The following is a 144,179-nucleotide window of genomic DNA, read 5'->3' on the forward strand; positions in this document are numbered from 1 at the left end:
TTTGGTATGGACCGATTGTTGTGTTCCGTGTATGACTCCACCACTGGATTGCGATTTGCTGGTAGAGCTTTCAAGATCAGGTCAGGTAAACAACAGCATGTGCGACGGTTTGCAAACGGTATACCTATACTCGAACACACACGTGTTTTTTTATGAAATTATTAAATTATAACTTTAATTCGACAGCACAATGCTACCTTATTATATTTTAATGTTCTAGTCAAGATTTATTAAACACTGAAGTTCCAACACACATAACTATGAGATATTTCAACCTCAAAAATTCTCATTGTTACACACGTTAAAAAAATAAACTAAGCCGTTCATATCTGGGTGCTTAAGGCTCGCTAACTTGGTCATACCATTTTCTAGTAATTACTATTATTTGAGGGATTCTCTTGTTTATTTATCAGCAAAGCACTCTTGTTTAGAATGTTTCGACTTAAAATATTCTCAACGGGTATTTACGAAAGATTGTCCGATAGCTTTAAATAGTCCCGCAAGTGTTGTTTATGGGTCACCTTTCGTAGCTCGGAAATAACTTTTAGTAAATATCTGATGAGAAAATGTGTGAACACACCTACAGGTGTCATCGTGATTAATTTTCACAGGAAAAACCCCCTGATTATCAGTAAGGAACGTAAATGTAATAACCGAATGAGGGCGTGAGACAGAGCCCCGATAAGACTGTCCGCCCCGCTCTACCGCCGGCCAGAGGTGCGCTGTCTCGTCAAGTTTTGAGGATCTCTCCTCCTATTTGATAACCCAGCCTTCATGCCTAATAGGATTTTAAGGCTGGCGCCCCCATGGGCATGAATGCGGATACGCCGCATACGCAACCAGGACTCAGCTGACCAGAAAGTTGGATGCTCCCTTAGCCCTCTGGAGTCATCACTTCTGGCGCCTGCCCCGTCTCCCGCATCACACTGGGACCCCTCAATCACCCAATGGCGCTGTCTCGTCAGCGTCGTAGCGCGGACGACCAGGACACAGCCTCACTTCGCGCGGCCGTCGCCGTTACGACGCAGGAGAGGAAACCAGGTCGCCTGCTGCAGACAGGGAGTTCCAGCCCGGGAACGAGATTTGTTTTTTTTCTTCTAACCTAACTAAAATTAAGTGAATTTTGGAGAGGTCCGGGTTAGGGAGGGACCTAGGTGCGTCTCAGGCCGAAGCCTATACGCCTAGTCATGCTGGGATTAGCCATGCAGGGAGAGGGTCGCATGCATCATGTGCTAGGAGGGGATTGGCCAGCCATGGCAGCGATTGGCGCCATGACTAACTCCCCTCACTCTTAAATCTAGACTTTAACTAGAGATAGGTTGGGCCCAGGTAAGACCTGCATAGACACAGGGAAAACCCTGGGCGCATTCATGCGGGATGCAAATTGGCATGCATTACGTGTAGGAATTTACAGGAGACAGAGGATGGTCTGGATGAAGTGTTGGACAGAGTAGAAAAGAGTCTACCATGCGGGGGTTGGGCACTTGGACTCGTGGTCCGCTTTGAATTTTATTTGTATGTGGAATATTAGACCAGGGACGCAAGCGCCCCTGGTGTTGAGTGGTTAACCGGGAACGAGGCTCTGGGTTGCACGACCGAACCACCCCGGGCTGCGCCGAGTCCCTTATCGCCGCCGGGACGTCATCGCCTCGTCTGGAGCCCGCCACGACGTGGTCCGAGGTGTGACAGGCTCGCGGAAAGGGTACCGCTCGGTTAAAAAATTTTCGCCTTCAATTTAAGAAGAACGCTGGTCTTAATTCATACAGGGATCTTCGTAAATTTACGGACTCTGTGTTCAATAACGTTTAACATGGTTCCCAAAAAATTGGTTGTCTGTAAAGTCGGTTTACGGACGATAGTTTAACGTGACAACGTCATAACAAAACATTGATGAAATGATTGCATACTTTTATGAATAAAATTGAATAATTTTTATTGAATTATCACTATTTTGTATGGATACAAAGAAGGAGTGAAATGAAATCTACAATTTAATTCATAAATTTACTTTAATTTGCACTTATTAATTCAAATATGTTTATTACTTTAACGAAGAGATTATTTTAACTATAACTTTTATACATGTTTGCTATTTAACTTCTTCCAATCTGTGTTATTCTGTTAAGGATAGGACGATGATAGGAAAAGTAGGAAACGAATGGAAGTGTTTCAAGTTTAATGTGCCTCGAAAAAGTCAAATCGATGGTTGTTCCAATCGAGTGGAAGAGCGTAAGCGTACAATGAGCGTAACGGGACACAGCGAAACGGTACAATGTACGTTACGGGACACTTTTTCGTGCGTGCAGCCGGCGTTTATCGATTTATTAGACGTTGTCACGTCAAAAAAATATTCTTGATATATTAACAAAAAAAAAACTGGTTAAGTGTACAGTAAGAAAACACTAATTTTGTCATTGTTCTGAACGAAACATTCAACTCGGAAATCGAAATACGGCGTAGTCTTTGCGAAGATTCGGTTTTTCGAAATTACGAAGAACTCTTCGATTTATTTTGAGTTAAATCCTTCGTTGAAAAATCCGTATATTTACTGTGATTTCTAACAATGATATAACTGATTACAATTACTGTTCGAGAAAGGTGGGTAATTTGTCTTGTGAAATGACAGCTGCACCTTTGTACCATGTTCCGGCCTCTTAGTTCCTCCCCAAGGATCTGTGGGAGTCGGAGAGTCACTGAGCGGCTGTCAGGCCGGGAGTCAGCCTGCTTTTTTGATGGAGGGACCGTAACACCGGGGCTCGGTCCGTGGTCGCGACGCGGATGTTCCCTCGCGGCAGTAAACCCCCTGCTTCATTAGCGCGGGGGTCGTTCCCCGTCCTTCCGGCAGGCCGGGTGTCGCAACCGACAGCTGCCGTGCCGCTGTCCTGATAGCCATCGCACACGGGAGGTTGCTCCCGACCATGGGCGTCGCAACCGGGGGGGGGGGGGGACACGTGCCCCCCAATAATAAAAGTCTTCAATTTCGTCCCCTCCAATAATATATTTAGTTTCGTAGTTATATTAAAAATATGATTTCTGTGATAATACAACCCATATGTTGCGCATGGTGCATTTAGTCCAATCGTGGTAATGTGATCACTGTGTTTTTACAAATTTGTTCTCTGAAAATATTTTTTATAAAAAATAAATTATATATTGCAACCAACTATGATTAGAATATTTAGGAAAGAAAAATGCCTAAAACCACCTTTTTGCACCTTCAAACCCCAAATTTTCCCGGGGGAGGACCCCCGGACCCCCCGCTTTTTTTTTTTTTTTTTTCCAAGGGATGGATATTCCTCAACAACTAAATCAATTATTGCAGTCCGTCCCCCCCCCCCCAAAAAGATATCCTTGCGACGCCCATGCTCCTGACCAACCAACCAACAAACCATATCTCTTTATGCACGGTGGATCGATGTTCTTAATCATGATCAAACAACGCCGTGGACACACACAAACTGCTGCTGCACGATTAAAACGTTACAGTAAATTCACGCACTTTTAAAATAAAGAATTTAACTCAAATAAACCAAAGAGTTCTTCGTAATTTCAAACGACCGAATCTTCGTAGAAATTACACCGTATTTCAACTCCCCAGTTGTAAACTATTTCTTTCCAAACAAAGACAGACACACATGTGGATGAAAGAGTGTGTTCTTACTGCCAATATACCAAGACTAATACTTTCGATTCATGTTCAAGGTAAGTGAACCTAGTGTCAGAGAAATTTACGAAGACAGCCGATAAATTTATAAAGATTCCTGGATGATTTCTAACCAGAATTTTTTATAGATTGAAGTTGAAAATTTTTTATTAATGTTGTTGTCATTGAAAAAAAATATAATGGGAGAGAACCTTTCAGTATTCGCCAGTGATGTGTATACATTTAACCTCGGTAATGAGCAAATTCATGTGTTCTCATGTTGCATATACGCTTATAATACGAAACTCGGACACAAATTTTAACGTAGAATTCTTTACAATAATGCATTTAATACATTAATTTTAGCCAGGAAAATTATGTTGGAACAAACATAGCGTAATAAGATATTTAACATTACGTTGGTTCTCTAAAGCATTACGAACGCTATCTTTTTGGAATTTTTTTCAAACAAAAAGTTGCAGTACAATAGATACATTAAAAATTAAATTAACCTGACCTACATATGTGTTTTAAAACACATATTTTAAAATATATGTATATTTGTTTTTTATTAAATTACAGAAATCAATCTGCAAATTCTTTCTACATACAAACCTGAAAATTATTGAGCAAATTAAACATTTAAGGTTTATCAAAAAAAAAAAAAAATTATCACGAAACTCTTTTATTCAACATGGTTTCGAATATATGTAGGCTAATAATTTATTGTTTCTCTACAGTATGACAAACACTGCACTATCTCCACATTTTAATGTTAACTAAAGTTTGTCAAAATTTAATGCCTTTATTTGAAAGTTTTATTTAAGTTTTTATTATTTCTTTTTATGACTGTGAAATAATAACAAATTATTGAAGGATCGTTGTACTATTATAAAGTTTGCGTTGAATAAATTCTGCGATGTTCACTAAAGCCAATTTATACGGATGAATCACGCAAGTCCACCATCTTTTTGAGATTTCTCAGACTTCCACAGATGATAGCACATTGTTTACACATTTTCGTGCCAATCGATTTCCATTCCATTCACGTAATTACTCCTACCAAATGCCGTACACAGAGAGCTAAGATGTTACACATCAAAAAAATTCTCAGGAATGTACAACTAAGTACAAAGATAACTAAAACTTACAGAGAAGAAGCCTACATGCATGGACAAAAACAGAGAGTTCCGTGAGTGATATTCAGTCGGAATGAAGAATTACTGATCAGTCGAATACAGCAGGTTGATTACGAGACAGTTGCAACAAGAACATTAAAACAGAAGGAAAAACTACGGACAAAACTGCGTGTGTTTTTGTATTCATCTTTTCTGTTCATTCCTGATTTTTTCTATATTAACTATCATAAATTTACGATGGTGTACGTCCAAGACACTAGGTTGAATTTGTCTTCTCTTCTGTAAGAAAGTTCAAAGAATGTTCTTAAATAATATTATTGAAAATTGTAAACTTACAAATTATCTTGATATATCCAACATACAAACGTGGTAAATTTCATGATAATTATATTTTTCCTAAATAAATATTTTCGTGGGAAACATCATTACCGTTAGTAATTTTCTATCACGCCCACAAATGAGAGAAACTGTACTGAAAATTGTAAATTATTATTATTTTTTAAACTCCACAGTGTTTGCGTCAGTTTTCTGGCTTTTGAGGCAATAAAGGTTTAAACATATTGAATAGGTCATAATCACATAAATTCTTCACCAGACATCAAAATAAAGTCCTTGGTTTTGCACAGAGATTCATGCAATGAAAGATGAACTGAATCTTAAGGAATAAAGACCCAGATATTGTGCCTAATCGGAGTTCAAACTTGAAAATTTATTGGGAAAATTTACATAAAATTTAATTTATATTTCAAATAATATTTATTTAATAATTAGTCACTCCCAAAGATGTTTTAGGAAAGTATCCGATGAGCAATAAAACAAGTAAGAATTGTGTCATGGCTTGTGGCAGTGTAGGAAAGCAATGGCCAAAAGGTCTTCTGACGCGTGAGAGACAGCAATCCTGTCAGTTCTAATGTGTCGAGTTGTAGAAGTTCGATGTTTTATCAAGAACAAATGTTTAGTAACTCAAAATATAATGAAACATGGTCTTTCATTATACACTCAACCCAAAACAGGTTTCTTTTGTCTGCAGCTGTTAGTTTAGGATGCGATTTTTGAAACTTCATATTTAATATTAATAATAATGTTGTATAAATTATCAGAATGGTATTATATTAGATGAAAATAAATTATTTGTAGACATTGACATAATCTATAAAAATTATGTTTACGTTAATATGTAACTAACCATATACATAAAATATTAAGCACATGGGGCATTATAATGGAATTATATGACCTTAATATTTTCCAAACTTTTAATAACTTATTAGTTAATATTACATTGTCAAAAAAACTTTCAATTAAGTAGATATTAAAAAATAAAGTATGGTAAAAGGAGAGTGAAAATATTAATAAATAGGTTACAATTAATATTTGGTGTAAAATTTAGTTTCATTAAGATACATTTTGGATGAAATTAAGTTTAATATTTTATAGCTATCGGAGTTTTTGTATAAAATATTTTTTGTCTTTGCACTGTCTACTATAGATGTAATTATTTGTATCATAATATTTTTGGATGGAAAGTATTTGTTAAATTCAGCCTTAATATATTCCAACGAAGGTTCTGTTCTCACGTCACAATGAATATTGTGAAAAGTGAGGCAACAGCTTGCTGCAAAGGATAAGCATAAATTAGATAACATCTTTGGAAAACCAGCCGAGAGAATGTATTGTCTGTGGGTATGGTTAACGAGATCCTGGTAGAATGGCTTCAGCTTGCTTTTGAAGTCAGACGCTTTCTGGAAATGGAGATAAGCAAATTTACATACAATATGAGCGTTCAAATTGGCGCGGGATTATAAATATTTAAATGTCACGTGATGATTCCATCCCGACGGGAGGCGTGCATTGTTCGCTCAGACACGTGTTCCGTTTCTTGGTCACAGTGAAGCGATTTCTTCTCTCGCGCGATTACACGATCCACAAGATAGACGCTGTACGTTTTAATTTTGAAGACCTGAATTTAAAAACCATTTAAAGTATTTTTAACCCTTATTGTAACCAGATATTTTAATCAAAGTCACCGAAGAGAGTTATGTAATCAACCAATTAAATTTAAATGAGCTCAAGTTCATTCTTTGAAAACTTGTTAGTCTGTGACTGCAACGGAACTATATCAAACACATTGCATGGCACGTGACCAACTTTTTTTTTTTAGCCAATATCAACTATTTTATGTAGTTTATTCTCTCTAGTCAAATTTTAATGCCAGCAGAGGCGCGGTTGTATTATACTACTTTTCGTAATATCATTTATCATTGTTCGAATTACATTTTTTGAAAAGTTCCATGAGTAAATCGTGAGATTTCTCTGGGGACATAGAAATAAGATACAAATTTTTATCTAAACTTTTTTCCTATGAAAATGTCTGCAGATAGATAATGATCAATTGGTATTCTCAAATATCTAAAGAAGAGTGGAATGTTTAGCGCCTATAAGTAGTGTGTCCAACTGAAATGAACTTTTGGAATCAACCCTTGGGAATAATGTTAGTTCCTTTCCGCAACCTAGCACAAACTTACGTAAACCCATAACAACTGACACTCCAATAGAACAAGCAGTTTCATATATCAGCATCTTACATAATTTTAAGAGCATAATGTGAAAAAAAAGTGTAATTATACATAAAATGTGTGTGACATCGAGTGTTCATCGATGTGCGTGTTAATTTTACATCTACGTGTGTTAATGTATTTTTATTCTTGTGTTCAAGCAAAAAACAATGCTATCAAAAAATTAAAAGCACAACTGCTATATAGTCTGGTAAATATATAAAATATATTGGTCTATTTTTACTTTGTGATACATAAAATAGATTTATATGCTTTTGTTATTTTACCACAAATGTCCGTTAATTCGACTGCATTGTTGAGTAAATGTATATTAACAATAAATGTTTATAGTTTTACTATTTACAAAAACATTAAATTTTTATAACTTATAGATGTTAATGAAAAATGCGAACTTTTGAGCGATTTTTTTTAAAATTTTATCTTTTAATTGTTCAAGTAAACTCTTCTAACGGACTGAGTGAATTTGAGCAGTGTTAAACTCACAACCTTTTGGTTGTTAAATTACAACCATTATACTAGTTTTTCAAAATCACCCAAAAATATTTAATACAATTTAATTCTTTGGACACACGCCATTGCAGTTTCGCACTGTTTGTAATGGAAAACAAAAAAAAAAAATTAACAATGCAAAATAAGAAATTAAAACATAATCACATAGAGAATAACACTAATTCAGCCGATGTCGAGCAGTAGTACTCAACGATGAAACTAAACATGTATTATGGACAGCACAACTACAGCACATGATACCTGCTTAGTTTCATCGTTGGCTGCATCTGTTCGACATCAGCTGATTCAGGCTTTTCATCTGAACGCTTATGATTTAATTTTTATTTCTTATTTTGCATTCTAGAAATTGTTTCCCGTGACGAACAGTGCACGTTGCAATGGCATATGTTTAAAGAATTGTATTAAATTAAAATTCTACGTTGCACGAATCATTTAAAGAACCAAACGCGAAACAAGTTTATTAATACTAAACCTTTGTATAAGTAATTTGGTTTTTTGACGTGGCAACGTCTAATAAATCGATGAACGCCGGCTGCACGCACGAAATAGTGTCCGGTTGCGCACATTGTCCCGTTACGCTGTGTCCCGTTACGCTCATTGTACGTTTGCGCCGCATCTATCTCTCTTCTACTCGATTGGAACAACCATCGATTTGACTTTTTCGAGCCACATTAAACTTGAAACACTCCCATTCGTTACCTACTTTTTCTATCATCGTCCTATCCTTAACAGAATAACATAGATTGGAAGAAGTTGAATAGCAAACATGTATAAAAGTTATAGTTAAAATAATCTCTTCGTTAAAGTAATAAACTTATTTGAATTAATGAGTGCAAATAAAAGTAAATTTATCAATTAAATTGTAGATTTCATTTCACTCCTTCTTTGTATCCATACAAAATAGTGATAATTCAATAAAAATGATTCAATTTTATTCATAAAAGTATGCAATCATTTCATCAATGTTTTGTTACGACGTTGTCGCGTTAAACTATCGTCCGTAAACCGACTTTAAAGTTTGCTCATTTAACTGGGAATGAACTGCAGCTACAGTTGGTCGGGTGCGAGGTATTCTCGCCGACGCACTAGTGGCTGGAACCAGTGTGAGAGGGCGCGGGCAGCCACAGCTGAGACAACAGTGCGGCCCAGAAGAGGCTGTAACCATCAGCGGAGCGCGGGGGCAGCTCTTGTAGCCACTTTGTCCCTCCTCGCCCCGGACTCTTCGGCGGCCCGCGGGGTGCCAGCTGCGTCGCTTCCACGGCGACTCGGTCGCCCCATGGCTTCCGTTTATGCCATCCAGTGGCGTAGCCAGGATTTGTGTATGGGGGGTGTTAAGAAGCATGCGCCCCCCCCCCCGTATTAAAGTGAGGGGTCCTGGGGTCCTCCCCCGGGAAAATTTGGATTTTAAGGTGTAAAATAGTGCTATTTTAGCAGTTTTCGGTACTTAAATTTAAATATTGTAATGGTAAAATTTTTATTAATTTTAATATGTAATTTGTTTGAGTGATGAATAAGAAATTAATTAAATATTTGGTGCTAAAAAGGGGGGGGGGTGGTTTGAACCCCTAAAACCCCCCCTGGCTACGCCCCTGATGCCATCTATGCGTGATTAGTGATTGTACGGCGAATTGCGATAAGATCAAAACAACAAACGACAAGCTAGTCAATACACCAAAGTACCTATACCTACATAAATGCAGCTTAAATGAGAAAATTAACCGGAGTTTTTACAAAAATTTAACTTCATATTGATGTTGGGACGGTTCACGCTCTGATCGTGAAAGGAACAACAATTAACTACGTTACAATCATATTCAGCTACTATTAAGTTTAAGTAAATTTCCCATGTAACGATCATCGCGTACGGTAAATAAAAATGCATGATTAACTCCGGACCTCGGTCGGTGAGCTGAAGGAAACGGCAGAAGGCACACGTCAGACACGCAAACAGGCTGCACTGCTGTAATTAGACATTCCGAGCGTTCTGATCAAAACTTCTCAGAAAATTCATTTCATTTCAACACCGCGCAAGCAGGGGCGCAATTCTGTGGTTTCGGAAAAAAAAGGGAGGGGGGCAGGGCTGCGAGACCCCAGAGTTTTGCACGCGAGTTTTAACAGATACAAGTCATTGATGGATGCGTGCTTGTATGTTTATACTGCCCATATTATGGCCTAAATGCATGCAATATGCAAAATAAATAATTTATAATAAATCTAAAGTTTTCCATAAAACTTAGTTTGGACGTTTATGTATTAATAAAAACCGTTTCAAAATCAAGATTTTGCAAGTACAAGCGGGCTCCCTCAGTGAGGGGCGTCTTAATTCTAGGGCATTTCAGGCACTCCTGCCCCCCTTCCCCCCAGGTTCAACGCCCATTTTCTGCAAGTGTGCAATTTTTTGGCGTTATAAGAAATTATACTCGAAGCAACTATGCATCCTAACCACATTTTTTTAATCCCCAATTGTCTATCCTTTGATGATTACTTGCCAAAGTGTCAGTTGTCTTGCTTTCTTGACACAGAGCCATAATGTTAACTGGGGCAGGGGGTTCGCAGTGCGCTAGGAGTCAGAAATTTCAAACCATAATCGCCTTGTGCAGACTGCATAAGTTTTTTTGCCTGTCCTGTAATACATAGAGTAAGGGACACAAGTTGTGTGTTGTAGTAATGAATCATTTTCTCCAACTTAAATTGTTTTTATAAATTTACATTTCTTTATACCTGATTTTTTTTTTGCAGGTTTAGTGATCAAAAACTGGCTAGTCAGCACACTAATACTACTGAAAGTGTTCTTTTAAAAATTGTCATATGTGTAGCTTATTTTAAATGATAAATAACTTTCTAGCTTTTCTATACTAATATTATAGAGCTGAAGAGTTTGTTTGAACGCGCTAATCTCAGGAACCACTGGTCCGATTTGAAAAATTCTTTCAGTGTTGGATAGTAGGGGAGCAGGGGGGAATGGCGATCACTTAAGCAGAAATAAGTTTTTTAAACATAAAAAAACATTATTAACAAAGTGAAAAAAATCATACACTTTTGGCACACATTAGACTATATTAGTTTATAGTCACCCACTGATTTTTAATAAAACATTAACATTTAAAAAATATTAAGTACATGTAGGGGAAGTCCGGGCAAAGAGAATAGGCCGGGTAAAACGAATAAAGGCAGTATTAACTGAATGACAACAGATGGCTCTAGCCTACTCGCCCAGGAGGTGGAGCTACCTATCGGCCCTCGAAGGAACTCGGTACGAGATGGACATCGACAGGAACGGCGCATACAGATAATTACAAAAGATTTTGCCAGATTTGTTAAGATTTTATAAAGGTGAGTTGTTTAAAACTACTCAAGAAGTTTTAACGACAGAATAATTATTACTGTATCATATGATACCCATACAATGGCCTACATGTATAGCATATAACGTAAATAGTAACGTGTCAGTAAATTTTATTTACTCGCATTGTTCTGTAATGGCTGCAAAGCGGGCAAAGTGAATAGGGCAAAGTGAATAGCTATTCACTTTGCCCGGATTAATATTATTAGATATTCACTTTGCCCTGACAACAATTTTGCTATACAAACATGATTCATAGTGATATTTAAAGTGTCCCGAGTGTGCATGTCGTATCATTCAGCAGAATAACACCGAAAATTACAGTGGAAAATAAACTGCTGTTCGTGGAATGTTGACAATGTTAGAATTAATTTTATTTTTGTAAATTATATATTATTCTCTGTATGTAAAAAAAACGGTTAAATTTCTTTAACATGTAAATAATGAACTGTATAAAAACCGAGTTATAAAATATAAGTATTATAATTACGAAGCAGGAACTTTTTACTCTATACAAAACTTATTTTATACTAGATTTTAAACACTCATCTTCCAGTGCTTTTAATCCTACCACATATTTGTTGTTCTTAAACTTTTAGTTTACTGGCATAATGTTATAACAGCAAGCATACAGTTGTGGTAGGAACTCGCACTTAATGAATAAATTAAAAAATTCTAAGTTCAGGCCTATGTGTTTTCATAATAAGTTAATAATTTTTCATAGTTTCCGTAATGCTCATAAATATTACACCATAAAATCAGTATACGACATTTTATATCAAAATGAACTCTGTCCACAGGTGGTGTATAAATACAAGAGAATAAACAACCAAGGAAACTGGTCGGAGGAAACTATGAAACGAGCGATGGAAGAATGTGAAGTTAATTCAATAAATTCTGTTGCTACAAAATATGGAATACCCTTTGCAACTCTTTATAGACATTGTAAGTCAGGTTCAAGCAAAAAGCGGCTTGGTAGGTTCAGAACTGTATTCACAGATGAACAAGAAATTGAACTTTTAGAATATATACAAGAAATGGACAGCATCTTTTACGGTTTGACAAGACGTGAATTCATGGGACTAGCATATGACTTCGCCCAGAAGAACAACATAGCTCATCCATCAAACTGGGATAAGAATCGTAGTGCTGGTAATGAGTGGCTTATGGGATTTCAGCAAAGGCATCCTGAAATTTCGCTCAGACAGCCGGAACCGACAACAATCGCTAGAGCAAGGGGCTTTAATCGGCCGCAAGTTGATAGGTTTTACAAGATTTTATGGGACCAGATGGAGAAATATAATGTGAGTGCAAGCACATTGTTCAACATGGACGAAACAGGCATTCAGACGACAACAAATAAACCCCCTAAAATTCTCTCAGTTTGTGGAAAGAAACAGGTAGGAATAATCTCAAGTGCAGAAAGAGGAACACTTACTATAGTGATTTGTTGTTGCAATGCTGCTGGAGGTTTCATTCCACCCTTCTTAATTTTTGCTAGAAAGCGCATGCAAGAGAGACTGCTGGATGATGCGCCACCAGGAACACAAGCAACGTGCACAGACAATGGATGGAGTAATGGTGAAGCATTCTTGCAGTGGCTGCAATTCTTTGTTGAACATGTCCGCCCTAAACCAGAAAAAAAAATTCTGCTTTTGCTTGACAACCACGAATCACACAAATTTTACCCTACTCTTCAGTTTGCCACTGAAAATAATGTGGTTTTTGTGTCTTTTGCTCCACACACCACTCACAAAATGCAGCCTCTTGACCGAGCTGTTTACGGGCCTTTGAAGAAATACTTTGAACAAGAAGTAAATTCGTTTCAGAAGAACCATGCTGGTAGAGTTATCAACCAATACGATATTTCTAAATTGCTTTCCCCAGCATACTTGAAAGCTGCCTCAACACAGAATGCTGTAAGCGGATTCAAGTCTGCTGGCTTGTGGCCCTACAACCCAAATATCTTTGGTGATGAAGATTATGCTCCTGCTTTAGTGCCAGACAGAAATGCAAATGAAAATGGTAGTGGAGAATCAGTAGTGCATAGCAATTATTGTTCCAGCATTGTCCCTGGCCCTTCAAATGTTTTAGAAGGTGAAGCAGGACCATCAGGTGCTTCCAGGACTAGTCCAAGAGACATTAGACCCTTGCCAACTGCATCTCGCAAGCAAAACACAAGAAAAAGAAAATCCCAGCAAGCTGAAGTACTGACTAGCACTCCAGTTAAGGTCTACCAAAAGTTGAAACTGAAACAAAATGCTAAAAAATGCACTACTCTTCACGTTTCAGCAAAGAAAAAATTGTTGATACTGAAGAAGAGTGAAAAACACGTCGAAAGCACAGAATCAGAATACAGTTGTCAAATATGTGAAGCACCATATGAGGATCCCCCAACAGAAGACTGGATTCAGTGTGCTCTGTGCAAACTCTGGAGTCATGAGTCCTGCACTTCATATTGTAAAACTGGACAATATTTGTGTCGTGAGTGTGAGTGAGGTGACAGAATTTAATATAACGCTGCAACATCCCAAGCATGATGTTTTAAAGTGTAACAGAATTTCAGAATATGCTTTAGTTGGGACTTTTATGCTTTTATATTGCAATATAAATAATAGGGCCTACATTAACATTAAGAAATTTACTTTACAGCCTATATTGTTTATAAAAAAAATGAAATATGAAAAATTAAAGCTTATTATTTACAAGAGAAATAACATGCTACTTAAGTTTTAACTGTCAAGTCGTAGCTAAATTGTACTTGCTTAATATTGTTTTTGATATCATTGTTATTCACTTTGCCCTTTGCTCTTATTCGCTTTGGACCTATACAAGGGCAAAGCGAATAATGTGTATGATACTTTAAAATAAATAATTTAAACAATGTATAATTTAAAATAAAATTTAATTTCGGTAAAACTTAATAGTACATAGAATAACGAATCAACACAACAAATTTCAATCACCTGAGTTATTTAGTGACGTGCAGATATTAGTTTAAAATTAAGTTATTTGCTTTGCCCGGACTTCCCCTACTACATTGATCGCCATTACCCACAGTTTGGGGTAATAGCGATCATGATATGAGGCAATCGTGATCAAAACATCAAATGTTAACTTGTTTTGAAACTGTAATGAAATTAACGATTTACAGCCATTTTGATAACTATGGCTACATTAACAGATATTAATAATATATGAACAGGGCATTAGTATTTACATGGTACAATTGGCCCTAATAAAAAATGCAGCTAATTAGTCTACATCCAAATAAGACTAGGTATGCATTAAAAAAATAAGTAGGTAAGAAGTACCTATATATCGTTAACTGATTCTTTAGAATCATTTTGCATTTTTATGTACACATAAGTCGCAAGTGTAGCCTTCAGGACTCTCCCATCCAGTACAGAGAAAATGAGCCCAAAGTCCACAAACTGTGCACCTATACCACATTTCATTTTCCATACCAAATTCACCAAACACTAAACATTTTCCCTCATCGCACTCTGAAATGTCATCACTTGTAGCGTCACTTGATGTAAGTTTTTGGACATACGCCATTGTAGCGTCGTCATAAAGATCTCTGTTATCAACATTGTCGCACTCTGAAGATGTATCACTTGAACCAAACTCCATTTCTAAGTTCCTTCTGGATCTTCCTGCTGGAGTTTTTCTTGATGTAGTGTCCACTTTTGTTTTCTTTTGTTGTGCATATTCGTTAGGTTTTTTCCTTTTTTTCGATTTTCTTTTGGGCCTTCATTTCTAAATTGTTCTTTTGTGGTGTGGCAGTCAATATCTCTGAATGTTGTTTTCTTCTACCTTTCAAAACAATGTTCACTGATTGTGCTTTTGCGGGTAGAGGCGTAACACTTTCGAAAGAAACTGTAGGACTGTTCCGTGTAGAAGTGGGTGCGGCAATTGGTACTGTTGTAGGTATTTCATTTGATGGCGTGGACTCCTGTTGTGAAGAGGAAGCCTGGGGCACTGTAGTTTGGTTTCCACATTCTATTTCAAAAATGAAGTCTTCATTTGTAAATATATTAAAATCCAAAGGCATAATCCCTGTGGCTCTAAATCCTGATACACCTTTGGCAATTGTGGCTACATGTGAATAGGCACGATTAAACAGAGCTGCAAAGTCATCAGGCCTAATTATTCTCTATGCATTCAACTTCATAAAAATATCACATTCCCTATGGTACACCTTTATTACCAAAAAATGTGACATCTAGTGGTTGTAAGCGGTGCGAGGAATGGGGTGGAATTGAAACCATGACAATTCCATGGAGTTTCGAAAAGTCATATGCTTCAAGCATCACATGACTGTGAAGGTTGTCAAGGATCAACAGAACAGGTTGCTCTGAAGATGATTTCACATGGTCGTGAAAGTGTCGAAGCCAGTCCATAAAATATAAATATGGTTTCATTTGACCAACCATTATTTGAGCATGTGCATATTGCTCCAGGAGGTCCATCTTTTTCCAGAGTGGGGCTCATTCTTTTTCGTGGAAACACAAACAACGGCGGAGGAAAACTACCAGCAGCATTCACTGAGCATATGACAGTAATATTTTTCCCCTTTTCCCAGCTCGTAACTGAACCAATTCTTTTTTGTCCCTTTGGCGCAATTACATTGCCAGGTTCTTGAACAGTCCCCATCCCTGTTTCATCCATGTTAAATACTTGAGAAGGGTAAAACTTATGCTTGGACACTTCTTCTCTGTTGAAACCCTTTATTCGCCCCATGCTTGTTGCTTCAGGCTTTCGAACGGAAAGCGATGAGTTTCTTCGCAGGAATCCGTCAAGCCAGTCCCGCCCTGCCATTCTGCTAGCTTTATTGAAATTGTGAGGAAGTCCTTTCTTCTCTGCAAAATCGAACGCCGCTCTTCTCAAATCTTAATATGATATTATCTTAATATTGATATAATCAAATAACGATAGATAGCAAAAAAGGTTTTCAATATGCATTTGTTAGGGGGCTTACTACACTAGCGTTGTTATTTCGCACACACTGCCTCGACCGGCCGTGATTTATTAAGTGCACTAAAAAAATAGGAAGCGTCAGACCAATTGTTTCAGGATAATGCTACAAAAAATGTAAATGATGGCCATTTTTCACAATCATGATTACCAACAGAAGTGTTTCAGAAATATTTTTTCTTATTATTTATTCAATATTTTGTATTTTGTAACCATGACTTTACCAACGTCTTTGTCCAAAAATGTACTAAAAATAGATCTAATTGACGCAATAAACTAAATTAAACCATCATGATAACTTGCGGGGAATGGCGATCATAAGTGGGGAATGGCGATCACGCTGATCTTCATTGCCCCAACATGCCAGCCATCTTAATGGTCGCAACAGAAACGTTAATATTAACTTTTTTAAAATCACTTTGGCATTAAAATAAAGTCAATATAACCAGCAATACGTAAATAATACTATTTAGTGACGATATGTCTTTTGTTATTACTTACATTTAAAACAATAAGTGCAGAAAATTACAAGAAAACAGCAAAAAAACTTCCACTGTACTTTACACACTGGAGAACAACACGACTCTGATGTAGGAAGAACACATAGTTCCATTGCGTCAATAGAGATGGCAGCACACGTCGGGATGCGCTCAACATGCGTAGGAACAGAGAAAAGAGGGTGATCGCCATTCCCCACTGATCCTCATTACCCCCCGCTCCCCTACATTTATCGAAGAAGGCTATAGGCCATATTATATTATCAATAACATTAGAGATCCTTACTAAAATCCCAATTTAGAATCAAATGCGTTGGAGGGGGTTAGATACAACATGCAGTACACATACTAAGTGTGTGTTGACGATGCCGCAGGCGCTAGAAGTTAACGACTATTTCATTGTTAGTGCAGTCCTCATCACCGTTACAATTTTACGGGTACTTTACATATCAAAAATTGCCCTTTTTTTCAAGTTTATATATTTTACAGACTTGAAATTTCACAATAATGTTCCTTATGTTACGCAGGATGACATTTTCCGAAAATTAGATCCCATGGGTGGTTAAAACCAGGCAACAGTGGGTACTTTGTCTGGATGAGAACAGGATTTTGCATTGTTCATGCCTTCTGCGTCTCCATGGCAACGGGCATCGCGCGGCAGTGGCGTACCCACAAGGAGGGGCATGTATAATGAGCGGCGCAAGAGTGATCTGCCTGTAGACTGCCGTAGCGAAGTACGGGTACATCAGTTGTACGTTGCGTGCACGAGTCGGGAAACCATCGGTGCTATTCATTTTCTCTCCGGTACATTATACAGCATTGTAATAAAATTTCACTGACTTTTTTTATTTACCTTTACTGTAAATGAGAGATGTGGCTTATTTTTTTTTTCCATTAGTATAGCCGTGCGAAGCCGGGTCGGGCAGCTAGTAAAGAATATGTGTGGTAATGTAGGAATCAGCGATGTTGCCGGGGAGATAGTTTGAAACATCTCCGTGGTCGTCGATGTCGCTGGCCGCCAGAGGCCGGTGCTCCGCCCCTCAGGCAGGTGGCCCCCCGGGCAGCCAATCGCAGCTGTGCCCACACCGTCCCCAACATGGCCGCGGGGAAGGATCTGATCTGGATCCACGAGCCCCCGTGGATCTCTTGGGTTGCAGGGACGAGCTGGCCCGAGGCAGCCGACGAGAATGGCCCTGCCTCAAGAGTCTGTGCCACGGGAAGGGTGCAGGCATTGAGTAGACCGCTGCGTCAACAGCAGCGGCATTTAAACCACGTATTGGTTTCTTTTTTTTTTGCGACCGCGCGAAACCACAAGAATGAACAGGAAAGACGAGTGCACAAACAGCCAATCGGCGAACTACCAGTATATTTAAACTTCAAAAAAGGAAAAGGTAATTTATGTGTAAACATCTTTAGCTCTCGGAGTACGGCATTCGGTAAGAGTAATTTCGTGAATTTGAACGAAAATGTGTCTGAAAATACGGTGCTGCCATCTGTGACACGTTCTGTTGTTGATTAGCCTTTGGAAATCAATAGTGCCATCTTGTTAAACGAAATTATAGGTAGGTTTTAAAATTGGAATTGAATTGTTTAGAATTTTTTCCTAAAATTAATACTTTTTGTATTTTTATCACACTAGGCATTCTTTTAAAGAATTCGTCGTTAAATTTAGAACAGGAACCCACTCCTTGGACTAATGTAACACCTCAACGTGTAGGACCTGTCTCTCCACTTTAATATGTCGCTTACCACTGCCGGTAGATTATAAAGTCGATTTTCCGCAGATATTTGTAGAGGCCAACGCTCAATATAATTAATAAATAATTAAGGTCGTGTTTACTATGTGACATCCAGCTAAGATACTAGCAAGATATCGGGAATAATTTACACATACCTACAAAGCACACATCCGTAACTATACCCAACGCTTGAGTAGAGGATACGGTTGAAGTCTATTGGCTGGCATGCGTTATCGTTGAACAGGCAAGTTCACACAAGAAAGAGTGACCGAAGTTTCCTTGGTAAAACAAAAGACCTCTCGGCTCGGCCTAATGCGCAGGTTGATTTAGAGGTTCACATATCCTTTGGAACATTCCAGAAACTTCTGTAACACACTAAAAACTTCTTTGAACACTCTGAAAACCTTATATGCTAAGCACATGATATGTTCTCAGATATTCTAAAATAATCTACGGAATATTTTCGTATATTCCATTCAGCCAAAGTGTTTCGTATATTCTGTTCAGTGCGTCCAGCATTTTTGTAGAATTCCTAGAATGTTTTTTGACAAGAATGACATTGAAGTGGTCGGTGCGCTGTGATTGAACTTCGCGCCGCGCGGCGGGCTTTGGCACTCCTTCCCTTCCTCCTTTTCCCCCTCCCTGCGTCTAGTTCTGTGTTTGACTTCCCCTCTTGAGGTGTCCGCGCATGCGCGTGGCGCCCTCTGTTTTACTTAAAACTGCGTGTATTGCCTTGAAGGCTCTTCTTGTTCGTTAGCTCTCATGTAGATAGATCGTGATAACCAGTCGGTGCTGGTTTCGCTCTGAATTAAGCATGTAGGTCAGATAGTTGATTGTAGTGAGAGTGTGACAGCGGGGAGATTGCACGTAAGTGTTTGTAAGGTGGTGACCCTTACAGTCATGTAACTCGTAATAGCTAAACTCTAAATTGTTTATTCGGCCGTCACCTTCTAAATTCCATTTGGCATTTTTACCCTATTCGTTTTTTTTATTAATTGCTCTCTTTGCTACGTGTAGTTTGTCTGACGTTTCTCCCCGTCATGTCTTCACTCTTCATTAGGACTTGTCTTTCGCTTTTACGTAATGTATGTAATGTGTTAATTTGTTACATTTGTTGGGTTTTCTTTTGATGTCATGCTTTAAAGTAAGTTTCATACTGCCTAGTGTAGGTTAGGCCGCGGTCGCCTGCATGTCCATTTACGGGTTTTGAATTGTCTAATGAGGCATTAGTTTGTGCTAACGACATTCTTGGTCGCTGTGTGTTAACGTTAATTTAACTATAAAGTATTCTTTATTATCCAATATTATCCAATACTATCTGTCTAAAGTAAATACTAATGTATTTGTAATATAAAAATACGTTCACGTATTTTGCCGTGACATTTTACTACTGCTTTTGTTGCTAATTAATCAGTATTAATTTATATGTGAAAGAATGGTGTAATTGTATGAGGATTTACATGAGGCTTTTGCCCATGATTAAACGAAATGAGTTAATTTAAATACTTGCTAATTTAACCTTTGCATCTATCCTTGGCTATAATTAATTGGAATACCCCTTTGAACACTGTTTACTCAGCTCAAATTATTTTATTAATTTTTAAGGAATGTGTTACACGCGGTTGAAGGTTCTCGTGAAAGTACTTCACCTGTTGACACTTTCCTATGAAGCTCATGGAAGCCTTCAACATGGTCATGAGCTTGTCATAAACCCGAACCAGGTAGCTAGGTTTCGTGCTGTGCGCCTGTGCCACGAGTGAAAACGGCATTAAAATGACACGCATGCTCCCATAATCTCAGCACTAAAAAAAAAAAAAAAAAAATTGAAAGTGAAAGCAGGTATGTCATAAAGAAATTTAGTGACGTTCGACATACTTTAATGCGAAAAGAAGCAGACAGCCCTCTAAATGTTACTTGCGCACTCTACGTATAGACTGCTCAGACAGAAAATTTCAATTACAGCATTGAGATGTTTCAAAATAAAAATGTAAATAATCCAAAAGGAGATGACGGAGCCCAGTTGTCAGCCCCCGGGTGGAGCCGCTGGAGTGTTTATCCTTCTCGTGGGCACACAGACCCGAGTGGGCGCTGAGTGGTTTGTTTTAAAAACGGAACGCGTCAAGCGAGCGGCACCGCGGCTAACTCCCAGGCCGGAAGCCTTCAAGGGCGGGAACAGACTTGTCAGAGCTGCCAAGGAAGTTGACGGAGACATGTTACTTGCGTGCAGCCAACTGCTCCCGAAGAAGCTGTTTTCCAGCTAAACAAAATATAGCATGTGTTTCCTCATGGACCTAAACAAATATCACTCTAATAGTAAAATATTATGGATTAACAATTGAAACATTTTTATAATAAAACACATTATTTTACTTAGAAAATACCTACAATTTACAAAACAAACTTGGAACAAACATGGCATCAAATATATTTAATATCTTGGTTTCCTATAACATTACGTACGTGGAACTATCACACTTAATGGCAAGATTTTTTGTAGTTAATACCTGTAAATGTGTTATTTTTTAGTTTAGAATCAAACACATAATACATTTCATTGAATATCGGAAGATGTGGTGTTTGAAGTATGGCAGCAGTCAAAATTTCACTCACAAAAATTCCATTAAATTATTTTGCAATTCGTACCCCATAAATGAATTCAAATATATACGTGCAGTCAAAGTCGAAAGTGAAGCATGGAAAACATTTAATCCGAACAAGCGGATGTATTATACCTACCTTAAACCACATTAAAACATTTCTAATGAATGAAACTAGCTATACACAAAAACACAGCATCATATACTTGATGTGATAAGTTAGCCTGAGACGGATAATGTAGGATATAGAAGTAAAGGTTTATATTAATTAAAAAAAAGGACCTAAAGAATATTGCAACTATGCCAAAAACTACTAACTGATGCTTTAAGTTACAGTCCATTAAGGCTTATCTGAACTCTGTCCGTAAAATGGGAACGGAAAAATGTGTTCTCAACCTGTTTTACGCCAATTAACATTTGCAGCATATCAAGAAAATTTTTTTTACACGCTTTATATTAGCTTCACCTGTATGTTTGTTTGTATGTATGTTTGTTTGTATGTTTGTATGATTGTAACCGACTCCTTTGGGTGCGATTTTGACCCACTTTAAACGGCTAGATTTCATTCAAACTTTGTAGATTTATCGAGGACCGATGACAATACACTAATTTGATAAGATTTTTGTCAATTTATATAATTTCACAAGAAAGAGTTCGCACATGAGCAAAATGGTTTTCTTTGCAATGTGCGAACTCTTTTCTTTCAGTTTGTCTTTGGCGTGATATAAACAAAGCCTACTAAATATTGTGACATTTAATTAAATGAAAAGTGAGAATGAAAAATCATTGCGTCAAAGATATTTAATTTTTGTTGGTTCTCTATAACAATAAGCACGCGGCGCGCTATCTATATATGTAAACATATGAAGAAAAAAAACCTGAAATAAGGGCTTTAAATGTTGTTTTTTTTCGTTAAATAGAGAAACACAATTACGTCTTTGTTTCATTTTACCAATTAACCAAGAGTGATATATTATTATAAAACAAAATTTTCTGCAAATATTTCACGATAAATGGAAAAATTGAAGATTGATTTTGCTGTGAAACCAACAGCAGATGGGAAATCAAACACCATTATGCATAACCTCAATAGCTACACCTGATGGGCAGATTTTTGAAATTCCACTCGAACACCAACCTGCTAATCTACACCAAGCAGTTACAAATACTCCAAACTATGCCAAGGTCAGTAACTCATTAAATAAAAGACATCAAACACGGAAAATATGGATAAGTTTGACAAATGATATATCAAAAACATATTTGGATAGAGAGCAAAACTTACAGTTTAAGGATTTTTACCTGGAAGAAATTGAGGAAATAATTTTTAAAATAAGCTTAAAACAAAAATGAATGAAAAATATTATTGTGAAAAAGGCGTGGGGCGCTATGTATCATATTTATCGTACATCGAGCGCCCGATGGTAGAGCAGCTGACATGTCATCGGAAGGCTCTGGGTTCGAATCCCAGTCCGGTCTATCCGAATTTTTCTCACATATTGTATACACTCTCATTGAGCAGGTCGTTTCCTCATCCTTCATCAATCCTTATCCTTCCCAAGATTCCTGTTACGTAAATGTGGAACGCTTCACGTAATAATTAATCCGTAACTCCCATCCTTTCCTGCTTCACAGCATTAATTTCGTACAGTATGTAAGACTGGTCGATATAGCTTGTTCGTCAATAACCTTATACCATTAAGTCTCACTGTATATATTGATAACGTTAAAATTTTTGAATGGCTTCTAAAATCGAGATTTGACTATCAATACAGCTCTACACATTAATAATTTGTAAAATAATTACAGTTACTTATAGTTATCACGGAATTAACAGTAGATTAGAACAAATAACAGTTTAAAAAAATTAAAAACACACGCTTTTATAAATAAACAAAACTATAAAGTAAAAAATAAAAAGAGTTTAAAAAACTAAAAAACACGCTTTTATAGAAAATCCAACTAAAAAATAGAAAATAAATTTAATAAATTTAATTTAAAATTAGAGTAAAATAAAAAATGTATTTTATTTAAAAACAAGCGTGGGGTGCTTTTTAAGATATTATCAAAATGATAGTCCTTTTACTCATATCTGTCAGTAAAATAATTATAACTATTGACACCATGCACCCCACGTTTTTTTAAATAAAATATATTTTTTTTAATTTTACACTTATTTTAAATTAAATTTATTAAATTTATTTTCTATTTTTTAGTTGGATTTTCTATAAAAGCGTGTTTTTTAGTTTTTTTAAACTTTTATTTATTTTACTTAGCGTTCTATATAACGTGCTGTGTTTCAAACTGGTTGCTACTAAAATTAGTCCATGTTCGTTTATGAATATTAGAATTATACTTATTTCAGAATAGAATAAGATTTTATTTAGACTAGAAGACGAATGTCTTAGAAAAAGTTTTTTTTTTTTTCAATTAGTATTTTTTACAACGGAACACAAAACCCAGGAGTTGTAATTCGTCGTAGGTTTAGGCGGACTCTTAGTTGAAAAGTCCGTAAATGTACTGTAATTCCAAACAGCGTGTGTGTCCGGAAATGTTTATCTGTATGTGCGGGGCAGGTTTTAATTTCTCGAGCTGGCGGTTCGGAGTATTCGGACCGCCGCCCCAGGACTCTCTGCGCCGTCAGGGATGCTGCGATGGACCAGCAGTGTCTGTGTCCCGTCGCCCGGGCGATGCCAGCTCTTCGCCGCTTTTCCGCGCCGCCGCCTCATTTCCGTGTTTGGATTAGTTCCTGTTTAGCGCCGACACCGCTCCCCCCCCCCCCCCTCTCTCTCACTCCTCCGGTAATTGTCTTCCTCCAGTCTTCGCCCGGCCCGCCTGGCGCCGGAGCCTGGCGGTGCGGCGCGTCCGAGTGACGTCACGGGCCCAGCTGACCACGCCCATAGTCATCTCCTCCCACTCCTCCCCCCCCCCCCTCACCCACGTCCTCGTCCCGTCCGCGGTGGAGCTGAGCTGAGTTCACAATTATAAAAAAACACAAGCGAGCGCAACAGTAGGCCTGTGCAAGATCGGTTCACAATTGAAATACAGTTGATTTCAGACAATGATCTTTCAAAGATATAGCCTATGTTGGCAGTGTCAATAACTATATTGACCACGTACCAAATGATTATCCCATGAAGTCTGACCAGCAAATTGTGAACACATTTTTTTTTCTTCAACTTATTACTTAATTTTTGTTGAGTAAAATATTTATTCAACCATTCTACACACGAAACATTTTATTTACATTACTTGCTAGTGACTTTTATGAAGTAGTAATTGCACTTGAACGTTGTAATATCTCGACATTTTCTTGCCACAAAATGATTGATAAATATTATCAGTTCTGTAGTCCCGCCATAATGTCTCCCTAACTTTATTTGACTGGTTGTTGCTCCATGCGTCTGCAACATAAATACAATCTATTAATGTCCCTCCTATGCACATGATCTCTCTCCCATGCACACGACCGTCCTATGCGCTATTGTGGATCAGTACGTTCGAAAACATGGCGATCAAATCATGTGCGCACGACCTAATGTTAATGTTACTGTTATTTTTACAGTTTTTGCACCCACCTTTAGTCCAGGGAGTGGGTATGTATTCAGAAGTTTAAGTCACTCTGTTTAACGATTGTTCAGAAAGACAAACCCTAGCTGCATAAAGTAAATCGCTAGGAAGAATAGTGGAAATGCCACCATGAAGTGAGTATTGTTAAATAAATAAATATATAAATATATATATATGTATATGCGTGTGTGTTAAAAATACAGCAGCGAGTAATTAGCATTAAAAATCATTATTATCACAAATTGTTTCGCTGCCCAGATGACTTCAGTAATTAACATGTATGCCGCTAACTAGTATTTTGGCACAATTTTGAATTTGAATTTTTTAAAAAATAATGTCTCCAGTCATTCTTTCGCTGCAAGAACTTAAACTTGTTCCTCCTCCTGTACACTCCTATTCTATCTTTGCCAGGCCTGCGTCCACAATTTTTCCCAGCCCTAGATCCGATTTTGGCCGAGTCTTTTGCCAGTCAGTCCGGGTAACCTTTTATTCCCGCCTTGGCGCACGAACGTCGTCTGTAATTCGCCTCCGATTCGTGACGAGAACTGCTATGTCCTGCAAGCTCTCAGGGCAGGCTGATTCTAAGACCTCGCCTGACGTGAGCCATTTTCACCAACATACAGTCAGTCACGCCTCCAGGCTTGGTAGAGCCCCTTTCCCACTGTAATCAGTAGTCTCCACACATCCCACCTCTCCAAGTTTTCCTAGGAACACTGCCCAGAGCTTTGACCAGTCACTAACCCCGGCCAGGGTCGGCCTGTCCCAAGGCCACGACACTAGTCCCAAAAGTACATGCATATGCCACCTGGCGGTAGTTTTGCGAATCACTTCCCCTGGGTGTTTGAACGCCCGCTAAACGCCTGCCCTCTGGCGTCTCCCGCAGTAACCAGTACCCCGTAGTTCCTTCCCAAGCCACCAGAGCGCCGGCCTAGTCCGCTACATAAGCCCCATGCTGCTAGCAGTCGCCTCGTGTGAGTCGACCTCTACTTGGTTCAGACACACCTCCGTAGGTCGCGCTGACATCGGCCAGTACCACCAACTTCGAGATATCGAAGTTAGTATTTCTCGACAAGCCCCTCGGTAATCTTCGGAACCTTTCGGTCCGAAAGCCGAAGCCTCCCCCCTTTCTTTAACTTCGCCTTTTAATAACGTGTCGCTGCCGCCCCAAACTTACTGCGCGCCGCGATTTTGGACTGACCGCTTCGAATCTTCGTTATCAGGACGCCTCTCCGTTTTTCTTTTAAGATGTAATCAGCTAGACATGGGATATGATTCCCACAACTGTAGTGATTAGCCTTTAGACAGTACGTGTAGCTTTACCTCGTAGGAGTAGTCAGGTTTTATTCTGCATAATTTATTAATTTATAAATTTTTTAATAATGGAAACTTCCGCGACGACCGCGAGTTCGCGACTTCCACATCCGGGCTGATCCTGGAAGCCATCTCCCTGTTTGACAGGGTACAAGAACCGGACACATTCCAAGGACCAGATCAGTTTCCAAGGGCCGGATGACTAAGGCCCTCTGACGTCCAGTCAGCTGTTCCACTTCGTCCAGCAATCGTCAAACCGCCAGCGCTTCAGTTTTTTTTTTTTTTTTTACTTTTCGGACTAGCATTCAACCGCGACGTTGCTCAGATCAGACAGCCGGAAGTTTCCTTTAGTACTTAAAAGATCCACCATAATCTGGGACTGCGACTCCTTAACATGTTCATTGTTATGAATTGTATTTAAATTGTGTTAATGAACCATATAATTAATTGTCTAATAAGGGCCGGCCTATTCTTTGGTTAATGTGATTATAAATCCATGTTATACATATTTTTTGTTAATCAATTTATAAAATATCCAATGTGAACATAATTAAAAGTAAAATAAAAAAAAACAAAGGTACTAATATCTAGACGAAATCATTCTTTTGCCTTATGAAACCAAAATATCCACTAGTTACCCCAAGTCATTAGGAGAGCGAATTGTAACAAAGTTATAACATAACTTGAGTTTACTCTGTTATGACTGAGGAGTGTAACACATATTAAAGTTAACACACACCCACTCCTAACTTATAACCTCCATGGTATTCCATGAGTACAACCCGTAGTTTTGTTTATGTATTTCATGACACTTATTAATGCTCTCGCATTTTTGCTGTTAGGCTGTTAGGAGGGAGAGAAGGGAGGCTCACAAAAATATTTTATTCTGAACTTACAATTTAAATCTCACCCACATCCAAGCTATTCTCTGAATTTTTGAATCCAGTACCCATTTAATTAATTACGCTACGGAAGTCGGCCCTGATCTATTGCGACGGCGGTTCATTTCCGAGACACGGGACTGTATTTCAAAAGAACACGCGTGGGCTTAGCTACACCGAGAAAAATAGGTTTGTTTGTTTAACCAAAATATTTGTTTTTCATTTACGAAATAAATGTTTCAGTTGATAAAAAATAATTATTTGGTGGTAGAAAAAATTACGTTGATCCTACAAGATAATATCTTCCACGAAAATTTTTTGTTGTTAAGTGTTTAGAATCAAACTACGTATGTTACACATGAAATCTGCTTAGGCCAGCGGACTGAATACCTTCGAGTAAATATATGTTTTTCATCGTATGCAAAAAAAATATTTGTTTGTATTAAAAAAAGTTTTTTTTTTCTGTGTACCGGTCTGGATATCGTGAGTTCCAGAGATCATGCCTTCCGATTGGCAGTTTCTTCTGCGGTTCCATTTAATTAATTTCATGTTTGTGTTTGTCTCTGATATCCTCGTTTTAGAAGAATAATAAAGTCAAGCGAGTAAATTAATAGTAACAAGCAACATGAAGAAACACATAGTATTCAAAAAATTTTACTGTAAAATCGTTGTGGCATTAAAATTATAAAAAATTCCTACAGCATTTCCAAATGGTTTCTTCTCATCAAACCCAAATACAAAGTGATCCAAAACTCACCATACGTAGCGGCACCCTGATTATATCTTTCTGCCCGGAAGATAAACTCCCGTGCATTCCTCCTTTGTAAGTGGTACTGGATCTCTCGCCTAAAACACATTAACAGTCAATTTACTGTGCGATCCATGTGGCAGCTTTCGAAATATTCCAATGCATGGCGATTATTTTTTTAGCTAACATATATTTTTGAAGTTATACTTCTTTAGGTGCGTTGGGCGTTGGAGATGAAATTTCAGTATGCAACAGTAAATGCAATTAAATGCGGGCGCATCGCAGAACGGAAATTTTTAACAGGTCGAAATTACAATGCGCATGAACGTTTCTGCAATATAGCTTCGAACTGAAGTCGTCAAGATGGCGGGTCGCGTGTGGTAACATACACCCGTATGCATTCACTTTCGTGAAGATAGGGGGAGTGAACTAGGCGTATTAGTGTGCCAAATGATATTTTATGATAGCGAAACTATCCTGTAATACACTTTGTAAACTTGAATATTCACAACAAGTCATATTTGCAACTTTTAAAATACCTATATATGATTAGCCACGAAAATTGTGTTGAAAAAAATCATTGCGTCAAAGATAATTAATTTTCGTTGGTTCTCTATAACAATAACCACGCGGTGCGCTATCTTTTGTGTAGTTTTCAAACTGTATGTTGCACTCTAATAGATTCATTAAAACAAAACAAACAAAAATGTTTATCTTCTAACGCGTGTATATTAGTATGAGTGCGGTTTTTTTTTTCTTCCATTCAAAAGGTACCGTGGGTGCTACTGCGGTGCTACGGTGTATCAGTAGCAGCAAGTTACAAAGAAGGGGTTTATTTTTTTTTTTATGCCGGGAACTCTTTCATTTGCTGCTTGTATGCTCTGGCAGGAATTCTGCAGGCAGGTCGGGCCTATTGATAACTCGGGAGAACTGACAGAGGGATTACACGCCCGACGCTAACCCTCTGCCTTGTTTACTCTTCCCGTTTCCCTAGAGGGGCTCCCTCCCCCCCTCCCCTAACTCCTGATCACCCGAAGAGTCCGTAGCTGTCCTTCACGCAAGAATGCTTTCCGCCCCGCGGCGCAAGGGGCGAGCGGTTCCCGTCCTCGGGGTCGGATAGTCTGCGCACAGCCTCGTTATAGTCCAGGAAACCAAGACTTAAAAAGGCACAAACCTGTGAAAAATTTGTCCAAAGCTGAATTTTTGCACAGTTGTAGATTTGACTATGCTTAATAACATACCGAAAGTTTACCGCTGTAGACCTTGTGCGTATCACCGAAAATTTGCATTTAAGTCCTAAATGACAGCGACTTACATCAGTCCATTAAAATGCTACCCATTTGTACAGTTTTTAATTTAGACTGTCCATAAAACTACCAAAATAATCTTGAGACTCTAATACATCCATTAATGTTGTAAAAAGCATAAATTGTTAATATTAAAGATGTGATATTAAGCGATTAATTCATGACATATTATTTTTTATCTTTGCCACTCAGATAAAAATACCATTTACACCAATTTGAAGAGTCCAATGCGAAAAATGTCCAAATAAATGTTTTTTGGTTATACCTTTAGCTTTAAGACAGTATATTTATAAAAAGTCTAACGTAATTAGTTGGCTCATTAAAGCGTCTCGGGCGTTGCAGTGTACTGCGGCCGTACTGATCTCTCACGGCCACCGCCGCGCCGTTCCAGCGCGGCATTGCGACACACTGCGTACTGCGACACTCATTCAACTGGGTCTGATTTAGGGAGTACTTAAAACATAGCTAATTAATATGAGAGGGTGTATGTTACATGTAATGAGATATGCATTTTTTTCTTATATGAATGTTTTTTGATACAATAAAATTAACAATAAACGATTTCTGCTTGGAACTTGTAAATGAAAAACTCTAGAGGACCTCTGGTTTTATATCTGCATGGATTTATTAAGTTTCAAAAATTTTATTATTAAAAATTATTTTTTTAGCAACAATTTTTTTTTTATTTCTGATACATCGTTTTATTTTAGATCAGAACAATGCAAAATTTTAATGTAGCCTGTATTCGACAAAATGAAAAATTATATATTTACTTCTTTAAAATCAGTTTACTACATAAAAATTGAATAAAACGATACATCGTAAATGTACTCTGAGTTTTTTTTCACTTTTACAACATAATTCCTATAATAATAGGTTTATTTTTTTCAAAAAATAAATAAAACACGAGTTGTGTTGTAAAACGTATAGGTAGCATTACATATTCAGTTTTTTTTAAATAAGTTAATGTATTTGAGTGCTGCGCCTAGCTGACGTCGTTGGATTGCTAGTGGCAAAGAGCGGTGGTGGATGTTTTTGCAAGAGTTTGACCGTATTTTATGACCCTACCTGTGAGAGGGTGTTCGTACCAGAAATCCTAACGGTTAAGGAAACTATCCATTCTCTGTAGTCACGTACGGGTGTGCTACTCGCGCAATATCGTCAAATATCACAACTTTCCGGGACGTTCGGTCATTTCTCGGTTAGCTCTGGTTTCACCATAGTAAACGAACAAAATCTTGTCTGTAGTGATTTCATATTCCTATTACCGTAGTAATATGGCGTTTGAGGACAAACCAAGTTTGCTGTATACTGGGAGCCTACTTAAAAAAAGTATTTATAGAGTTATTAAAATATTTACGAAACACAATTTTGTGGATCGTTTGGGAAATTATCATTTAGGACTTAACTGCTCGTTATTGGTATGATCACAAGGGATCATCGGTAAACTTTTGACATGTTACTAAGAAACTTTTATTCTACAACTGTACAAAGTTTCTGCTTTGGGATAATTTTCCGTTTCTTAACAGCGAAATTCGTCCCGACCCCAAGCCGACTTCGGCAACCTCACAGTAGTACACACTACACGGCTCGGATAGCTTCAGGGGTCAAACAAATTGTATGAGACCCTTAACAAATATACCCATTTAAAGAAGAATAAATATACAACAACGTTTATTGAAAGCGATTTTCACGTAGGGCTCTTTATATTTTTGTAAGATGTATTAATTTTCCGTAAAATTGAATGAAAATGAATTTCTCAACTTTAATGATTTAAATTGTCTATTTTATATAAAGATGTTAAAACTGTGTACTTTTTATTACTATCATCAGATAGGGCAATGTTTCTAGATTATTTTGGGTTCCATACTGTCAGTCTACTCCATAAACTGCATTTGCAATATCCATTATTGTGGATCGTTGCAAAAAATTGACATTTTGGGCTTAACTGCTCGTTTTTGGCGTGACGCACAAGGTTTGCATCGGTAAACTTTTGATATGTTACTAAGAAACGTTTATTCTACAACTGTACAAAGTTTCATCTTTGGGATAATTTTCCATGTATTAAAAACCTTTGTTTCTTTACAGCGAAATTCGTCCCGACCCGAGCCTACTTCGACAACATCGCAGTAGTATACACTACGCGGCTCGGATCGCTTCAGCGGTCAGACTAATTGTATGAGACACTTTAAAAATATACCAATTTAAAGAAGAATAAATATGCAACAACGTTTATTGAAAGCGATTTCCATTTTGGGCTCTTTAAGTTTATGTAAAATGTATTTATATTTCCTAAAATTGAATGAAAGTGAATTCGTTAACTTTAATGATTTAAATTGTCTATTTTATTGAAATATGTTTAAACTTTGTACTTGTTATCACTATCCTCAGATAGGGCAATGTTTCTAGATTATTTTGGGTTCCATACTGTTAGTCTACTCCATAAACTGCATTTGCAATATCCATTATTGTGGATCGTTGCAAAAAATTGACATTTTGGGCTTAACTGCTCGTTTTTGGTGTGACGCACAAGGTTTGCATCGGTAAACTTTTGATATGTTACTAAGAAACGTTCACTCTACAACTGTACAAAGTTTTTTCTTTGGGATAATTTTCCATGTATTAAAAACCTTTGTTTCTTTACAGCGAAATTCGTCCCGACCCGAGCCTACTTCGACAACATCGCAGTAGTATACACTACGCGGCTCGGATCGCTTCAGCGGTCAGACTAATTGTATGAGACACTTAAAAAATATACCAATTTAAAGAAGAATAAATATGCAACAACGTTTATTGAAAGCGATTACCATTTTGTGCTCTTTAAGTTTATGTAAAATGTATTTATATTTCCTAAAATTTAATGAAAGTGAATTCGTTAACTTTAATGATTTAAATTGTCTATTTTATTGAAATATGTTTAAACTTTGTACTTGTTATCACTATCCTCAGATAGGGCAATGTTTCTAGATTATTTTGGGTTCCATACTGTTAGTCTACTCCATAAACTGCATTTGCAATATCCATTATTGTGGATCGTTGCAAAAAATTGACATTTTGGGCTTAACTGCTCGTTTTTGGCGTGACGCACAAGGTTTGCATCGGTAAACTTTTGATATGTTACTAAGAAACGTTCATTCTGCAATTGTACAAAGTTTTTTCTTTGGGATAATTTTCCCTGTATTAAAAACCTTTGTTTCTTTACGGCGAAATTCGTCCCGACCAGAGCCTACTTCGACAACCTCGCAGTAGTATACACTACGCGGCTCGGATCGCTTTAGCGGTCAGACACATTGTACCAAGCTCTCAACAAATAAACTAATTTAAAGTTTTAGAACTTTGCAACTACTTTTATTAAATGTTTTCACATCGGGCTCTACGTGTTTTTGTAATACGTATTTTCATTTGTGCCCTTTTTTTCAGAACACCACTCTTCTAATATTGTTGTATAAATATCATATTTAGTAAACCGTAGTGAAAGATTTTTAAATTTAATCATTGAGAATAATGTTTTGAGTAAGTTTTGGTTTGCTATTCTGAAAGTATACTATAGTAATTACGTTATAGTGCCATATTGTTGAGTGGTCAATAAAGTATTATTTAGGACTTAACTTCTCGTTTTCGGTGTTCCGCGCAAGGTTTGCGGAGGTAAACATTTCAAATGTTGCTAGAAAACTTGAATGTTACCACTGTTTTAAATTTCAGTTAGGAGCAAATTTTACAAAGATTAAAAATCTTCGATTTCGTGGGAGTGAGAGTGGCCACAGCGCTTGCGGCTGTGGCTCTGTCGCAGTGCGTAGACGACATTGATAAGCTCGGGAGTCTCTAGTGATCCTATAAATTAAGCTAGACTTTTGAGAGATATGTCCCTGTAAAGCTTAAGAACTATACAACAACTTTTGTTTAAAATATATTTGCGTAAGACCCTTTATTTTTAAGTTAATTGTCTTTTTATTGCCTTGACTGATGTAAAAAAACTTATTTCATTAATTTAACATTTTTTTTCTTACCTTTAATATTAACTTTTAGAACTTTATTCATTATAAATGTGAGTAGTAGTGCTTTAAGATTATTTTCATATAGCTATCGAGAGTCTACGGTAAAAAGTGCGAAAATGGGAAGCATTTTAATGAACTGCTGCAAGTCGCTGTCATCTAGGACTTAACTGCAAATTTTTAGTGATACGCACAAGGTCTACAGCGGTAAACTTTCGGTATGTTATTAAGCATAGTCGACTCTACCACTGTGCAAAAATTCAGCTTTGGACAAATTTTTCACAGGTTGAAACCTTTGTTTCCTGGGCTATTAGCGCATCACCCGGCGAGGCAACCTTCACAGTTCCCTTCCCCGCTGGTCGCCTGTTGTGGCGCCAACCCTTCCGTCTTTCAGCCCTCGCGACGACCCGAGACGGCCTGCGGTCAGGACGCCTGCCCCTGGTTACCACGGCCTTCTTCATATCAGAACGCTCTACCTTTCCCCTTGCAAATCTGCAAGGAATTTCCCATTTTCGTGCCGTGAGGTGTACTTATGTGTTTTTTTTAAATCTTATTTTATTTGGGACTATTTTTATTTTATTTCATTGGGGATAACTTGAAAGCCAGTTCATGACAAGACTGTCACATGCAACCAAGCGCGGCTCCAGAAAAGGGAAGGTAAGGTTGAGGTACCGTCAATTGTTTTTTTTTTTTTTTTTTTTTTTTTTTTTACCGAAATACAAATTAATTCTTGTGTGAAAAATTTTCTTTCAACGAAAGTGATATGAAATTGTTTAAGTTAAGTGTGTTTGAGACCTCGAATTTGTAAATATTCCAAGCCTCATCTAAAATTAATTTAATGTGATGTTTTTTTTTTGCAACTGCATCCTTTCTTTCTTCGCAAGGGTTTCCCTCACGAGATGTCTGCTTTGAAGTTGCGCCTGCATACGATAACGGCAACGTATGGAAATTGTGGATTTGATCGACCTGTGCGATTGTACTGTTTTAAAGTTCAATATCGTTAAGTTTATTGGCGTGGTCGTTTTGGGAAGGACAAAATCACAATTACTGTGTCGGGATCTGAACACGGATCTGCCGATCAAGAGTCTACTGCGATCACTAGAGATCTCACAATTTATCCTCTCCTCGGCTTCTTTTTTTTTTTTTAAATTGAATTATGTAAGGTTTGTTGAGTTCGGAAAGTGCCGCCTCGAGTTCGGTTGCTGTCGGCAAGCATTAGTTATAAACGAAACCCGCGGTACGTAGTTTGCGTGCGGGCGGGTGGCGGCCATGTTGAATATCAGACAAGCCTCGCGAAAGAGCGGTCGCGTGCGTGCGAGGGGCAAGGGGAGGGGCAAGGGACTCGAACAGCCCCCGATCTGCGAGGCATCCGCGGAATTTCCATATTGCCGAGAGGTCAAGCAAGCGGGGAACCCCTCCCCCTGCCTTTCTCTCACCGGCCCCGCCCTCGACAACTTCACTAGTTACAAAGGATATCTGAAGAGGTCTCTCGCCCTGGAATGCGGCTAACTTGCGGGAGTAGGAGGGTTGTTGGAGGGGTGAGGGGGGGGGGAGCTCTTTGTTTCCTACCCCGCTGCAACGTCCGACGATAATCCTTTGTGGGCGGCGTTGTTGGAAGAGGTTAGGGGATGATATCAGAATATTTGCTCTGGCAGTCTCCCCCCCGCCCCTATCCACTAATTCCTCTCTCGCTGCGTGGGCACGTGGGATGGTTAGTGGGGGGAAAAAAGGAGTTGGGGGAGGGGGTTGACTTTCTATAAACTTACCCTCGGTGATCGCGCGCCTTTAAGGAACAGCGGAACCTTCCTGACTACTCAGCTTCGTGCTGCGCGGCGACCGAGAGGCAGCAACAGTTCGACTCCACGGCTGCTCGAGACAGGAGAATCCCTCCGCGGGGGTTCTCGGACTTGCTTTGTTCTTCCGCGCGCGTCAAAGGCCGCCGCGGTGGACTGAAGTTGCTAAAGTCTGTCGATACCCGGCGCTCCCAGCTCTGCTCGCGACGGATAATCGAGGGGAAAGTTTCACTCGTTCGCGGGCTGCGAACCGAGATGCCCCTGGGCGCCGTGGTGCTCAAGCGACTGCGCTGAGGAACTGTGTCAGAGCTCCAGGAGTAGTTAGTTGACTACGTGACTTTCCCTTTTTCCTGCGAGGACATGTTTTTACACTAATAGCTCCCCCGTTTATAAAACAACCATCGTTATTCTTTAAATGATATGGTACTGATGAAACACTCTGACTTGTAACTCAGAGCAATGATAAAGTATTGTACAAAACTAAGATTCAAAAACACCTTAGAGAGAGGAAATAATTATATTATTAGTATTTTAATATGATAATAAGTAGACCGTACACTTACTTGTATGTAAGGCCGGATTTATTATTATATGTTATCCGGAATTTTTAGAACTACAGAATGACTATGTATCGTAAATTAACTTGCAAGCATAAAAATTCCAGCAATCCTATGAAACTTAAGCAATTTCTGCTGTTTTGGTTTTAAAAATATATGTATGTGTATGATATAACCAAATCACACGCACGCAATAATTACTGTTTACAATTTATTAATGCTAATTTTTCAAAGTTCAAAAATATCTTAAGGGTTTGATGGATATGAATTAATGATCTAAGATATTACAAAAGGGATAGCGATAGTGAATAGAGGCAATTAGAATAATGGTTAATTTTTCTTTGGAATAAAATAACATAAACAAATACATTTCTTATGAAATAACATAAGTTTAACTGGACAGTTCTCAACACCAATATTAAACATCAAAACCCTTTTGAGCGAATACATTATGATTAAAAATATTTCGAGGCATTTAAATACATTGGACTCCAATGAATAATTCAACTTTGTGTCTAAAAAAACAAACATAGAATGTTTAAAAAAAATAATTTATACATGGTCGCGTGTGTTCGCAAATGAATTGCTTTGACGGTTTGTATAAAAATTTCTCTACGCCACAAAATATTTCATTTAATCAGACGAGTTAACCCGCGGTTTGAAATGTAACCTGGAATGTGATAGGAAAAACCATTCGAACAAAAAAAATCACTTTGCAACATGAATACATGCATGTCCATATTTTAAAGGCTAGAGGATAACAAAGCTTTGGTAGGAACAAAAATAAAAAATCTTTACGAGTTTTGGTAGCACAGGGAAGTAATCTCGTTTCGTGTTTTTTTTTGTTGCATTGTACTTTCAGATGCAAATAAAATGCTGTCAGAATTAAGGTATACTTGTTATCAAAGAGTAACATAAGAATTGAATATTGTGATTACTGAACTAGAAGTAAACGACTACAATGGCGGCTTCAGGATGACTTTTCGGGAGGGGCTATCGCACAAAGAAAGGTCGTAGTTGCAAAAAATGAAAGTGATCAGATATTGGCCTTGGAATATTATTTACAAATTACAGGTTTCAATTACAGAACCTTAGTAGCTCCATGCAACTTTTGACGAGATAAAAGTTTAACATATGAAATTAAATATTTAAGTAAACATAAATATACACTAATCAATAAAATTGGTATCGGGAGAGGCTATCGCCCCCAACATCCCCCTTCTGGATCCGCGCTGAAACGACAGCTCTTGAATGACTACTTGAGCCACCTTTTCTAACTTTCCAAACACCTTAAACTCCGTCTCACACGCTATGCTTATGATGTGTAAACATCTAAGATCTCGGTATACGGAATTTGGTAGGAGTAATTTCGTGAATGGAACAGAAGTCGATGAACGTAAATGGGTCACAAAAATGGTGGACATACGTTAGCAACATAAACCCGTATATAGTCCCTTTCATTAAAATTAGGGGGCATGCCAATAGTATTGGTGTGCCAAATGAAACTTTATGGTAGTGAAACTACCCTGGAATATATTTGGTGCAATAAAATATAGTAAAAAGTAATCACAAATTTTTAAAAAAATCTAAGAAAACTGGCATTAAATTTATTATAATAATATTTAGTATCTAGATTCCCGAAAAACTTACTAGTACAGTAATAGAACGCGCGGTTGGTAATCTCATGGAGTGAGGTTCAAATATCGTCACTGGCCAAATAGATTGTTACTTTTTTCCTCCAAAGGGAAAGTTTATAATAGTAACTGTTTGATGCATTTTAACAAGATGGACAGTATTTTAATAAAATACCTTGTCAAAATACAGGTCCAATGCATGGGTCAAGTATTTTTTTTTCCAAGTCTTTTTTGCTTTTGTCGGAACCGTTTCAATAAGAAGTTAAAAATTTTGGTCTGCAAGTCGAATTATTCGATAGTCGATGTAGCAGCTGCGGCAGCGAATCCTAGCGGCGTGTGCGGAAACTATGTGTCTACGAAAATTGTATTTTCAACTGCATTTCTTGACGCGTATCACACGTAGTTTCCGCACCCGCCGCTAGAATTCGCTGGCGGAGCAGCTACGTCGACTATTGGATTTATGAAGTGGTAAGTGTATTATTGCAAATCGTCCGGGACGGAAAATAAATGAATGGTAGTCGGGAGTGTGGGTTCAAATCCCTGTGAGAGCGTTGTCAGCTGTGCTGTCCAACGGCGCCACTTGCAGCCAGTGTTTGTCGAGACGTTTGGCCCCTCGTTGGCAGAGCGGCGTGTGGATGTAACAATACCTTATTGCAGGGCACGTGAGGGTGAATCAGTGTGAGATGAGATGTGTTAAATGTGTTCTCCAGGAGCACAGACACGAGTCCAAGTCCCCCACTCTCCCTTCAGAGGTCTCCACTCACGCCCCGAGAGGCCTATCAGTCATGTAACAGTGTTCCCTCCTTGAACAACATCGGTGGTGTACTCCGTAAAAACTATGTTTGCACTTTCAAAACAAGTTTTTTTCCCCCTTCAGAAACTTAGTTTCCAACATATTTCATCTAAGTGTTGGTAAAACTCATTTCTGTGGGTCCTACACAATGTTCGCTTTGACTTTAAGTTTATCAGTGGGGAATGCAGTGGTATCGTCTCATTAAGAGAAACCACGCTTTTTTTAAATATGTATTACGCATGAATGTATGTACTGTACAATTCACACTGACAAGATAAAAAACACATAGACTACTAGTTCTCGAAGAATATATATGTTGAGATTAAAAGAATAACAGTTTAAGAGCCATCGAACCGACTTGCGGCTTCCGGTGCCTTGTGTTCGAGTCTCGCCTCTCTTCGGGTGTGTCTGCGTTTGGGATCACCGAGGTTTTGTACGCCGACCCCTACTCCCCTCCCCGCGCTGAGACCCTCCGGTGAGGGGGCAGACACGATAATATCCCGCGCGATAAAAATAAACGAATGTGTTTCCCTCGCGATGGGATTGCCAGGCGGGGTTGAGCTAGTATTTCCTCCCCAGAGCATCCCCCCCCCCTTCTTTCCAGTCACCCGCGTCGTTGAAGACCCACGTGGCGACGCCTCTCGCCGCTGGGAAGGGGGCGTGTTTTTGTCGCGACTAATGACACAATTTGTCGGCGACTCTCCGTGACTGAGCCATTCTCTCTCTCTCTCTCTCTCTCTCTCTCTCTCTCTCTCTCTCTACGAGCAGGAAGGAAATAAAAGCAACCCGGCGGGAGCGTCTCGCGACGGTATTTTTAGCTGGCGATTGGTCGGGGGAGGCGAGGCGCCTGCGTGTTGCGGTGCTAACGGACGACGTCTTTATTACCCCTGAGGAGACGCTTCACTCGCGGCCGCGCGAGGAGGGGAAATACCTCCCCCACCTCCCTCCTTCCCTTTTGGCCATCGGGACGCGTTAACAAACACACCCCCCCGGCGCGAAATTTATCACTGCGTTCCTTCTGGATAACTGCGACTCTTCAACCGCTCGCGACATTGTGGCGTCATTACCCGTAGCCGTCGAATTATGACGGTGTGCCATTCAGAGGGCCGGTAACAAGTGAAAGCATACCTCAGCCCTACGTTTAATGAAATCTCCACAAGCACGCACACGCTTGTAGTGGTTTGCACAGGGTTCTAAGGAAGAAACATCAGTTCCAAACTGTGTGTTCGGACTTGTCAGTTGGAACCTAACAATCGAAACTGCCGTGTGGACGGTGGACTCATGATCAGTCGGAACTGACGGACTTACGAACTGATGGATTTTCATCACATCGAACTGTGGGCTCGAGAACTTTCAGTCCGAACTACCTCATGTGGGAACAGCGTCTCGCCAGTCCAAAACCGTCAATCCATCAGTCCGTCAGCTGAGAGTCGTGGCAGACATATTTGTTTGAACTCTTTGGTTGCTTTGCTATATATATTTTTTCTTTTTCTAACTAAAACTACAACTGCAACATCCAAAGTTTATTCCATGTTCTATGATGACACGATACATCCAACAGAAACAGCAACCACAAGACTGATATGAGTGGGAAAGGATTCAGTTCAGTCCAAACTGTCAGTTCGGACTGTTCGGTCCGAACTGAGCACCTGGACTGATCGTGGCCTTAATTCAGTCCAAACTGTCAGTTCGGACTGCTCATCTGGACTGATCGCGCGCGCGCGCGTTTGTGTATGTGTGAAGAAAAAGGGGGGGGGGGGGGGCTTTAGACCGAAGCTGGGCCACGGATGTTATAAAAGTTTGCGAACGACACTTAATTGCTTTGAGTATTCTCAGCCAGGGGGCAGTCGCACCGGAAGCCGTTGAAGGTTTGGGGATGGGGCGCTGGATGAGGAGGAGAGAAGTAAGATGGGGAGGGGGGGGGAGGGGGGGATAACCGAGACGCGCGCCCCTGGAGCTAATTATTCCGGCAGGCAGTGTGCGTGGCGAGACAAATTGAGTGCAGTGTCGCGGCGGGGGTGGGGAGAGGAGAGTGCGTGTGGTGTGTGGGGGAGGAAGAGGAGGAGGGGGAAGGGGGTGCTGCGAAGAGAAAGCCATGACAAACATCCTCACGCCCGCGAGCACCTGCTCTTCATCTTCATCATCTCTCTCCCGCCGGATGTGAGCGGCGCGGGAGGAAAAAAAAAAAAAACACTGCTTCCCTCGCCACGCACCGCGCTTCTCCCCAGATACTGCCTCCCAGCCAACCTGAACACGTTCTGCAATCAACCCCGACAATCATCCCTGCTCGCCGTTGCAAAACATTCTACTGTTCTTTGTTTTCAATAAAGTCATAATATAACAATGGGTATATGTTTTGTGCATGGTCTTATCAATTTAATATGTGCTTATTGAACGTCTTTAAGAATTTAAAATGCCAAATTATTTTTGAATCCTAGCCTGAAAATAGAACATGTAATCGTATGGCAAACGGATTTTAGGTAATAATTCGTAAATAAGTAAAAAAAAAAGTTTCCCAAAATGCACGGATCCCTTAACTATTAAAAGATTTTTATGGACATAATTCAAAAAATTAAGATGGTTACTAAAAAGTCAAAGTGCAAACTGTTTATTCGCAGTTGTACAACACACGATTTAATATTCTCGAGTCATGATAGGATAAAAAAACGAACTAGCCTTCATTGTTCTTAAAACTCTTATTAAAGTGATGAAACAATTTGAAATCCATTAAGTATGATTATATTATTGATTCCTTTAAATCACTAGCAAACATATAATATTGTATGGCAATATTTACGAACTCAACCCTGGCCTGCACCTCTTTTCATCTGACCATGCATCTGGACCACATATTCCGCCGTATGTAGCAACGGCGATTCCATCACGCAAATGTTTTGAGTCAATGTATACTGCATCTTCTTCGTGCTGTGCAACTTGGTCGGAAGAAAAATACTTTTTTTTTTTTTTTTTTTTTTTTGCGTTGGCGTAGTTTATCTATGGACGAGATCACAGTCGTTCCGTCACGAAACCACTGTGATCTCGTCGTGTCAGTCGAGAGCTGTTCATTCAAACATGTTTCTCCGGATGGAGCCGTGGAGGTGATAAATCTCGCAGACAGAAAAAAAAAGGGGGTGGGACAGTTCGCGGGCTGATGTCGTCTGTTTGTTGGCTGATAAACGTGCGCGTGTCTCGCGTCCAGATATCCGCGCAAGAGCTTTGTTGTTGTTGTAAACGGAACAGAAATATATTCATATTAACTTACAGGTATTTGTAAATTTTTATATTTACACGAGAACAACTGTATCACTACAAAATACTGCCAGCTATATCCTGGGTTCGGATTCTTAACCGGACATCATAGCTTTGTAATGACCCAGTACCTCCAATAGTTAAAGTTATTTGTGAAACGTTCCCTGAAAAATTTCCCAGTGTTAACTGCAGACATTATAAAGCACATTAAAAAAAGTAAAATTTTAGCACATTAGATTATTTTTTCCATGGTTTAAAAAAAATTATGCTTGAATTAAACAAAAAATTAAAATATAAAATTGTGCGCCAATTTTCGTAAGAATAATTCAGTATTATCTCGAAAAACGTATTTCATATTAGCAAAATTAACCATAGCTATATGTATGTTGTACAAAGTTAAATTATATATCTTATAATATTACAAACTATTTCTCGTCAAATAATTTCCAAAGGAATGTTTCGTAAAAGTTCATAGTTTTTTTATGGGCAGGTATTTGAATCTTTATTCTGGCACGAAAAAAATAACTTTTCCAGGTTCTGGACGTAAACAAAACATGATTGAAACTTGACGTTAATTCACGACTATTCTAGGCCCTGCCCCCGCAGCCAAATTACGTGTTTGTGGTCAGAGTTTTATTGTGATATGTTTGAATTTTTGTATAATTTACATTGGTGCGCTGTAACATATTTCATCTGATTCGATTAAAAATTGGTCAATTATTTAGAAATAGATTTAAAATTAATATTCGTTTGGCCTTGAATAATGTTTCCTTATTGGCCAGAACCAAAGAAAGAGGCGGTCAGTCAACCCTTCTGACCGTTAGGCGAGGTGGTTCCACAGACCCTGAGCGCAGGCCATCAGGAAATCCCTCGACAAAGGAGTTCCGTTAGGCCATGCATAGTGCATAGTTTGAATTATGTCATTTAACATCTTAAATCATACTTAAAACATAGCATTAATCAATTGTTATATTATACAATTATAACAAAACATAAAATAAAAATAAGTAAATAGGCGATTACAAAACGGATTTCCAACACACAAAAAAAATAGTGAAAAATAAAGGTTTCTAAATTCAATTTTGGACATTATTTGTATTGTCTACAAGAAAAACGAAACAATTACAAAAGAAATAACCCACAGAACGAATTGTTAATTGTTAAGAAGTTAAAATTCAATATAATGCAACAAAACCACCCGAATATATACTCAAATAATTAGAAGAATAAAATGTTTTTAAAGAAGTGACTATTCAAAGTATCAGAATTAACCCCGGTAACGTAAATATTTTATAATAGCTACCAACGAAACTAATAAATACAAATAAATATTAACTCACAACAAAATGGCAGATGTCTAAATAGTTAAAATTCAATACCTGTACACAAATCTAATGCCGATGGTAAAAATCCTTATAATTATAATTTTGTTATTTGGAATTTACAATAAGTAAGGATTATTTTGAGCTTAAAAACAATTTTTTATGATAGACGTATTTTGTATTGGCTGCCTATAATCTTTTTATTGAAAAACCATATTAACATACAGAATGACTTGGCAAATGCTTATAAAAGATTTTGCTACACTGTTTAGGATTACGTCTATATTAATAAAAATGTATCGCCAAATGTGTTACTAAGCGCAAAAATCGAGAACGGCTCGATCAATTAGACTATTTTTTTTCCATATGTATATGTATATGCACAAGGAAGGTTCTAATGGAGAGAGAAAAAATGTTGAAATTGCGAGGAAAATAGTAAAAACAACACTTTTCTTTTCCCATACAAACCACAGAGTAAATTAAAACACCCTAGCTGACAAACATTTGACGTCAATGAAAACAAAACAAAGGCGCGTAAGGATTATCTTTGGTATGCCTTCAGGTTAATTAGGTTGTATGGCATATAAAAAGTCTTTGGAGGCATTAGACTGTAACGCCCCTCGTGCCTCAAAGTTGAATTATTTTAAATTAATTAAAAAAGAGCCTTGGAAACTGCTGGGTAAGAAAATTTAGACAATTAAGTTATTGACCAGAGGTGGCACGAGGTGGAGAACAAGATAATTTGGAACTCCCTGACACAAGCAACTGGGGAGCTGGTGGATCTTTTAAGGGAACAAGGTATATCATAAATAAATTAACACTACACAAGTAGCTTGGTCTATAGGTTCCCTGTTTTATTATTAAGGAATTTTGTGTTCGTATTATTCAAACCTGACAATAAAAATCTTAGTAAATAACAAAGTTAAAGGGGGCGCCCCAGGATTAATTAAAACAGTACATATTACACCTTAGCAAAAAATTATTACATAATTAAAAATTTGAAAATTGCACCAAATTTGAATGTCCCAACAATTACATCGATGATTAGTTTAATTGATTCTACATATTCTTGAGGAAAGCACTGTTCGCTGGTAGGCTATTCATTCGATTAATGTAGTTCGTAGCTAGAAAGTGGGGGGGGGGGGGATGTTGATTTCACATTACCACCCGGGTCTTCAAAAAATAACGTCGGGTCGCGGAAACCTCTCTTCTAACGTGACCCGCAGTGGAGGTGCAGGACCACGAGCTGGGAGCAATTTGTCTCTCCAGCACTTCGACCCTGTCTGAAACCCAAATCAAATCCAAAACGAATTAGACTTGCTTCCAGACAGTCCTATACCGTCGGCGCAAAAGGCCAACAAACGGGAATGGGGGGGGGGGGGGGGGAAAGAAAAAAAATTACTCACCAACCAGGGTGTAGAGTTCGGAGCTCACTAGGTGTCTCGCGCCGACATCAGGATGCCGCGGACCGAGAAATCAGGATGCGCGGACGAAACCGGAATTTTTAGAATTAAATAAGAAGAAATAAAAATTTAACTACGCATGACTTTTCTAAAAACTACCTCTGCCTGGCTACTGTACAAACGGGATCACATCCCTTAAGCAAACTGACTACATTCTCGTGCACGCGAAAATCACCGTTCCCGCAAAAAGCCTCTTAGCGCAGAGGACGTAGAGGAGACGTGGTCAGTTGCCGAGGTCAGAGGGCTAAGTGCCCCGCAATCGGCCAAGGCACCTAATTAAATCGGGCGGTAAGGCCCCGGGTCAAAGGAGGGGGTAGGTTCGGTTCTAAGCCGAAAATTTCCGAAGGAGTCCGAGGCGGTCGTGACAACAACACGACATGCGCGCTCTCTACCGGACCGAAACGAAAACAAAGAACAATCGACCTCCAGGCCGCGAGAGGAAAGCATAGTGCCTTATGGCACCGCGACGCTGCCTTCTAGCGGCGTAAGGGGGAACTACTTGAGGTGGTGAGCAGACTTGCCACCAGGTGTCATGAGGGTAAGCTCTGCACGCTGGCGACCAGGCCCGCGGTTACTTTTTTTTTCCCGCTAGATGTCAGGGATGTGTCTGTCGGACCCGGGAGAAGGTTTTTGCATCAGGTCATCGTCCCGTCCGGTCACTGCTCTTAGCTTAATTTCTCAGAACTGAAGTGAGGAGGAGAGAGAGGAAGGGGGGGCAGAAATAGCCACTAAGGTGGGAACGCAGCTCCACTGGAGACTGCTTCGTGACGAGACATGCTTTTCTCAGCAGGCCTCTACAAGGTAGCAGCTTGCAGCCCCGGAGCTGCTCAAAGCAGTTTTGGTCATGCAGGGAATTAAAATTACAAACTCGGGACGTGACTGCAGGCGAGAGAAATTTCAACCGGGCTGACCATGTCCACATTAGACAGCAAAATATCAGATTGGCCCCCTGGGAAGGGGCTTCGGTCCACTGGCACAAAGTTTAAATCCGTGGCGTACACCGGCCTAACAAAAGTAAATCACCTCCATTAACAACCAGATAAAATTAAAAAAAATAGAAACCCCAAAAAATTTTAAAATTATAGAAAAAATTTAAAAAAGTGACGAAATGCCTAATTTCCGGCACAAGACATTACTATGAAAGATCTGCGAAACAATCAAAACCGATTTGGTGGAGATTTTCGTCAAACATTACCAGTGATTCCACGGTAAACGCCAGCGGATGAACACAATGCATGTTTAAAGTCCTCCATTTTGTGTAAAAACGTTAACATACTAAATTTAAACAAGAATATGCGTGTCGAATTACAAAATGATCGATATGGAGAAATATTTTCAAAACAACGCATTGACATTGGCAAAATCCCTGTAGATGTTTTGACTGGCTGAATTACATTTCCTGTCAGTTTTTGTCAGTTTACTGAATCAAAAACCGAGCTCATTCATAAGATGTTCCCAAATTTCGCTCAAAATTACAGACATAATTTTTGGTTGAACGAACGAGCTATATTAGCTGCCAAAAACACGGATGTAAATTAAATAAATTTCAAAATTAAAAATGAAATTTCCGGTGAATTAAGGACATACAAATCAGTTGATTGCGCAAATAAGCAAGATTATGTTGTCAACTATCCACCAGAATTTTTGAACTCACTTGATTTGCCATGATTGCCGCCTCATAATCTTAAAGTTAAAAGTAGGATCGGTGGTCATAATGTTGCGAAATATCAACAAACCGCGTCTTTGTAACGGCACACGACTAGCAGTGAAAAAATTACTGAACAATGTGATCGAAGCACCCATTCTAAAAGGAAAATATAAGGGATAAGATGTGTTGATACCTCGAATCCTAATGGTACCAACTGACGTACCATTTGAATTTAAACGACTGCAATTTTCAATGTGGCTTGCTTTCGCTATGACTATAAATAAATCCCAGGGTCAGTCGTTGAGTGTTTGCGGCGTTAATCTTGAAAACCCATGCTTCTCTCATGGACAGTTGTATGCTGCCTGCTCCCGCGTTGGAAAACCTTCAGCTTTATTTTTTTTACGCGCCAGTAATCAAACAAAAAATATCGTGTACCATAAAGCATTACTAAGTCTAGCAGTGTACGAAACAGAAAACTTATTGTTTTAAGTAATCTTTTCGTGCACCCTGCTGAAATATTCACCTTAAAATTACTGGTAAAAATAATAATTCAGAGCTCTCCGTACGTTAGCCGGTACACAGGTACTCTGTTTAATAGCTTTGAACGTGCACTCGCAAAGAATCTTCTTGTATAGTAACAAAACCTTCAAAACCTTTGAAATGCGTAGTACAGTCGCTGCCATTACATCCACACACAGGTTTACCTGGCTACAACAGAATACAGGTTCCATTGAAAATTTACAAATTTTACAACCTTTACAAAATGTGAAATAATAATATTTTATTCTAAATTTCTGTTAAAAATTGCTTCTTAAATAGAATAAATCGTTTATAACTACTGTTTAATACTTTTAAACACCTAATTAGAAAACTTAAATGTAATTAAATAAATAACATAAAAGGCGACAGCAAATATTTCTCTGGACTGCTATTCGTTTACGTAAATTTATTTCCAAATTAACATTTTAAAAACAAATCACCATATTGTAATGTTAATTTTTTTTTTTACAAGATACAGGTTTTTCCAAATATACCAAAAATTTATATCAACTCAATTTAAAAAAAATTAAAAACACATTAATCGATATATAGTTTATATTTTATAGAACTATAAATTTAGTTTTGTTTGACACATAATAAGTAAAATTATAATGATTAGTAAGTTATTTAATAATGTATTAATCGAAAATTTTAAGAGTTATAGATTTTTAAAGTTATTTCTATCAGAAGTTTTCACCAAAATATTTTCATCTTGAATGTACTGATGGTCCTAAACTTTTGGCGGGGCCTGTACAGAGCTAGGAAGTCGGAATCCACCGTAGTTTCTGCGAAGATCCAGTTATCCGGAACCTCGAAGCATCCTCTGGTTACTCGTGGCGCATTCTCCGCTGAACTAACGGCGCTGAACAGAGTCAGCGAAAGTGCTGCAGCCTGAATAGAGGTTCGTTCCCAAACCCACGCCAGGACTCGGTGGGGGGGGGGGGGGGGATCTGAGGACCTCTCCTGTCAGTCTCTCCTCTCTCGGAAATAAAACAAAAAAAGAAAAGTCCCCCCCCTCAACACTTCAAAGCACATTTTCCACGCGTCGCGAGCTCGTAAAGACCCCGCGAGTTTAAAAACAGAGAACTCTTGGGATCTTAACAAGCAGCCGCGTAGCTTTCAAACACATTTTTCACCCCCTCCCCTTCCCCCACTTTTCAAGACGTTTTTTCTATTTCTTTCTCTGGATCGCGAACCGCCACGTCTCTGCAGCGGGAAATCCTCCTCGTGTTTACACTTCGCCACGAGTCACACGAGAAATGTTCGTATGTCACCCGGCGCACGATTTCATGACATTACGAAGCTATTACGGCAGTTTTTTTTTAGTAAGTAAATAAATAAATGTTTTAAACTTCTTAGGCTTTCGCTGTAAACATTTATTTTTCTCTCTTTAAAGTGCGATGTTGTAAATGTTTAACGCAGCAATACTAATCTTTATCTCAGTGACAATTAAAACTCGTGTGTTCTCACCTTATATTGGTTGCACTTGGTTATGAAACAAATGTGGTTTTGGTTGTTACATCTCTAGCTCCAGTATTCGTAGCGAGATAAAATATATACAAGTATTTAAGTATAACTATAGGCTTTTAAACACAAAAAAAGTTTCATCAAAATCGGTCCAGTAGTTTATGCGCGATACTCGAACGACCATACAGATAAATAGACACATATTCAATAATAATATAGAAATTCAACAAAAATAATTCAAAATTATAATTTTTAATTCAAACAATTTTTAACTAAATAAAAAATCTATATAATAATAACAAAATTCATATGAATTAACAGCGTGGTTTTTATTAAAAAGGGATAAATACATTTGAGTTCTTATTGTATTAATATATATATAAGTATGATGATTAGTGTTATATATTAAACAGATTGTTGATGACGCGCAGTCTCGTCGACAACACGCCTCTGTGGGACTTCAAGCAGTGATCCTGTAATTTCATGCCGGAATATTATAGACAAAGGCTCCGTTACTTCCCTATGCCACTTACTGTGTTTACAAATTGTTTATTCCTAAAATCTTCAAATAATGCATATTAATGACGAAACCACCAAACAAAAATTGTACAGAGAAGTGCAATGGCTCTTAATTTTTTTTGTAATCAGGCAGTTTCAGTGTATCTCTAACGGTTTGTAAATGGCGCGTCAACACCCGGAACTCTGGAAGCAGCTTTGCGACTCAGCGAGGCTCGATAAGTCATGGATGTATCTGTGCTGGTGAGGCGGGATGATAAGCGCGACGCTCGCTGGTGTTTCTAGCGCGCGCAATCTTCTCGTCGTGCATACGGAAACTATGAAAGTGTAGCGGTCACCGTAACCTCATATAGCGGAGAAATGAAGATTTAGGTGTAATACAAGTCCCATAAGTGCTTTCAATAATCTCTACCTGTTGCTTCGTGCCTAAAAATTAGGGTAAACCGAGGTAAATTGGTGATAGAGGTAATTCGGTGATATTTCTGCCATCGCTGCTCGCTAACAAACCTGTAGAGGAACAGCTTCCAAATTTTGTCGCTAGATAGGGTACAAGTCTAGCTTCGCAGGTCACTGCGGGCAGAGCGCTCTGTTGAACGCTTTCGAAGACACAAGAAAAAAATGTTAGTACCGTTCAAATATTGGCTTTTTGTGACGCGCAAGCAAAGTTATTTCTTATGTTTAGTTTTTTCAGCAGAAATAAAGGTATTTTTTCGATGCAGCAGCGTGGAAACGTTAGGTACATGTGAATCTTGTTTTTCAGTGCAAAAACTTTTGATGATTGATGTTTACATTTTCACAAAACCTTAAATTTTAAGAACATTTTCTTAGCATTTGAAGCTCCATTTTATACCCATGCTAAAATAATAGTTTTGAAATGTAGCTACATAAGTAGGCCAGACTAATACTAAGTATTTTATTTAAATATAATGTGTATTCTTGCTTATATTTTTAAAATGTGAATGCTTTTTTTGCGATTAGTCTTATCACCAAATTACCTGTTATCACCAAATTAAACATATCGTAAAATTAACTTAGTTAAAAAAAATGCCTCCAGTACTAAGCAAATCAGCGAATAAACATAAAACAAAGGAAAAGTCTATTTCTGGAATTCTAGTGTATCGATCATACAACCACAGAGACCTTATTGAAGCAGCTGAATTTGTGACTGAAAACAACTTTACAATTTGCAAAGCAGCAAAAGAAAAACATGTCCCTTGGTCCACGTTCAAAAGGTTTTTAAAAGCAAATCCCAACCCAAAGTCGGTCGTTAGTTTGCCTAAAATGGGAAGACCTCATGCGCTTTCCGTTGAATTAGAGCAAAAAATTTATCACTACACCATTAAAATGCAAGAATTAGGGTTTGGACTAACTGTGAAACAAGTAAGAGATGTTGCTTACCGAATGGCAGAAGTGTGTGGCCGTGAACATTTTTTCAACCCACAGAAAAAGAGTGCAAGTTTGTGGTGGTGGGTAAACTTTAAAACAAGATATGGACTTACTTTACGTGTACCTGAAAATTTAGTTGCATACAGAGCATCCACGGGAAACCGTAAAATGATCGATGACTTTTTTTCGAAGCTTGATTTGGACATGACAAAATTAGGAATCAAGAACATGAAAAATTGCATCTGGAATTGTGATGAAACGGGACTAACGTTCGTTGTTAAACCTAAAAAAATTGTCACTGCTGTTGGAAAAAGATACATTTATAAAAGGACATTTGCCGATAAAGGTGAAACTCATACTGTTTTGGGATGTGCGTGTGCTGATGGTTCTTGGATTCCTCCCATGGTTATTTTTACGGGTGTTCGTTGGAATGATGACTTAAAAGAAGATGCTCTTCCCAACACACTAGTGCGGCTATCACCTAAAGGTTGGAAAACTTCAGAACAGTTTTATGACTGGATGAAGCACTTCGTCAACTGTATCCCGCCTCAAAGACCAGTGTTACTACTTATGGACTCTCACACCTTCTATATCTCACCAGAAGTAATATCTTTGGCCAAACAAAATGACATTTGTTTGTTTACATTCCCAGCACATACCAGCCACCTTCTTCAGCCACTAGACGTGGGAGTTTACAAAGCACTTAAGGTAGCTTGAGCTGAAAGTGTCGAATTTATGAGGGAATCATCAACAAAACCAAACCGTACTTTGTTTCATCGAATGATGGCCCCTGCTTTTGTAAAAGCCTTCTCATGTAAGAACTTCAGAGCAGGTTTCAGAAAATCGGAAATAATGCCACTGAATCCCGATGCCATAACACATGCAGCACTCGCTCCAGCCAATTACACCGAACGTGCTCAAAATGATGAAGTTTCCCATTCTGAGGCAACTGATACAACTTCAAGCGGACAAGAAGCTTCATGTTCAGGCGAAAAAGTGCTAGTTCCCTCGATGAATGCGAGCCAGTCATCATTGGAAGAAGCTGTCACTCGTCACTGGCATTTTGAAAAAGCCAGTCTTTAACCACAAGGATCAGCAGACAACCCGAAAAACAAAGAAAAGGGATTCCTCAGATAAATGTTTAACACCCCCAGGTGAAGATGAGGGATTCAAAGAGAAAAAGAAAGTTGGGAATGAAACAGTAAGAAGGAACACGAAACTAAATTCAGCAACACCTAAACCTACGAAAATTCAGCCAGAAAGTGATTGTTGTGTGGGGTTTGTGAGAAAAGTTATTCCTCCAATTGCAAAAAAAAAGAAATGTTAATAAATGGGTCCAATGTTGTTTTTGTTTAGTACCATACCACGAGATGTGTCAAACGTCTGTTAATGACACAACCTGTTTATGTGTAACAACTGTGCCCAGTAAATAATATAGAAATTGGTTAAAAATTTACAATTGCTTTCTATATAAACATTTTGATACAACGATGATAATTATGGCGTTTTATGAGACGGGAAGGGGGGGGGGGTAATTTTCTAATTAATATAACAATGTTTTTAGTAATTATGTCAAATTATGAATGTTATTTATTAAAATCCTATATTGTGTATGTACCTACAGGTGTGCTTTATAAAAATCAATTTAAAAGTATGCTTATAAAAATGTATATATTTTTTAATGTCATAACAATATTTAGTTGGAAGTTTATGTGATACTGTGTGTATATTATGTAATATAAATATGATTTGGCTACTTAAGAGAATTATATTTGTAAAATATGTTTTGTCAACAAATTACCTCAACCATATCACCAAATTAAATATGTATCACCAAATTACATAAAAAAAGGGTAAAAATAAAAAATTTATTTTCAAATTCATTGTTTAGAGTATCAATTTTCTATAAGGTGTAACATAAGAACGGAAGTGTACATTAAGACATTCTGTTGATAAACAATTTATTTTTCAACATAGATTACAGTCATTTATCAATTTTTTTAATATCACCAAATTACCTCGGTTTACCCTACTCTGAATATACACCTTTAAGCAGTTTTACCTCTTCTAAAAATACCATTTAAAACTTAATCCGGAAAAAAACTAGGTACTTATCGGCCTTTGGCAAATTCTTAAATGTTTTTCGTAAACAGACCCCACTCGGGTATAATGAGCAGTATTCAAATCGCGTTGTTTTTCCTGAAGCCCTGCACACCGTATGTGTGCACGGATAGCCGGAGCCCTTAACGCCATTTCGCTTGAGATACACTGAGGAATATCTACCTTACTGTGTTAGGCTCGTAATCACACACCATGTTGTTTATTCAATTTCATTGCCATAACTATTAAAGACTGTTCCTGTTAATTTATTAAAAAAAGAAAAAGGTTCTTGCATTTTATTTTTTCGTTCCGAATTTCGTCATCAGAAAAACAGTAAACGTTATATGCGAGCTGATCATAATTATGAACACTTGCGCTACTTTTTCCCCCCTGTATTGATAACACTTCGTAAATATACAGTATGTCCACAAATGAATGTCTCAGTTATTGGAATAACAAAGCTTTTTCCAAAAACTCACAATATATGAATGTCTGTAATGGATAGTTTATTTAATAAAATATATTACATGAAATTATGCATGCCCTCTGGATGCCGGCGCGTCAAAAACGTGAAATCTTCTTGAATTTGACATACACATGATCAGTTTCAGTCCCATCTCATTTCCCATTAAATCAACTTTGTCAGAGTGGAACAGTTTAATTATCGCCAATAAATCAAGATACGTTATACAGTCTGATTATAAAAGAATGTCCCAATTATAAATTTTAATAGTATCAACTGTAAGCATTGTAGTGTGTTGGTTCAAGGTCACAATTAAAGATTAACTCAAATTGTTTTAGATAAGCGCAAACGCGAGTACTTATTAGTTGTTTTCTCGCTTGCAACGCCACCTACGCAAAATGGCTACTCCTGAGGGTAAATCATTTTGTGTTCTGCTATTTGCTAAGTGTGCATCTGCAATTTCAGACCTTTCCTTTGGGATCTCTTTAAACGAGAGTGGTTGAACGTCTAAGTCCCTGACCGTTGGGTTGGTCGTAATAGTCGAGATGACAATGGCTCTTTTTCGCTGGCCTCCACCTTCACCTGACAATAACACCGTGCGATTTTTTTCCTTGGGGGCTTTATAAAATATCGTGTCTACGTTCTGCCGCTACCTAATGATTTGCCAGAGTTGGGACACAGAATTAAAGAAGCTATTGCTTCCATTACTCCGGACTTGTTAACCAAAGTGTGAGAAGAATATTGGACTTTAGGTTGGATGTGTGCCGTATAGCTAAAGGTGCACATACTGAACATTTGTAAGAAAAAAAAAACTAGGTTAGTTTAACTTCAATTTGATGTATGATGTAAATAGTCTAGATTAAACTGTTAGGTATAATATACCATTGAAACTGGGATATTCTTTTATGGACACTCTGAATTTTGACAAAATTTGAAACAGAACGAAAAATTCAAGTGTGGCACGGTGATTATTTTTACAGGAAACGGTAAATAATAGTAATGAAATAAAAAAAAATGAAAAGTTTCGGTCGAGGTAAGTCTGCCCATCTGAAGATGCAGTCCTTGGAGCCTTATAGTGTGCCGACCAATAGGATTAAGGGGGGGGGGGAATGAGGATGAAAAGTCCTCCAATAAATCTCTCTCCTGACCGCAGAATGTTGGCGCGGTCGTGCTATAGCCGCGGTGACGCAGCGGGATAGGCAACTCGGGGTGAGATACCACGGGAGCTTCTCTGAATGTGAAGATGCCTTCCCCCCCCCCCCACCACCTTCCCTGAGGCATGACCACCGCAATAGGCTGTATAGCTTTGGTAAGGGGGGGAGGGAGGTTTAAGGTGTACCACGATGTAGCAAGGGGAGTCGACAATGCCACCCCTCTCTACAGGATTCAGGTAGGTACAACCATGCAGCATTTCTACAAGCGCGGAAGGCATTTTTTTTTTTCAACCGCCTGATTCATAACATTTCTACCGGCTGGTGTCAAAGCTTTTATAGTTCATGTTTAGCTTTACGTATTATCAACAAGGCCATTAGAAACGGACGTATTTAAGGTACACAATTCAGGAAATTTTTTGTCGTGTCTAAGGAAAAAAAAGGAAAAAGTAGGAAGGAGGGGAGAAATCGGCCATGACCAATGGCAAGGAGCCATTTTAAAACTTGCTTGCACATAGTGATCTCAGGAAACCATGAGAAACCGAAATATCGATGGCAGTTCCATCTTGCACGGTAAAGCTTTTATAGTTTTCTTCTCTTTGGTAAACTTTAACAATTTTAAAAGCATAAGAAAACTGTCGTTAGTGTTTTAATTTGTACTTATATTTCTGTACAACTATGCATTATAAGAAAACTAAAAAAAAAGTAATGTTGATCACGTTTTAAATAAACCGAACCTTCAGGAGAAAACTGTTTTGACTACGGCTTGGGTTTATTTTTAAGTACCTAAAGGTCAAATCACCAATAGCACATCAAAATACTTCACTGTTAATAATGTTAACCTCAAATTTACATAGAACGCTGGTTACAATTTATCGAAGGATCATCGTAAAGTTACGGATTTCTTCGTAAATTTACGGACACTGACTTCACTTAGTTTGAACATGAATTCTAAAATAATATCTTTAGTATATTAGCAAAAAAATTATAAAATGTTTAAGTCGACAGGAAGAACACTCTTTCTTTGTCCACTTAAGAGCGAAATGTACACGGGGAAGTCAAAATACAGCGTAGTTCCCACGAAAATTAAGTTAGTTGGAATTCTGAAGAACTCTTCGTTCATTTGAGTTAAATTGTTCGTTGAAAAGTCCGTAAATATACTGTATTTATTACCTGGAGCTAGGAAATGTCTGGAGTTGGTTTTCTGGTGAAGTAGTCGAAGGCCCATTTTTAAACTGTTAAAAATTTTCACCTTAAATTTACGAAGAACGCTGGTTACAAAATTTCCAGCGATCTTCGTAAATTTATTGTAACCTTTGTAAATTTACGGGTATTAAGTTCAATTACTTCGAGCATGAATCCACAAGAATAATGACTTGTAAAGACGACTGAAGAACACACTTATTTCGTTTGCGTACGACCTCTGTTTGTACCGAAACACAGAACTCGGAAGATGAAATACAGAGCAGTTTATACGAAGACACAGTTATCTGAAACAACAAAGAACTCTTAGTTTCTATAAGCTTAAATAAATCTTCGTTGAAAAGTCAATATGTACATTTACTGTAGTTCTTAACAGTGTAGCTCTTCATCCTATTGCGGAAATAGTGTTTCGCCGCGGCTGATTACGGTCGGTAAGCAAGTATGATAATTTTCCGTCGTCAAACAGTCACTGCCATAAAAGCACAATATTTTTTTCTTTTTTTTGTTGCGTCCCTCAAAACATCAGTCGGACGGAAAGTATCCCTGTGGCGGGCGCTTGTCACGCTCTCCTCCTGACACACGGAGGGCGATGTTCGCCGCTCGCAACGACACGTCGCAGCTCTGAGACGGATGACACCCTGGCGCGGCCAATGAATGACTCGGCGGCGAGGTCGGGAGCATCTGCCGCGAGTCGCCCCAGCTGCCGTCGGACCCAGTCCCCTCACAGGCGACACCAGGTGGGAGGGGGTGGGGGAAACTCTCCAGTGTTGTGGTTACCACCACTGCGCAAACCCCTAACAGATACTCTGCGGTGAGCCGAGGCATCGTTTCATGCCTCGTCCACCGCTAAAGACTCTAGAATTAGCACGTGTCCGAATTCTCCTGATGTGTAGGCTACCTATTGTTTACTTCGGGGTAGAGAATATATACGTCATTTTTAAAATAACAATTTTTGCAGATTATATTTGACATAAAATTCTAATAATTATAAAGCGCGTAAGTTCATTTTTCACTTTACGTTCGCCAGGTATTAAATGAACTGAATACAAAATAATTTTTTTTTTTAAACGTATTCATAAGGAAGTTTCAACCAAAAACATGCACATTACATGCCGATCGTAGCCACGAAACAAAGGTAAAATCATAATGTAATTTGTCGCGAATTTGTGCGGGACTGATAAATTGTTAAAAATTACTAATTTTAGTAAAATATTGTTTTTGTAGTATTTTTTTTTTTAATTTGGGAAAATAGAATGTAAACACTGTTCAGCTGGCTAATACATTTTGAAGACGTCAGATATTGAACCCGTTATAATTAATAAAATACGCCGCAAGGGCAAGTGAGCTGTACAAATACGCGAACACAATAAAATTGCGTACTTGAATTCGGGCACGGCTTAAGTAGCATCCTCAAGGTGCCTAGTGTAAGTTAGTAACGCATTTGTTTTTAGCTACTCAGCTCTAAGTGTAGGTATTCCTTTTTCTTCCGAACTCCGCCAAGCTTACGCGAAGGACACTAACTTTCATGATTTAATAGTTTAACAAATATTTTATGTAACACGGACTTACACGGAATAAAAGGGTTTTAACTCCACGGTATAACCAATGAAGACGGAAGTATATCCTTTATTTGCAACTCTTACATGATGGTCGACACAGACGCTCTTGGTAATACAGAAAGAAACTGTAGTTTACACAACGATTGATGATGTATGGTGGGCGACAATGTTAAAGAATAATTAATTATAAGTAATCCAAACCAAAAACATGTCATAATATTAAATTTCATGCAGTTCCAGAAGTTATCATTACAATCCATGAAATTGTAATAAGATAGATTTCTCAGAAATACTAGATACCTATTGTAGCCATTACCATGGTGCGACTTCCAGAATTTTTTTTATATCGTTTTTATGTAGTACCCGGCGTTGCCCGGGCTGAACACAGGGTGATATATTGTCCGTGAGTTGAAGCAAAATGGATAGCGCTATATGAAAGTGCGATGGACATAAATAAATGACAAACAAATGCTGTTTGTATGGCTATGACCTATGAGTTTCTTTTTACCCATGGCGATCGGTTGAACGGTGGCAGCGCCATCTAGCGGCGAGTTGCAAAATATAGATAGCATAAAAACCTCCATGAAAAAAACACTTTGATGTGCTAACTTTCATAGCGATCGGTCAAATGGTGTCCGAGTTTATCAACGTCATATATACCAACATCCTATAGTTATCATGGGCACAATAACTGCCGCAATTAGCTATACAAAAATCACTTTAAAACTGATACATAAAATCTAGTAGTAGAAAATCTGCGTCAATTTCGTTAATGGGCAACATCCGACCAAAGATTTAGAAATGGGGAAAGTTTTTTGAAAAACAAAACAATCGCTGTAACTCCCATAATATAGAAAATATCACATCCGTTTGAACGTATTTAACTCGTTTGGGCAATATCAAAATCTTTTTTCCTGAAAATTTTTTGATACGACCAACTATAACTTAAACGGAGTTGATAAAACAAGGGTTGTAGGACAAATAAAATTATACCTCCATTCGTAGGCACAACATCGGATTCGTACAGATTGTTTGTAATATTATAATTTTTATCTGAAACTTTTGTCGGATCAATGTTTGAAAAATATGAGCCATTCCTGCAGAGGGTGTCAATAAACAGGGGTAGAAGTTTAAAAAAATCATATTTTCCGTACCATGTACACTATTTAATTCGTTTTAATTTTTTGTAAAACCAGAAATTATTAATTACAACTTTCGTCTGAAATAATTTTATACGACTAACCATTACTGCAAAGTATAGAATAAACAGGGATTGAATGTAAAAAAAATTAATAACTCTCTTATTAGGCACACTATCAAATTGTATGTAAACCCTACAAATATTATCTAAATTTTTGTGTGAAACAATTTCTGATACAACTAACCATTGAAAAGGGTGTACAAAGAGAGGTTAAAATACAAAAATAAATTAATTACTCCCTTAGTAGGCACACAATCAAATTCGTTCAAACTGTTTGTAAATCTTGTAATTTTTATCTTAAACTTTTGCCTGATACAATATTTGATAATGCAAGGGGAGGAAAAACCTGAAGTTTGAATAAGAAAATAAATAAAACTTCTCTATCATGTACACTATAGAATAGATTCTTATTATTGATTCACTTTCTAAATATTGTCTTAAACTTTTGTTAAAATAAAATATGTAACAACCATCACTGCAATGGATGAAAATAACAAGATTTAAAAGTAACAACAAATACTTACTTTTTAATACATCTATTATTAAATCCTTTATAATTTATTGTATAAATCCTAAACTTTATCTAAAACTTTAGCTGCAATTTTTTTATGGAACGTTTTATCACCGTAACAACAGGAGTTTATGTTTAAAAAATTCAAAACTTCTTTAGTATCAAATTAGTTTAAATTTATTTTAAAACATCTTAATATTAATTTAAACCTTGGTGCAAATATAAATTTTATACGACCAAGTTATTAGTGCAAGGGATGAAAAATGGCGTTAGAAGGTCAAACAAATTTATTAACTATTTTCGTTGGCACAATACAGCAGTCGTTTTAAGTAATTCAATGCTGGATACATCGTGTTAAAAACAATAATTATATTTTAGCTGAATGGAAAACGAGGAAATGAGTAATCGATAATTTCGTAATATTGGAGAACATAATTATGTTATGTAAATTAAGGTCTTAAAATGTTCCAGAAGATCATAGAAGTTTCCGAAATATTTCCAGAAGAATTAGGTACTTCTATATCTATCTACGTTTGTAGGCTGTGGCGAAAGGTTTTTTTATTTGTGATCAAATCTTTTCATCTTAAAAAAAATTGATGAATGCTGGCAATGCTTACCTCTCGCATCATGTACTGTTATAATTCGTAGTACAGTCGCAAATATGTATCTCACAACTTTTTTTACACACACACATGAATGTACGGTTGTAATATATTATTTAAAGTCAAAAACTAAATTTGTAAGAATAACTTTGTTCCCTTTCTTAGAAATGAACATTTTAAATTTATAAAACACTTTTATAACTAACATTGTCATTGGAAATTTGGCAATTATTGTTAGTTTAATCAACTTCATTGTTAGGTTTAATCCGATATTCAATACTATATTAATTTAATTTATAATAAAAATATTTATAGCCAAGCACAATCACATTTTTCATTCCCCACTTGGTTCTCCTCCCATCCCTCCGGATACAAAATACCATGCGCACCCATTTTTACTGGTACTGAAAGTTTATGACCCTAAAAATAGCCCTCCTCCCCTTCCCCAACAAAAAATGTAAGTTTATTAGAGTGTTGTTGTTTCTCTGCCACGAGGGGCTGAACTCGTAAAGTCGAGTTTTGCGCAACGGGTTCTTCTCTGTTGGGCAAGATGGAGCTAAGACTCATCTTCACACGCCATGTTGCAACATTGCCTTTAGAGCCTTATTGGCCTTATTTTTGTATCGAAGCAATTCCTATCAATATTTTACTATGTGAACAGTTGAAAATTTTGTGACCAGATATGCTCTATCCGTCTTTGGTTATCTGTAGACAGATAAGTATTTATAAGAAAATTGATATTTTTTTTGTTCATTAGGACGTCTCGATCAAGCACTATATCGTCATAGGGAAACCTCAATAACGGACAAAAATGAACACGCAAAGACAAAGAAAACTAGCCATAATCAGCCGATGGCAAAAGTAAAATGCATAGACAGCACTGATAATGGCTTGCGAATTCATCTTTTTGTTCAATTTTGAGCGTTCTCAATGACATACCTACAGTATAAATAGCAACGGCGTATGTAAAAAAAAAATTTAAATATGCAACTTTCTATTTCAAGTAAGCCACCTATAAGGATAGCAGTGGCTGGGTTTTATTTACTTCTTTCAAGAAATAAAAAGAATGAAATTTATTTAAAATAAACTCAGTCCTCATTTAATAATAATCAAATATACATACACATACTTAGTGGTTTATTATGTGTTTTAAAATGTTACAGTTGTTTTGTTTTAATATATATTCGAATGCAACTTTTAGTTTGAAAAATACTTAAAACATAGCGCCGCGTTCGTAATGCTTTAGAGAACCAACTAAATGTTAAATATCTCTGACCCCATGTTTGTTCCAACATAATTTTCCTGGCTAATAAATATGAGGTATTTTTTAAGTTAGAGTTATACCTTGTTATGACTATTCAAGTTTACTAAATGTATTCCAGGATAGTTTCACTACAATAATATTTACTTTGGCACACCAATACGCTTAGTATATCCCCCCGATGTTCGCGTAACATGCAGAGGTACATGTTACCAGACGCGGGACCGCCATCTTCGGCTCGTGGCTATAGCATTTTCTGCATGCATTCGCATTGGACTTTCAACCTGTTGAATTTCCAGCCTGTAATGCTTGCTTGCTTTATTGCATTTCTGGTGCATACTAAAACGCCCTTAGATAAGTATAACCTCAGGCGATGATAATTCGTTCTAGGAGGAAAATGCCATAGATTCAGCGTTCAGGCATTTACATGCGACGCTTTACGCACTGTTGATGTTCGACTAGCCCTGAGAAATCAGTAGTACCATTTTGTTTAACATAATTATAGTTAAGGTTAAAGAAAGGGGGATTTTTTTTTTTTTTTTTTAGCGTTTTTCCCTGAAATAAATACTTTACGAATGTTTATCACGCTCGGAATTATTTGAAAGAATTATACTTTAAATTCTGAGTGATTCAAGTATTATAAGTGTTATCTACATCATGAGAACACATGCTCGTTATCGAGGTTAGATGTTTGCACATCACTGGTGAGTAAGTACTGAAAGACTCGCTAACATTTTTTCTCGCCTGCTCTTCGTATGTTTCATGTATTATGTTTTATGTTTTAAATAAATAAAACTTGCAATTAGTTGATTTTATAATACGTTAGAATAAGATTGAGCCCAATAACAACTTTTATATGTTTCCGACAATATTAAAACTTTTTTTTAACGGATGCCTAGAGTTCTCTAGGCACATGTCAATGTTATTAAGCCATGTAGCAGAAGTAAATCTTAACCAATGCCCTCTACAATAATTTTCTACAATTAAGCTTGAACCAGCTTTACCCACAGACAGTCTTTGTCATAGCTATCCGTTAAGGCGTGGAGTACACTGAGAGAACATTTTTGTTTGCCTAAACGAAATACTTGCTTGTTTAATGCCGAGCTCCACAAACCACGTTGGATGGAAAAAAACAAGAATTGGTCTGTTTCTTCATTGCTCTGTTCTCAAGCTCGCCGCTGGCGAACTGGATGATTGAAAACAAACGTCTCGGAAATACGCACAATGCGATCCTCGTGGGCGAACGATTTCCAAACTCGCCTTCCACGAACCCACATCCCGCATGCTCTCGTGTGCAGTGTTAGCGTGGGCCAAGTTCGGGCAAGAACTTATTCCTCCTGCTTCGAAGGTAAAACTTTGTTCAAGTCGGCACCGACTACCACACGTATCGTTTAATTGCGGCAGTAGTGGAGCTGAGGGGATTCTGGTGCAGGGGTCCGCCATTTTAGTTACCGGTGAACTAAGCCATACCTCAATTGGAATTTGACACGTGGAGTGAAAGTTTCACACCTCAAAAACATTTTTACCTTAAAAAATTTCAATTAATTAAAAATTTATATAATAAAGGAATATTTTACATCACGGACTTCAAAGTTCCTTATTAGAACCCACAGATGTCAATTTAATATAGTAGGCATTTATTTTTCAAAAATACTAAAATATTAGGTAAATATGTAGAGTCGCGGTATATGCGAAATAAAATGCTAAAAATCCGAAAATACTTTTATTCTATGCTCTTTAACTTCCTCTTTTCAAATCAACCAGCGGAGATAAGAAATTCCAAATATTTTAGGAGATATCGAATTTTTTAATTTTCATCACAATACCTGCATATTCATGCTGCGATTACCATTGTTTCTTTTTTACGAGTATCTATTATGTTTCTTATTGGACAATTTTGTCACGTGACAGTTCCGTGATTGGCCAGTATTCAAATGAACCAATACGTGATTATTTATTTATTAATGTTCCGTCGGAGGTATCGCGACGTAGGTGAACATCATTTCCTTCTAATGGGAAAGGAAATGTACCCGCCTCCAACTTAGGTGGGCTTTTAACGTTTCTAATTTTAAAGTCTTATTTTTTATTTGGATATTGTTGCGCAAGTAATAAGTAACAAAAAAATTTTACGTCAGTTGTTAATGTTCATCATTTGTCCGGGCTTGTTAGGTCAGGTTAGTTACATTATAAATACTTTAAAACTAAAGAACCATTGAAATTAAATCATATTATTTTTAATGTACGCTTAGTTTGAAAAGTATTCATAATGTAACTGACCTGACCTAATCGACCATTTTAGTTCGTACTGTTCATCCTTTGTCCCGGTTTGTTTGGTCAGGTCAGTTAGGCCTACATTATAAATATTTTAAAACTGAAAAGCCATTAAAATTAATTCACATTATTTTTTATGTCCGCTTAGTTTGAAAGTATTAATAATGTAACTGACCTGACCTATCCGACCATTTTATTTATTACGCATTCACGAACACACGGCAAAATAACAAAAATTGCGTCGTTAGAATGGTTGTACAGGTGTTGTATTGCTAAATTAAAAAATTAGATATCTCCTAAAGTATTTGGAATTTCTTATCTCCGCCGGTTTTAATGAAAAGAGGAAGTGAAAGAGCATATAATAAAAGTAATTTCTGATTTTTAGAATTTTTTTTCTCGCAAATACAGCTACTCTACATGTTAAAAATTAAAACATTCGATATCTCCTAAAGTATTTGGAGTTTCTTATCTCCGCCCGTTGATTTGAAAAGAGATAGTGAAAGATCATAGAATAAAAGTATTTTCGGATTTTTAGCATTTTTTTTCCGCATATACCGCTACTCTACATATTTACCAAACATTATTTCAATAATAGTATAATAAAAATAATAACGAATTTAACTTTAAATATAATTTTGACGTGACGTCTAATAAATCGATGAACGCCGGCTGCACGCAAGAAAAATGTCCCGTTACGCACATTGTTCCGTTACGCTGTGTCCCGTTACGCTCATTGTACGCTTACGCCGCATCTATCTCTCTTCCACTCGATTGGCCTATGCGTCCGAGGAGAAGAAAGACAGCGGCAGCACACAACTTACATCTACACGTGAACTGTTTAGTCGACTGGTTATAAAGTGAAGTGAAAAGTTAATGTGGTTTTCATTGCTTATTACACCAACAATTTCGACAGTAAATTAATTATTCTTGCATTTTAAAAATCTGATTACTAGTATAATTTCAAGTCTTTATTCTTTTATTATTAAAAAAAGTAGCATCTGTCGGCGAGTGCAGTAATAAGAGGTTATGTTACAATTGACTAAAAAATTATGGTGATTCATATAATTGATGATAGATATTTGATTACAGTTATTTATATGAAAACGTGTTCATAACTATATTTAAAATTTATAGCTAAAGGCCAGTTTTTAAAATTAATTACAAGTCATCTACACTTGAAATGTTTCGTCGACTGTTTACAAAGTGAAGTACAAAGTTAATGTGGTTTTCATTGCTTATTACAACAACAATTTCGGCAATAAAGGTTAATTATTCTTGCATTTTAAAAATCTGATTACTAGTATAATTTCAAGTATTTATTCTTTATTATTAAAATTAAAATGATTCAAATTTATTCATAAAAGTGTGCAATCATTTCATCAATGTTTTGTTATGACGTTGTCACGTTAAACTATCGTCCGTAAACCGACTTTACAGACAACCAATTTTTTAACGATTTCAAAAGTAAACTATTTTCCTTATGGAAGTGTACGTGAGAGTGTGGGTCATGACCATTCGCTGCAGAAAAATCGTTTCCTAGTTCATCCTAGCCTTTCTCTACAAACTTTCTTCGTCTTAGGTTGTTGGTCAAATAAGTTGAACAATACCTAAAGTTGTGTGAATCATGAAGAAAATTTAAATTAGTATTTTTTTATATAAGAGTGCGCTAGGCAGTATGTTACCTATAAGAATTACAGCAAACACAGTATTATAGTAGATGCAGCATATCTGAGTTCTTGGCAAACTTTGAAAACGTGGTCCTACTTTTTTTATTCTAATTTATAAAGATTTATTTTTATGATACCTGAAGGTTTTCATAGTGGTTACCAGGCGTTGGCCACATCTGAACGATCACATGGTAACCGTGTGATGCCTTTTTTTTAAACTAAAGGTTTGCGCCATGTTGGTTGGACGCCCAAAACATTGGTTGAAGAATTGAATTTGTATTGTGTTAACAGTTTTTAAATTACTGTATTTCAGGGAAGTGACTGCGTTTGACGACGGGGATTCTAAATCATACTTACCAACCATCATGAAACGTGGTTAAGCACTAATTCCGCGATGTTTGGGGGGATGAAAATATGGCGATGGCGGGGTAAAATAAGCGACTTCAAACTATGTCACAGCTTGTCGTCTCCTGACAATTCCCAAACTCAACGGATGTTATGCAGAGAATGCTAACATCTGGACTAGCATATTGTCGTCCTTGCTGAAGAATAAACTCAACAGTCACCAGGCTGTACCTCTCTGAGCCGGCGGTTACAGGTGGTCTGACCTTCGGGGTTGTGGCCGCAAGCTGACCTGGGTTGGGGGGGAGGTGGGGAGGGATTTCTTTCCCCCCAGATTCATCTCGGGAGTGCACTACCCCATGGTCCATTCTCTCCCCTCCCGTCCCCTCCTTCCTGGTCCGCTGCCGTAATCTGCCCGCCCCATCGCCCTGATCCTCCCCAGGTCTCTCTTCGCCTTTTGCGAGTGTATTGGCTCCGAGATTCCATCCGAATCATTTCTCCTTCCGCCCCCCCCCCCCCTCTGGCCGGACCCGCGGGTCTTCCCTCAGACGCTCGAACCTCACTCCGCCTCCTCCTCCCGCGTTCAGCGGACTGATGCGGGCGGCCGGGGCCTCTGATACAGTCCGTGCCCGGTTCTCTTACCGCGCTGGTAACCTTTACCAACGTTTTTGGTTTGGCCGTTGAATATCCTTCCATGATTCCTAACACACATACATGCTGGCTAGCCTGGTTCCATGGAAGACTTGCTACTTTATTTTATCTGACGGAATCATTTGTGTGGAACGCCAAATTTTTGCTTCAAACGAATCTCTCATCGGATAGTCTACACATCCAACAGCTCCGTTTCTTTTAACGGACGCAATCTGCACTGACTAGCCTTTGTTGTCGTCGAATTGCGCTTCGGAGTTTTCGAAATACACATTTCATTACTACTTACCATGTACATTTTTTTTTTGGTCTGTCTTTAAATTATTTAAATTGGGGGATGGGGGGAAAATAATATAAGACTCCTTTTGACACCGTGGAGATATTAGTCTATGGAGTGGGTGTTTGTTCTGGTTCTGAAGTTAAAGTCACTCTGGTTGGTCACCAGTTAGAAATATAAATCGTGCGTAGCATGTCGGTGACGCGAACCCATAAGTTTTGCCACTACCAAAATTCGCTCAACGCGGCTAAAGAACTTTTCACGTCAAAAAATTTTAAAATCAAAAATACATCATCTCCTGATGGATAATTTAACTTATGATGAAAATTAGCTATTATTTAAGTAGGGTTTCATTTATCTTTTAATCCCAATTTTGAATTTGTTATAGTTTTAACCACTGTATTACTTTATGTTACATAACTGTTAATTACTTTTTAAAATCTGGTATTTAAAATAACTAACGCACCTTTTGTGTTGTAGTTTATAGTACATTACGATGGTTTGTCTTGTCAGAACATGGCGCCGAGGAACAAAACACACTATTAGCGCAGACACACAAGCACAGGTGTAATATTTATCTCCTGTAAACAGATTGCACCCGTGTGTAAATTATGTAATAAATGGTTTATAGTAAAAAAAAATTGGTTGTCTGTAAAGTCGGTTTACGGACGATAGTGTAACATGACATCATAACAAAACACTGATGAAATGATTGCATACTTTTATGAATAAAATTGAATCATTTTTATTGAATTATCACTATTTTGTATGGATACAAAGAAGGAGTGAAATGAAATCTACAATTTAATTGATAAATTTACTTTTATTTGCACTCATTAATTCAAATGTGTTTATTACTTTAACGAAGAGATTATTTTAACCATAACTTTTATACATGTTTGCTATTTAACTACGCCTCGTCATGCTGGGATTAGCCATGCAGGGAGAGGGTCGCATGCATCATGTGCTAGGAGGGGATTGGCCAGCCATGGCAGCGATTGGCGCCATGACTAACTCCCCTCACTCTTAAATCTAGACTTTAACTAGAGATAGGTTGGGCCCAGGTAAGACCTGCATAGACACAGGGAAAACCCTGGGCGCATTCATGCGGGATGCAAATTGGCATGAATTACGTGTAGGAATTTACAGGAGACAGAGGATGGTCTGGATGAAGTGTTGGACAGAGTAGAAAAGAGTCTACCATGCGGGGGTTGGGCACTTGGACTCGTGGTCCGCTTTGAATTTTATTTGTATGTGGAATATTTGACCAGGGACGCAAGCGCCCCTGGTGTTGAGTGGTTAACCGGGAACGAGGCTCTGGGTTGCACGACCGAACCACCCCGGGCTGCGCCGAGTCCCTTATCGCCGCCGGGACGTCATCGCCTCGTCTGGAGCCCGCCACGACGTGGTCCGAGGTGTGACAGGCTCGCGGAAAGGGTACCGCTCGGTTAAAAAATTTTCGCCTTCAATTTAAGAAGAACGCTGGTCTTAATTCATACAGGGATCTTCGTAAATTTACGGACTCTGTGTTCAATAACGTTTAACATGGTTCCCAAAAAATTGGTTGTCTGTAAAGTCGGTTTACGGACGATAGTTTAACGTGACAACGTCATAACAAAACATTGATGAAATGATTGCATACTTTTATGAATAAAATTGAATAATTTTTATTGAATTATCACTATTTTGTATGGATACAAAGAAGGAGTGAAATGAAATCTACAATTTAATTCATAAATTTACTTTAATTTGCACTTATTAATTCAAATATGTTTATTACTTTAACGAAGAGATTATTTTAACTATAACTTTTATACATGTTTGCTATTTAACTTCTTCCAATCTGTGTTATTCTGTTAAGGATAGGACGATGATAGGAAAAGTAGGAAACGAATGGGAGTTTTTAAAGTTTAATGTGCCTCGGAAAAGTCAAATCGATGGTTGTTCCAATCGAGTGGAAGAGAGAGAGAGATGCGGTGCAAGCGTACAATGAGCGTAACGGGACATTGCGTAACGGGACAATGTGCGTAACGGGACACTTTTTTTTCGTGCGTGCAGCCGGCGTTCATCGATTTGTTAGACTTTGTCACGTCAAAAAAATAAAAAAAACTTAAAGGAAGATATTTGGACGAGTGATGGCAGGTGAGTTGGTGCGGTAAACTCGCGCGCGCCGACTGGCCGAGTGGATCGCGCCGAGGTGCCGGACAGAAGCCCGCGAGGGAGACCGGGCAGGGGGCAGGCTCGATGTTGCCGCAGGGGCGAAGGGGCAGGACTCTCGCGACTGGGACCGGCGGGGTCTGACCTCGGGCTCGGGTCGCAGGTCCGCGATCTCCGACAACCTCGCAGCGCAAGGAGCTGCTTCGGCCGCCAACAGCTCCTCCTCGGAAGATCGTCCAGGAGTACGTAGGTGCGCCAGCCTTTCCCTGCCACGGCGGCATACTCCCGCGCGGTTTCCTGAACTGCGACGTGTCTTCAGTAAAAAAAAGGTCTTCAATCCAGCATTCCATTGTTCTTAATATTCTGGAATCCGCCACACCAATCGAGTCGCTTGCGTAATGAATTTTTTTTTTATGGTATGGATTCCGACTGTAGAACTTGATCACCACGTCGCATTTCTGCACGCCGCAGCATTTTTTTTAGATCGCTCAAAGTTGATCATTGCTGTCGGTTTTCGCATTCAGTACAGTGTTTCCCGTTTTGGTTACAATCATTTTTTACATCTGGTATTCATGTCGAAACTACATTGACATCCGATAATCCTCGCTATTCTGGTATGTCCGTGGTCCCGATTATTCCAAAATTAAGACCTTTCATTATAACTACTAATTGTAATTTGTTGGTAATGACCACATCTGTGAAAAAGATAGCGGTGAAAAAGATGCTTTTTATTTTGGAAGCCATTTTCAATTGCGATTGCCATGTACGTGGCCTCAACTTAGGCTATAAATTTGTTAGTGACACTGGCCAAATTTTAAAACACTTAATATATGATTTAAAATGTTCAAACAATTTTTTTTCAAATTAAATAAATAAAATTTCATCCATCGCTCATAACAGCCACTGAGATCTATAAACAGTTCAAGACAGCACTAACTAATCCTGTTTCAACAACGAATTTTAAACTTAAAAAAAAATTTTTTTGTATCCCAAAAATTTTTTTTCCCCACATTTATAGTCTTTAATAGATGGCACAATTAGGATATATTGTTACTAACTTTAAAGTTACATTTTAATAAACCATAATAAAATCTAAAAACAATATTATGTACTTCTTTTAGCTCTGTTGTAACCAAGCAAATAATCCTCATACTCATTGCAATTATCTTCCACGCATGAACCGACCTCATCACTGAGAGAAATTGAATACACTTATTATGTTTCTCAGATCACGGTTTGTCTTGTGAGAATTGTCTTTTTATTCCAACAACAACAAAAAAAGAAAAAAAGATTATAGGTCATATCTCGCTCAACACCGGGAGTACCTTAATCTTCAAGATTAAAATTTTCCTCATAAGCAGCGAGGCATGAAGTTGGACCCAATGCACTAAAATTCCCACACTGGTTTGATCTTACGCTTTGCCTTCGCGAGAACACGCTAGTTGCATTTCATTGCACCTTATTTGCATACAGAGTGGCGGCAGCACACACTAGTCTAAAACTTGAAATTGCACTTCAGTTAATATCCTGGAGATGGTTTGCGTTTCTTGCGGTTGGCGTGAGTAACACACAGACTCACCTCCTCCCTCCCTTACTTGTCCTTCCTTTCTGTTTCCTCCCTCCCCCCTTCAGGGACCAGGAAGGCTTTACTTAATCTAGTTTCGCTCGTGTTCCATAACTTCCCCGCTGCTAGCAATAAAAGGAAATGAACCTGCATGTTCTCTGCCCCGTAAGAAAATGCAGAAACGACTTCCCCTTAATGTAGTTACTATTTAAAACATCGTTTGAGGTATCTGTGTGGAAAATAAGGTAGATTTATTAAATGGGACCTTTCTTTTTGCAGGAAATATCAATTGTTATTAGCCTGAAATGTGGTTTCAATTTTAGAATAAGTTTATATTCTTTTTTGAGATTAAATTTAATACATGCATTTATTTATTTAAATGTTTATTTATTATTTACTTATCGACTTTTTATATAATTAAATATAACGTTACATCAAAAAACATACATAAATAAGCTAACCTAAATAAAAGACAATAAACAAGAACATGATAAACCACTTACAATACACAATAAAATAACAAAACAATTACCAATTGATATCACAATTGATACATTTGTTAATAGTAAACACAGGACATATATAAATTTCACAAATTTAAAAAATTATAAAACTCATACTAAATATATAAGAATCTAAAAACTATTCATCGTTAAACTAAAGATTACAAATTTTTAACCTAAAACAAACAATTCAAATAACCACACACACACACACACACACACACAAACAATTGTACAAAGTCCATAAAAATAAGTGTCAAATTCACTTCTTGTTCCACTTTTACAATATTTGATTGTTTATTGAGATATTTTATAACAGATGTCCTGAAAGATGAATATGGCATTTGTTTTCTAACTGGTTTTTCAAGAGCATGCCAAGCGCGCACAGCAGCTACAGAGAAAGATTTAGAACCGGCACTGGAGTAATGAATATGAATTAACAAAGACAAATTGCTCTTGGAACGAGTACCAATATTGTGACGGGAAGTTAGGAGGTTAAATATTTTTAATTTAACTTTTGGTAACTGGAGTACCTAAATGTTTCGAATTATAATTATTGTGTAGGAACTTTTATAACGTTACTTTTAACTAATGTTAGGAACCACATAATAAAATGGTTTTCATTCGTGAAATTATTACATTGAAAACAAAAGCCATATAAAAGTCACCAAAAATGACATTCAATTTTTGACGTGATAACGTCTTATAAATCGATGAACGCCGGCTGCACGCACGAAAAAGCATGACTCATTGTCATGTTCCGCCTGAGCCGAACGTGCAAGAACCGGCCAACCACCGTGCGAGAAAATCTTCTATAATATCAAACAGGTTAAGGCGGGCTTTTTAACTAATTGTTCGTGATTATATTTAAACAAATTATTTAAATTAAATTTGTAAAAACTGTAAATAATATTTGAAAATTAAAAAGTAAGCAATTTTTCATCAATGCTTTCTTATAACGTTAGCACGTAAAATTATCGTCCGTAAACTGACTTTACAGACACCCCCCCCCCCTTTTTTTAGTTATTCACACTAATTAACACACCTAATTATAATATAATAAACTTGATATTACTAGACATTTTATTTAACTTTATCGATGTTTTCTTTTTTCATCCAAAACCAACGTTGCGTATCTTATTCCTGTTAATATGTTGTTTATCAATGTATTCACACTTTAAAGAATAAAACACTCGCATAACCACTGGAGATGCCGATGGACTATTTGGTTCTTCAAGATGGTTTAATTTTAATTTATACCAATTCAATTAAAATAAATTCTTGGACATAAAAAACGTTTTGTATTCTTACTATGTATGTCTTACTAGGCAGTTCAAAAAGACTATTCTTTCTTTTGGCAAAACCATGCCAATAGATTCATTAATTTTTTTTTTTTCAAGGGCGACAAGGAGAATATATTATTTCCCTAAGATGAGACCAAATTTACAACTGCTTGGGATTTTTCCTTCACAGTGTTTTTAAACACGATAGCCGCGCATATCTTGCCAGCTTCAAGAGGCCGGCCTAGTCAAAGGTGTATTTGTGTTAGAGGGGCGAGATGATAAGTGTCACGCTCTGTGGTGCACCTAGCACGGTATCGCCCCTAAGAGCAAGGCTGTGGATTGGTGCACAGAGAAAATATGAGATTTGAGTGGTAAACACAATGAAGATGAAGGTGTATTGCAAGTCCAGCGAGTGTTTTCAAGAATCTCTACTGGAAGTTTCATACATGAAAATTAGTCTGAAAACACTTTCATAGTTCTAAAAGTACAGTTAAAAAAATGATAAACAGAAACACAAACTCATCCGCCCTCAGCGTGGTTTCGTACGTGTGGCCGGACGGGCGGGGTTCACGCAAGCTCAACTTCTCCTGTTCACTTGCGGCGTTGTGGGACTCATTTCCAGTATAAGCCCTGGTTGCTTTTCGGCCGCGCATCTTCCCGCCTCCAACATCCCACCGAGTATGCGCGCATTCCGGGGCTTCCGAAGAGTGGCCGTGTTCCGCAAAGTTCATCTAACGAGCTGGAAGTGTCGAGTTCTGTCGGGACCCGCGAAGCGCTACTGGCCTCTCCCGGGGACTGAGGAGATGCTGTTGTTGTCGCCATTCGCCGTCTTGAGGGGCGAACTTGGCTTTCTGGGGCGCCGAGTCTCCTCTGCCGGCGACCACCCGGGTCCCGTCTCCCGGGAGCAGCCGCGAACACGCCAGCCCGCCGCGCCGACGACGACCCGGGGAGCACGCCGCGACGCACGGAGTCGAGCTACGTGCGCGGCGGTGCGGGCGGAGAGCCTTATTGCGTTATCTAGTCCAGGAAGTAGCGGGTCTCCTAGGGGAGGAGAAGACGGCAACAAACACGCAAACCAAGACTCTCTCCTTCCACCCCCCCCCCAGACGCCACTCGCGAACTCTTCCTTGGCTGCGAGCCAGCCGGCCAGCCGCGCACGGAATACCTACCGAGTCAGTGGCGTGACGATACCTGTTTGTCGGGGAGGGCCTCGCCGGCGTGGCACGACATCTGGCGCCGGTGGGCGTGACGTTCGTTTTCGAACGTGGAGCGAGATCTCGAGGCAAATCTTCGCTCTCCTTCTTCCTTCTTCCTGGGCGAGACGAGACGAGACAGCGGCGGGAATTCTGGGAAAACCAATCTTTTGTGGTTTCCCAGAATCACTGCGAGCAAAACGAGTTAACATTGGGGATTGTTCATCGCGATAGTGATTCGTCTCTGGGGTCCTATTAATTGAACAGACGTCAAATGAATGAATGGATGTTTTGGAGGAAGGAGTTGACTGTAGCTTAACGTCTCGTCGGTATCGAGATGCGATGAGATGAGAACGGAAACACGGGTGGAAGGAACGGGTGTGGGGGAACCGGAGCACCCCGAGGGAACACCACTGCCGCGTTTCCAACTCGCCAGAACAGTCCCGGGCTCCCCGCTACATCGCCGCGGTCCGCGTCACAGACTGCTAAGCACTGACGGACTCACCATTGCAGCCTTCGACCTGTCTGGCGGCGAGCCTTGACCGGCCGAATTTATATTTGAGCCCTATATCCAGGGGCGTGTGTATAATATCACTCCTCAAATCCTTGAAAAAAATATATGATTCCCACTAACAAAATAAAAGAATTTGAAAGCAAACAGTGGGCACGGTGGTTTTAACCCCCCCCCCCCTTTTTTTTCCCCCAAACACACACACACACAATTACACCACTAATGAAATTTAGCGTACTCTTCTGTCGATAGAATGAATTCAGAACGTGTAATCACACAGTATATAATTTGTTAATAACTTTTTTATGTTGCCTTGTCGTATTTTTTTGGCTACAATTAATAATTCAATTGAAATAGGGTTTTCCCAAAAATAATATAAATCGGAAATGTCCAGGGTTATGGGATAATTACTTTTCAAGTTATACTTCTTTAAGTGCTTTATCAAAAAAATTATGAGAGTGACTTTTTACGATGCGTGCGCACCATGCAACAAAATTTTCCCAGAATGAAAATAAGGCTATATACAAATAAAAATTATATACCTACGTGCTTTTAAATTTATTTTATTGATTGATATTGAATACTATTCTATTTAATTTAAAACATATTTTTATTGTGAATATTAGTGATATAAATCGTGTTCATATTGTTACGAACGTGAGCAAGGCCACGACACGTGCAGGTGCAGAGCTGGTTGGCGGCCGCCGCAACATGAGACGCGCCACGTGTGCCTGGAAGATAACAAGGATTGTCGCTTCTCCCCCTTCCTCCTTCTATCCGCTCCCCGCGCGGCGCTGATAGCTTAGACACCTGACACCTCACAGCTGCGGAGTTACGCGAGCCGCCGGCACGTGTTTCGAGAGATTTCTGCCGTCGGGTCGGCGCGGAATGACGCGACTGGCCGCAGCCGCGCTCGAGAGTTCTGGAAGGTGTCTGGGCTGATATAAAAGCGCCTCAGAATCAGTGGAGAGTTGAGTTGAGGAGAGAGTTCAGGCGGGAGCTTTCCCGCGGCGGAGTTTCTGAGGCGATAGTGCCGCGGTTGCGGCAGAGTGGCGAAGTCCTTGGACGAAGGTTCCAGGGCAGGGAGTGAGTGAGTGAGTGGAGTCGGGAGTTTTCCCGCGGCGGAGTTTCCGGGCGATAGAGCGGTGAAGTCCCTGGACGAAGGTTCCAGGGCGGAGAGTTCAGTTCCGGGCGATAGTGTCGCGGGCGCGGCGGAGTCCCGAGCGAAGTGTTGAGCGGACCCTCGGCGAAGGCAAGTGTGTTGGCGGCGGCGGAGTCCTGCGACGGAGGACCACGAGGGGCGCTGCGGCGAGAGTTGCACCAGAGGTGCGGCCCAGCGAGGTGTGCGGTGTGTAAAAACGAGTGACTGAGGAAACAACATTTTTAAGTATAATTGATTAATTGGCATTTTTAGATTATTTGCTAGTAATGTAAATAGTGGCAATAAATAAAACTGTGTGTGTAATAAAATCTTTAATTGGGCTATCCTTTACGAACCCGCGATTCGTAACAATATATAAAATTTTCAAGTTTATTTATATAAGTTAGGTTATGTTTTCGTATGTATAATTTATTTAAATTATAAAATGTTACATTATTATTTAATAGATAATCAAAATTAATAAATTAGAATACACATTTAACCTTATTTATTTTCATTATTAATTAAAGTTATTTTGATTATTTTACTTAAATTAATAATTAATTTAATACTTTTGTATAAAATAATGTTGAATTTTGAATATTTATTTTTAAATTTAATCTTTACTTATCAACCGTATTCATAATACCACTCTAGTCATTTTTTTATTTCTATTAATTATTTGCATACAAAATTCAGGTTAGTTTTTGTTACACAAAGTAAACATAAATTCTAACGCACGTAAATAATATATGCACCCATTTTTTATTGCGTTATTAATTAAATACTAAACACAAAGAAGGTTTTCTACAAAGGCCACATATAAAAGGTTAGTTCAAATTTGTAAACCAAACGAATTTAAGCTCTCAATTCATGCACGGAATCTTATCCTATAAGTTTCTTTAAAAGCTTTTAAACATGCTTATTTAATTGATAATCATATTTATAACCAATTTAAGATTAGAATGAGAGAAAACAATTAACTATAGAATAACTATATTTGAGAATAGCCTTCATATGACGAGACCCCGAGCGCTGAAACACAGCAAGGATAATTCGGCCCACCAGGAAAGTTATTTTTCCGCTAAATAATTATTATAGATTATCAAATCTATCTCGAAATTTTCTATGTGAACCTATACTAACAATTGGATAGTAAATACGCTTACATGGCTAATAAAATATTAAATTAAGGAATCACATGAGGCGTTGCGGAAGCTAAGAATCACGCAGAATTATTTGATGAATAAGTAGATATCATGAGCATCTATTGTCGCTACTTTAGAAAACACCCATACAAAGAGCACTAATAGAAAATTACTCTTTCTGCTTTCTAAGTAAAGTGTCATATTTTTTTTTAAATATTTAGCCTTTGTATTATGTTGTTAATTTTGAGAATTATTTTAAAAACATATACAAATTTTTGTTTCTCGAAAAGATTCACCTTTTCTAAAGTGGGTAAGTGTTTTATTTATCCGATGAATATCTCTCAAATGTCTATCAAATGCCATCAAGCTAAAGTTAGTAGAGATCATGCTATGGAAATTGTTTCACTTAAAAACTCAAAACGTATTGTGAAAGAAAACTACGATTTAGAAAGAATTTTAATCTTAATAAGAACAAAGAGTCTAGAATGTGCTACCATCGTCAGGTAACGAATACTTCGTCGACATTGGCATGTAAATGCTTGGTTGATAATGCCCAAACTTAGGACAGTTTGGCCGAGTTTAAAGTTTTTAACTTTCAAATTAAGGACGTTGATAATTTTCCTTTGGCCATGATACACTGGAGTGAGTTAAGACAGATTAATCGCTGAAACTTGTCCAAACTGGAAAGTTGCAAGCATACTGACAGAGACGGAATTGTTTTGAAAGAGGTCTCGGCTTTCCGATAATGTAGCCTCCAGTGAACGCATTATTATTATTTCCAGCGCAGCACGACAGTGTGCGCCTGCGGCATGCAACCCGCTCCACAGTTGTGCCAGGCGGGTTACCGCTCGAAGTCACGCAATACTGCCCCTGTAAACCAACCTCTACAAACTGAACACAGACAGCGACGAGCACTATAGCCTTGCAGGAGAACCTCTCTTAACGCCGTCTCACTCGAATAACTGCATCATGTTTCGTAAATTAAGACGTAATTGAGTCTTCCGCGTAGCTCTCGGGAACTCTTCACTCGCCTGTTATTAATTACGGGCACAATGGTCTCCCCAGTTCCCCTTCATTCAAGAAGCAGTAACTTATTCATCGTGCGCCTTCCTCACAGACTTGCTCTTGTTTGAGATAGGCGAGGAGCAACTGCATAGACTTAACAATTGTGGTCCTTTGTTTGATTACCGGCTGGAAAACGACGAGACTTTTGTACAAGGAATCATCATTTTATGACTATGGCGGTCGTTAATTGTAGCGGCAGAGGTGTTTCAAAGCTTTCGAAATCTTCATTTTCTTACTTATTTTTTTTCTCTTCTTTGCAATTCATATTGACCGTTGTTTAAAATATGTTTGTGTGCATGCCACTACGTCAATATAGTCTAAGGATATTTTGTGCTTCATCTGAAATAAGCAGTATATTTCTTGTGCTGCGTGCTTGGGACTTGAACTGATATTTAATGGGGTTTTAATCCTCGTATGGATTGAGGTCACAAAAGATGAATGAGGTGTGAAAAAAGGAATGTGACAGAACTGTAATTTGGCTGTTTGTTAGAAGTTGACGCAACAATCACTGGACCGATTTTGATAAAAATATTTTGTATTTAAAAGCTTATGATCTGACTTAAAACTGGTATATATTTATCTCTCTATGGTGAAGGAAGTCTGAGATATAACAATAAAACTACAGAAGCGTGTCTGTATGTTTGTCTGTTTATTCTAGCATTACGCAAAACCTACTGGACCGATATTAATGAAACTCTGTGTTTAAAAGCATATGATTAAACGTAAAAACTGGTGTATATTTGATCTCCTTATATGACGGGAGCGGATATCAGAGTAATGTTTGGGTATAAAAAACCGTTACAGTTTCTTGAAAGCGATTAAGGGACTTGCATTACACTTTTATCTTCATTTCTACGTTATATAATGTTACGATCACCACTCACATCTCAAAGTTGTCGCATGCACGACGAGAACACTGCGCACCAGTTCAGAGCCTTGCGCTTAGAGGCGATAACGAGCTAGAAATACCAACAGCGTCGCGCTTATCATCCTGCCTTGCTAACACAGATACACCCCTGACGAGGCGGGTCCCTTAACGCGAGCGCTGATTTAAGGTAACGAAATCAGACGTTTCCTGCAAGCCATCATCAGCAAAGCTGGAGTAGATCATCCAGACCAGCGACTGAATGAGTTCTGTTATCTGTGCAATTTGTGATATGTGTGGTGCGTGGACTGAGTTCAATGATGTGAGTGCAGCGAAATTATTTTTGTACAGTAATATGTTTAAGAGTGTTGTAAATGTTGTGATGTGAATATTGCGACGACAGTGTCTTACAATAATCTGATAGTTGTGATTTAAATACAATGATTTATCTAAATAATGAATAATTCTGGGACTGCCCCACATAAAGCTTATGGCTCACTTAAGGCTATCCTGCTCTATTAATTTGAAGAAATATTTTCACCGCGTTATTATCTATTTAGATGTTGGAACTCATAAAGAGCGAAAATTTAGGCATAAAATTCGGCATGTGATTTGTATAGCTTAAGTATAATCCTAATAACTAGAAAACAATAAATTACTATGACTCGTGAACAAAGCCATAGTTCTAACTTGAAGACCTCTAAGTATCGTTTCTTTATTCCAAGGCAGATCAATAATGATGATAAGTTAATCCTACAGCAGATTTCTGGATTAAATATGGTTAGGGCCTAATAGTCTAAAAGCAATGGCATGTTATAGTTATTTTGGTTACAATTTGGTGATAATACTGAACTTTTTTCCTTCTATACAAATAAACATTTGTTTATATACTACGAAACAAATTTGATATATAACAATAATATTTGGTACCCCTAGCAAAATATATGGTTTGACGATATCATTTTGTTGGATCAGCAATAATTTTCTCTACAACAAAATATTGGCTTGAATAAACTCCACGTACTTATTTCGTAATCCACGGACACGTGTTTTGCGGGGGGCAAACAAACCTTTAGCCCGGTGCATCAGCAGCTATTAACGTCTTCAAGGTAATGTTAACGTATCGCTAGGGCCATGCATATTTCGCGAAAAGATTCCGAGATTAGTTATAAGTTAAAACACTGTAGCATCGACTGTGTTTTGTGATTGGGTGAATTTTTTTTTCAGGCTAATGTCGATTGTTACAACACCAATCACAGCAATTCAGTGGGGAAGCAAACGTGTCCTGAGTGGCTAGATCATAAAAGGCAACGACTTCTCTCACAGACGGCCGCCAATCACAAGGAAGAAACTTCTGGTGCGGGTATAGGTACCTTGTTTGCAGTCTGATAGGCGTTAAGATTTATTCGCGAAAAATGCCTGCCCCTACGTATCGCGGAAGGCAGAAGGATTGCAATGGGCTGCAAACCACTTACGTAGTAACTCGATGCTCGTGAATGAGTGTGAGCCTTGGTAAGTGATGGGGGGGGAGGGGGGAGGGGTGGAGAGGTTTGGAATGAAACACGCGACCCTCGCCTCATGAGAATTCCCCTTCAGCGAGCGGGGCACCATTGCCGCTCGGGGCTCCTGTTCGCGGAGGCGGTGCGTGGGAAGCACGGACGTGTCCGGTCACCGCAATCAGGAGGGGGGATAGAGGAAGGGGGAAGGGGTGGACCACAAATCGCGCGCCTCGCGACATCCCGCGCGGCAGCACAGTCCGGCTCTCCGGCACACGGCCGCTGCTGGCGAACAAAATCCTCCCTCAAGTTCCCCATCCTGCTTGCGTCGTGCGTGCACCGGCCGATCTGTTGTCTGCGATCCTTCAGCTGAACAGGATCATAAAAAAAATCAAACACGCAGAAGGAATAAATCCAGGTTCCAAACGACACCGTTTCTGCGCAAAAGTTTTCTTTTCTAGAATTGCATCGAAGTTTCCTGAGCCGTTTTGCTGCATCCGTAACTACGAGCTGATTTCACTGTGTATGGAGTTATTTTTAATATCTACATAACAGGTACAATTTCACAATATTAAAATAAAGGTTAACTAAATTCAGTGAACCAATTTCAGCTATTAGACTGTGACCTAAAAATTAACTTTCTTTGTTTTTGTAAGTGTTTTGTCTCCTCGGTACGGTCGAGCATGCCCTTCAGTGCCAGTCCACGGTACGGGCACAAAGAGACTCATGTTTCCCGCTAAAACGACTCCACGTGCTAGCAACATTGCCGCACTTCAGACTGTAACACTGCCCGGGAGGTAAGCTCGACTGGCGTTAATCATTCTTGGAAAATCATAGAGAATGGTATGAAACTGAAACTGTTTTTGCGTATTCGAGGCATTATAAAATTATGCGCCAATTTTTTCAAGAAATTCCCTATATCATCTCGAATTACGTATCTCATATATGCAAAAATACCCATAGCCCTGTGATATAAAAAGTAACATATCTTTCTTGTAGTATCCAAACTATTTCTTGGCAACTGGTTTCCCAAGGAATATTATGTGAAAATATTTTTTTTTTACTGTGTATCATTGGAGAGTGCTCGGAGGCCGTGATCTCTAGCATAGGCTCACGTGGCAGATGTCACGGGTTCCTTCCCAGCATACCGGTACGACTCACATTTCCAAACACTAAGTCGGTCGGTATGTAAATGGTCCAGGGCCCGCCATAATCACGGAGTTCCCGTCACCTTACGCCTCTGTGCCCATCTGTGCGACGTGTTACCTAGAGCCGAGATCACTTCGCAGTTTCATTTCACCCCAGGATGGACTCTTAATTGTTTTCATATAATAGTATTTCTTTTTTTAATGCTCGTTGGTCGACAAGAAGGCAGCATTTTTGGAGGTTAAAGTCTACTTTGCCACCCGTCGAAATATCCGTGGTTCAAGCAATAACTTATCAAAACAAAACCAGCATGAACTTAAAGCAGTATCATCGTTAGGGTTTGTCGCTGCGTGAAACAAGGTCGTTTTCTGTCTGTACTTAGTCTACTATCGTTACAATTTTCTCGTCGTTATCACCCCTTGTGTCCGCCTATGTTGGTGATATTATTTTCTGACAATTATTATTCCGTGAAATACTCAAGTGCTCTCTATGTATTTAACTTTTGACATAATCTGATTTTTACTTTTTACAGTGTGTTTGTATTTTCATTTCTTAATATATTTTTTTTTGTGTGGGGGGGGGGGGGGGTTCTCCATGACATACAGTGTAAACTAGCTTTGGCACAGGTCCAAATAAAAGTTTGAAATACATTTTCCCCATTAAAATAATAATTCAAATAATGCATTCTTTATTAGTAATATTTCTGTTTTATGAAGTCTTCGATTTTTAGGATTTAAATAAATAAAAAAGTAAGTGGCCCTTTTAGTACTTCAGTTATGTGTAACTTCTAGCCCCGTTAAAAAGTAAATCCATGTGTTCTCATGTTGCACATACACTTAAAAGTACGAAAATCTGACACGAAATTTAACGTAGAATTCTTTAAAATAATGCCGAGCGTTATAAATATTCGTCAGTTGTGTATTCAAGTAAATCACACGTAGTTTCCGCACTCGCCGCTAGAATTCGCTGACGGAGCAGCTACATTGACTATCGAATAATTCGACGTGCAGAGCAAAATTTTAAACCGTATTATGAATCGGCTCCGATAAAAGCGAAAAAGACTTGTCAAAATACGAAACCCCGGCTTTGGACGTGATTTTTTTTTTTACCGGGAATTTGATTTAAATGCTGCCCATCTTATCAAAATCAATGCATTAAACAGTTAATAATCTAGAGTTTCCCTTTTCCTTTGAGAACTTTGGTTCACGCCATCCGACACAGATGGCAGTACCGTGGTCACACACACATTTACGTCCCATTCGCGAAATTACTCCTATCGAACGCAGTATACCAAGAGCTAAGACGTTAAACATAAAAAAAATGTAATGATATGTAAAGCAAATTGTCTTTGTGAACTATTGTTCTCGCCTTCTGCCACAGATGGCAGCAACGTGGTGTTACATTTTTTCCGTTCCATTCACGAAATTACTCCTGCCGTATACCGAGAATTAAGACGTTACGCGTCAAAAAACGTAATGATATGTGAAGCAAAATTGCATTAGTGAATTTTAGTTCGTCCCTTCCGCCACATATTGCAGCAACGTGGTTACACATTTCCGTCCCATTCACGAAATTACTCCTGCCGTATACCGAGAATTAAGACGCTACACATTACAAAACGTAATGATATGTGAAGCAAATTGCATTAGTGAATTTTTGTTCGCCCCTTCCGCCACAGATTGCAGCAACGTGGTTACACATTTCCGTCCCATTCACGAAATTACTCCTGCCGTATACCGAGAATTAAGACGCTACACATTACAAAACGTAATGATATGTGAAGCAAATTGCATTAGTGAATTTTTGTTCGCCCCTTCCGCCACAGATTGCAGCAGCGTGGTGTTACACATTTCCGTCCCATTCACGAAATCAATCCCACCAAAACGCTAAGGTGTTACACGTCCCCTGAGGGCGGGTGCCGGCAGCCTCTCCGCGGAAGGGGAGGTTGGGGACAGCGGAGTGTGCAGTTCCCAGAAGCCCTCGGAGGCTGGTTTGGTATTCCCCGGGACCGCTCGGCGTCCCTCCGTGAGCCGCGTGCCTCGCCTGCGAACACGCCCCCCCTCGCTGCCCCCGTGCGACCGCGCCGCCACGCAAGGTCGTTGCTACCAGGGATTCCTCGGGAGTGCGTGCCGCGCCGCGCCGCGGGAACGGCCGGGTCGCGCTCGCTGAATCCCTGAAGCGCGCGGACCTCCTTCTTCTCCATTCCGAGCCGCGCGCGCACGATTCGCGACCTCGCGACCGCCAACGTCTCGGAATTCGCTTTACATATCATTATGTTTTTTGATGTGTAACGTCTTAGCTCTTGGTACACGACATTTGGTAGGAGCAATATTTTTCTGAATGCGACGGAGGTCAAGGAACGGAAATGTTCAACGACCGCGGTGCTGCCATTTGTGTCGGATGGCGCGAACCAAAATTCACAATGACAAAGGGAAATTCTAGATTATTAACTGTTTTAAGTATTTTTAACAAGATGGGCAGTTTTTTTAAATCGAAAATCAGGTTCTAAGCCGGTTTTTTTTCTCTAAGTATTCCGCTTTTATCGGAACCCATTTTATAGTTTAAAATTTCGGTCTCCAAAAAGTAATGATTCGATAGTTGACGTAGCTGCTCCGGCAGCGAATTCTGGTGACGGTTGCGGAAACTACGTGTGAATCGCGTCCAGAAATGTATTTGAAAACACAATTTTCTTGTATTTATCACGCACGGCATTTTTTTTTAAAAGAACTCTGCGTTAAATTTCGTGTCCGTGTTTTGTTTTATAAGTGCATCTGCAACATGAGAACACATGAATTCGCTCGTTACCGGGGTTCGATGTTACACATCTCTGGCGAGTAGCTACTGAAAGACTCGCTCACATTTTTTTTTTAAATCGATATTGGCAGTTTTGTTTTGAGAGTTTCGTCGACATTGACTTTCGAGAGTACGATTAGGACGATGCCTTACCTGGGACTCGAACCCACAACCACTCTCTCCGATAGCCCTAGTGCATATAACTGCGCTACTTCATCAAACAAACCTGCCGCAATATCTCGCCGAGGACTCGAAACAGCGCGCGCTAAGCCATTCTTCATGCTTTACGTGGAGCGCGCGTCATTTGGTAGCTGCCCTCTGCGGCGCGTGATGCGTCCAAAAAAGCGCGTGCGGGATCGCGAGCGCCACTTTTCACCCCACACTGCCGCGGTGCTGGCGCGTCCAGCTAAACGTGACGTAAAGTGGCGAGGTGACACTAATCACCCCTTTCACACGTTGACAGAGCGGCATAAATATAACTCAAGCTTTATTATTACGGTCTGAATTTGTAAATATTTCTGTCATTGCGTGTTTTCGTAGCTAACTCAAATGTTGAAGCAAAAATTATAGAACGCGTAACGTGATTCGTTAATCTATAGCGATTAAAAAAAAATTATGGAAAAAGCAAAATTGCACATTGAGAAAAAAAAACTCAGGTGTGTGACCGCCCCGTGCGTTTTAGAAGTGAAACTTCGCAAGACAGATGTATGAAAAATGTATAAGAATGTGTGCAAGTATGCGACTTAGTATAAAAATATATTCAATTCCAAGTATGCCAGTTTTCTATAGTTGAAACATGTCATCGAACGCTCCGCACTTTCGTTGCGCTCCAATGATGTCACCTCCACTCACTCCACCGACTGTAAAAAAAAATTCTTAAATTAAAAATAAATCTGCGCACAAGCATTCGGATCGCATCTTTCGAAATTATTCAAAGGCCGTAAAAATTCAATACGTATGGGTTGCGGCAACATCTGCTAAAATGACGATCACCCAGACATTTAGCATTTATTGTTTTAGCCATTTTCATTCTTCATTAGGATCACTGTGCGAGGCGGCTTTGTGGTGCAACATTGATATCGCATGCATAATTAAAAAAGTTATCAGTCCGGCCCTATTTATGTACAATTCGTTAACGAAAATTTGAGCGTTTTCCCACCCATAACGAACTCGCTGTTTGACGAAGAATAAAACTCAATTTTAAAACCAGCCCTCCTTTTTTTTTTTTGCGACTCTTCGAATGCAACATTGGGTATTTTTTTTTAAACCATGCCATGGTAAATCCATACTTCCCTACTAATATTATAAATGTCAACGTGTGTTTGTCTGTTAGTTCTTTCACGCAGCAACGTAGCAACGGATCAACATAGTTTATGGGTCTGAGAGTGAAATAGACTACATATAATTATGAAATTCCATCCCTAAGGGAATGAAAATGGATCAATTCAGTTTTATAATAGAAAATCATAGAAGTTAGGTGATAGACACACAAATAGTGAGTTCTTGTCATTTCACTCTCTGTCTGCCACATGGGCATATAGTTAGGTCTGGCAACTTCCTATACTTCTCCTTGGCGAAACACATCCGCTTAGTGAAGCCAGAGGTTAGAGAAATATTCAGATGGAGCATAAGGTTCGATTTTGGACTAGGGGGTGAAGCCATAAGGTGAGGCAGATTTCAATGTACTACACGTTACAATTATAAATATGCGGGCTATTTGTTTACAAATGTGTCGGCTGTACCTGTGTTGGAGGTTAAATTGGAGAAGATTGTATTATGAAGATTCGTTTTGGACTTTTAATATTAACCAGTAATATTGCTCCATTTGTATCCCTTTTTAATCTCTGTGTGAAGCTCGCGGTTGCTAGCGAACTAAAGGCACTAATAACAGTTTAGTTTAGAATTTCGTCAATTGCCTTGAATTTGTAACGTGCTATCGTTTGGTGCGTCCGTCCACGTTTTGCCTAGGGCTTGCCTGCCTTCCCAGAAAATGAAGCTGAATATTGGCGTGCCGGGTTTAACTGATGCGTAGCCCTGATGCACCGAGATTGTGCAATCAATGGGACTTTAAAATTGAAATTTACAGGTTTTTTTCAAGCGTGTGTCCTGTAGGATTGAAACTCGGTAGTGATGTTCCTTATAACTAGGGACACCTGTATTTCGCGATTTCATTTCATGTCAAGGTATTTCACAAAACACTGTAGCTATTTCTAAGAGTCATGGAAAATTATGAGGGTGCAGCAGTACGGTGACCACATTCTCATTGGCCCCGTCAAGAGCGGGACGACACCTCTCGCCGACCTCAGCCAATAACCACAGGAGAAAAGCTACAGTATTTTGTGAAATACCTTGACACAAAATGTATTCGCGAAATAAAGGTGTCCCTACTTATAACATGTGTTTAGACCAGGAAACGCCGGGTACTTCAGCTAGTACACCATAACTTTGGCACACACATTCAGGTACACATGCCATAACTGTGGTGGGTCTGACAAAACTGGCAACGCCGCAGCCGCGTGCCCGCCACTTAGCGCGGCGCCCCGTGGGTCGAGCCGCGCCAGCTGTCCCTCCAGCCAATCAGCGCGCCGCTCCTAAAAATAGCCCTTGTTCTCGTGTCAAGGGCACGAGTGACGTCAGCGGCGAGCCAGCCAGCCACGTGCTGGACCCGCGTTCTTGGAGAGCAACACCGCCTAGTTGACATTCTTAACGAGAGTGACTTTTGGTTCAAACGTATTCTGGCAGGAGTTTCGCGTCCACCGATAAAATTTTAACGGCAAAAATCTCAGAAAAAGAAACACCGTTGCACAAAAATGGAAACGCCTGAATACATAAAGAAAAAAAAATTGCGTGCGGCGGGTCTACACGCGACAGAAACTTCTTGCTTAGTATGTATAGATAGAGATGAATATTTAAAATGAACAAAATATAATAATTGAGAATAATAAGTATGCGAGTATTGTCTAGAAAAAAAAACACTCCAATCGAACAAACATTACACTTATAAAGTCTGTTTCACAAGTCTATGAGTCATTTTGACATTTAAAATCACAGTGTTCACATACCAAAATAACTTACACTTACAGAGCTAACATCTAAGTCCACACGTCTTTATTTCTCCTTTTTTTTTACATTTTAAGTCGTACTATTCACATACAAATGTATAATCACTGAAATAAATTTGAAATCGGCATTTACCCGAATGTTAGAAAAAAGAAATGATTGATAACTTTAGTTCATTACCACCTTAACTAACATAACCTAATCTAACTTAACATAACCTTATCTAACGTGCTCAAAAATGACACAACGCTTAACATTACCCAGCCAGCGTTGGGTGGACTTAGATGTAGGTACATGGGTGAAAGCCAATTCAAATGCATTTTAGTGATGATTCGGATTTTACCCAACAAACTTTGATAGAGCTAAGTTAACCCGGGTAAACCTAGGTTTACTTTTTCTTCTAGCATTACCCGTAGCAGATACGTATATTCCACCCTCCCTCCAGCCACCGCTGAGAAAAAATATCTTCAAAGTCAGTATGTTATTTTGGGAGATTCAAGGTGTGCTGTTACTACAACACCTGCAATTTCAACTGGTGACAATAGTAATGTATGCTTTTTTGAAAACACGTATTAAAGTTTTAAATAATATAATATTTGATCTGTAAACATCTTAGCTCTCGGTATACGCCAGTCGGTAGAAGTAATTTTGAGAAAATAGAACGGAAGTCGATTAACGGAAATGTGCGTCAAAGATGGCGTACCCACGTGTAACAAAATAAACCCGTATTTAGTGACTTTAAAAAAAAATTGAGGGTACTTGCCAAACGTATTGGTGTACCAAATGAAACTTTATAATAGTGCACCTACCTCGGAACACATTCGTTAAACTAAAATAGTCATCGTAAAAAGTAGTCCCAAGTTTGAAAATACATTAGAATAGTGCACTTACATTGTTGATGATAACTGAACAGAAATATTGTCCCGATAGCTTAGTGGTATAACGCGCGTTTGTAAACCTAAAAGGCCGAAGTTCAAATCTCGCCATACGGAGTTTATTTTTACTTTTTAATTATATTTTAATATTATAATAATGTGGAATGAGCTCAATAAGGTTAGGGTTTGTTTGTAGGAAGTATTTACAGTCTTTTTCAGTCATTTAGTCAAAAACAAATTTGCAGACATAAAGGTTAATTTTAGGTTAATATTTTAGTAATGCCATAGAAGTGAAACTTCTATCTTGTGCGAAAACTTTATAGTAGCAACTGTTTAATTAATTTTAACAAAATGAGTAATATTTTAATAAAATTCCTTGTCGAAAATAAAGTACAAAACAGGGATACATTGGAATATAACTTTTAGTTTGATAAATACCTGAAATATAGCTTTACGTTCGTAATGCTTTAGATAACCCACAAAATGTTAAAAATCTATGACACCATGTTCGTCCGAACATCATTAATAAATAATAGGAACGTATTTTTAAAGTTGCTATCATATTTTTTTTTCACATTTCCCCCCTAAAATTGATATATTTTTTCCGTATATTTATTACGCCCAGCGTTTTATTTATTTATTTTTAAAGAAATCTACGTTAAATTTGGTGTCCGAGTTTTCGTTTTATAAGTGTATTTGCAACATGAGAACATATGGAATTGCTGGTAACCGAGGTTAGATGTTACACATCATCCACCCTCCCACACACAAAAAAAAAGTTCCTGTATCCACCAGTGGTACAAAGTAAAGAAAGTTTAAATTGGCAGACATTTCTGGCAGCCTGGAAGGCCACGTCGCAGATTGCTAAGCAGAGATCTGAAGACGGCACGTGACGGTGCTGACGGGCCCCGAGTCGGAAGGCGACCGAGGCGGTCCCTGGCAGCTGCCGCCGAGCAGCGGGCACCCAACTGGGGTCAACTGGAGGCGGGCGAGGAATGCCGCGCGGGGGGTCAAGGGGTCGCTGAAACCACTGCCCGCCTCGCGAGTCCGTCCCGCGCCGCGTGCGTCATTGCGTCGTGCAGCACGCACCAATGTGCACTGGACGTCTTTCTGAGACGGAACTATTCGGAAGCGTTCGGGTCCTCGGGTGGTCGTAATAGCTGACGTGTCGCGCTCGTCTGGCGAGAGTCTTGCCCCAGGAAAAAAAAAAAAAAACATTTTTTTTTGTACTTTTACAAAAGATTCCTTTGGAAAACCAGTTGCCAAGAAATAATTTTGTGGTACCCAGTGGCGGATCCAGGATTTTGGTTTGGGAGGGGCATGACCCAGCTGAGGCTAGGCTTTATCAAGGCAAACACTAAAGCAATAGTGGACCCAGATGCTTTTGGAGGGGGCTTCAGCCCCTTAGCCTCCCCCCCCCCTCTGGATCCGCTACTGGTAGTACCACATGGGTAGGGCCTATGGTTAGTTATGCATATATATGAGATAATAATTCGTATTTCTTACGAAAATTAACACTGATTTTGTATTTTAATTATTATTTCAAACATAATTATTTAAATTCCATGGGAAAAAAATCGAATATTCATCAATTTGCAGCAATCTGTGGAAGTCTCAGAAATTTCGAAAAAGATGGCTGACCCATGTGATTCATTCGTATATATTAACTTTCGCGAATATCGATGTATGTAATAAGCGTATTGGTGTGCCAAACTAAATTTGATAATGGTACAACTATCCTTTAGTACTAAACGTTAGAATTTATAGTCATAAACAGAAGTAATGACAACTTAACAAATACGTTAGAATCCTGGCATTCCAACTCTTAGTTAACATTGAAATGTAGAGATAGCGCAGCATTCATCATACTGTAGAGATACAAGAAATTGTAATCTTACATATATTACACGCCATGAAAAATAAATGAATTTTGTAATGACATTTTTACTGTTAAATATTAAATGTTGAATCAGCTCAGTAAGGTTGAAGTTTGTTTGTGGAACGTATTTACAGACTGATTTCTGTCGTTTAAGAGGCCGTGTCACAAATTTGCGCTCCTATCTATATCAATGTTATTTTAAAAGGCAGTTTTTCTCAAAGTCTATAAGAGGTAGGGGCCGGAAATTTTGCCTACTGAAAGTATACAATACATTTAACATAACCGCTTTTTTCAAATTTATTTATCATATCATATATTATTTCTGTGATGAAAATAATATTATCAATATTTTGATTTGTCCAGATACATTGAAATTTTGCTTATATTTATAATTATTTAGCAAAAACTGAAAACGCCATTGAAATGTATTGCACATTACCTTCCGATCAGTGTCTTCATGATCATGATGGGTTTATAAACCTGGGTGTAATCAAGTCTTTAACTATTACATGACAACATTTATACTTAATAATTTGGAGATATGCCTTTTCTATCCTCAGCCCCTGAGCTTTTACTATCTGGTCTGGCGACCGACCTGACACTCTTCAACCACCCCAGGGGTCTCCGATTACACATCTTATCAAAAAAAAAAAAAAAGCTGTTCGTTCATTTGTTTTTGTGTTCGAGCGAAGGTTTACTTCTCCATTAGTGCCACAGAATTCACACATTTATGCCAAGGGAATATTCCGCTGATGTGACGCCATACGAATGTATTATTCGCGACCATACAACTTTTTTGTTTGTCATCGGGAAAATGACGCCGCAGTTTGATTTTTTGTGGTGATACAAAATAAATTTTCTTGGAATGTTCATTTTAAATTGAGCATTTTTAAATGTCAGCGTAGAATATGCTTATCTGCCCATTTTGTTTCTTTCCATAATAATGAGTAAAGTTAACATTGTCATAGACATTTTATTATATTCGTTTGCCGTCCAAGTACAAATGTCACACTATATCGCACGTAATTATATTTTTTTACTAATTTGTTAGTTGTCATTTTATTTAAGTTATAAATAACATTAATAAAAATTATTACTTAATAGTCCAGAATAGAGATTGAGTTATTATTCATTTAATAGGGGTTTAAAATATGGTACTACATACATATTTATATTATCTTCTTGTCTTCTTTGTAACTTTACTGGAAGAATGGCATTTGGTATGTATGTTAACTCACAATGAAAATACTTCAGAAGTACTCAATTAACAGTGAACAACCTAGGGCCTATACTAATTTCATTATGTTCATGAAATATAATTGATATTACTAATAATGAACTGTATGTGTTTTGCGTAGAGATATCGTACGTACTGTATGTGGTACAGACCAACATTAGCTAAGACTCTGTAAATAAGTAATTTCAGTTAATGTGTAGAGAATATTAAAAGTTAAAAATAATGATATATATAAAACAATGCAGAGTTATCAGCATAAAAATAGAAGTTGTTTTTACGTAGCGCCTACTGGAATGTATATTTTGTGTTGAATTATGTGGTATGATTAGTATTCCCTTATTGTAAGTGTGTTTTGTTAAAATCTTATAAAACATCACTTACTGTTGAAGGATTTTCATTTTTTTTGTGATGATCTTACTTAAACAAGTTTTAATTATATTACACATGTATATTTTAAAAGCATTTTAATGTATACTTATAGAATTGTAATAGGCTTTATACGGACTCTCACGATGCATGTGAGCATCTATAATTAATAGAGACCGGAAAAATTCGCGGATTCATTCGGCGATAGGCTAGAAGTCAAATACATATACCTTTTAGATGATTTTGCTATTGGCTTACTGTTCATCTGGACGAATCTCAACCAATTATAAAACACCAACCAAAGAAGGATCGAATCACAGACAAACAAGCTGAGACGACTAACAAGTCAGCAGCAAATGAACTGCCGTTCAGTGGCGTAGCGTGCCATCTCGGCGCCTGGGGCGGGAAACCCATTTTGCCGCCCCCATTCTATAGGTGCTTAATTAAAATTAAATTTCACATGCAATGAGGTACCTTTTATTGAAGTTAAAATAGGATGAGCGGTTTTACAAGCGGATTCTACGGGCCTTATGAGCAGCGAAGTCAGAAATAACTTTGTCAAAATCAATATTAGCAGCCAATTCTTGTTGTTCAATCGACAATATAGTCAAGTTTGATAGTCTATCGGAGTTATGTTCTTATATATTTTTAACGCCTTTTTGGTAATTATATTTAATTTTCGGAGCTCCGAAGTATATGATCAAATTATAATTTTTCGGGGGAATTGTTAAAGTATTTTTTTAGTATTATTATATAGCTATTTTTATAAGTAGTAATAGGGTATGTATTTTATGATGGATGCACCGATTTGTGATGAAACGATTTTATGATATATATATATATATATATATATATATATATAAAATGTTGTCATATAAATTTTGTGTCTTTTTAACTTGCTGCCTCCTCTCACTGTTCGCAACCTTATTAGTATTTTTTAAGCCTGCTATTAGTTTGGGTTTTAATATTTTTTTGGGTTTACCTGCGCTCGCGGTACGGGGCAATATATGAGTTTTACTGTGTCCCGGTTTGCGGAAGTTGTTTGGTTTGCCCTGGGTTAAGGTCAAACTTTACAGTACAATGCGTAGTACTAAATTCAATGAGTGCGAAAGAGAGGCATCGACACGGGCCGACGCGTGAAACAAAAGATTTTGTATGAGTAATTAACACAATAAGTTGTGCCGCTCAACTCGGCTCGCGCGCGCCGGGCGGCGCGGCGTGATGCGATGTTGCCGTTCGTATGTAAACAAACAAACGTTATAAAGAGCTCTGTCAGTGATTTCGCAGTTTTTCTTTTAAATAAATATTAAAAAATAGTTGGTGCGCAAAATTCTAGATAAAAATGGAACATTATAGTGTGTCTGACACATGTAATGAATGAATCATAGATCAGATCTCAACCCGCTTCACCGGCGACCCGCCCCCGCGGGCTGCCGCCTGGGGCGGGCCGCCCCCTCCGCCCCACCCACGCTACGCCACTGCTGCCGTTATTTGCCCGAGTGTACAGGGGAATGTGCAGTCTATCCTGAAGGCCGTCGAAACCGCGAATTTTTCCGGTCCCTAATCTACATCAATATTATGGCCGTTTCACAAGATCAAATATTTATTGAATTCAATCTGTTGCATTCATTGTACATGATTTTCGATATGTACATTGAATTCAATACAAATTGAAGATGTTACTCAACTAAGCTTATTCTTATTAACTTATAAGTATTTTGTTTGTTCAGTACATAAAAGTAAAAGATTCGTTATTATTTAAATAATGAGCATCTTTAAGCAATAACGTTTTCAAAATATTTACATAAACATAATGGAATATATTTTTTAAATACTTTATATCTACGATCACATCAACGGCAGTATTATGTAATGAATGAGGTAATGAAATATCTTGAAAGGATATTTTCTTCTCTGTAAAGTAAATTTGTAATGCAGCCCTCTTAATGTTAGTCTTGTGAGTTATTTCGTCTTCTAATATGCTACAGCAATGTATAAAATTAAGTTTTGTTAGTGTTTTAGTCTTGTGTAATGTTAAAGTGTAATGTGATAAATTCAATAATTTTTTTGTAAGTTCGTATTCATAAAGGTAGGCTACATATCGTATTAAGATAAATAGTATAATATTTGTAAATTTAAATTCTTTGAAACAACGTCGATAATAGGTTCACCTACCTCTGTTAAACTGTATGATGGTGCATTGTAAAAAATTAGGTAGTCTGACTTAAGTGAGATTGTATTTAGATTGTGTGTGATGCACATGCAATATCTAAGCATATGCATTTATGTTATTATCCTTTTAAAACGTTACATGATGAATTTCGTATACTTTTTAATGTCAACTAACATTATTTATCACGGACTATTACATCCAGATAAAGAATAATTACCACATGTTTGAAGATTAATTGTATTCCGATACGTTTAAAGTATTAAAATTTTTAGATTCGACTCATGCCATAGTTGTATAAGTGAGGTTTCTTGATTCTGAATCCCTGCATCCGCAATTTCCTAGTGAGCCGCCGGTCAGATTGTGTTCCTCTCAGATTGTCGAGGAACCAGATACATTTTTCGTCGAGTAAACTCGAGCTGTCAACCTTCCCACTAATCCTGTGATAAGGGTATAGTAGCTTTATCACGCGCTGCGGCTACAGTTCCTTCGGTTGAAAAAGCCACTAAATCTCACTGTTAAAAGAGAGAACTTCTAGAGCAGAATATTGGAAATAAACATTTACTGACACGGCCTCTTAAGCAAACACAAAATAGCCTATGAGTTTTAAAATTGCTTAGGTTAATATTTTATGTTTAAGAATTCTACTTTAAATTTTGCGTCCGAGCTAGTTTTATAAGTGTATTTGCAACATAAGAACGCGTGGATTGTTATTAGGTCTTTTTCGCTTTATCGGAGCCGTTTCATTACACACAGTTTAAAATTTCGGTCTGCAAATGGAATGATTCGATGATCAACGTAGCTGCTCCTGCAGCGAATTCTAACGGTGTGATTCGTGACAAGAAATTTAGTTGAAAACTAAAAGTGCAACTGCAATTGCAACATCCGCGATGAAACCGCAAGACTGATCCGAGCTGGGAGCTGCACTGGTCGCCGCCAGGGTGTCCACAAGGAAAAAAAAAAATTTGTACCAACTTAGGCAAGAAAAAAGTACTAGATTTGAATAAAAAAAAAGTACTAAATTATAATTTGTTATGGTTTTTAACAATTTAGGAAGTTATTATGACATTGCAATGCTCTAACTTAAATATATCACACCAAACACACACATACATTCCATAGTTTTTTAAAAAATAATTACGCTTAATAATAAAACTATTGGAGTTACTGTAATAATATTATATTAAAGAAAAAAAGTACTAGATCTGTACTTGACCACTAAAAAACTTATAAAAGTACTTGATCTAGTATGAAAGTACTAACTGTGGACACCCTGACTGGTCGCCGGGAGAGCTCGCGCCAGGCGTGTGGGCAGTTGCGTAGCCGCCAACGGTCGGCGCAGTTCCCGCGCGCAGCCGCAAGAGCGGGCGGCGAGCGCCAGTTGAGCAGGTCGCGGCGCACTCTGGCCGTTAATTAAGCGTGGCGGAGGGAGCTGTAATTGCGTTGGAAGGGGAGGGGGGGGGGAGTAGAGAGTGTGGTCGAGCACATCAGCACCGCCATCTAGTTAGCCGCGGCGGAAACTATAAATAACGTGCGCGCTCGCCCGTCGCGAAGGGTGTTGCATCAGCAACCATTGGTTGAGGGGGGGTAGGAGGAGGAACTAGGGGAAAAAAAGGGGGGGGGGGGAGGCGGGTTCTGCGGCGACGCATTGGCGCGTCTAGCATTCGCCGCTTGCGCTGACTGCTTGGCGCCTTTCTCGCTTCAACCGATCTCCACCATGTACCGCCAAGATATTATCTATTACAAAAATCAAAAGGCCACACATCATATGTACAGGGCATCAGAAGAAACCATGCGTTTTGGATACTGTTCCAGATAGCCGAATGGTGGTTGTTTACGAAAAGCATTTAAGAACACGTAGCGGACGGATGAGTAATTCTGTTTCCGTTTTTTTTTTTTAACTGTATTTTTACGAGCGGGAAAATGGTTTAAACGAGTGATTCCAGAGTAATTTTTAGACATTCATGCCGATCGTAACTACGGGCGCGGTTACACGGGAGTCTGAACTACTTCAGGTGAACATGTTCAGCTGTTGAGTGCGGTTACACACAGTCTGAACATGTTTCGTTCGAGGCCATTTCCCATTTAACTTAAACAGGTTGGCAAAGTAGTTCAGATCGACATATCTTCTACATTAGCCTCTGATTGGCTGTTTAGAATATAAATAGTCTTTTGCAGAAATTCAAGATGGAAAGTGTTTCTGGCACAAGTTCGAGTAATATTTTACCGAATGCAACAAAAAAAATCAACAGATAATTATATATATATTTTTTTAATTGATCCTGACCTTAATTTTCTTAAAACTGAGATAGGTACTCTCGCTCAAAAATTAATAAAAAAAAAGTTTAAAAATTTTACTGTGCGTGTTGTTTGAATTCCCGATATGTAAAAACATATTGAGCAATATGTAAACACATTCCATTTCTGCTGATAATGCTGTATAAACAAGTGAGAAAATCCCGCGTTTTCTGGATACAATTACAAAATAGAGATCAACAACACAGTCATTCGTTGACAGTAGACAATCGGTTTTAGAGCTAAACACACTTTTCAGCAACTACCGTGTAACCGTACACTTTCGCGTTTGTAAACGTGTTTACTTAAACATGTTCACCTGAAGTAGTTCAGGGTCCCGTGTAACCGCGCCCTAAGATTCAAGGGTAGAATGAGAAAGCAAATTGCCGTAAGCTCGTATGACACTAAGACCTACTAATTGCATTAAAACATTTCAGTTGAGTCCCAAAAAAAAATATTTTAATCCATAAAACTGTCGCGATCAGACACTAGGTGTCAACTTCGAATGACTGCACCAATTTTTTTTCCCGCGAGCAGACTGTCTGATGGCTGCAGCGTTGTGTGCATGCATGACTATAAAACAATAATTTGTCAACAAAAAAAGGCCATTTTGTAGTGTCCATACTCTTATTTACTCTGTTATAATATGTTTATAGCTGACTAGTTACAATATGGTTTTTAATATTTTCTTTAATTTGAGTAAATGTTTAATGGTATGGTATTTTAATTGGTTAGTACAGGAAATACTCTTTTATATATATATATATATATATATATATATATATATATATATATATATATATATATAATACATCTTTGAAGGAGTATCACGGCAAAAGAAAATTTGATTTCAAGAATATACAAAGGAATAACGTAACGAAAATACGATGTTATCTGTCGTGTCATGTCTTCCGTCACGTTTTGTCTGATTTATGTGTGATCCCAGCTTTATATATAGTTTGAGGGGCCTAACGTGCTATATATTTTAAAAATAAGGGCTTTACTTATTGTCGAGAGCGATGTTATTAGAGACGGCAGTCCACACCACAGGTAAGATGTGCAGCGGAAGCAATCAGAAGAGGCCTGTACGAAGGCACCATTCCGTCATTTTCCTGCAGTGATTACGCGGAACTATGGAAAAACCGAAAACACGATGTCCTAAACTGGGATTCGAACTCGGATCTTCACCGTCGGACCCCGCTCCGGTGGAAGGCGGCTGATCTCGACCACACACCACCTCGCTATCAATTCACGGGCTCGCCACTAAATCTCGGACGTCTCACCATCCGCCTTTGCTTCGTGGAGGTCGTGACACGCTTAAAGAACAATCGAGAAGACGGATTTGCTGAGAAGGGGCAAGTGGTGGGGAGGGGAGGACCGCGATCGAACTCGGAATTTCCCGACCGCTGTCGTGATCTCGCTGTGTCCTCGCTCTGCCATTGGCCCGCCGGATCGTGACCTGCCCCGCGATTCGTCACTGCGGTTTGACGTCGAGGGCATCGCCGGCGGAGACAGTTCACTGGGGAAGCTTTGGTCCAGCTCGGGAGGAATCACGCTATCGTTACTGGCAAACACGCAGAAATTACCACAAGAACAAAAAAAAAATGTGGTTGGTCACTTTTCAAACGCGACGGAAAAAAAATTAGTGTGTTCATTTCACGAAATTCTTCCATTTCTTAATTTGAGTCACAGTTTACCTCAAAGCCTCTAAGCCTATGAATAGAGACCTGCAAAATTCGCGGATTCAATGACCTCCAGGATAGACTCTACTACACTCTACACACTCGGGAAAATGCCACCTGTTCATTGGCTGCTGACTTGTGAGTCGTCTCGACTGAGTGCCTGTGATTCGACACTTCTTTGAGCGAGGGTCTCTAATTGGCCCTCATTTATCCAGATTAACAATGAACCAATTGCAGAAGCAGCGCTAAGGTATAATTATTTGAATTGTAGCATATCACGAAATGAATCCGCGAATTTTGCAGGTCTCTACCTATGAATAATACATTATCTTTGAAAGATTTGTGCAATGAGAGTGCATGACTTGATGTAAGCTTTTGGACATACGCCATTGCTTAGCAATGGCGTATGTCCAAAAGCTTACATCAAGTCATGAATAATACACAAGGAAAGAAATTTTGAATCATAGGAAGAGACTGCAAAAATTCGTGGATTCACTTCGCGATAGGCTGAAATTCAAATACATATAGGCTACCTTTAAGCTGCTTTTGCTATTGCCTCACTGTTCACCTGGACGACTCTGGGCCAATGAGAAACCCTCAATCTAAGAATTATCTAATCACAGGCCAACTAGTTGAGACATCTCACAAGTCAGCAGCCAATCAACTGGCGTTACTTGCCCGAGAATACAGATGACTGTGTAGTCTATCCTGAAGGTCGTTGAATCCGCGAATTTTCCAGTTCCTAATCACAGGTAGGGCATGCATATTTCGCGAAAAGATTCCAAGACTAGCTGAAAGTTAAAACACTGTAGCATCGTCTGTGTTTCATGATTGGATGAGTTTCTTTCAGGTACACGTGTACTGTTAGAACACAATCACAATAATTCAGTGCGTAAGCAAACGCGTCCTGTGTGGTTTGGTCAAATAAGGTTTCTCTCGCAGACGGCCGCCAATCACAAGGAAGTAAACGCTGGCGGATGTATACCATATTGCAATCTAATAGACGTTCAAATTTATTCGCGAAAATTACCTGCCTATAGTTATGGAGCAGGGTGGGCACAGTGGTATGAGGTTAACTCGAATTCCACAAAGAAATTTTTTTTTCTGTACTTTTACAACATATTCATTTGGAAAACATTTACTAAAAAATAGTTTGTAATACTAAAAAAAAATTATGTTGTATGTTTGTACACACATGGCTATGTGTATTTTTGTATACATGAAATAGTGTGTTTTTCAAAATAATATTGAGTATTTTTCATAAGAATTGGCGCTTCATTTTATAGTTTAATTGATATTTCATTTGAGCATGCATATATGTATATTAAAACCATGGAAAATATATGCGAATATTCGACAGTTGGACTTTATTTTGTTTTATTGTGCTTATTAATTATTAATAGGGGAAAGCTATTCAGGGAATGGTTTACAAATAACTTTAACTATTGGAAGTACTGGAACAACACAGAGCGTAAATGCCCGGGTAAAATATCCGAACCCATGATTACTGCGAACACTATTTTGTAGCGATGCATTTGTTTTCACGTGAATGTACGAATATCTTTAATTTTACATGAATATTTCTGTGCCATTTACAAAAAAATAAAAAAATAATATTACAGGTGGGTCTGGAAGGAGGGGTGTGTGTTGGAATGCCGGTCAGATCATCCTGACCTCGGGTTTTCCATGATTTCCCGCAACCACGCCATCGGAATACTCCGGGTCTTTCCTCGCCACAGGTAATGGCCGATTCCATAGTCGAAATTCCGTTAATTGTATCGTGTAATCCCATATTTCGCCCTAATTTTCGATGAGACGTAAAAAAGTAAATAAATAAAACGAAAGTAATCTACAGGGATTCGTGCTCTTCGGACTGAGTTTGCTTCTACGTAAAATTGTTGCGACATTTGTGTGTCTGAGATGTATGCACCCTATCATGAAACACACACCATGCTACAGTGTTAACTCTCAATTAGTCTCGAAATCTTTTCGAGAAAAACCATGGCCAAAATCATTAACCTTTGCCAAGGTCAGACGATTTTATTTTCCTTTAATTGGGTTGTACGCGAACGGTAGACCCACAATTAATATCGCGGATTCATTGAACAGCAAAGTAGACTTGAAGCACACGTACCTATACTTCACGTCGATTGGACTGCAGTGTTCTTGATACACCGCTGAAGACCCTGAGCCAGACATAAACAAGGAGAAGAAGTGGTCATCCAATAGCATGCAACCCGCCAAAAAAAAAGTAACCTTGTTATCGACCACTGTACATATTAAAAAGGCTTGATTATGTGTAGGCAAACTGAGTCCACCCTGGAGTAAAATTATCCGCGCAACAATCTTGGGCCTAATTAGTGACTCAACACTTAAGCCAAAGCTTATTACTGGCACATGTTTTCTCGAGCAGAAGTGTGTATGTGCTTCAAGTCTACTATGCCACCGATTGAATTTCCCTCTCAAAATTCATACAAAACAGACAAGAACTTTATAGGTTATGGTTATGTCTTCTGAGACGACGAATTGTCACCAAAGTCTTGTGCGAGAGATTAATTTGCACAAATATGTAACTTATTTTCACGCTAATATTTGGAAGAAATATTTTGAGATCGTGTGGTTAATATGAGACGGTTAATGAATGTAACATGTGTCATGTTAGTTGGCTGCTGGTTCGTGAGAAGTGTTAACCCGTGAATATGTATGTACATTTCTTTTTTTAATTCCACATGTTTAAGTGGTCTACTATCGCGGTATGAACCCAGAATTTCCCTGGCTCTGCAGATGACGACCGCAGCTCCTCAGGTGCGTGAGCGCAGCGGTCGCCGGACTGAAAGCCTTGTTCCCTCGACGTGTGGCTTGGCAAGCCTGCGGCTCATCATCTACACTCGCTCCGCGGTACGTGAGACGGCAAAACACGTCAGGGGCCCGCCTCTTCAGGGGTGTACTTGTGTTAGTGAGGCGAGATGATAGCGCGACGCTCGCTGGTGCTTCTAGCGCGGTGTCGCCTCTGAACTGGCGCGCAGTCTTCTCGTCGTGCATGGGACAACTATGAGATTTGAGCGGCGACCGTAACATTATATAGCGGGAGAATTGAAGATGAAAGTGTAACGCACGTCCCTTAAATTCTTTCAAGAATTTTTACCGGTTGTGTTACGCCTAAAGTTTACTCGGAAAAACACGTATTATAACTATTTTGATTCTTATAAAAAATACAGTTTTGAGATTTAATCCGGAAACGAAACTAGATACTTATCGGCACTCGGCTAGTTCCTAAATGCTTTCCATAAACAGACTCCACTCTGATATCTTGAGCAGTTTTCAAATCGTGTTGTTTTTCACGAAGCCCTGCACACCGTATATGTGCCCGGGTAGACGGCGCCCTTAAAATCCGACTGTTGATGACGTGACAGTACATACCGCAACCTTTGAGTGCTAACACATTATTGGGGCGGTTTTTATCGCACCGGTGCTAGGTTACAATCCACTTGCGTATCAGTTGGTGCTATTAAGTGAACAAGACGTTAGCGATTTAATTTAAATTATAATTAGCAGCACGACATTATTTAACATATTTGAAATTAATTATTGTAGTTATTACTCTTGTTGTAATAGCTTTATTTTGTTAATCTAAGTTTTAATGTTTGATTTGGCAGTGCACAATCTTAGCACCTTTGGCGACACAAAATGTTGTACTGCAACTTTAATTTTTAAAAAATGTGAAAGATTAAATGTAAAAAAAAATATTATATACTGAAAACAAATATTGAAGTTATCAGTGAAACAAAGTAGGTGTGGTTTACTGACAAAAAAGTTTATTTAACAAAATACATTAACTATTCAATGGTTGAGCCTGTCCTTCGACGTCCCTAATTCAAACTGTGGCTCGCAAGTATATCGGAGTAGAAGTAAATGCACTCCGAATGCGGTACGTGTTTCGATGGTGCGTGGATAACACCGCACATCTCTGTACGAGCTCGCAATCAGCCAGCTGTGGTCTGAACTCTCGCAGTGGGAACGTAGATACCCGTTATTGCTCCGTGTGACTCGGTTTCCCGGTGAGAAGACAGTGAATATTCTTTAATCAAAGGTTTGTCCCATTCCAACGACTCGTGTTGTAGTTGTGTAACGAGATTGTTAAACGTTGTATAGTTTTTATATTTATTGAAGTGAAACTTCTTTACTGAGGGGGCAAAAGTTTTCGAGCGTTACGAAAATCCCGATCGCATGAGTGGCATAGTAAGGCCCGTTGCACACACAACGGATTTTTCCGAGCGGATGTTTTACCGTCGCCGCCGTTCCACTAGTATCCCACTGTAGTACATTGCAGCTTGCACATTCGACGAAAAAAAAAAAAAAAACGATCGGTAAGTCTAACGTCGGCGTTAGCTGTGCAGCCGCCCGGTGCCACTGGAGCCGACGGAAGTTTTACCGTCGCTTCGAAGTAGTGGCCTACGTGATCAAATGCACGTTTGCACACACAGCGGATTTTACCGCTCTTGTTTTGGGCAGTATTTTTTGAACTCTCCTGCACGCACCGTACTGTTTCTGTTTCCGCATCGCGTATCCTCTCCCCCGTGTGTTTTCTTATCATGAGTGACGAAATTGATAATGAAATCCTTATTTCATTAGTGGAAGCAAAGTCTGTGCTATGGGATAAAACTATAAACATTTTAAGGACCGAAACGCCACGTAAATCGCTTGGCATGCTGTGTGTGTGTGGAATTACGAAGTGATTTCGACCAGAATCCAGAAAATGAAAGGAACAATTTTGGTAAGTCAAGTACATATTTCTTCTATAATTCAATTCATTAATAATGTGTGCCTTTCTATCATTTTGGAATGGAATGGAATGGAATGGAAGATATTTATGTGAAAAAAAGTGAAGTTATTATTTTACCTTTTGACGTGACAACGTATAATAAATCGATGAACGCCGGCTGCACGCACGAAAAAGTGTCCCGCAACGTACATTGTCCCACTACAATGCGTCCCGTTACGCTCATTGTACGCTTGCGCCGCATATCTATTCCACTCGATTGGAACAACCATCGATTTTACTTTTCAATCATGTTTTCGTCGTTTGATTTATTAATATTATGTAATTTAACGATCGTCCACCGATTTTCAGCAATATCGGTAAGGTTATTTAAAAGTAATGTTGAATTTTCAAATACGATTTTGTACGAACAATGGTGTTTTACAGTTACACATAATAATTCAAATTACACCCGGGATCTTTGGCACAATGTTTTAAAAAATATTGTAACACATTATAAATACGTTTGGTGTATTTGGGATGCGTATTTGTTATAAAAGCGTATTATAAAAACGAAATAATATTATTCCCCTACGGTGCTGTCATCTACGGTGACGGACGCAAACAGAACGAATCGTGCTATCTATCCGCATCTGTGGCAACCAGGCACTCGTTAATACATATTTTCCTTTGTTTATCGCGAGGGGCGTTATTATTAAAGAATTATAAATAAAATTTCGTGCCCGGGGCCACAATTGCCTATCATTTTGAGCACTGGAAGACATAAAAACGTAAAATATTCTCGACGAATTTTAATCTCAGCCCCAGCGCACCACGAGCGTCTGGGTTGGAGATTAAAGCCGAAATTCTTTCTTAAACTTACTAAACTTAAAAACTTATCTACTTGTCTACACTTAATTTCACGACGAGCAAACTTCGTCGTTAAATGTGTAATTGCGAAAAAGCGTAAAACATTCTCGACGATCTTGAAGTTAAATAGCAAACATGTATAAAAGTTATAGTTAAAATAATCTCTTCGTTAAAGTAATAAACATATTTGAATTAATGAGTGAAAATAAAAGTAAATTTATCAATTAAATTGTAGATTTCATTTCACTCCTTCTTTGTATCCATACAAAATAGTGATTATTCAATAAAAAAATATTCAATTTTATTCATAAAAGTATGCAATAATTTCATAAATGTTTTGTTATGACGTTGTCACTTTAAACTACAGTCCGTAAACCGACTTTACAGACAACCAATTTTTTTTTATTCTGGCTGGTTTTTTGAATATGGTTTAGTTAGTAAAAATAAATTATTTGCTAAATTACTAAAACATCAAGTTTTCTTCCCGTCTATTTATTTCCACTGGGATTGTTTTATTCGAGTTAGCTTCTCCCACCATATAGGCTACATTTTGTGCCAAACATTTACCAATTACTTTTTTATGTATGGTGAAAGGTTTTAATTTGTCGGGTTCGGGACCAGAGCCATGTCCATTAGATTTTCCTGAATTATCGAACATCAATATAGTTTTATGGGAATATATGTGAAATGTAAAGAACTTAAAAACAGGAAACCCTACTGAAATGAAAACAGACAGTGACGATAAACACAAAGAGCATACAGCCTAGTTCAGAAGTTTGGAAAAAAATCAGAATACAAGCTGTGCCAGATTATAGATTTTTGAATTCCGTTGAGCCTTCATTGATTTTAGTTGATACTAAAAGACTATGTAACAATCATTTACAAATTTATGGTTTACATATACAAAACATTAATCTAAATTGATACATGGATATGCTGAAATATACATTTACAATAAATAATACATGCATCTATTTGAAGGAAAACAATTTTTTATTTTAAAATCTTACATTATTCAAAAATTTCACAAATTAGACACAGTGTGACAAGAAAAATGTTTAAACAATTTACACTTTGGATATCTACCAGGAAACCCTTCCTACACTTGAAACAAAATATTTACAGAGACTGTTTCTCACATTGTTAGCTATCAGGCCTCCTCTTATCGTGTTCTCTTCTGGTATTTCTTCCATCCCTACAATTGATGTTGCATCCTCAACTATGTAACCATCTATATTCCTAACATAATTGTGAAGAACAATGCAGGCTTTAACAATATCATTAGCTAATTGTGGTAGAACATTTAAAGGTCGATGGAATATTCTCCATTTGTTGCTGAGGATACCAAAAACACACTCTATGTACCTTCTTGCTTGACATGATCGGTAGTTAAAGATTCTATTTTCCTCTGTTAAATGTTTCCCAGCATATGGCCTTAACAGGTGTTTTTGTAGCCCAAATGCTGCATCACCAAACAAAAAAAAAATGGCACTTTCGGAATTCCTGTACCTGGTAGGCACTTCTCATCAGATAACATTTTTTAACTGCTTTCTATTGATTTCCACAGCTGAGTCTGTTTGAAAATTGACGAGCCACAGTACTTACAATAACTACCAACATGCACAAAAATAAATTGGTACTTACTATCTGCAATGCCCATCAACAAACACAATTGAATTATAATATTTATAGTTAAAATACATAGATCCACTTTCTATTTGACTCACGATGCGGACGTTTTTTCCATCTACTGCCCCAATACAATGAGGAAAGTTTGCTATTTTTTCGAAATCGTCTGCTACTGATTCCCACATATGTTTTTTAGGGGATGGTATGCACTCATTTTTCATGTCCCTCCACACTGCTTGACAAACATTTCTAACTAACACTCTTGCTGTTGAGATTCCTACTCTGAAGGAATAATGAAGATCGGTGAAAGTACATACACTTGCTAGATACCTGAAAAACGCACAAAAATCATCACAAAAGCATAGTATATATTATTTAAGAAGACATACATTTACTATAAATAAATTAGAGTGTTATTTTTTCTTTGTCACTTCCGAAAGTAAAAAATCCTGGAATTCGTTTATGAATGCTAACCTAATAGAAACATTAGAAGTTGCTGCACATGCGCAAACAAAAGTCACTCAAATTTTGCTAGGTACCAAATTATTCAGTACAACAGAGACAGTAATTTTTTTTTCTTTTTCTTTTTCTTTTTCCCCAGGAAAGGAAGTGATGAAGCGTTGGAAACATCTACGTGACGCTTTTGCCAAGGCCGAGAAAAATATTAAAGAAAACAAAATCACTGGTTCCGGAGCTACCAAGAAAAGAAAATACATATTTAATGACGAACTTCAGTTCCTGAAGAAAATATACACTAATGCAGACACAGCAGAGAGTTTTATTGAAGAACAGAACAATGATGACACCATCGGTACGTTGCAAACTGAAAGCACTGTACAACAAAGCGGAATTACAGCAACAACAGAATCCGCTCCTCCTTGTCAACCACGAAAAAAATAAATAAATAAATAAATAAAGATGGATGAAGTAAATTTGAAAATTTTGAAGATTTTAGAGAAAAAAGGAAAACCTGACCACCAAATGTCCTTCTTTAATAGTCTACTGCACCACACGCAAACTTTCAATAGCAATGAGTGGCTTCAATTCCAAGTGGAGGTTCTTCGCCTTATTTCCAATATTAAAAATCAGAACTTTGCCGCGCCTTACTATCAGGGATGCTCTACGCAACGCTTTTCTCACCAGCAGCATCATATCCGCCCAACACACTATGATCCCCAACCTCAGACATTTCCACAGCCAACTCAGCCACATTTTTCTTTATGTAAAAAAAGAGTTATTGATTTGTGCAATTGAGTTTATAAATATCATGAATTTTTATGTGAATAGTCTTATCGAAAATGAAAATAATTTTTCTCTATCAGTACCTAAAAAGCAAGAAGTTTATCTTCTGTCCTGCGTGTACTTCATGCGCACAATTTTTTTTTTTAGTTTCAGTATTATAATGGTATTTCCTGATTTTTTTTTTCAATGACGCCATCTTATGTGTTTCAACATTTACATATTAATATACTAGCTCTCGGCATACGGAATTTGATGGGAGTAGTTTTGTGAATACAACGGAAGTCAAGGAACGGAAATGGGTAACAGGAAGTAGGGAGAATCGCGCGCTGAGGCCTACAGTCGGCGCTGTGCTGCAGCGAGTCAGCGAAAACAAACATTTCCATGGCGTTTGAAGAGAGAGTGAGAGAGAGAGAGAGCGAGAGAGAGAGAGAGCGCGCGAAAGGGAGAAAGAGAAACAAGACTCTGCTGTTTACCGTTCGTTCCGCAAACAGTAGTCTTGAACAGCGCCACTCATTGCCATGTGGCTTTTCTAATACGTTATAAACACTTTGTGAAATAATTAAGTATAATGTATAATATAAAAACATTTGTTTGGAATTAAGATACGAGTCGCGATAATACATAGTCTGTGATACGATATGTTAGATGTCACATATCACTGGCGAGTACTGAAAGACTAGCTAACTTTTATTTATTTTTTTACTATTTTTGTATATTTTAACTTAATAACAAAATTAATGGAAGACTAGCGTAACAAATGCAAGAAAATGAGAACTTCTGAAATTGGTCGACGAGAAGCTGTTTGCTCGTGGTTGGCCAAGCCTCTAGACCTCTCGCCGTGAGAACAGCACTCTGGGCCGTGTCTAGTCACGTGACGTCCTCGCCACTCCCCTCCACACGTGTTCCGCTTGGTCAAGGTGGAGGAAGGGGGGGGGGGGTAGCGCTCGGAACGGACACACAGGGGCGAAGCTCTTAATTATTATTTTAATGGTGCGCCCGGTGAAATGAAGGGGCCAGGCATGAGACAATGGCCTCTTGCGGTCTTAATTGCGCCCCCAAATAAATGAAATGGATGAGCGGACGTCGAGGGCAATTAGAGGAGGGGAGAGGAACCGCCATTGATGTTAATAAGAGGACTCGACACAAGCAGGGTAACGAGGGCACACAGCGGAAAAAAAAAGTAATTAAAACGCTTTGATTGATGGCGTTTTACACGCGTGTTTATTTCCACACCGCTACAACTATAGCCTAACAAATTATGTAAGTATCGCTGAATCATTTTGAAAACCATTTCTCATGATATCGTAACAAAAAAAATACATTTTTAAAGTACATATTTTAAAATTTTTTTTAATGTCTTATATAAGATAAGAATCGACGTGACAGTAAAAATCGAATCATGGTTTGTGACATTGTGAAGTCACCAAATAATTGTCCCAACACACAAGTCTTCTTGTAAGTTCATTCATACTAGTTAATTTCATTAATTTTTATTTACAACCATAATTTTTCTTTGCGCGATGAATATATGCTTGCACAAGCCGAAATATAGAGTGCAGAGGGCCCAGAGGGACTGTGTGTTCGTGTACCTCGTGGAAACTACGTGAATTCAGCCCTTCGGCATATTTGCTTTCGACGAGTGTGCCATGCGCCTCCTCTTGCTGTGTGAGACTTTGCACCCAATTTGCTAGAATATGCAAGGCTCTGTGTGTCTTTAGGGTACGCTTTCAGTTGCAGTTATCGATTACACCAAATTCAGTTTCGCTTTCAGTTGTAGAACTACCAAAAAACTTTTGATGAAAACATCCTCACTTAAATGGATTTGAAATGTACGACCTACGAGAAAGTTTCTAGAAAGTTACGGTTATAAAATTGACGCTTGTCCCAAGGAATGCAAAGCCCGAACAGTCCACGTAACAAAATTCATTGCCAAACTTAATGAAAATCTAGTGATAAAAACAGTTTTGTTGTGATCACAAATTTAATTGGTTGATATAGAAGACGCCACAATTTGTTTAACGAAAAAAAATATGGTATCCATGAAGTGTCAAGACAACAAAATTAACTGTCCATCGCAAAAAAAAAAAAAATTGGTGGGGTCTGTGAACCTACTGATAAATGTTTTTTTTTATTGGCTCCAATGTTACTATCATAAAAAAACATCGCTAGTACCTAATTGGAGAATTTTCATCTAACTTGAATGTAGAGGGATAATGAATCGTCACCGTCGTCCTTGAAGACATATTCCTTGACCAATTCCAACTTGTCTGATTTCCCAGATTGTGGACATATAAGTGAGCATGGATTTATTATCTCTAGGGACCGGAAAAATTCGCGGGTTCAATGCCCTGTAGGATGAACTCCATAGTTCTGCGTACACTCGGTCAAATGTCACCAACTCATTGGCTGCTGTCTTGTGAGACGTCCCAAAATAGCAGCCTGTGATTCGATAAAGCTTTGGTTGGGTGTTTCTAATTGGCCCAGAGTCATCCAGGTGAGTTGCGAGCCAATGGCAGAGGCAGCACTGAGGTATAACTATTTGTATTGTAGCCTATCGCGAAATGAATTCGCGAATTTTTTCCGGTCTTTAATTATCTCATTGAGTCGCTCGGCAGAAGCAGGCGCCAGCTCTGGACACTCACTGAAGTGCGGCGTCGACAAGATGCGGGACGTGCTACAACTCGTCCCGCCCTGTAACACTTCTACCCCCTCCACACCTCTTGAGGGGCCGGTGACGTCACGACGCAGCTGCGGACCGCCTTGCTGACGAGAACAAGCCCGTGAGCCACTCGCATTCGACAGCTCGCACGCCATCCTTCAAGTTGTACTTCTTTAGGCCGGATTTATAAACCACGCAAGAAATTCAATAACGCAAAAAAAATTCAACAAAGACGTTTTTCATATACTGGTTTATAAACTAAGCAACACGCAAAAAAAAGTGACGTAAGCAACACCCAACGTCGAACTTCTTGAGTTTCCAGCTTCCATATTTGAAGTGGAGTGTTCCGAAAACTTCAAAAGTCGCAGACGTTAATGTGCACATGTGGCCCCGATGTTTTTATTAAATACATGACATGACGTTTTCAATTTTTAAAATTTCGCAAATTATTTAAAATTCCATATGTTATCACGACAAACAAGAAATATCAAAATAAGTCTGGGGAAGAAATTTTCAACTGTTTTGCAATTTCAATTTTTTGGACTTGATGACGCCTTACGACTTTCGTGTTTTATGAACGACAGTGCAACAAGCTTTTCTTCTTGCGTGCGTTACATGTGGCATTCCTTGCGTCTTTGCGTTCCTGGCATAGTTTATAAACCTGGCCTTATTCGCGCTGAGGTTAAAATTTTAGTAAACGGACCATGGACGGAAGTTTTAACATGATGAAGTCTAAAGCGCACGCGTTTCTGCTATACCCACGAGCCGAAGTCCTCCAGACAGCCGACTGCGTGTGGCTGCTTCAACATGTATATATTCGCTCCGGTGAACATCAGGGATGTATGAAGTGTAACGATGTGTCAAATAAATATTTGTGATAGCAAAACTATTTTTTTAAATAAATTTTATAAACTTTAATAGTCACAAGATAAATAATTGCAAAATAAAATATACGTCATAATGCTGTAATTGCATCTTGATTAACAAATATTTTTCACCCAATATCATCGTGTGTAGTTAATTCAGTTGTTAAGAGCGTTGGTTAAAAATTAAATATTTCAGGTTAAATCCACGGCATTGAATGTTTTTTTTTTTACTATTTCTTATTTAACATATAAGTTTAATGTATCTGACGGCCATCATAGCTCCCAAAAGAAAGAACCGATTTAGATTTTTTTTTGTTTGGAAGGTAACTTGATTAAGAGTAGCTGTGATTCAAGATAATCCGCTTAGTCATTTGAAGATCATCAGCTTTTTTCTAGTTGATGAAGGGATGTGAGCAACTTCCACAGGTTTGATCGATTCGAAATTTGGTATCCTTTTACTTCTATTGATATTGCAAGAACATGGTAACCTTGACCTGATGCAGTATGGTATGGATGTTGTAGTACAGTACAGACAACAAAAAGAAAACAATACAATGATGTATTTAATGCATTTTAATTACCAATTGTAGCTTCAAGTGAGCATTACAAAGTCGAGGGTAATTTAAATGAAAAAAAAAGTTTTAATTATATTTTTAAATAAATGTGAAAATCAATTAAAGTTACACCATTAGTTTAGTGTCCTTGTTTTTTTAATCCGCGTTTGTAAAATATTGTTGGGTTTTACGCGTCTCTCTACTGGTGTACTTCAAATCATATAAAAGGATGCATAACGACTAAATAATGTGTAGCAACTCAAATGTGATGGTATCGTGCTGACCTCGGGAAACGTTTATATTCAAATACAAACATGTTGATATTTGTGTGCCCACGTGTGTTTGAATTTAACACTTGTTAAAAAAATTATACATTCTGCTAAGTGTGGAGAAACCGATTCGTAAAGGATTGCCCAGTTAATGAAATACAATTTCATTATTCAATACTATTTACACTATTAATTACGACACTTAAAATGTCTGTCCACAAATTAACCTCTCTTTCATTTAGTCCATAGTTTAATATCCCCACTGGAGCACAGCTCGGCGGTAGCACACTCCACTGCTCGTCTCTCACCACTCACCTCTGTCCCAACACACTGCCTCGCACCACTCACTCGTCCGCCGCGCACACAACACAGTCCCGAAGCACCAGTCTCCGCACACGAGACCCGTCTCTCGCCGTCCGCCATCGCTCGCCCAGATGTCACTCGCCTTTTCCACTTCATTGCCTCGGAGGCTGACGTCGCCGTTTTTATGCCTCTCAGTCCCCTTCTGGAATGGTCTCGCATCCCTTTGAAGTGTTACGTCATCAGGATCGACTTCACATCCGAAGCTCCCAGAACAATGGCATCCTAGTTACGCTACTTCACGCAGACGGGGCTCTGGGGACGTGCTGAACCCTCCAGAGTCGCTGAGAGTACAATGAGAAAGCGTCATGGAAAGGGGAGGTGGTGAAAGGGGTTAGGCACCTTTGCTAATTAGATTTGACTTGTATGGTAACAGAGCGCGTCCCACCCGTAGTCGGTACTTTATATCATCAGTAAAGGGGTTTACCATTTTTTCTATTATTTGAATACGGGATAGAAGGTTAATGTACATATCAGTAAATTATGTTTAGTTTCACATACCATAGAGGAGAATCGACCAAATACAAAATTACTCAATTTATGTAAGCTAATTGTTTACAATGTAGACAGAAGGTAAGCTGTGACGACAGGCCATGGTTAAAAGTGATCTACTTATTTATATTCAGGTTTATGAAGTCTGTTTTAGCACCGGAATAAAAAAAAAACAGGATTTTACAGGCTTCCGACCCTCATCCATCCACCACGCTTCTAGCTGGTGGTGACGTCACGAGCAGCCCGCCAACAGACAGCTTTGCAATCAACCCTGGTCATTGTGCCCGGCCTCAGACACTCGACACAATTAATTAAGGGACGTTGAGAAGGAGGTCGCCCGTCGCTAGGGCCATGTACTTTTCGCGAAAATATTTCGAAACTAGTCGAGCGTTAAAACACTGTAGCATCGTCCGTGTCTCGTGATTAGGTTGGTTTTTTTTCCGGGTACGCGTGTACTGTTAGAAAAAAAAAAGTCACGCTAATTCAGCGCAGAAGCAAATGCATCCTGAGTGGCTCAGTAAATTAAGACAATGACTTACTTCTCTTGCAGACGGTCGCCAATTACAAAGCAGAAATAGCTGGCACACTATATCGTTGTCTAATGGGCGTTCAGAATTGTTCGCGAAAAATTGCCTGCCCCTATACGTCGTCTGTTGGAGAACTCACCACATCACTAGTGAGAAGTGATTTTTAGGGAAAAACACAAGGAAACCAAAATTTTGAAATTCCAGACCCGAGGTTCGAACCCAGCGTCGATTAATTTCTTACACGTTGCTGCCACTGACAAATTTTTTTTCTTGCATCTACTTACATACCTAGAGTTAAACGTGCAAAAAATATTAAAAAGGTTGATTGCAAAACTATTCTCCGTAAACCGCAGAAACTCGTTGCGAGGAGCGCCGGCGCTGCATCCCGCGTAACTGCACGCCAGCAGCTGTCCGTCGACCACCAGAGGCCGGCCAACGGCGTCGTTGTTTGTTGTTTTTACCGGCGCCGGACCGCGGCGATGGCGGAACTGCGCGCGCCGTTCAGTGGCCTCTCTCGGCCGGTCGGCGGAAAGAAGACGTCCGTTCCCGTCCGCAATTCTCCGCGGAAAGAAAAGAAAAGAAAACAAAAAAACCAAACCGGGAGCTGTTATTTGGTCGGTAAACCACATTTCCTTCTCCTCCCGAGGTCCGGGATCCGCGCGGCGGTTACGTGGCATTGGTGTTTCTTCTGCGACGGGCACCTGCAACGGGTTTTTGCACCGGGAGTCAACAACACGCCGCGCTCCGAACAACTTCAGGTGTACTCCGCGTGGGGGCGGGCCGAAGACCGCAGCTCTGACCCTTGTTGGCGCGTTGGAAGGCCACGGGCACAGACAAGTGCAACAGCTGCATCGTGTTCACGTCGAGTCTGTAGGTTATTGGCATGGAGATATCATATACCGGGAAACAAATCATTGTAGAAATGGTATTTAGACTAGGGATGAGTCAATCAAATCCTCAAATACCATCAAATTCTTAGTATTCAAGGAAAAAAATAAAAAAATAATTAGAGGAAATTAAGTAAACAAAAAAAAAATCAACACTGATAACCTCTGAAATTTTTCTAGGTCAATTTTTTCCCCCCCTTTATATCTATCCTGTTACCATTCCCCAAGATATTGCACTTTTAACATGTAATTATATAAATAATATTACAATAGGTATTGATTCTGGAAACTTGGTTCGTGAAACGACCATTTCAAGAGAAGAATTTTTTTTTCGGGTACGCGTGTACTGTTAGAAAAAAAAACAGTTACACTAATTCAGCACGATAGTTAATATTTTCCTCTTATCGTACATTATTTTATTTTCGACCCTCGACACATATATCGGAAGTATATCCGAGATGCTCTCTAGTATTCAAATTCGAGATTCGGATTCGAGATAACTGTGATTTGACCCATCACTAATTTAGAAAGTATCATATTGCATTCCAAAAATAATTCCAACGCGCGAAAACAGGCATGCAGACGTAATGTTAAAAAAATATCATATTCTAGAAAAACACAACATCGAGGACGAAAATCTCTGGGATTTACGTGTGTACGGGAGTAGGGAGGGCAGGAAAAGGGCACTGTATCTCATCCCAATGGTTTCGCACGTGGGAGTAACCGATACAAGTCATCTCTATCATCTAGGTAGGACGCTTGTATACGTTTTATACTTCCCTTATTTTGAAAAAAAATTACGTTATTTTTACCAGGTACCTATTCAGAGTGGAGCAGCTTGCATTTTCGCAATTAAAGAAGTCATTGAAATATTGTCATGCAAACTTTACTCAAACACAATTGTGTTTGAAGTATTTGCTAACACGAATTCATATTTCATTTAAAGAAAATAATATAGGTATATATATATTTTTAAACAAAAGTAATACATGCATGAAACAAATCGATATCAATCCAACCAGCGAGGTACATTTTAGTTCCCCCGGGGGGGAGGGGGGGGGGTTCAGGGGATATGCACCCATGGAACGACACACATCAGAGAAGTAGCTGTGTGAAAGAGGTCAGTTATGGGGCTTATTGCAAGCATGTAAAACACATATGAGGATGCACGGACTGGCATGCGAACCCGGATTGACCGAATGCCAGTTCCTTGTCTTATCTTGACGCCCAATCTCTCGGTCGTACACAACTTAAATTTAAACACGTACTTGTTACAAATAGCAGCAACGGCATTATTAATTAAAAAATATAATATAATTATTAATATTATCCTGTCAAAATAATCAATTATAGATAGAGAAAACCAATTCACCATTTGAATTTGGATTTGATTCTATATCATTCCCTAGAACCTCATTTTCATTTAAATTATTTTTATTGAAGTAATCGAATTGTTTTTTTGATATTGAAGTTGCATTATTATCACATATAATACCAACGATAATACCCGAAATCCAACAATGAATAATTTTATCAACTACTTTTATTATTAGGTATCTTAGAATTAGACTTATGACATGAATTAAATCAAGGAGCACTAAATTGAACAAATGGTATTATAGTTAATTATTAAATTTACAATTGCAATATAATAGTATTGTATCACAATTATTCTCAAATAAGAAGCAGTTTATAATTAAAATACCTGTATAATTCGTGTTATCTTCTCGTAACGAGCTGGACTACCCAAACACATGCAAAATCAAATAACCTAAATAACTATTCAATAAGCTATTGCGAGTCACAACTCACCACTCACCACTATCATCTCAACAGGCATAAAAAAATTTAAGAGTTCAAAAATAGTTTTCGTTCTCAGCCAGCCAAATGGGAAATCGTCTACCGAAAAACTTAAGCGAGACTAGCATTATATTTTCATAAGTGCAAAGCAAATGTAATATATTTATTAAACTTGGTTATATAAATTTAGTTTATATAAATAGTTTGTTACTTTTTATTTTTTATGATTGACTATTTTTGTTAGATATCGTTGTATTATGAAATACACGTATTTTTGGATTTTTCTCAAGCCGGAACTACAATATCCCGTCCGTCCGTCCATCATCGGTTCTTCCGTGAACCGCCGACAGGTTTACAACACTCTGTCGGTTCGTCATATTATTTTTCCTTACACATGCTACCAACTGTTGAGAATACTGAAATTTTGGAGAAAATTTATCTTGTATGATTAGATTAGTTTGACCACCATATTAACTTGGCATTTATAATTATTTAAACTCAATTTTTTTCACTATGGTGTTTATTTCAGCATTTTCAGAGTTACCGTGCGTAATTTAATTTACTTTTATTTTTTTTTCAAAATAAATCTTTAAAATTGATCAAATTAATTTTAAAAAAATATGTAAGCATCCACATAATTAAACAAACTTAAAAACCTTCTAATATAATACATTTTGACACGAAAAACCCTTGCAGACATTCGTCCGTCCGTCAAAAGTATAAAGTTACCAAGTTTTTGTCGGACAGTTGGATGGATGGATGGAACTTTTGGACATGTTATTGGCTGCAGGTCACGTGAATGACGGTTGGATTTTGGATAGACGGAGGCGACGGACTATTCTATTTCCGGCTTCACTCTTAAGGTTGGCGGAAACGTTTCCTTTTCAGGGCGCTGTTAATTTAGGGTTAATCATGGACGTTTTAAACTGAGGTATGTATGTGGCTCCTCACTGGCTGAAATGAGATAATTTAGTATTATTATATAATTTTTTTCTCTGAATATGTGGATGTGCATTATTACATATACGTAGTAGTTGTATTCCATACTGTTTAGAATACACTAGTTGGGAGTGTCATCGTGAATTGTATTGTGGTGATGTGTGTCCCCTTATTTACTTTTCGGCCCCAACAATCGTTTTCCTATTCCAACCAATTCCTTCCCATCAGTGTGGGCAATTGTTTTCCCTTAGCTGGCATGTACGCGCGGGTAAATTAATAAAAACAAATACATATCGTTGATGGACTGCCAAAATTAACTACTTAAAATTGGTAAAAACTTAAGTTAACTTCAATAAATTTATACAGGACAATATTTTAGTTATTGAGACTTGGTCAGAATATCGAAATTTTTAATTTCCTTGTCTACTGTTTGAGGTACTGACTAGGGCATTTTTTCTTCTTCCAGTTACGCGGAATCATCTGGCTAGCAGAGCTTCACGTTGTGATGACTGGACTACAGTGCCGTCGACACGGCCTTGGAGACACTGGGCCTTTTTGTTTTACAAACCACGCGTAACCCGCCAAAAAAAAAAAAAAAAGTGTGACTATGCCATCGAACCTTTCAAGAACTCCCTAGAAAAAAAAAAAGCTTGATTATGTAGGGGCTAGTAAGAGGGTCATTCTGAAAGCGAAGGACGTTTTGCTGTGACGAGACCGCGCAGTTCTCTCCCAACCACCCTCCACCATCAACTCATGGACCTGCCAATAATTCCTTCGCCGGTCTGACGCTAACAGCAAGCCGCAACGGTCTTTCACTGTTTATAGGCAGATAGTGATTTATGATTTTTTTTTTTTTTTTTTTGGCATTTTTACACACTTGTTCACCTGTGGTAGTCAGATTCCCCCTACCCCCCTTCCAAGGTGCACGCCGGTGAATGACGGGGCGATGTCCGGGGACGAGGCGAGGAAGAAGACGCCGCTGGGTCGTGGACCGTGCAGCTCTCGTGTCCTCTCTCGGCGGTCACGCACGACGGCGTGACCCCCCACCACTTCCTTCATCAGCCCGCGGCCACGGCTCGCTGGTCCGCGCCTGCGACGTGCCCGCCGCGACTTCTCCCCCCCAACCCCCCCCCCCTCCCCCCACACACACACCCAACCCTTCGACCCCTCTGTCCGCGCGCTGAGATGATCTGAGGTCATTCTGGGACACCCCGTCATGACCCACGCTTGTGAAGTAAGTACATCCTACGACTATTGAGCCTGACAGGCGAGATTCCTCCAAGGTCATTTTCAAAAAACTGAAAGAACGTTTGTTTCTCCAGATATTTTTTACTTACGATGACGTAACATAACCTATTTTACAACACACGCGATACCTCTTAGCTGTTTTTTCTACGCGGTCGCCACATCTGAATAATTGTCATATGTAGCTACAGACAAGATTTTGTGGTTATATTTTTAAGTCCGATTTCGTTTTTTAAAACAAGAGGATTTCGGTGTCATTAATTTTATTTCTATGAAAGATGTTTTGTGATACTTACTCCACCAGAATAGTAGTCAAATTTATATGCTGTAATTGTACGATAAAATTATTTGTAATAAATTGGTCTAAAAAAAGTATTTTCAGAATTATAAAAATTAATTTACGAGCACTTGTCTTTTAAAAGTTATTTAGTAAGAGATGCACAGTAAGATTAATTAAATTCATTTTTCTAATCCAAGTACGTTGGTACAATTTTGTGTCCGGAAATAATTATACTTCCCGAATTTGAAGAAAATAAAGATTACATTTTATGATTTTAATTAAGAATTGGTTACATGCTGTATGGGGGATTAACTACATTTCAGTATTAAGCGGTGTTTTCACGTGATTTTCGGTGTTATTTTGGTTTTATCGTAATTCACCATATAATATTGTCCCTAGCCGTAGTGTATCACCAGTTTTCCTAGGCATTTTGCATACTCAGTTACCGCCAAGTTATTGAACCAATCATGAACGTCCTCTTTCTGTTCATCTACAGTAAAACATCTATCCCGATGTATTTTCTTCTCAGTATTTGATATGAGTTCGTCAGTCGCAACCAAAGATCGGCCCGAGCATTTGTCATTGTGTTTATTCGTTCGTGCCCCATTTTCAAACTGAAGCTTCATTCATCACATTACCAAAAGTGTTGATATAGTAAGCCTACACGAGGGAAAATTAGCGGGTAAGGGATAAGTGAACCGTTCTTTAGTTTACGAGGTAGCTGGAACCAAAATTACAGTTGCAGTGACAGATTGATTCGTATTCAGGACATTTTGAACCATTTGTTTATAGCGGTTCATATAGTGCAAAAGCCGTTATGTTTATCCTCTAATACAAATAATTACTGTCCCTAATAAGCTGTCTAGAAGGGTTGCGAGTATATGACTAAACAATATTTTGATCCTTCCCATATATATATATATATATATATATATATATATATATATATATATATATATATATAAAGTGCAGTGTAGATACCAAGTATTTCAAATTATATTTAACGTTGGTTTAGAATAATTAATGTTTAATTTAATAGCTAAATAATTATCAAATACATAGTGGCCAGCCAAATTGGACATTATTTTCTAGTGTAAGATTAGAATCCACAAACTCACGTATCGTAAATTCACGTTAATCTGAGAAATTATTCTTTGGCTGCTCTTCAGGTCGCACATGATTTGATAAGATGGTCTATAGCAGTGGTTCCCAACCTTTTTTTGATCAGGGACCACTTTAATTTCATTATTATTAGCAGGGACCACAAGATTAAAAAAAATCTGTATCAATCTAAAAATAAACTTTGAGCCTAATCGTTCAAAATTAATCGAAACGTTTAACATAAGCAATCTAAAAAACCAAAATAAACATTAATTAACAGTGTTATGATTGAAAATATATATTTTTAGTACACATTTCAGTTTGCATCAATGATATTTTTGAGCTTGCATCATCTCTACAAGATCTTGAATTCTTGGGGTAATATTTTTGCTCAAAGCTACACGCATATCATCACTTACTTTCAGTCGATTCCTGGATTTGTTTTTAATGATCAGTAATGCAGAAAATTTTTGTTCGCATAAATAAGTTGTTGAGAAAAGCATAAGATAGCGCAAAGCGATTTCTCGAATTTTAGTATATGAAATTGCTTTCTAACACCAAAACGTCTCCAAAGAATCAGATTCAAAAGCGTCCTTACAGTTCCTGTCATTTTGTAATTCAATAAGTTCTTCTTGGATTTCTTCTGCAACTTCTCTAGCGTTAGTGCCAAAAGGGTTGCGTATCTGATTTTGGTCCACATTAGCTTTTGTATTGTTATATTCTGGGAAGTAACAGTTGAATTCATCAACCAACATTTGCAAATGACATTTGCTGTTTTTTTTGTATGCTTTCCCTAAACATGGCATACTTGTCGTCAAGGAGTGCCTTCAATGTTGCAAACGCACCATAATTGCCCTCGCCAACTTGACTAATCCATAACTTTAGTTATCAAATAAAAGCAAGAAGTTTATCTTCAAAATTAAAAATATTTTCAACGCTTTCTAATTGTCTTTTTCCTGAACCTTGCATTTGCAAGTTCAACTAATTTATTTTATTTTAAAGTTCTCGTGAAAAAGTTATATTATTTTTAATGGATTGGCGTGTGAATAGGGCGTGGTTATCAAAGTAATATTCTTGGCACTAAGAATTTCGTGGGAAAATATAATCACTACAACTATTACATAAATTATTTTCAACCCACAATAAACAACAATAAAGAATAACTGGCAATTTATAATATCCACGAAACTGCTTAAGTATTATTTTTTGATAAAGCAAATTAATAATTTGTTTGTCAGAAATATATAATTTTTGTAAATATTTGCAAAATAAATGTTTATAAACAGGAACACATACTTATGTAGAAAATAATTAACAATTATAATTTACGAAAGAATCAAAAGATAACTTTTTTAAATATAAAAGTTGAATTTCTCACAACGGAAAGTTAAATTTAAAACGAAGAAATGCGCACAAATGCAGTACCAATCTGTTTCACATGCTGTTCGAAAACAGCATGAAAACCCTGCTCTCTATCAGGGAAGGAAGACAGAAACGTGACAGCTCTGATCTCTATTTTGAGAAAAAGGAACTCAATAGTAGGGCGAGTCAAACCGACAACGGTAGAGTGCGCTGCAAGTGGTGATTTATCCGACTTTGGCATTAAAAGAGTTAACGGTGTTTTTATTTCGTCATGAAAAACCTAAAACAGCATAATTTTATGATAGCATAATTTAAAAATTTTTATGGTTGGCTCCACTTTTTAATTTGGGAGGCCAGAGTTCTTTTAATATTTTAATTTTTAATTTCATATCGCTTTATTTTATATATAAAATGTTTAGTCATTTGCTTGCCCTTCCCCCGGTCACCTGCGCGCCGCGCTCGCTTTTGTTCACCGACGCGCGTTCATTCAAAGTTTGAAATCTTTCACGGACCATATTTTAGCTCTCGCGGACCACTGATGGTCCGCGGACCACTGGTTGGGAACCACTGGTCTATAGTTATTTAGATTGGATTCTTGTCATTCGAGGCGTACCTATCATATAACCGGTAATTAGGAGCGTGCATATTCCGAGGCTAGCTGAAAGTTAAAACACTGTAGCATCTTCTGTGTTTGTGATCGGATGTCTTTCTTTCAAGTGCATGTCTACTGTCAGCACACCAATCAAAGTAATTCAGTCCGGAAGGAAACGCTTTCTGAGTGGCTCGGTCAAAAAAAGGCAATGGCTTCTGTCGCAGACTCCCGCCAATCACAAGGAAGAAAACATTGTCGCCAAATAATTTCGCAATATCTAGAGACTGGAAAAATTCGCGCTTTCGATGACCTCTAGGATAGACTCCACAATCCCCTATATACTCAGGCAAATGCCACCTGCTCATTGGTTCCCGACTCGTGACACGTGTCAACTGGGACGCTTGCGATTCAATACTTTTTTGGTTAAAGTTTTTTTTTTTTTTTTCTCAAAGTCCTTCAGATAAACTGTGAGCCAATCAGAGAAGCAATATAAAGGTACAGTTGTTTGGATTCAAAAATATCGTGAAATTAATCCGCGAATATTTCCGGTCTCTAGTAATATCTCTACAAAAAAAATCAATAATTTTGGAAGGCGTCTCGAAAAGCAGAGTTTCGGAGAGGGCTGCACCCCCTGGTCCCGCTCCGTGTGGGCCTGTGTTGCCACAGAGTCGCGCACACGTGTTGCCAGCCTTTACTGCGCGTCGCGCGAAGATGACACCCGGGACTCGGGAGAGCCCCTGCACGGGGGGGGGGGGGGGAGGGGGGAATAGAGGAGGGGGAGGGGGAGCTGTCGCCGCCCAAAGGGGCGATTCCCGCGGCCCGCCAGGGGAACGCCTGCTTTACGACACGGCGGGCGGGGGACCCTCTCATGACAGCGCCCGTCTTATCCCCCGCGTCGCGTCGCGTCGCGAGCAGTTACGTCGTCCTGAGTTACGTCATTCCTCCTTCCTCCCCCCCCCCCCCATTCCCCCCCCCTTGTTCCCCCAACAGACCACTCCCGGTCTCCAAAAACCCAAGAGGAAAGATGACTCGGGAGCAGATTTCCAGCAGATTTACGAGTTCACCTTTTGCCGCTTCTGCCTGCCGCCGACTCCTCGTCGCCTTCGCGAGAAGTCATTTCTCGCCCTTCCCCCCTTTCCCCTTTCCGCCGAATGTTTCTCCTCCTCCTTCTGCGTGAGCTACTGATAATCACTTCAGTTAAAAGCGGGTAGTAACAAATCTCTCACGTTTTAAGGCGTGATCTCGTATTTAATTTTCTTGTCATCACTATTACTTCCTGTAATTTTATTTGGAAAGCACTTTTAAAATCCATTTTTCGTCTTCCAATTTCCCAGCTGATATTTTCCAAACATTATCTCACAGCGGTAAAAAGTCATAATCGGTCACTTGAGTGACCTTTTGCAGCCAGAAAAAGAATGTTTAGCAAATGTTAAACGGGGCGTATGTCCATTACGAGCTTTACCCTTTGTTGTAGACATAGTCATGCTAACCATCAAGATTGGGAGTATACAGGGGAACGCATAGTTCGCCAGTACGATTACTATACGCAGCAGACAAACAATTGTGACGTCAGTCCTCCAGTTGGGAATATAGAATGTCTCTGAACTCAACGTCAAGTAAAGAACAGTTGTTGGGCAAATTGTTAATTACAGTTATGAATTTAATAAAACATTTAAAACGTCTTTTTTTTTATGTTTTAGGCATTATTACAAAAAAATTAAAATCACCACCGCTCACCAAATTATTAGGCACTGTGACTACAAATTTTGGTCAAAATATAATCCTAATATTGATAATAAACAAAAATTAAATCAATTCTACAATTATTTTGGGGAAAACAGAATTATTTACACTATTAATGAGATGAATCGATTAATTTCGACTATTAATACTGTAAAATATTTACTATGCTAATTTAGCATGATATTTAAAAACATAGAACTTTAAAAAATAACTTTGTAAGTTAGCATAGTAATTTTTTTTTACAGTATAGGTAAATAGTCTAAGTTACCCCATTAAAACTTTTTGCCGCTTGTCATGGGAATGACTTTGTTTTCTTCTCCAAAGTATTTTTCGACCTACATATGTGGAGAGAACTGGATTCGTAAGGAATAGCCCAATTAAATTTCATTACAGTTTTATTAATTAATAATATTTATATTACTAATAAATAAACATGAGACTGTGTGTGTGTGTGTGGATAGGTGCGAGGTAATGGGTGAACCACTGTTGAGCCTAGCTCCAGAGAGGAGTGCGAACTGTGAAACTTGACAGACATTGAGTGACTTGCGAATAAACATTTTTAAAAGCCAGTGACTGGTGATCGGACATTTTTAAGTACAATTATTTATTATTATTGTAAATATTAGTTATCAATAAAAATTTAAAAAACTTAATTTGGATATACCTTACAAACCCAGTTCTCCCCACATTATAAATCTTAACAATGTTATTATTAACTTCGGTAAAAATCATTGAATATGAATAGTCTATTGTGTAAATATAATTATGAGTTTTTGATTTTTTTTTGTTTCACATATGCTATCCTCAACGTAGTCATAAACGTCGAAGATAAAGAACACTTTATTATAATTTTATCAATCACTAATTGATATTATTTTCAAGTAAAAGTCCACAATTTCGAAGATTGAAAACTTTATTAATAATTCCTTTAAAGTATTATTGCTAGTATAAAGTATAAATTAAAAACCACACAGACTTCAATTACTTATCCAAGCAAACTTAACAAAAGAATCAGATGAATTATTGTACCGAATCTTTGACGTTTCAAGGCAAGAACGCAGAATATGCAGTGTACTTCCTGTTGTTAAATTTTTATTTTGTATGGATATCTGTTTTGCCGAGAAAATTTAACGCTCACATACTTATTTGAGCGATATCACCTCAAATTAGACGCATGAACAATTAGTGTTATTTCTGGTACCAGAATGAACTCCGCGTATTTATACAAAAATAAGTCGGTGTCTAATGCCCATTGGCGACTACCAATTGTTTATAAACTGATCGGCTTACATGTGAATTGGTAATTTAAATTTCATAATGTTATTATTGGTTTCTGGTCCTTTGGAGCGTGTAAAAACTAGTCATGGTTATGTGAGAACGTAGCTCAAGATATAATGGTGTGCATTCCAGCCTTTCTCAAAATAACAACGGGAATTATGCAAGTCACTGCCACAAATACGTGTACAGTCTACTGTACGTGTTCTCTAAACATCCAAACGTAAAGAATAACTGAAATAAAAGCACGTTGTTTCTTTATTCCCACCTTCACATACCAATGCGATTTTACATTATCAGCGACCACGAATTTTGTTCCCCCTTTACTTATTGAAAATATTTTTGAAAGCGTCAGTATTTGATGTGAAAAAAAATATATATGTATTGTGAAATGTTTTCCATCAGCCTATTTAAATGCTACAGCTCAGAAATTCCTGTCAGTATTTTTTTCCCCCTCGTAAATAACGGAATGCAAGCGGTATGCGTGCGTATGTACTGTTTTCCACGTATTTGCCAAACGAACACGCGAGAGCGCGCGATGCTCTGGCCCGAAGCGAACGTACGTACATTTGTAAATCGGAGGAATAACAAACTATGTCCTCTTTCAGACTAAATGCACCTTTAACCTTAAACTTGACCACCGTTTGACATTATTTCTAGTGGCCTACACCACTAAGAACTACGATATGTCGAAATTTCGCATATTTTAGGTGGAAAATAGTTGAGTGTATGAGTGAGGTAGTATTTAAAATTCTTTCAGCTGCTCTCTAGCAAAATGATGGTTTTTGTGACATAGTGTGTTATGCCTCCGAGGTGCAGATGTGGTTCGAGCGGAAGCGGTCGGCACTGCTAGCTGCCTATAGCGGCAGGGGCAGCCTGTAGCTTCGACCCAGTGGCTCTCATCCCTGCAGCGTCGGCTGCCTGCAAGTCTGGGCTTGTTCTTACAAGCGCAGCACCAGCGTTCTCTCCTAGCTCTTCCCCACAATGCTCCCCGCTTCGCTGCGAGATCAAAAGCAGGGGAAAAATAACGGGTAGATAGAGTAGCCTGGGCTACTTACTACCCTGAATTTTCTGTGAAGACACTATTTTTATTTATGCGGACGTAAGGTAATGCGAAGAATGTATAGACCCCATCTAGGTCGGACTAAACCTATAAAACAGCATAGATCTGAATTTTTTTTTAAAATGTTGTACAAACATTTGGGTAGGATGTGTGGATACGTCGTCTGAATGGAAAAGTTACAAACTAGGCCGGGCGACGTCAGCCGACCTCTCCTTGTATAGTCTGTTCCGCTCGGCGCCGGCGAGTGGTGCCTTTCAGGAATCCTTCACAAGCTGTTCTTCCTTAGCATCGCCGTTTCTTGCAATTCCGACTGTAAAAAATCACCACGTGCCTCGACGTCGTAATTTTTTTCCGCAGTAATTTTCGTAATTTAATCTTACATTCATAATATAATAAACTTTTTTTAAAAAAAAAACCTTTCAAACGTGGTTAAAATAGTTTCCTTTTTTTCTGCACGAGACGAATTAAATTTGTTTCGAATTGGTGAAAGGATGTATCCAGAATCTACTCTCAAATTAGACGAGTGACCCGGAATCGAACGTTCGAGAAAGTCGTTATTACTCGTAGCGACCTGTAAATATACCGAAAAAATTGTCTATAATAGTGCATGCGTAAACCATTACCCTACTTATGTTTACACAACTAAAATATATCCCACTTTATATTTTATACGGTTCCTAAATCTATCCTATTTTTCCTTTAAATACTTTTCAATTTGGCATCCCGATTTATGTGACGTATTTGCGTCAATATTGTTACAAAAATAAAACTAGCTAGCAGAAAATGTCTTGTGTAGTTCTAGGACTGTTGATAGCAGAATTAGCAGTTTCAGAGAGTCAGTGCCCTGTTAATCGCAACTTGAATGCTTCTGCTATGACCATGCGATGTGGTACTGGAGCAACGACGGATTGAATGGGTGGTGGAAGAGAAAGTACCCAGAGACATTCCACCCGAACCGGCTTCGTTCACCATGTTTACCACTTGCGGAAAATAAAAAACTAAGCGTCACCCCATTGGGGATAAACCCCAGATAACCTCTTTGGAAAGCGAGTGATACAGTGCACACTTACAGAGCATTATATCGAAACACACGCTTGAAACTTTCTCTATTTCCTTTATTAATTGCAAGAATTTTCTCACAGATCGATATTTTTTCCTGAATATTCCATCCTCTTAAACTTGCTAGTTATGCCTTACTTTAATTCCATTAAATCGCATCGCTCTGATACAAATAATTTAATAATAATTTAAAATTTATATTTTATAATGAAAATCGAATACGATAGGATTTTATGTTTGAATTATAAACGTAGATAAGGTGGTGGCCCTTCTCTATGTCGGCCAACCAAGGGTTGTGTTGTTGCTACTCTAAAGGCAAACAATTTGGTCGTATTAAGCTCAAAACAATGGCATTATCATACGATTACATATTTAATATGACTTCAAGAATAATTCTCTATTTAAAATAAGATGGGTGGACTTAAGTACCCTCGTTAGACGATATACTCTATTTTATTTAAGACACTGAAATATTTTGAAATTTGTTTGATAAATACTCAGTATTCAATGTAAATATATACATGTGTATAATATTAATTCATTTATTATAATAATCTGAATGGATTTAATTATTTGTGAAAATCAATATATATGCTGAAAGTTTATTCTAAATTATTAATTAAAATTATTTATTAAATAATAATAATAATGTAATGATTTATGATTTATAATTTATAATGAAAATAAAATAAGCATACGGGAACCTAACTTCACTTAAAAACTACACTTTAAAATACACTTATAAATGGTTATAAACACAACATTTATTACTAATTACACAATAAATATTTTTTTTAATTTTAATTTTATCAATTTCAATCATTAAACTATTAGATTTAATAGCATATACATAATTTTTATTTATATGTATTTTTTTGTATGTAGCCCTTTTTTTCATCCTATGAACATTTCGTTGCATGGTGCGCGTGCATCGTAAAAATTCACTTTAATCATTTTTAATAACGCACTGAAAGATGTATTACTTCAAAAAGTACAATTGAGCACTGGTCTACTTCGAAAAATCATTACTGAAATGTTATCGTGAAATGTGTGAAATGTTACCCGCTATAAAACAGTATTGAAACTAAAACCGACGGAAAGGATAAACTCTGAGCGAAAGAAAAACTCCGTTAGCGCAGTGATGCTACCTGCAGCCAGAAGTCAACAGCCATAATCGACTTGGGAAAAAAAAATTTAAACACGAGTGGCTCGAATAAAGCCGAAATAAATGATGTACGGTAGCCGAGGCTACCGGATTAAATACCTTTCACTGTATTTGGCTCTGCACTGTCATAAATCACAGTAAATTTACGGACTTATTTTTTTTGTTACGAATAATGCATCTCAAATAAACAAATAGTTCTTTACTTATATCCAAATAAATGGATCTTCGTAGCTAAAGTACGCAGGACACACACTTCCGAGTACTTTCTTCAATCGGGAACAGGGCAAGCATGCAAGTGAGTGATAATGAGTGATTTTTGCTTCAGGCTTAAGGGCCTTGCCTACCCCGGCAGCTTCAGAAAAATAACCACGCGATTTGAAAAACTGCTTAAGATATCCGAGCGGATGTGCAGCTCTGCTTCCGTTATCTATTTTCCAAACAGTATTTTTTATGATAGTGAGAGTGGTTTGGACGCATATTTTAAGAACCAATTTGTAGGCATGAAACAACCGGTACAGATTCTTGAAAGCACTCATCTGTTTAATGTAACGTTAACCGCTCAAATCTACAAGTTGTCCCATGTACGACGAGAAGACTGCGCGCCAGTCCAGAGGAGACACCGCGCTAGAAGCACCAGCGAGCGTCGCACCAGCACAAGTTATATTAAAGATTTTATTACTAGGGGGGGGGGGGGGGGTTCATGTTCAAAGTAAACTAGGAGCCTGTAAAATTACGAACATCTCTGGAAAATTTGTAACAATTTTTCATCGTAAATACGGAGAGAGAAATAGAGAGAGAGAGAGAATATCGCCGTTCCGTTTAGAGCAACGCGTTTCCGTCGAACTGCGGAGCAACACAGACGAGCAACACAGGCACGGATGCTGTGCACTCGCTTCCCAAGCCCGTCGGCGGCGCGGTCGTGACAGGCTGATGGGCGTGCAGTGCAGTCCCCTCCTCCCCTCCTGCTTCGCGGCCATTGGCTGGCATCTGCCTCCCCCCATTGGCTGGGTTCACAATTGAAAAAAAAAAAAATTGTAAGCTGGTATTTCAGTACTCGCCAGTGATGTGTGACATCTGACCTCAGTAACGAACAATTACATTAGTTCTTCTCATCTTGCAAACATACTTAAAATACGAAACTCGGAAGCGAAATTTAACGTAAAAAATCTTTAAATTAATGCCGAGCGTGCAAATTGTGATTTCAATTATGTAAATTTTTGACGCGAATCACACTTAGTTTCCACAACCTCCGATAGAAGTCTCTGCCGGAGCAATTTAGTCGCCTATTGAATCATTTGATAAAAAAAAAACATAAATTTTAAACCATATAATGAAACTGCTCCGATAAAAGCTCCACCCCTCTGGTGCTGCTGGGGGAAATAATTAGAACTGGCCGTCTGGAAGGTAAATTGGGCTCCGCGGGTTTGCTTTGGATCTGATTTTCGAACAAGGAATTTTATTAAAATACTGCCACTATTGTAAAAATTAATTAATTAGTTGATACTACAAAGTTTTCCTTTGGTCTTTGTGAACTTTGGTTCGCGAAATCCGCCACAGATGTCAGCACCGTGGTTACACTTTTCCGTTCCATGCGACGTTCGTTTATTCAGGAAATTACTCCTACCAAATACCGAGAGTTAAAACGTTACACATGTTTTCTAACCTACTGTCTCACAGCAACGTACAGAACGTTTTGTGCATCTCAGCGAGGTCGTGAACATAGGAGGGAAATTAAAATTATTTTTTATTATTTGTGCTACAGACGCATGGCGCAAAATGCTATGAGAGGAGAGTGAGGTACCATTTTGGCGATACTTGAGAACTGTTGATACATATTTATCAATTATATTAGGGCAAATTAAATTAACACAATTACATAGAAGTTTTAACTAGGGATAACTGTAAACAAATTAAAATGTTTCTCGGTTAGAATTTTTAACCAAAAATTGTACATAATTAAAATACGTAAAATAAAATGTTAAAATACGGTGTTCACAAACTGCTGGTAAGACGTCACGGGATAATCATTTGGTAGTTAATTTTATAATTTACTAACACTACCGACAGAAGTCAGATACATTGCGAAGTTTTATTGGCTAAAATATATACATTACGATTACAATATTGTTAACCGATTTCGCACAGGCCTGGTGCACAGTCATGTTCAAGGCCTGCTATGAATCGTACCCATTTTTTTATGTGTGAACCTCCTAGCTCTCGGTATACGGCATTTGGTAGGAGAATTTCGTGAAAAGAACGGAAGCCAATTGGAATGTAAATATGTAAACATGGTGCTGCCTTCTGTGGAAGTCTCAGAAATCTCGAAAAGATGGCGGACCTGCGTGATTCATTCGTATATATTAACTTTCTCAAACTTCAGGGAATGTAGGCTACTAAGCGTATAAGTGTGCCAAACTAAACTTTATAGTAGTACAACCATCCTTTAATAATTATGTTATAATTTATAGTTATAAAAATAAATAATGACAACTTAATCTTTAGTTTACGTTTAAAAGTAGAGATGGTGCAACGACGTTTGTCATTATATATATATATATATATATATATATATAGAGAGAGAGAGAGAGAGAGAAGTAATCGTTACATAACCTACATGTATTCGACGCCATGTTGAATAAAATAATTTCGTGATGAAATTTTTACAGTTAAATCTTAATTGTTGAATCAGCTCTATAATGTTATGGTTTGTTTGTAGGCAGTACTTAAGGACTGTTATCTATAGTTTAAGCGAAAATAAGTATGCACATATACTTAATGTTATTATATGTGTTTTCAAGTCTATAGTGTTAATTTTTATTTTAAAGTATCTATTAGACTAAAACTTGTAGTTTAAAAAAAATATAGCGTCGCGTTAGTAATGCTTTAGAGAACCAACAAAATGTTAAAATCTTTGACGCCATGTTTGTTCCAACACCATTTACCACATTAATAAATTATATATATATATATATAGTTGCGATTATATATAACTAACACGATTCAAGAATTCAAAATGTATTCCAGAATAGTTTCAATTCCACAAAGTTTACACCCAGCTGTTCGTGAATGTTAATATATGCGGTTCATGTTGCCACACGTGGGTACGTCATCTTGACGACATCGTGGCTATAGCAGTTTCTACGTTACTGGACTTTGAAACTGTTGAATTTCCGTTTTGTAATGCGCACTTATTTCGTTGCATTTATGGTGCATACTTAAATTTCACCCTCATTGCGCGTAAAGAAGTATAAACTTAAAAACGCAGGCGATGATAATTCCGGTCTAGAGGGAAATGTCACAGGTTTATCGTTGAGGCATTTACATTGGACGCTTTTGGTACTCCTGTTGTTTACCTAGCCCTGAGAACTCAATAGGACCAAATTGTTTAACTTTATTATAGTAACGTTTTAAAAAGTGCAAAAAAATGTTACTGTATTCCCTAAAACTAATACTTTTCATATATTTATCACGATCAGCATTTTAAAAAGAATTCTACGTTAAATTTCTTGTCAAAATTTCGTGTTATAAGTTTATTTCTTTATTTGCAACACGAGAACACGTTAATTTGCTCGATACCAAGGCTAAGCTGTTTACATATGTTATGCAGTTTCGCACTGCGTAACTATAAAGACTACCAGACAGCACCCCTGCCATTCTGATGGATACCAACCGCAGCACAGGGGCGCGCAACGTTTGATTCCTGCGCGCCGGTCGGCAATGAATCGGGGCCGCTCGGGCCGCTTCGACTCCGCCCGGCTTCGCGGGCTTCGTACTTCCGCCGCGGGTATCCAGACTGTTCCTCGGTCGGGCCCCGGCGGACTATAAATGCGGGCCCAGCCAGTCAGTCTCTGACTCATCCCGGCTGCGTGGACAGCGGTGACCACGACCCGCACCAACGACCTCCTCCGTCACGCTGCCCGTGGACGTGCCGACCACTTCAGCAGGAACATACGGTAAGAGAAGCCGTCAGAAACTACGTCTGTCAGAAACTAAGTTCGTAAGGGACTCTGAAATTATTTTCAACCCAGTAGAAATATCACAAGTCCACGAGGGACTTAGAATAATTCCAAGCAGAAATAGTTTGGACTTCGAATATTTTCGCAGAGTGAGGAATTAGAAGTTTGCCTCGTCTGAAGAATAAAGGGAATTGTCTCGTGAAGGTCACGGGCAATGGAAGTGTTTGACTGGAGCTGATAGTAATATGGCAGTGGGGCAGTGTGGCAAGTGTCGGAGGAGTGGTCGGGTCATTCGCATAACGTAAATTATACCAACCAGCAATACGTTGATGATTAGCGTGACGACTGACACGTCCGTAACCAACGTATCCTTTACGTACCTGGATTCGACTGAACTTTACTCTAACTTCCTGAACAGTGCAGGTGAATGTAACGACCAGTACACAGCTACTTCGCGGAGGCGTAGAACTACTGACGGGGCGAGTCCACAAGACGTCGCCAACTCCGTGGCAGGTGCTGATCCAGAACCACCCTGCCCAATCAACTGATGTAACGGGGACGCTACCAGCGGGGTTGTCTGCTGAGTTCTCCAGGAGGCAGCTACCTACCAAGGCGAGTAAATAAAAGAATACTCGCCGCACTATTGGCGGGGCACCACGAAATACGAGTACCGCTGTCCTTAGTCAAGAGAGATGTGAATAGAACTCGCTGCCTATAAGAAATGTGTATGTAAGAACATAAACTGTTTAATGTAATAATTTGTTATTTGGGTCTATTATAAGTAAGACCGAGACTTACACCAAGAATCTGTTTGATAACTTTAAAGTATTGTTTCCTTTAGTCAGATCACCGTGAGAGTGTATGTATTTTGAATTGAATTGAATATTTCATAAACTGTGTAACCGAGTTACAGGAAATATTTAAACTGTGCTATAAGTAATTTCATTTCAGTTGTCTTTAATTATATTCTTTATCATGTCTGATTTTATAACTATAAATTGATATTGTTTGGCAAAGTTAAATTCAAGGCTCGTAAAGATAATTAACGTAATTTTGAATGTGCCAAAAACTTGATTTGTAAGGAGCCTAATAAATTTACGTTCGTAAAATTGCTGTTTGCTTTAGAGAAAGGCACTAATTAAATTGGTGTAATTTGTATAAGTGATCAAATATTGTTAATCTTGTTAATCTGTTCACAGACACCTTGGGCACTTCTCATTGTACTAGTCATCAAGTAATACCTCAGAAGTTCGTGAAGTATGTTCATTCGTGTAGTGAAGGGTGTGAATGTTGTTACAAATTTTGTCAATAAAAATACTTTTACCTCACGAACTTTTGAACCATCTCTGAGATTTCAAAACCTTGTCCTCCCGCCCTTCCGGACAGGAGGTAACACATATAACTGGCGAGTACTGAAAGAATCGCTGACATACATAATTTTTTTTTAATTGTGAACCCACCCTGAAGCTTAGACAAAGTTCTGACAAAGGCCGTGCGCACAAGTTGCCCCTTAAAACATTTTTCAGGTCCAACAGTAGACATTTTTGTTTTGTCAGTCTTCGAAAGAGTCAATTCATAACTTATAGTTTGTGATCTGATATGTTACGCTTCGGATACATTCATTACTCATTACTCCAGAACTCAAACACTCGTTAAAAAATATATATAAATTTTGCTTCGAGGTTAAAACCTCGCTCTATGTTATTGGTAATTAGCGACCTAATATCGCTTTTAATAGTGAATGTTCACAAACATAAAATAAAAAAAATAGAAAAATATAATTTTGTATTGAAAATATGACACAAAATTGCCAAAAAAAATCTGTTTATCCGATCGCTACCAAACTTCACAGGACCAACCGCTGGGATAATCTGAAGACTGCCTGAAAATTTCATCAAAATCGTTTCAGCCGTTTTGGAGTCCATAGGGAACATACACATACACGCATAGATTTATATATATACAGATTACCACCTGAATTCTTCAAACACTACCTAAGTGTCACTACAAATGGTTTTAACTGTAATTGGCTATGTGTAAAAAAAATATTTGGATTGACTAACGCGGCTAGCTGTGATGATATTTGTGATCGCACAATATTATACATACCTACATTTAAAATAAGTGTTAGACATTTTTAATTTTAAACATGTTTTAAACTAATATATATAAGTTCGGTGATCTGTGCGTGTAAATGTTGAAATCTTTGTGTTTACTCTGTAATGAAAATCTTTTAGATTTGAATGCCGTAAAAATATTTACCACGCTTGTTTGCTATCAGTTACAGTATGTATATCTATTACCGAGTAAAAGCCCCCATCTTATTTCGACTCTGGTTAAATGATTTCCACCATCTACAAAATTTTCTTTATCTTATCAACTGGGCGGCATCATAGTCCTGATTGGCTTATTATGGAGAAAGACGAAAAAATACTGCGGTCTGAAAAGATATTTCCGAACTTGCTGTGCGCCGATGTCTTTGTACGTGCTATGCATGATTGTAGCGGCTACCACTGAATCATGTACATGTATTCCTCTTTTTGCGTATGCTATATTTCTTTATATATATATATAATCATATTTCATAAAACGTTGTGGCGTGCGTGTGTGTAAAATAGTTTTATCATAAACTACGGTTTTCCTAAAGTTTTAAAAGGCATCACGTATAAAAAAGAAAAATGTAGGATTTTTTTTAAGCAAAAATAGCGAAAACTAATATCAGCATGAACATACACCCCGGAGAGGGGGGGGGGGCCGCAGGAAGGAGTTCCCCCCCCCCCCCGGCCAAAATTAGAAGTCCCTCACTGTGGATGCAATATCAACTATGAAACGGACATGATAAACGTAGTAATAACGCTAAAATGTAATGTTTTAAGGAACCAGTTTGTTTTCGCTCATTCCATGCATACAAAATGAGTCAGAAATCACCGACAAAATTCGGCTGCAGCTTCATCAAGAATTATGTATAATTGGAATAATTTTACAGCCACCGCGAATTTTGTCACTGGAACAAAATTATTTCATTGTAATATCTGGGAGTAACGCCTTTATTTTCCACACCTTTCTACGAATTGTTACTACCCTCAATTAATTTAAATGAATAATTATGCTACAGCCACAAAATTGCGGTGGTTATAGATCATTACTTAATTTAACATAATTCAGACGATTTACTGCTCTATATTAATTACTTTATATATTATGCATATTATAAAGTGTTGTTAAGACCCATCTTTAAAGACGTATAAGTAGAGACCGGAAAAATTCGCGAATTCATTTCGCGTTAGGCTAAAATGCAAATAGTTATTTATACCTCAGTGCTGCCTCTGCTATTGGCTCACAACTCACCTTGATGACTCTGGGCCAATGAGAAACACCCAACCAAAGCTGTATCGAATAACAGGCTGCTACGTTGGGACGTCTCACAAGACAGCAGCCAATGAGTGGGTGACATTTGACTGCGTGTACGTAGAACTATGGAGTTCATCCTAGAGGTCATTGAACCCGCGAATTTTTCCGGTCCCTACGTATAAGAGCCTCGGGAAGCACTTGAGACCATAAGTCGTGTGAGCCTGCACCTGAAGTTCGTCAGTGCTGTGTGACGGTGAAATGACGGTCTCGGATCGCGGGAGCGAAAAGGGGGGTGGGGCGTGTGTGCGCGCGGCGAGTCGCTGCTTGTTTATCGTGACGCGCCGGGCTCACAGACAGCGCCCCAAGTGCCGCGCGGGGGAAACACAGGCGGCTGTTTGGTCGGCAGCGCCGCGCCGCGGCCGGAACAAGAGGCTGTCTCACGGGCGGGGCGGGGGCTCCCAAACAAAACACGCGCGCCGCGCCGTCTGCGCCGCTGGGCGCAGCGCTACCTCGGGCCCGGGGTAAACACTTTGACAGCGCATTGGCAGAGGGTGAAATAGATTAGGGCTCCGTGCCCAGTGGCGGTCCTGCCCGCCTAGAGACGCAGCCACGCGCCGAGACACCGCCTTAAGGGCCTTACCCACCCGTGCGCACAGCTTCAGGAATAAACACGAGATTCGAAAATTACCCAAGATTTCCGAGTGGGGCTAAACAGAATTTTTATTATAAATAATGGATAAAGCATTAGAAAATATGCTGAGGGCCAATTTGGAATTTTTTTTTTTCATATTAAGTTTTTGAACTGGATTTTTAGAAGAGTTAAAATGGCTTAAAGGCATGTTTTCAGAGGAATTTTTAGGCATAAAAAAACCGGTACTTAAGGGACGTGCATTACACCTTTATATTCATTTCTCCGCCATGTAATGTTGCTGTCACCGCTAACATTTCGCCATTGCCCCATGCACGACGAGAAGACTGCGTGCCGGTCCATAGATGACACCACGCTAGAAGCACCAGGGAGCGTCGCGCTTATCATCCCGCCTCACTAACACAGAGATACACCCCTGACGAGGTCTGGCCGGGTCACCAGATGGTGTCACCATTTACAAACCGCTCAAGTTATCTTGAAAGTTTCTGATTACGAATAGCATTTAAGAGCCAGTGCACTTGCCTACACAAGTTTAGTTTCATGGTTTCGCCATTAACGTGTATTTTATGATCAGTAAAAAGTAGGCTAAAACTGCTGTTTCGTTGGGCGATTTTTTTTGTATAAAATATTATAAACTAAGTATTGTAAGTGGTTTTAGAAGTACAGGGGACCTTTATCTTCAATATGCCACCTCAAACTTATAGTTTCACAGGCACAGCTTAAGAGTTAAGTGCTCACATAAGCGATTTAAGTAGTTCCGCAAAAGTCTCATAGAGCGCAGTTTCGTGGCTGCCAATCACAGGAATTATCCCTCGCCATTGTCTCTGAGTGAACCAACCTCAGCTCGTGTGACCTACCTGGACTTCCTCTTTTATCGCGAGCTTCATTTTTTTCAAGCTTTGCCATTCACTCTTCGCCAACTTTTTTTTTATTCGACCAGCAACTTTCGTCAGACAAGACCGCAGTTCATTATTTATTAATTTTAAAATTAATAATTTAGTGATATGTGTTTGAAACATTCGTGGTGTGCTTACACATGATAAATTCATACCGAAGAGAAGTTATGATAAATATATAGTTGTCCTAATATCAGATGTAAGACAATTCGGGATATTCCAATGTTTGGTTTACTGTGTAGTAACCTATCTTATTTATGGTATGACTATCCATCGTAATTGTGTATTTACAATTGAGTGAATTAAAACACACATTCTGATTCACAAGAATTTCAAAATAATAATGTAAATGTTTCTAATTTTTAAAACTATAAGTTTTAAAATGTAGAAAAATTTGGCATTCGACGTAGGCGATGATAATTCCGGTCTAGGGAGAAACGTCACATGTTCAGCGTTGATACATTTACATGCGACGCGTTTGGTACTCCTGTTGTTCGGTTACCTCTGAGAAATCAGAAGTACCTTCTTGTAAAACATAATTATAGATATATATTTTTAACAAGGAGAATTTTTTCCGTTATTACCTACAATTAAAACTTTTCGTATTTTATCACGCTCGGGATTATTTTAAAGAATTCTACGTTAAATTCTGTGTCAAAGTTTCGTGTTATAAGCTTATTTGCAACATGAGAACACACGAATTTGCTCGTTACCGGGGACAGATGTTTACACATGTTTGGCCAGTAGGTACTAAAAGTACTAAAAGACGCGCTCACTTTTATTTTAGGATTTCGGTTGGGGGATTGGGGGATGTGTGTGTGTAAATCAAGTGATTGGGGGGGGGGGGGGTTAGGATAAATTAGAGTTGTAACTTACCCCCAAAATCTTAAGAAATCTTAAAAATATTTCATTCCTACCAATAAAAAAAATTTGAAAGCAAACGGGAGACAAAGAGGTTTTAATTCCCCCCCCCCCAACGCAATTTTGATAGTAGGTTTAGCCCTTAACCTGAAAATAAAATTGTCCACAAGAGGGATAATTACTGAGGTCCTGCCGGAAATTGAATGCGGTGCCATTTGTCTGAAGTCATGGTTACTGGGCGGCTTCCGCAATGAGTATCCTAAGATAATGCAACGCATCCTCAGTTTGATGCCCCAAAAAATCCACGTTCTTGCAAATTTGGAATTTGGCTTCTATGAATGTTAAAAGTACATTTACAGTAGATATTATCGTGGCTGACCGAACCCAAATAACTCTTCACTCTATAAATGTTTATCTGGACCCATGAAAAAAAATCTTTAGTTGCATTCGGACGTGTAAATGGCGATGTATGCATCGTAGGTTATCCTTTCCCACAAATTGCAACGATATGAAGAATGGGACCAGCGTTGCCAAGTTGGTAAAAACCAGTCCTCCCTCCTATCTACTTCAAAATTCCCTTTTACATAAAAACATACCTATACTAAATATATTTTAAAACTTTGCTAAGAACATTAATTATTAATTTTAACTTGTTCGAAACATAGTTCAAAAATATTTTATTTCTTACATTTCATGATGTGAAACACGTACCATAAAAATTTTTGATTTATTGGGTGTTAAAAAGAAAAACAAAGTACCGGTCACATTCATTTCATAAAAACAAAAAAAAAATACATTTTTGCTTCTAAATAACGGAGAACCAACCGCACTTTACGTGGAGGGATTCAGCTTTCAACATGGCAAACACTGTATGGGACAGTGCGACGCGCGGAATGCCTAACCCACAGACCCCCGATCAGTAGGGGCAGGCATTTTTCGCGAAAAGATCTGAACACGTATTAGACTGCAACAAGGTATACCAGCACCTGTGGTTTCTTCCTTGTGATTGGCGACCGTCTGCGAGAGAAGTCGTTGCCTTATTTGACCGGGGCCACTCAGGACTCGTTTGCTTCCGCACTGAATCACTGTGATTGGTGTTGTAACAATCGATGTGTACCTGGGAGAAACTCACCCAATCACGAAACGCAGACGATGCTACAGTGTTTTAACTTTTATCTAGTCTCGAAATCTTTTCGCGAAATCTGCATGCCCCTACCGATCAGTGTTGGCCATATCCGAATATTGCCTCTCACTCGTGCAAATTCGTGTTCGGAATAGAAAAAAAAACACCTTGTGCAAGAATTGGTATATTTTCACGATTTTATAATATTTAAAATCTTGCTGACATAACCCAATTAAATGTTCGTTTTTTTTAACTACCAACTAGACGTGCGAAAAACTACCCTCCCGTGGAAAACGGAAATAAGAAAATTTAATGAGAATTTTCCTAGTTAACGAGAGAGACCTAACATACGGTGGATTATTCGGGCGTCTGACTCGATGACAGCGAACTAAACGCAGAATTGAAACTCTGGTGCCAGCAAAGAGAAAAAAATGGTGTTCTCAGAAAAGCGTGGTAATACCGCCAAAAAAGGACGTTCACAGCAGCAGATGTGGACCTCGTTATCGAGCATGTCAATTCTTTTCCAAGAAACGAGATTCATTATGGAAGGATAAAAAGTAACAATGAGTATTTGAGCCAAGATTAGGATATCAGCACGCTATCCTTTGCCCTTAAGGGGCCCGACTATTGTCAGGGGTGTATCTGTGTTAGCTAGGTGGAATGATAAGTTCGATCTCGCTGGCTATTTCTAGTGCGGTATCGCCTCTAAGCGCAAGGATTGGCGCGCAGTCATATCGTCGTGCATGGGACAACTATGACATTTCAGCGGTGACCGTAACATTGTATGGCGGAGAAATGAAGATAAAGGTGTAATGCAAGTCCCTTGAGTACTTTCAAGAATCTGTACTGGTTGTTTTATGCCTTAAAAATTACTCTTAAAACGCCAACTATCGCAATTTTAATTCTTCTAAAGACTTAATCCAAAACCCAAACTACTTATTGGCCCTCAAAGAATTCTTAAATGGTTTTCGTTAACATACCCCACTGAGATATTTTGAGTAGTTTTCAAATCGCGTTGTTTTCCCTGAAGCTCTGCGCACCGCGTGTGTGTGCCCGGGTAGTCGGGGGGCCCTTACGGAAAGACACCTGGAATCCAAGATAACGTTGGAAGGTTTGCTATGGAACTTTTACAATACAATTTCCCGAAAATTTCGTTCCATCGACCACGCACTGATGCTTGCTACGAATGTGCAACTAGGCGCTAACGGCACGGGACCAGCAGGCCGCCTGCCCGGGCATGGATAAGGGGAGGGGGAGAGGGGCTGGTTGACCCGTGGGAACCACGCGTGCAGCTTCCGTCACGCACCCGTCACGCGGTGCCCCACCACTCGTGTCGCTGGCGCCGCCTGGGTCGTTGCCAGGAGGGCGGTGGATCGGACAGCACTCCTCGAGTTGTGGCGACCACCCGGCTGGGACGCGCGCAGGAACAAGTTTTTTCTGTACTTTCACAACAGATTCCTTTCGGAAACCAGTTGCCAAGAAATAGTTTGTAACACTGCAATAAAGATATTGTAACTTTGATACAACACAAACACTATCGTTATTCTTGCATGCATGAAATACGTTTTTCGGGATAATACTGAGAATTTATTACGATAATGTGCTCATAATATTTTATTTTAATTGATGGTTCATCCGAGAAAATTTTTTTAAACCATGAAAAAAGATAATAAAATATTCAATAATTGGAGATTTATTTATTATGCTTATTAATGAGCGAGTTAATACTGTAAAGGTATTCAGGAAATGGTTGACAAATAATTTTAACTACTGGGACCGGATAAGAATCCGAACTCAGTATAACTGCGAACAAAAATTAGTAGTGATACAGTTGTTTTTTTTCTATTGAAATTTACAAATATCTTTAATTTTACATAAATATATTCCATTCACAAAAAAAATTGACAGTGTACACAGGGTATCAATCTAAAACATTTCACTGAAAACTGATCGAGTAATAGGAGCCACGAATATTTCACGCCTTCACTGGATAGCAAAGTAGACTTGCAGCAGATACACGCATCTGTTTCACGTGGCTGATCGGACAGCAGTAGGGGCATGAGTTTTCCGTGAAACCATCTGAGCGCTCGTTGTAGTCCATTAAAGTATGTCCGTGCGAGTTTGCTGCCGCACAAAACTGTTGCAATTCGTGTGCCGACAGCAGACATGTAATACCAGAGAGAAACTCAACTCATCACCAAATACAGATGATGCTACAATGTTTTAACAAACGGCTAATCTCGGAATCTTTTCGCCAAAAAATTCAATGCCCCTAGACTGCAGTGCACTTGACACTCCCTTTAAGACTCTGAGCCAGTTATAATTAGTTACCCAATATCACGTGTAAGCTGCCAAAATATATATTTCCAATGAACACTCCAAAAAAGGTTATTGTTATGTATAGACAAGTTGTGTCTAGCCTGGAGTGGAATGAATTCGTGAGATAATCGTGGTTCTAACAATAATACATATCTGCAACATTTCACCTTATTATTTGTTAACAGTCTCGATTGTAAATGTTTCTACACTGAATGACCCTTGTAACTGCAGCACCGGTTATTTGACACACTTAGTACGAGTATAAGAAAAATACAATTTACTTAAACAGCTGTCCAATGAACACCTGATATTAATTTGGTTTTTCACACTTTTGTAATTGCCAATCTGTCACTAGAAAAATAATGCTAATTTCTGTTGACTTAACAAGATTTCGAAGGTTTTGTTAAGGGTTTTGTTAATACTCGAGGATGATTCTTGTTAGCCCATGTTCAAAGTAAGTTACCTCAGTATTTGTTTATTTAGGAAAGTAAGTAAACAAAGATCCCTGCATGATTTGAAACCGGTGTTCTTCGTAAACTTAATTGGGATTAGGTCTCGCCATCTTGCAATTTCAAAACTTTTTATACCGCTTGAAATAAAGCTTCCATGCTAAAAATTTTGGTTTGTCGTGGCATATGACTTAGCTTTAACGACTTGTGAACTGGTGTGATTATCATGATAGTTGTAGTCGCCCGCGTTAAATAATGTTATTTCCTCGCGGCGCTTACAGACTAGAGCCTGTCAGTAAACAACAAGGTATAGAAGGTCTAGGAGATATGGTTTATGCCTTGATATGCCAAATACTAGGATACATAGTTCAGAATTAGGATTATAGCAAATATATGGTAAACTCCAAGACGGCAGGGCCTGATAGCTCTTAAGGATGGCAATTTTAAACAGTGTAGACACTCACTGTCCTGTGATGAAGTCACTGTTTTCCTGCACGACCCGGTAGATACACAGTTGCGGCAAGGGTAAGCATGTTCTTTTAGTGTGCGTGCGCGCACACACACACTCGCGTACGCACACACACACAGGACTTTCAAAACCACAGCAGCTGTGGTATTGTCACTGGCTACTGTTTGAGTGAGAAACTATTTTCATAGTGGACTCAGTTTCACAGCTATTTACTTGGCCACATGCACTACGCGCGTGTTTTGTGAGTACAGGCCTACTTGAATAGCAAAAAAAAAAACAAATAATACAAACTAGTTTTTAGATAATCAAATCAAGGGAAAAAAAAACTTTTTTTGTTAATTTTCGTGTCCCAGAAATTTTTATATTGCGTAAATATTTGCTCTAAAATATCGGGAATAAAAAAAAATAGATAGCCATATAATTTGTGAAAGGCCAAGCTTAAAACATGGAGTAGGCCTACTTTCATCATTGGGTCCGAGTTCACCAAACATAAAAAAAAAAATAATTAAGAAAACTGAGCCAGAGACAGGGAAAATAATAAGCATGGGCCTTTTCTCCCCCTCACTTTCATAAGAATCTTCACATGAAAGTCTGTCAGTATTCTCACTCACATACATCAGCCAGATGATGCAAATGACAAGAGCGTTCCGCGCGCGGGCCATGTTTAGGCCGCCGAGCTAACTAGTTTCGCGAGAGAAAAATGTGGCTGCGGCGGAATTGGTTCGCGGTCCGCCCGCCCCTGCTGAGTGATTGCTGCAGGGACGGGCCTGCTCGTCACTGGCTCGCTGGCCGCGGGAGATGTATCGGTCGGGCGAGCCAGTTCCCCGCGCGGCAACTGGATAGATGGCTCTGCGCAGCGCTGCTGGGAGGTTGTTGACTCGTTTCCCTGGGGCATCGCGCACCGCGGCCTTGGGTGTGCACGTGCTCATCGCGTAGGGGGGGGGGGGGGTGTTGGGAAGACATAACTACCCCCCCCTTCCCGAAATCCTAAGAAATCCCCCCTCCCCCCAAAAAAACAAGGCATTCCCACCAATAAAAGGAAATAATTCAAAATTAAACGGCAGGCAAAGAAGTTATACACCCTCCTCTCTCTAAGAAACGTAATTCTGATTAGGGGCATCTATCTTTGGCTATATATATATGTATATATACACCTATATATACACACACGATCGCTCATATGACTGCAGTAAAATATGTCCACGCTAGCGAGTTTCCCTTGTGATTGGCAGTTGTCTGCAAGAGAAGACATTTTTTTTTCATATTTGGCTGGGCCATTCAGGACGCGTTTAACCTCCGCACTGATATTGTGATTGGTGAGCTGACAGCAGACTTGTACCTGAACACCCCTTCCTCCCCTCCCCACAAGCCGACCATGATCAGTTTTAATACACAACTGGTCCGGGAATCTTTTTCCCGAAAAGTACATGACCCTTCGAATGGGTAGAGACACAACTATCCCGCGGATTCATTTCTCTCCAGGCTGGACTCAAAATGCCCATACATAATCAAGTATTTTTTTTATCGTGATTTTTAGTCGATAACAAGGTCTCATCCTTTGGCGGGTTACAAGTGATTTTAGAGACCTGCAAAATTCGCGGTTTCGGTGGCCTTCAGGATAGACTGCAAATACCCCTGAACACTCGGGCAAATAACGCAAGATCATTGGCTGCCGACTTGTAAGTCGTCTCAGCTGGTTTGTCTGTGATTCTATCCTTCTTTGGTTGAGGGTTTATAACTGGTTGAGATTCGTCCAGATGAACAGTAAGCCAATAGCAAAATTATCTAAGAGGTATATGAATTCTAGCCTATCACAGAATGAATCCGCGAATTTTGCATGTCTCTAGTGATTGGTAGAGACTTGTGAAATCCGCGCTTTATTTTCAGGATCCATGAAATAAAACTGTGTCTATCGTTCATTGTCTGATTCACATTATTTTACCTTCCGGCTATATTTCATGAGTCGGGTCATTTGAGTTGTGTATTATTGTTGGTTTCTTGTCCTTCGGGGCTCATCGAAACTGCCCATGCACTGATGAGAACGCAATTTAAGTTTAAAAGTAATTTGCATTCCAGCCTCTCTAAAATAAAATTTAAAAAATGGGCGCGTGTACTTAAGTACGCGCGTTAGAAGTTATACATACTTGGCGAAATAAAAAGCTTATTTTTAATTTTGCATACACCTAATTAATATAAACAAAATAATAAAAGGACTGGAGTGATATCATCAATACGGTTGGTAAATTACAAATTCAATTAAATAAAATAATTTAAATTATGTACTTAGTAGTCAATAAAATCAATTATTTAATTTAGTGAAATAATCGAGATGAATTTTAATTAATAATGGAAATCAATAAATGTAATTAATGTTATTCCTAATTTATTAATTTTATTCTTTATTAAATAAATATGTTATAATTTATAATGAAAATAAATTATACATATGGGAACATAACCTCACTTATATAAGTACGCATGAAAATACATTTGAAAAAGTTTATAAACACTATTTATATCACTAATATTCACAATAAAAATATGTTTTGAATCATATGGACCAGTATTTAATATTACTCGCTAAAGTATCAGATTTAAAAGAATATATATAATTTTTATTTCTATGTAGCCTTTTTTTTGTGTAGCCTTTTATCATCATGGGAAAATTTCGTTGCATGGTGCGCGTGCATCGTAAAAAATCTTTCTTAACATTTTTTCATAACGCGCATAAAAAAGTATAACTTCAAAAAACATAATTTTTGCAGGGTATTAGTGATTAGTGTACACTCCTGTTTTATATCTGGCTCAAAATCGTCAAATGGCGCGTCGAGAGCATTTTAGTCCAATCATTAACACGAAGCAAACGGTTCTTATGTATCACTTGTAATTAGAGACCGTAAAAAAAAATTAGCGGATTAATTTAGCGAAAGGCTAAAATTCACATACATACACCTTTAAGCTTCTTTTTGCTATTGCCTCGCTGCTCATCTGGACGACTATGGGCCAATTAGAACCCCTCAACCAACAGTCAAGCAAATCCAACATTCTCATTATTTTGGTTCCTTACAAATTATGAGTCGACTATTGGGCCTACATGCGTCTTTCTGTGCAGCTTAGTTTTTCGACCACTTTATCCAGAAGAAAATTAATTCCATCCGAGGAAAATTAGCCCCTCTGTATTTTATTAAGGGAAAAAAAAAGAAGAGAAAATGTTCCCTTGAAACGGGAAATTTCCCATCAAAATAGGAATATTTTGAGTAATTTTAAAGGATATCTGAGGAAAGTTTGACTCGGAAATGGCCGCCGTGAAGTCAGATGACGGTGAGATGGCGGTCGGCAGCGGCCACGGCGCGCGGTCTGGGCGGGCGCCCAATCAGCGCCATTGTCTCGTCGCGCCGCGCTCCTGGATCACCGCCGAGCCGCGGGGTGGGGGAGGAATTATTCATGACGCGGCCGGCGCTGACCGCGGGGCACCGCGCCAGCTGGAACTGTCCTGCCCGACCGTGGCAGCTTGCTCCAAGGTCGATACCAGGGCATTCCGCGGAGTCATCCTTCAACTTGACAGCGTCAAGTCATCTTTCCCATCAACCTTGAAGTTCCAACCCCCCTCCTTCACCCTGATGACTAGAAACGGGGACGCACCACAACGCCGAACGTACAATAACGCCAAAAACCATAACGCCAAATGCCAAACTGACTACAACGCCGACAGCTAGAAAACTGCTGTGTACCACAACGCCGAATTAACACTACGCCGAAATATATTAGCGCCGAAAAATGTCATTGCAGGACTGCCACAAAGGTTAGGTTAGGAAAGGTTAGGTTAGGTTAGATTAGGCTAGGTTAGGCTAGCCTAGGTTATTATCTTTGAAAGATTTGTGCAATGGGAGTGCATGACCCTCATTTTTCCAGCCCCTACTCAGTCGCACCAGTGTTTTCGTACCATGTGCGTCTCGGCCTGAGGACGGGAGCAGATTGCAGTTCCCGAAACATGTTTCTGTTTTGGTAAAACTATTGTGTTCGTTTCGTCTTTTTCGTTATGTCGTGTTTTTTGTCTTGACTCAACTGTTGTGCTGAATTCTTTTGGGTTCAATATTTTTGTGCTGTCATCATTTGTGGGTTTTTTTATCGTTCTATTCTGTTTTGGAAAACTATTGTGTTTGTTTCGTCTTTTCGTTTTGTCGTGTTTTGTTTCGTTTCAACCGTTGTGCTGAATTTTTTGGGTTCAATATTTCTGTGTCGTCATTATTTGTGTTTTTTTTTTCGTTCTCTTAGTACATTTTTCTTTGTTTTTCTTTGTTTTGTTGACCATATTCCTGTCACGGAATATTTTGTGGTTTTTATATCCTTGTTGACAACAGCAATTTTTTGCTTAATTTTGTGTTTTTTGTCTTTTTTGGGGTTTATTTATATATTTCTTTATTTTTATTTTTTAGTTTTTCTTCAACAGAAAAAGTTTTTAACAATGGTGTATGTCCAAAAAATTACATAAAGTTAAAGTTAGCCTAGGTTAGGTTAGGTTGTGGTATTTTGGCGTTAAGATACATTTAAGAAACACACACATTCATTCAGTTGTTTTTCATTTTGCTTCTGTGGCCCCCCCTCCCCGCAGCTACATTTTTCGGCGTTGTGGTACACAGCAGTTTTCTAGCAGTCGCCGTTGCGGTCAATTTGGCATTGGGCGTTATTGTACGTTCGGCGTTGTGGTATTTTGGCGTTGTGGTAACGACCCACTAGAAACCTGCTTTATATATTTGTTGCCAGTCTGGAATCTACATAAATTTTGTAAACTGAGTGATAAGAGACTGGAAAAATTCACGGGTTCTATGACCTCTAGGATGGACTGCACGATAATATATGTACTCGGGAAAATCACACCAGCTCATTGGCTACTGACTCGTAATAACTGTTAACAAGGAGGTTCGTGATTCGATACTTCTTTCGTTATGGGGTTATTAATTGGCTCAGAGGCCATGTAAACTGTGGTCCAATACGGAAGCAGCAAAACGTTAAACGAAATTGGATTATAGCCTATCGCGAAATGAAACCGCGAATTTTTTCGGTCTCCTACCCATTGCATTAAGGTAGACTACAACTATGGTAAATCAACATCAACTGATCTACCGAATCACGTTCATGTCATTTATTAGACAACAGCTAAAATACAAAAGAATAAATCTCTAGAAGAAACACCACCTTGAGTTCTAGCCCGCAGATCGTTGAACTCGCAAAATTTCCTTGGTATAATCTCTTTTATAGGGGAGTGTATTTTCGGCGAAAAGAGTTCTAGACTAGCTGTGTGTTAAATCTTTGTAGCATAGTCTGTGTTTCATGATAAGTTCAGTTCCTCTCTGGTACCTACATATTTTGCATCGGCACACGAATAGCAGTAATTATTTGCGGAAACAAACTCGTTCTGATTGGCCTGTTCAAATAAGGCAATGGTTTCTCTTTCGGACGGATGCCAATTAAAAGGAAGAAACTGTTGGCGTGGACACACAATATTGCAGTCTAATGGACGTTCAGATTATTTCGTGAAAAATGCCTGCCCATACTCATTAGTCATTAATTATTGTACCAGGTTGGAATCTTAAAAAAATGAACATAACCAAGCCAGTCTCTGTTGTTTATTGGACTGCTGCCACATTTCTCTCTCTCTTTGTCTGTCTCTCTCTATTACTAGTAAATAATTCGGTAAGGTGATATTTATGTGTTTTTAATTGGTTTATTGTTATTATTCGAGGTGCGTCAACTAACCCGTGCACCAATAACAGGGTAATTCAGTAAGAAAAAACTTGAAGTCTAGACTGTCATCAAATAACTAACTTCAATTTTTCCGTATCTAACCATGAATACAAACAGTCGAATTTCGTGAGAAAATATGTTTTCGGAAACACTGTAGCTACTTCCTGCTCTCGTGGCTGTAATTTTTTTTGAAAATGGAACAGAAATATTTCATGTAAAATTATTTTTTAAGTTTGTAGTTTTACATTAAAACAAATGTATCACTACAAAAAAGTGTTCGCAGTAATACTGGGTTCGTATGATTACCCGGGTATTTATGCTTAAAGTTAATTTTAAATTCTTCCCTGAATAGCACTCCAGTATTAACTGTGTAAATTTATAAGCATAAAAAAAATAAAGTCACGTTATTGAATATTTGTTTATATTTTTCATGCTATAAAAAATGCTTGAATGAAACATCGATTAAAACATAAAATTATGCACCAATTATCGTAAGCAAAATTTAGTATTATCTCGAATAACGTTATTTCACATTGTACATGTGTTGTACAAAGTCTCAATATCTTCCTTGTAGTGCTACGAAACTATTTCTTGACAAATGGTTTCCAAACGAATCTTTTGTAAAAGAACAGAAAAATGTATTCCTAGACAAATCTCGGCCGATCCATTGAACAGAAGACGCATTATATTGGCTCATAGAAGAGCGATATGACTCGTTTCTCTCCCCAATGAAGGCA

This window comes from Bacillus rossius, assembly GCF_032445375.1.
Source record: "Bacillus rossius redtenbacheri isolate Brsri chromosome 4 unlocalized genomic scaffold, Brsri_v3 Brsri_v3_scf4_2, whole genome shotgun sequence".
NCBI lineage: Eukaryota > Metazoa > Arthropoda > Insecta > Phasmatodea > Bacillidae > Bacillus > Bacillus rossius.